The sequence below is a fragment of the Pholis gunnellus genome (genome assembly GCF_910591455.1).
Source record: "Pholis gunnellus genome assembly, chromosome: 14".
In the NCBI taxonomy this organism is placed as follows: Eukaryota; Metazoa; Chordata; class Actinopteri; order Perciformes; family Pholidae; genus Pholis; species Pholis gunnellus.
The window spans coordinates 23799808-23943986 of record NC_136541.1 but is presented as its reverse complement, the minus strand read 5'-3'; the positions used below and the strand labels follow the sequence as shown (position 1 = coordinate 23943986).

At 41.6% G+C, this 144179-nt stretch overlaps 2 protein-coding genes across 2 annotated transcripts; one reads left to right on the top strand and one right to left on the bottom strand.

Moving 5' to 3' along the window:
• Nucleotides 1-29088: 29088 nt before the first annotated feature.
• Nucleotides 29089-33502, top strand: LOC306705797 (E3 ubiquitin-protein ligase TRIM39-like). Its single transcript, XM_079172648.1, has 2 exons — nt 29089-29186; nt 29395-33502. Exon 2 carries the CDS (start codon nt 29404-29406, stop codon nt 31045-31047), a length of 1644 nt encoding a protein of 547 aa, XP_079028774.1. The 5' UTR covers nt 29089-29186; nt 29395-29403; the 3' UTR covers nt 31048-33502.
• A 12151-nt stretch (nt 33503-45653) lies between these two features.
• LOC306706535 (cadherin-18-like) lies at nt 45654-136598 on the bottom strand (the record flags this gene model as incomplete). The annotated part of the gene is made up of 11 exons (XM_079173656.1): nt 45654-46324; nt 47423-47689; nt 56221-56335; nt 63418-63542; nt 70122-70258; nt 72308-72561; nt 75731-75918; nt 78056-78223; nt 96271-96390; nt 108174-108468; nt 135705-136598. 11 exons carry the CDS (start codon nt 136596-136598, stop codon nt 45654-45656), a joined length of 3234 nt encoding a protein of 1077 aa, XP_079029782.1.
• Nucleotides 136599-144179: the final 7581 nt, after the last annotated feature.

Sequence of the window (144179 nt, the reverse complement as noted above, 5' to 3'; positions counted from 1 at the left end):
GGTGAAGCAGAAGCTTACTTTTATTCTGAAGTAGTCACAGGAAATGCAATGTGTTTGTCAGAGAGCTTGACACTGAACCCTATTGTTTTGGTCATTTGATGAATATGTCAGGGAGTAATGGAAGTCAGGAGAAGCGTCAGTGAGCAGTTAGTAGAGGGCTGCAGAGCCAGGAAACCAAATACTTTCACTTTCACTGTTCGCAGACTCATGTCGTGTACAGCGTAATATCAAAGCACATTTTTGGGGAAAATGAACCATGCAGTCTCTACCCTGGTATGGGAATTGAAATAGTATGTTTGCCAAAGAAAGGGGACGATTTGGAGAAGTTGCTTCTTCAGAGGGAAGCATTCTGGATTTCTAAACGGAGCACTTTATTCTAAAGAGTGTAAATGAGAAATTGGACTTGAAGCCATTTCGCCACTGGAGTATATGTCTTTTTCATGAACAGGATTTCTTTGAGAACAATTGGAAGGGTTGTTCATGGATGGATGTGTTCAAACATAGATGGACTTTGACATTAGTTAAGGTTATTCGTAAATGGTATGTGATTATGTTCTGTACACATGGTATCTGTGATATTATTTAATTTAAATGGTAAAATGGTAAATGGACTTGTACTACTCTTTCACACTACATGTCATCATTCACCCTTTCACACCCATTCATACACTGATGGCTGCCATGCAAGGTGCCACCTGCACATCAGGACTAACTAACATTCATAAAACATTCACACAATGTAGGCACAACTACGGGAGCAACTTTGGCTTAAATATCTTGCCCAAGGACACATCGACATGGATGTTGTATATAAGCAAACTGGAAACAGCATCATGCACCACCCTGATGAAAAACATTTGGTAAATAAAGCGTGGTATGCTGGAGAGTTGTGCAACATGTTGTAATTCTGATGAGTTTGCTGGTTACTGCCATCTACTGATCCTATCAACAACTACTCCCTATTAACAAATCCTCCTCTCTGAGACGGCTTTTGAGTGTGGTTATTCAGACCAGGAAGGATTACTTTCGAGGAAGTTCGATGACAAGGCACACAAACTTGTTTTGGATTTTGTCTTCAGAGAATTTAAATGTACAGTCAGTACGGAAAGTATTCAGACCCCTTTAAAATGTTCACTCTTTGTTTCATTGCAGCCATTTGCTAAAATCAAAAAAGTTCATTTTATTTCTCATTAATGTACACTCAGCACCCCATCTTGACAGAAAAAAAAACAGAAATGTAGAAATGTTTGCAAAGTTATTAAAAAAGAAAAACTGAAATATCACATGGTCATAAGTATTCAGACCCTTTGCTCAGTATTGAGTAGAAGCACCCTTTTGAGCTAGTACAGCCATGAGTCTTCTTGGGAATGATGCAACAAGTTTTTCACACCTGGATTTGGGGATCCTCTGCCATTCTTCCTTGCAGATCCTCTCCAGTTCCGTCAGGTTGGATGGTGAACGTTGGTGGACAGCCATTTTCAGGTCTCTCCAGAGATGCTCAATAGGTCAGGGCTAGGTTAGGTCAGGGCTCTGGCTGGGCCAGTCAAGAATGGTCACAGAGTTGTTCCGAAGCCACTCCTTTGTTATTTTAGCTGTGTGCTTAGGGTCATTGACTTGTTGGAAGGTGAACCTTCGGCCCAGTCTGAGGTCCAGAGCACTCTAGAAGAGGTTTTCTTCCAGGATATCTCTGTACTTGGCCGCATTCATCTTTCCTTCAATTGCAACCAGTCGTCCTGTCCCTGCAGCTGAAAAACACCCCCATAGCATGATGCTGCCACCACCATGTTTCACTGTTGGGATTGTATTGGACAGGTGATGAGCAGTGCCTGGTTTTCTCCACACATACCGTTTAGAATTAACACCAAAAGGTTCAATCTTGGTCTCATCAGACCAGAGAATCTTATTTCTCATAGTCTGGGAGTCCTTCATGTGTTTTTTGGCAAACTCTATGCGGGCTTTCATATGTCTTGCACTGAGGAGAGGCTTCCGTCGGGCCACTCTGCCATAAAGCCCCGACTGGTGGAAGGCTGCAGTGATAGTTGACTTTGTGGAACTTTCTCCCATCTCCCTACTGCATCTCTGGAGCTCAGCCACAGTGATCTTTGGGTTCTTCTTTACCTCTCTCACCAAGGCTCTTCTCCCACAATTGCTCAGTTTGGCTGGACGGCCAGGTCTAGGAAGAGTTCTGGTCGTCCCAAACTCCTTCCATTTAAGGATTATGGAGGCCACTGTGCTCTTCGGAACCTTGAGTGCTGCAGAAATTCTTTTGTAACCTTGGCCAGATCTGTGCCTTGCCTCAACTCTGTCTCTGAGCTCCTTGGGCAGTTCCTTCGACCTCATGATTCTCATTTGCTCTGACATGCACTGTGAGCTGTAAGGTCTTATATAGACAGGTGTGTGCCTTTCCTAATCAAGTCCAATCAGTTTAATTAAACACAGCTGGACTCCAATGAAGGAGTAGAACCATCTCAAGGAGGATCAGAAGAAATGGACAGCATGTGAGTTAAATATGAGTGTCACAGCAAAGGGTCTGAATACTTATGACCATGTGATATTTCAGTTTTTCTTGTTTAATACATTTGCAAAAATGTGTACATTTCTGTTTTTTTTCTGTCAAGATGGGGTGCTGAATGTACATTAATGAGAAATAAAATGAACTTTTTTGATTTTAGCAAATGGCTGCAATGAAACAAAGAGTGAAAAATTTAAAGGGGTCTGAATACTTTCCGTACTGACTGTATATATGTGTCTACAAAAGGAAGGAACACATTGATCTCTTGGGGGACAAAGGTTGCAAGGAAACAATTTGAGACATTAAGTAACCTTTACATTGACTTCTATCAGCATAACAAACCACTGATACAACACTGACAAATTGTCATTACTTTCATGCCGTCCCGCCCTCCCCATTGCTGCCCAACAGTGGCATGCACTGGATGAAAATAATGAGGTCTCTTTTTCCCAGAACACAGGAGTACAAGCTGACTTGAGCACAGATAGTTTTTGACTGGGCAAGAGACCTTTTTAGCCGTCATCACTGAAATGGGCTGTCATGCCAATGGCCTGCACGCTCACAGCGATGATCTCCATCCTCGGGCAGCTAAAATGGAGGCGGTTGGTGGTGAAGGGGGACTCTAGAACTGCAATATAGGAGGAGTGTTTGATCCTAGTTTTAATGTCATTGGAAATGTAGCTCTCAACAACCTGCAGATTTGTTGTTTTATGGTAATATGGGAAAGGATAGTAACCTTTTTTCAATGTGGGTTAATTTGACATCATTCTACCTTTACTAAGCAACATCATAACTATGGTATTTGTACAGGCAACACAAGCTAAAAAGTTTCCAATTAACACTGACTATATTTTCTGAAGAACTTATTTGGCCTAAAAACTAAAGTAAATGCACTTGAAATGGCATTAACAGTGGCCCATTAACAGTTGTCCATTGCACTGCAGGCGTTTGTCTGTTAGAATCTTTGGAGCTGCTTTGGGTTCAGTTTGGGTCAGGACCTGGCTCTGAAGCCATGACAAAAGAAAAAATGGAGATTCAGGCTGAAGTCATTTATTTAAATGAAGTTGATAATAATAATCCTGAAAACAACTAGAAAAACAATGGCATTGGATAATCAGTCAAATCAGTGGCGTAGGTGTGTGTCTGCATGAGTACAGAGTGTGGTGTGAGAAATAGATGTTGTATGGACGGGAACAAAACAATAATGCACGAGAGATAAGAGCGTCACGCCACCAGAAAGGCGGAGCTTTATACGCGGAGAGCACCGGGCCCAGGTGCCTCCACTTAGGTCGATCAACACCTCCAGGTACCTGTTGCATTAAAGAGACACATACATATACAAGTAAACAGGCCAGGGGACCGTCACACCAACTTTATTTTATATATATGTGCACAACAGGACGAGAAATGTGAATAGTCTTTGGCAATTAGACCCCATCGTAACATCATATATCATAAGTGGTCCGTACAAAGAATAGGAAACCCCTCAAAAAAAAAAAAAAAAAAAAGGAACAAATTATGATTTAAATGGATGAGTCATTATATATTATAATGAGGCCATGGATGAGCTCAGATTGACCATAATACAACGCCGGACTACAGTTTTGAAGTCTCGAGCTTTACATTTTGACCATCAGCATCTTGTTTTTTGCTGTATCAGCATGATTGGCTGATGGAGAACGTGGCAAGATGTCAATCAATCAATAAGACATTTATTTTCATACACTCTATTAAAAATCAATTAGCATAATGCTGACTTGCCGATTACCAAATATTACAAACTCCGCCCTCTCTAGACTGTCCTTTGGGTATTCTTGACTTAATTCTCTATTTTCAAATCCTCTCTGCTCTGTGTAAACTTTGCAAAGCTCTCTTTTCATTCCTGGGACTTACAATGCTGAACGTCATTCATTTGTCACTTGTGACAAATTGTCCCCAGCTTTAACTCTAAGCTTCCATTTTTTTTAAAAGTTCGAGAAAGAGTTGTGTCTCAGCAACGTTCTACTCATATATTTAACAGTAATCTTTTCAATCTTATGGCTTTACTCCACTGACACTAAAGCAGTAAATTATTGTTTGCTAACGATGGAATATGTTTTTATTACCGGAGCTTTTAACACCATTGATCATTGTGTATACTCCCAGACTGATTGGAAAATCAATTTGGACATCAGAAGTGAGGTTAAGGTCCTGCTACTGAACATAAGTATACTTTTTTTTGATATAATTTGGTTTAAAAGCCTTTTAATCACTTTTGGGACTATATGAAACCTTCCCCCAATATATTTAACGCAAACAGAGGGGGGCTAAATTGCTTATTTAAAAAAAATGTTTAATAGAGAGTAGTTAGTGATGCCCACAGAATGAATGAACCAGGAACAGACAACCAAACTGTGGGTGCTGATGGCCACTGTATATCGACCCCACTCAGGATTCCAAATAGTTCAAATAAATATGAATCTAAACAGATGATGTTTAAGCCTGACTGTAGAATGTTTCTGTTGAAAGTAGCTAGCAGCAAATGTTGCTTCATCTAGCAAGAAAGTTGTCAAGTCTGCACCACTGACAGCCCGTCACTCCCCCAAAATGATCATTACGAACTTAAAACAACAAACATGCTGTAATTAATTAAAACCTTTAGATCCCGAGCAGAGCCCAATTGGGCTCTAGAGGGGGGGGGGGGGGGCGACAGTGTACACATGTAGTACAAATCACTTTTGAGAACGAATTAAATTATATTTTAAAATATTTCAAAAACGTACATGATTCTGATGAAATGGACCATGTAACCTATTTTAATCACTCAAAAACATATATATACACAAAGTACTTCAAGGTACTACAAGTACTACCACAATTTCACCTATTTCTCGCCAGGAGAAGCCGAGCAATGTTCTCCGTTATCGTTCCCAGCCGCGACCTACGGCACTTTCACACACACACTTCATATCCAGCAGCACGAGCACAACAAACTGCATCGAACTATCGCCTCCAAATTATTCTACTTTAAACCGTTATAAAGTTACTATTGATCTGCCACAGATATCAACTCAGCCCATCATCATGAACATTGAAATGCTCCGTACCTTTTAGATGTTTCCTGGATGAAAATCCAAAAAAAAAAAGAATAATCCATGCCGGCATATCGAAGCCGTCTCTCTGCTCTGCTGGTAAAAAAAACTGAGTCTCTGACGAGCTTCTTTGACGAATGAATAATAATTTCAGTTTTGGCCAATGGGTTTGACCCATGGGGGCGGATCACAGTTTTCGATTATTTTATTGGCTTAAAATTCTGTCAAACAACTCAAATAACGAATCACTACACTGCCCAGATTCTTCTGGGCTCAGAACTGTAAGAATTGCGCAAATCGGCCAATCACAGGCTGTGTTAGGTTCAAATACATCCCGTAAAACTGAAATTCTGACGACAATTAGCCATATTTTACAGGTTTCTATATAGCACAGGCTCTCAAAATGATGCCAAACTGCTGTATTAGATAGATTGAACACTATTAGTGATAAAAGAAGTGAAATATAGAGTTATATAGTATTTAAAAGTACAATTTAAGAACTATATTGGCTGCTTCTAAAATCAGAATTGACGTTGGCTGACCAAAGCTGACCTGTACACCGGCATTGATTTCTCAGGCATACTTCACTTTATCAAAGCCAATTTTTTTTTAAAAAGGACTGCTGACATGATGTGGTATGATTTGAGAGAGTTTAAGCCTAGGACTGCATCATTTCAAGTCAATAAAAGTGCTTTTCTTTTCAGGCGAACCTGAACATTTTTTATTTGAGCTGTGTGTTATATTCATTCAGCATTAACCAATAACATATACACTGATATGTACATATATTAAAAAACTATCACAAGTGTTCTTGTTATTCTAATTATTCAAATAGACCTTGTAGTTAGCGAGATAAGCCCCTTAGAGTGTGGGTATGAAATGTTCGAGCGGAGGGCTCAAAATAGGCTTAGTGGTTAAAAGGATAATTATTAGTACTCACAGCTGTTAAGATAGCAGCTAGTGGAAAACTCCAGTAGGCTCTAGTTTTACACACAGACAATTTGGAAAAATACAATAAAGATATTCTTGCTTTGGTAAAAAATGAATCGCTGTCTGTCAAAAATCCAGAAAGTGGTAATCAGCTGTCCTACATCTTTGTGTTTGTGAAGAAATAATAAATAGAAGAAGAAGAAAAACCTTCATCGACCTCAAACGTATTGGGGCTTCTTTGGTCTTTATTATACTTCATTTCTAACCATACTGTGCTGATAAACTGTGGTCAGCTCAAAATGTAACATTTAGTAAATCAAATAAATAATCATGTTTATTTATATCACACCATGACCTTACTCAAGGCTGCACAGTTTATGTACTTACTCTGAACTCAGCATAATGTCACCATCATCGGAAATAGTCACTTCCTCCGCATTAGCATTGACCGTCATGACGTGTGCTGCGTTATTTAAAACATGAATTCATTCTAATTTTTAGATGTAGCAAAGCATTAACATATGACTTAGACATGCAGCCTCATTATAACGCGTTACAGAAATGTCCTCAGAAAGAAAATAATCGCCTATTTGTGCAAACACACACACACTGCTGTAGGCTCTTCTGACTCACGGGAGCACGTGTCTGTAAAAAGCTATATTAACTGACTGCATCCAGGAGAGCAGGATTATCTTCTAACAGCAGCGAGGTAAAGCCTGAGCTGTACTGTAAATATCACAGGAGCAGAAATGTTTGTGCAGACATACAGTCAACCAGCAGAGATTGTACAAACAAAGAACTGTACATCTAGTAGTTTATGCGATTATGTGTTTTTATACACCATAAATACATGTTTTCAAGATATTGTTTCCCACATTGTATGTACTGTATATGTATGTATACCGAACTATTCCTGCTTTTGAGAATTAAAAAAATACAATAAGAGTATATTGGACAATATTTTAAAACTATTTAACACAATAAACAAACATTTAAAGAGGTCCTGCACACTTCACATGTTTTTGAGATATACATTACATGATATGACTGTACTGTGATGAAACGTATCAATGCCGGGGTGAATATTGACATTTCTTTACGAATGTATAAAACTCGTTACTTCATGGGATGGAAACGGCTCCTACTGTTCTAAATCAGCCCTGAACCTTGCATGGCAATGCTGACACAGAGTTGACCGGTTAGGACTTATCTATGTCATGAAACGTGTCTAAAAATAGAATAGATAGAATAGCACTTCCCCTCCACTGCCCCCTCCCAGCTCCTTGCCCACTTTTAAGCATTTTTCAATGGAGTTACATTTTAAGGATCCTCTAAATTGGGTTAACAGAGAATTGTGATAGAAATGTATGATTAAGTTCAAATACGATGAGCCTTCAATGTCTCCCTTATGCAGTCAAGAGAACACAGGTAATGTAGCAGTCTCTACATATTCACACAATAGCACATGGTGTACATTAACATTCAATAACACATACAGATCCAATACACCAGAGCACACAGCCGAGAATATTACATGATGCCCTACAAGCCATAAGGTTATTAATGCACATATACACATATACACATATATATACATATATGCACAAACACCCTATATCTTTTACTGTTTAGTTTGATTAATAGTGGAACTAACACACATTTTTCCTGTTCAACTTACAGTTTGGTAATCTGTACTTCCTGCCTGAAGCTCTACTCTTTGTGAACGATGTCGTTTTGGGCTCAGGTGATTGTATGACCTTGCTTCCTCACTGTCCCCTCAAGAGAGAAGATGGGGCAGCGTGCCGATCATTCTTAGATTCTTTCGGATCAGGTTTTGGAGTTGTGAGCACTCTTTACTGAGTAGGAAGTATTTCAGGGTAAAAATAAACTTTCTAACCTCATAAACCTAGTACTCCGTTTAATACAGACTCTGTAATGGAGACACTGTGACTAAAATATATCCTGAGCTGACATTTCTTTCACAAATCTGTGATGGGTAGAGTCATGCTTGTGATATTATTCCCCAGTCAGTCAGACTCTACATGCGAATACATGTATGTAATATTGTATTATATACAGTACGGTAATGTAACAGGGCTTCATGTTAACACTCATATCAAAGGTTCTAAATTGACCAGAGAAAGTGAAAGCAGCAGTGAATGGCTGTGCAGACCCTACTGCTGGACTGACACACTGACACGGAGATGGATCACAGTTCATGCATGAACTCTGCCGGCATGACAGCAACTAATCCAGCCTGGCAGCAGCAGCACTGTGAGCATTGAGGACACACAAGAAATCGCTCTCTGCTTTTCTGACTGCAGTTTGGAATACGCATGTGAACGGTGAAACACATTAGAATTAGAAGTATTTGTATGTTAAATATATGCCTGCATACAAATAATGTGAGGCAGACAGCATGAATAGACAATGTGTAAATGTCATATGCATGTTACACTTCCTTTGGTCCTTACATCATGTCGTTAATGATGAGTGAATGAAAAATCAAAGAGACTTTCTAGTCTTCCAACCGCTCCAAAGGGCTTTACGCTACACATCAACATTCACCCGTTCACACACACACACAGTCACGGTTGCCACCTGCTCATCAGAATCTACGGGAACCGGCTGATCTTCTGATGAGTAGACGACCCGCTCTACATCTGAGCCACAGACGCCCCCGTGCAGCTATATGAGCAACCCCGTGGGTTAACCCATTCATGTCAGCCTCTCTGTGTGAATTACAAGTCAGAGACATCACAATTCCTCACAGCAACAATATAAACCGCTCTGCAAAAATAACTTTGGGTGTCAATAAATCTGTGGCAAATGGCTTTAAATCCACTATCACTGGCAGGTATAGCCTGCACCTAAATACAAGTAGTATCCCTACTCGGCTCATTTGAAAGGGAGCTTTGCACTATTTATCTGTATGTGGTTACTGACAGCGTTGTCTTACAGATATACTCACTGATTCAATAACTTTGTTTTCTTGATATGACCAAACACTTTAGGGGACAAAGCCCTCTTCTTGGGAACTAAAAAGTCACTCTGATGAAAACTTTAAGAAGCTCTGAAGCTTTGAGACGGAATAAAGATATGTCACTATGTCACTGACTACCATTCAGATAGATCAGATAAATACAAACTATAGAAGTAAAGTTGTATAAAAGCTGCAAAAGTCCTTCCTGACTGTGTAATCTTCTGCGCTACCTTGGGTAATCTAGCATACAGCATTATGTGAGGTTTAATATTCTTGTGTAAAGAGCTGGAGAGGGACCTTACCTTTGCTGGGGTTATTTCCTGTAACCTCAGCGGGTTTGTCCTCCAGGGCTGGAGGTCCTTGCCCTAATCCGGTTGAGGAAGCCTCGCTCCGGCTCTGGGCTGGTATGGGTCTCTGGACCAGGTTCCCCTCGCTGCCTGCCCTCATCAGCCTCTCTCCAATCCGCAGCATACATGAGCGATTACCCTGCGGCTCCTTTCTCAAGCTGGGGCTCTTAGACCCCGCTGATCCGGGTCGACCCAGACGGGGGGAGGACTTGGACATCTTCCCTGCTGGGCTGAGCAATGCGCTGGTGAGATACTCCAGGGTTAGTCTGGGTCCCTCGTTCGCTTGTCCCTCTTTTCTTCTTCCTTTACCGCTGTGTGCTTCTTCTCCTTGGTCTTTATCCTCCTGCTGCTCTCCTTTCTGTCCCTCTGGTGTTTTGCCTGCTTCTCTTCTGTCTCTCTTTTCTTCCTCTCATGTAAAGAGCAGTGTTGAAGAAGTATTTTCCGTCTGTCAGGTTTTGTCGTCCAAATGTCTTTATGTCTTTTGGTTTGTGGAACATTGAGAGGGATTGTCCTCGCTGTATCTTCTTCTGTCTCCTTGCCCACTTTAGGTTTGTGGATGTTCCTCTGCTGTGTTTTTCATGGTGTCTTAGTTTAGTCAAGTTGTCTCTTCAGCTTTGTGTGAGTCTCTTTTTCTACCTTCTTAATGTGATCCTCTGTTATTTCTGCCTGGTATTGCACAATGCTGTTCTCCAGTCTGTCAGTTTTTGTCTCTTCTGTCCTTCTCCTTCATCCCTTTGCAGACCGTGGTGTCTCAGTACCCCTGGACTGTCCCTATGTTTGCAGCAGTGATCTTCAGAGAATTGTCTGTCCGCAGAGCAGAGAGCCAATTCTGTCTGTATGATTCTGTCTTTCTCCTGCCGTCTATCTGTCAGCAGCGAGCTCCCTCGGTGCTCCTAAAGTCCTCTGGGAAAGCTCTCTGCCTCCCTATTCTCTCTCTTTTTTTCCTCTCTCTCTCTCTCTCTCACTGTCTTTCTCTCTCTGCCAATATCTGTGTCTCTGTGTCTTTTTCTCTGTCTCTCTCTTTCTCTGCCACCTGCTCCTCTTTTCCAACTTTGAAATCTATCTTTACCTCTTTTTTAATTGCCCCTCTGCTCTCTGTTCCTTCCACCTCTATTGACTGTGTGTCAACATGAAATTGCTGTTCACATGTTGGCTCTGCTGATGTCAGTTTACAGCACGCTAATCCGTGCTGATGTCTCAATCCTCACATTGGACTCAACTACAAACTGCCATCTTCTTTGCTCTCATCCCCACACGTTGTCCTACTTCCCTATGCCTCTTCTTCAACCAACATTACCATCCAATACTTCTTTCATCTTTATGCCTCTGGCTGTTGTAGAACATGAATAACAGTTCATAGTTAAAGCTTATACAAGTTGCAGTTTACTGCTGTGTATATTCACATAATTACAGTGTTCTATGTGGGAACTAAATTCCTAGATAGTGTGTGAATGTGTGTGTATCCTGTGTGAGAATGTTGTGAATGGATCTAAAGCTGTGAGCCGGCAGCTCTGAGAGGCTTGTCATCAGAACCGTTCAGAAATGTGGTTCAGGTAATGCATTCACACAGCTGAAATGAGTTAGTTAGGAAGTTCATGAAGTCGTCAGATCACAAGTGTGTTGCTCAGACAAAGACATTTTCTATTGATTTGTCTCTTTGAATAATTACATTTGAGTGTAGACTGCAGACTGTTTGGAGGATATGAGGCCAAAACTGTGAAACAAATGTTTGATCCATAAGAAGAGTTTAAAATAGGATTATATTGTTGAATACATTCAATTAAAGTGGTAGAAACAACAATTACGCTTAACTGGCATGCACATTGTATGAAAGCTACCAGGAGTTTGTCTAGCTGATTCTTGTATGTCATGTCATTTAGCAGTTACTATAAACACAAAATCCTTAAATTTGGAGCAAGAGGCTTTAAGACTTAACATGACACTGCCTTCCACTGTGTGGGTGTGTTGTTACTGTTTCCGATGAGAAGAGAAAATATGAGCCTGGAATCCAAGTTTGATGAACACTAGTTAACATAGTGACAATAAATGTATCATCAGTGTTGACAATCATGGGATAATCAGTGTCCACATCACAAAGTTATCTACTGGGAATGTGAACTTGCCCATTTATTGATGGCGTTGCGAAATGCTGCAGAAATGTTTTCGTTAACCACCATGTGCTTTTTTGTGGGGCATTTGTCCCTACTGTGCCACGCAATGGCACATCCAAGGTTTTCAGGTGAATACGTTGTTTTTTCATATGGTCTGACCATGGCAATGGTTCAGGACCAATTTGGGGTTGAGTGTCTTGCCAAAAGACACATTCAACATGGACGAGTGGAGCCGAAGGACGACCCCCTCTTCCATTGAGCCACAGTCGGAAAAATGGACAGTGTACAACATGAGGAGGAATCCAGAACAGAGTTTAGATTGAACCAGCAGTTGCACATTAAAAGGCTATTTAATTGCCATTTTTACAAAAAGGGTTACACAACAAGACAAACAAACTATAATATATCTGGAGGGTGGAGGATGAGTTAAGGAATCTCACAGTGGAGGAAAGAAGCTGTTCTGAAGTCTGGTGGTTCGGCGGCTGATACTTCTGTATCTCTTTCCAGACGGCAGCAGGCTGAACAGGTTGTGTCTGGGTGGGTTTTGTTTTTTAATATCTTTTGAGCTCTTCTCAGGCTCCACTTCTCACCAATATCACTGATGCTCAGTAGATGGTACCAATGATGTTCTGTTTTCTATCCCCCACTGTAGAGCCCTCCTGTCCTGGGCTGTGAACATCCCATGCTAGTTTGTAATGTTTTACATTCAGGATGCTTTCTATTGCTCCTCTGAAATGTTGCCTTCTTAAGTTTCCTTATGAAATACAGACCAAGGAGCTGATTGTGGACTTCAGTAGGACTAAGCATTTCCTCCTATGAATATGTTTAAGTGGTAGTGGAAGAAAGGCTAGAGTGGGCTGGGAACATGGATCTGACCATCGTTGCAGAGAAGAAGCGGACTCGAAACACTTCGATTCTCGCCCTTCCACTGAGACATCAGCTGCTACAGGAGGTAACAAACGTTTGCATCTTCAAATAGCCTCGGCACAGTCCACACACTCGTAGGACAAGTAACGGTGTTGTTCCTTTGCTAGTTCCTTTGCTCCAGCAGGCTTACTAACAGGCTTGTTATCAGGCCTGCAGCTGAAACTACCAGTGGTATTGTTAGCAGAGATGAGGTCTTCTAACTGACGGCCACAAACCGTTGTAACTCAGTTAGCAAAGTTAGTTTTCAGTTAATTTGCACACAGTGTAGTTAGTTAGTTTGGTTGCACAACACAAACATAAAAATAACAAATAATACACCGTGGAGGAAGAGGCAGAAAACACACTGCGCTTATTTCTATATTGTAATGATATTAATACACTGAACATAATGACTACATAATAGGATTGTATACGGGAGAGTGTGTGTGTGTTTGTGTGTGCATCTCTGTGTCAGTCCACGGCAAATCTGGCCCTACAGCTGCACCAAACGGCAAAATATTTTAAAGTAAGAAATAATCCTCGTCCCAGTGGGGAAGTTTGGGTGGTCATTTATGGCTGCATGCTCAAGGACCTCTCGTGACTGCAGTGACTCACATATTCTCAAAACAACTTTTATTGCTGTTTTTTTACTGCCATCGATTGACTCCTGACTTGTTCGTTGTGTTCATTCAATCAAACACTACAGCAGTGGTCGTTGCAGACACACGTGGCAGAGATCTGCTCCATACCGAGTGCACCTTTCTAGTTACAACCTATTTTTAGTGACGCAACCTCGCCATTGCAGCACCCATACAGCATAACACACACAGCAGAGACACACACACACACACATACTTATATGAGGTCATAGCAGTGTGGTACTGTGAAAAAAAGAGAAAGTAAGTACCCTCAGTGCCTAGAAAGAGAGGGAGCAAGAAGAGAGGGAAATGTCAGTTTATGGCGGATTGGACATGACACAGTGGTGCAGTAGAACAAGGAAGTACATGAACCACATCCAAGATCAACTCATTTAGAATATGCAGTTAATATCCAAAAGACTGAATGGCTACATTACTGGATAAATACATTCATGTTCAAATGTTACAATTCCATTAGAATCATACCGTTCCTATATTGTTGCAGATTGGCTGATGTCTTGTACATTATATTGTCTATTAATAAGGCTATCCTTAACACATCACGGTCACATGTGCGCCCATGCACACGATTCTCAGCCTTGACAGACTGACATGATTAGATTTGAGAGAACATAAGAGAGCAGCATGTGAAGCGTACTAATCAAAGTTAGGGACAAAAATAGTTGCTTCAGACAAGTAGGCTGCGTGTACATACACTGTCCCATGTTTCAAACCCTTTATATTGATGGAAATTATATTGGTTAATGCTACTGTTACAGGGACAAGAATGATGCAAAGCTCACTCTGGTGCAACACGTTTAATTTCTGTTGAAATATGAAAATACAGGTTATGTCCGAAGCTCTCCCTGTCCCGTGTTTACTTGAACTCACTCATCACGTACCGACGGCTTCCTTCTACTCTACTGGTTGGTATTCTTGCTACTTCTTACCTTATTAATTCATACCACAACAAAATATTACTCATAATAACAAACATTTCACTGCCATTGACAACTCATACCAAATGCCATAAACACACACTACTTTCTGTATCTGAATCCTCTTTTCACGTTTTCTCTCTGGGATACCCAAGATAACTTCACTCTCAATTAACTCTTTCTTTACAGGGGTTAGAGTTATGTTATGGACAAACTTAATTTACATGAAAACACCAGGTAAGTAAGAGGTAAGTATTTAACATTGCTCTACAGTGGGTACGGAAAGTATTCAGACCCCTTTACATTTTTCAATCTTTGTTTCATTGCAGCCATTTGCTAATATCAAAAAAGTTCATTTTATTTCTCATTAATGTACACTCAGCACCCCATCTTGACAGAAAAAAACAGAAATTTAGAAATTTTTGCAAATGTATTATTTATCACATGGTCATAAGTATTCAGACCCTTTGCTGTGACACTCATATTTAACTCACATGCTGTCCATTTCTTCTGATCCTCCTTGAGATGGTTCTACTCCTTCATTGGAGTCCAGCTGTGTTTAATTAATCTGATTGGACTTGATTAGGAAAGGCACACAGCTGTCTATATAAGACCTTACAGCTCACAGTGCATGTCAGAGCAAATGAGAATCATGAGGTCGAAGGAACTGCCCAAGGAGCTCAGAGACAGAGTTGTGGCAAGGCACAGATCTGACCAAGGTTACAAAAGAATTTCTGCAGCACTCAAGGTTCCTAAGAGCACAGTGGCCTCCATAATCCTTAAATGGAAGAAGTTTGGGACGACCAGAACTCTTCCTAGACCTGGCCGTCCAGCCAAACTGAGCAATCGTGGGAGAAGAGCCTTGGTGAGAGAGGTAAAGAAGAACCCAAAGATCACTGTGGCTGAGCTCCAGAGATGCAGTAGGGAGATGGGAGAAAGTTCCACAAAGTCAACTATCACTGCAGCCTTCCACCAGTCGGGGCTTTATGGCAGAGTGGCCCGACAGAAGCCTCTCCTCAGTGCAAGACATATGAAAGCCCGCATAGAGTTTGCCAAAAAACACATGAAGGACTCCCAGACTATGAGAAATAAGATTCTCTGGTCTGATGAGACCAAGATTGAACCTTTTGGCGTTAATTCTAAGCGGTATGTGTGGAGAAAACCAGGCACTGCTCATCACCTGTCCAATACAATCCCAACAGTGAAACATGGTGGTGGCAGCATCCTGCTATGGGGGTGTTTTTCAGCTGCAGGGACAGGACGACTGGTTGCAATTGAAGGAAAGATGAATGCGGCCAAGTACAGAGATATCCTGGAAGAAAACCTCTTCTAGAGTGCTCTGGACCTCAGACTGGGCCGAAGGTTCACCTTCCAACAAGTCAATGACCCTAAGCACACAGCTAAAATAACAAAGGAGTGGCTTCGGAACAACTCTGTGACCATTCTTGACTGGCCCAGCCAGAGCCCTGACCTAACCTAGCCCTGACCTATTGAGCATCTCTGGAGAGACCTGAAAATGGCTGTCCACCAACGTTCACCATCCAACCTGACGGAACTGGAGAGGATCTGCAAGGAAGAATGGCAGAGGATCCCCAAATCCAGGTGTGAAAAACTTGTTGCATCATTCCCAAGAAGACTCATGGCTGTACTAGCTCAAAAGGGTGCTTCTACTCAATACTGAGCAAAGGGTCTGAATACTTATGACCATGTGATATTTCAGTTTTTCTTTTTTAATAAATTTGCAAACATTTCTACATTTCTGTTTTTTTTTCTGTCAAGATGGGGTGCTGAGTGTACATTAATGAGAAATAAAATGAACTTTTTTGATTTTAGCAAATGGCTGCAATGAAACAAAGAGTGAAAAATTGAAAGGGGTCTGAATACTTTCCGTACCCACTGTATATAGTATGTATACTAGTATGAACTTGTCTTATTACTACATTCAAACCTGTATGCATTATGCTCATGAACTAACATCATCTAACTTAACAGTATTTATACCCACAGCATCACTCGATGTATTTCTCTTTTTTTTTGTGTTACGTGTCAGACAAAGCGCCTGTCTTTAGGGCACATACCAAGTCTCTTAATTGCATTCCTCTTTCCCTCACTTGCGTCTTTTCCTTGCAAGGAAACCATGCAAGGAGAGAAGAAACGAGGAAATGTGTTTGACATGAGACGTCCTTTCCTCAGTTGCGTTACGTAACCCGACGTTTGTTTCTAATGACGGCGGATCAGTCAGCTTTAAGAGCTGGAGAGACTTTTGACAGAGTTTGTGTCTGCACACATGATAACTGTACTTTTACTAATAAAGACTAATGTTCCGTGTCCTTCTACCGACGGAATGCATTTGTCTGTATGTTTTGAAATTCTGATTATGACATAATTATTTAATATCCCAGAATATGATTATGGTGTCTCTTGAATACTGACATTCATTTATTAGGCTCCATGTTTTGGGGGAAATTGAAATGATATAACTAATTGAATCCGACATTCAGGAATGATCAGCGTCATGTGACTGAATGGAAATGATGATAAATGATGTAAAAAGTGTTTCGTCTCTCCACCTCTCTCTGACTTTAACTGTATCCATAATAAAAATTATTGAGGGAAATATCAGATCATGAAAAGACAAATCTTTCTTATAAATGAGTTGTTTGTGGTCCTTTGTTGGTCCTTTTGTTGTTCAGACCTACAGTTCACATATATTTAAACCAGATGGTAGATTTGTCTTCACTCTGGTATTAAAACCTCTTGAACCCTAGGCTTATTTTTAGCCCTGTGCTCGAAAATGTCCTACCCTTACGCAAAGGGGCTTATCTACAAGGTCTATTTGAATAATTTAAATGGCAAAATAACACAAATAAATGTGAGCTTTGTTAATATGTGTACATACCATTGTATATGTTACTGGTAAATGCTGAAACAAATGTTACACACAGCTCAAACATCACAACATGTCAGCAGTCCTTTTAAAAAAAAAATTGGCTTTGATAGAGTGAAGTATGCCTGAGAAATCAATGCTGTACAGGTCAGCTGAGGTCAGCCAACGTCAATTCTGATTTTGGAAGCAGCCAATATAGCGGTTTTATTGTACTTAAATACTATCTAACTTTATATTTCACTTCTTTTATCACTAATAGTGTTCAATCTATCTAATACAGCAGTTTGGAATCATTTTGAGTCCTGGGCCATATGAAAACTTGTAAAATATGGCTCATTTTCGTCAGAATTTCAGTTTTATGTGATGTGAACACAGCCTGTGATTGGCCGATTTGCGCAATTCCCACAGATTTGAACCCGGAAGACTCTGGGCAGTGTTCTTTGAGTTGTTTACAGAATTTTAAGCCAATAAAATAAGCGAAAACTGTGATCCGCCCCAATGGGTCAAACCCATTGGCCAAAACTGAAATGATTACTCATTGGTCATAGAAGCTCGTCAGAGACTCAGTTTTTTCCACAGAACGAGCAGAGAAACGGCTTCGAAATGGCCACATGGATTATTTTTTTTTTCTTTTCGATTTTCATCCAGGAAACATCTAAAAGGTACGGAGCGTTTCAATGTTTATGATGATGGGCTGAGTTGATATCTGTGGCAGATCAATAGTAACTTTATAACGGTTTAAAGTAGAATAATTTGGAGGCGATAGTTCGATGCAGTTTGTTGTGCTCGTGCTGCTGGATATGAAGTGTGTGTGTGAAAGTGCCGTAGGTCGCGGCTGGGACCAATAACGGAGAACATTGCTCGGCTTCTCCTGGTGAGAAATAGGTGAAATTGTGGTAGTACTTGTAGTACCTTGAAGTACTTTGTGTATATATATGTTTTTGAGTGATTAAAATAGGTTACATGGTCCATTTGATCAGAATCTCTTCGTCATGTACGTTTTTGAAATATTTTAAAATATCATTTCATTCGTTCTCAAAAGTGATTTGTACTACATGTGTACACTCTTCGACCCCCCTCAAATCCCCCATTTGGGGCACTCTCAGGTTCAAGAGGACTCCAGTGACATTTAGAACAATCAGATCAGACCGATCAGCTGCAGCATCCAATAGATAACTTTTGAACAAAGAGGGGGCGTGTCGGACCTTCCTGCAAAACTGCTCTTGTGCATCCTCGCATATGGCTCCTCTGAGATCCCTCTGAGATCCCTCCTCGCTCCTCAGAGCAGAAATAAGAGCTTTGAGACGGCCGTCAACATGGTTTAACAAGCGCCTGTCTCCCCTTATGCTTTTCTTTCTCTCTCCCTCCCTTGTTTTCTCTCCAGGTGCTGACAAGGTGATTGGTTTCCACCTGTGCAAGCCAGTCATGCTGCTGCTTGGTTTCCACAGGCTTCCAGCTGGCCAATCAGCAGAGCAGGGCCCAGAACAAAGAAGTTGGGGTACGCTTTACATTTGTACACACTGATTACTATTTGTTTGGCACGACCACATTTGTCCATCGTCTCCCACATTGTTTAAAGTTTAAAATAAATCATGTTAAATTGTTACTTCTACTCTTGACTCTTTCACATTCTTTGGTTTACGTGTTATCGTCTCAACTTTTCACCGAGAATAAAAAAGGGGAAGTAACACTATCAATTGGAACCCTGAATAATAATTAAATTAAAGACAGTACCCAAATATCCCTACATCAATAGTTGTCAAAGTTGAGGGATTTTGTAGTTGTAGTCGATCTGCCGGTCTACCCTGCTCAATCCTGGTTCTGGTTCTCCTGTGCCTCCCTTCCCTCCAATGGAACCAGAAATACGGCCTGGGTGGTGTTGGCTTCAAGTGGGCACCGGCAGAACAGCAGGGCAAAGCTCTTCTCCCGGAGCCCTGACTTCAGGCTGGAGGCAGCGAAGCCGGATCTGGATCTGGGTCTCTTTCTCTGGTCTCTGCTGGAGGCCCCGCTTGAGTCTGAGCTGAAGGAGTTTCTGGTGAACCTGCATAAATTGTCTGATTTTGTGCAGAATCCGACTCAGCATTAAAAATAAATAAAAGATAAAACTGCGATCATGAGAACCTGTGAGGCGAGAAAGCACAAGGACTTCGGGGAAGAAGTAAAGTTAGTAGTGAGCGTTAATGGAAACACATCAAGTCATACAGACGGAGATGAAGCAAAGGAGAGAAGAGCTCAGTGTATCTTAGGGAGTCCCTCTGTAGTCTAAGCCTATACCAGCTTTTCTAAGGGCTGGTCCAAGGCAAACCTGAGCCAGCCCTAACTATAAACCTGAGCCAGCCCTAACTATAAGCACTGTCAAAAAGGAAAGTCTTAAGCCTACTCTTAAATGTGGCGAGTGTGTCTGCCCCCCGGACTGAAAAGGGAAGCTGGTTCCACAGAAGAGGAGCTTGATAACTGAAGGCTCTGGCTCCCGTCCTACTTTTTAAGACTCTAGGAACCACAAGTAACCCTGAATTACTGCAGCGCAGCTCTCTAGTAGGATAATATTGTACTATAAGCTCTTTAAGATATGAAGGTGCCTGACCATTTCTAGCTTTGTAGGTAAGTAAAAGGATTTTAAATTCTATTCTGGATTTTACAGGGAGCCAGTGCAGAGCTGCTAATACAGGAGTAATATGCCAATGGAAGCTCAGAGAAGTGTGTAAGACTACAACTCTGCTTCCTAGTCTGAGCTCTGGGTTGTCATGGATTAGGTCCACAGAGAAACTCGGTCAGATTTGCAGAAATAAGATCTGCTCCATCCAAAAGTAGGATGAATGTTTTATTGTTGACGTTATAAAGGCGGTTGTCATGGTTCATTAGCTTTGATTTGAATGCTTTCCAAGTGGTTTGTTGATGTCTGTTGTGCTTAGTCACTGGTAATAATTAAGCTGTGTGTGCTTTATGTAAACATACAAAATAATGTGTGTGTGTGTGTGTGTGTGTGTGTGTGTGTGTGTGTGTGTGTGTGTGTGTGTGTGTGTGTGTGTGTGTGTGTGTGTGTGTGTGTGTGTGTGTGTGTGTGTGTGCGCGCGCACAGCTCTGCTTGTGATAGTTCTGAGTAGTGTAAGGCACATCTGTCTTGGATGTACTTGCAGGTCAGGGAAGAACCACAGGAACCAGAGATTGGAGCACATGCAGGAGAGGTCATGAGCTGTTTTGATTGTCTGCAGAGGTGGCTCGAGAGCTGCAAGGAAAGACGGCCTATGACCAGCAGATGGAGCCACTGGCACATTAAATCTCAGTTTCAACTGAGCCATCCCTGCAGTATCAGGGGGCAGAAGAAAGATATGGGGATTTCCCACACTGCTGGTATATAGGGCCTGCTTTTGAGGCAGACTCCCTGGGCTCACAATGGTGTTTTTTGGAGATGCCTTGCTCCATCACACTGTTGTAATATTGAAGTATTATTTTTTTGTGTACCCTATTGCAATATATGAGTAGAATTTATCAACACAGAAAATAGCACAGATACTTGGTTATTACCATAGACGTATATAAGAAGGGAACGTAGTCATCATGACGTCACCCAATGGATTGTGGACTGCCGTTATGAAGCCTTGAATTCGGCAATTTGGGTTTCGCCATCTTGGATTACGTCCGTCGCCATCTTTAGTTTTTGCAACTGATGATCGGTAGTGACCATAATTGGAATGTACTGATGCCATATACGGCTCTGGTAGTGTCAGCGACCTGTCAATCACAGATATCCCGACCTAAAGAAAACCCTGTTTTAAGGTCTATTTGACTCTAAAAGCACCATATTTACTAAATTAACATCATGCTGTATTGATGAAGACTTGAAACTAGAGATTGAGACAACAACAACAAATTATGTAGGGTCATTTTCTCATAGACTTCCATACAATCAGACTTCTATTTGCAATCGGAGTCGCCTCCTGCTGACCAGTAGAGAGAATGCAGGTTTTAAGGCATTTCCGCATCGGCTTCAATCGATCGAAGGTTGCCGCCTGTTTATTACCTCACTAGGTTAAAGTTGCAAGACATGAGAATCGGAGCACTTTGATTGCCTCTCAATGGCTCTCACAGCAATGGCGAAAATATTTGATCTGCCCGGCCAAGGGGCCGCAGAAGGCTCCGGACATAGGTGCTACGGCAGATGGTCGGACGGGTAGAAGGGATCCGGACAGCCGGACTGCCGAACTTGCTCCGGACACAGAACACGGAATACACATAACAAATACGGAACATAGATCACATAAAAGAACACAGAAAAGGACACGGAAAAGAACACGGAACACGGAAAGGAACACGGAACAAAACAGAACAGAACACTGAACATACAATGAACACGAAACAGAACAAACACAGGATACAGAACACAGAACAAAACATGGAACAAAACATGGAAAAGAACACGGAACACAGAGAACACGGAACACACACACAACACACAGAACATATAACAAATACAGAACATAGATCACAAAACACAGAAAGGAACACAGAAAAGAACACAGAACAGAATGCGGAAAAGAACACGGAACAGAACATGGAACACGGAAAAGAACACGGACAGAACATGGAACACGGAAAAGAACATGGAACGGAACGGAACACACAGAAAATGAACAGAACACAGAACAGGGAATAGAACACACACAGAACATGAAAAGAACACGGGACACAGAACAGAACACAAGACAGATCACGGAATAGGGAACGGAGCGCACACAGAACAAACAGAACAAAACATGGAACAGAACATGGAACAGAACACGGAAAAGAACACAGAACACACACAGAACACGAAACACAGAACACAATTATAACTCAAATAACACACATAACACAAATAGAACACAGAACAGAACACAGAACATACACATGACACAGAAAAGAGCACAGAAAAGAACACAGAACAGAACGCGGAAAAGAACACGGAACAGAACATGGAACACGGAAAAGAACACATTACAGAACACGGAACAGAACGCGGAACAGAACACGGAAAAGAACACAGAACAGAATACGAAAAGAACATGGAACAGGAAACGGAACACACACAGAACATGAACCGAACACAGAAGAGAACACGGAAAAGTACACGGAACAGAATACAGCACAGGGAACACAAACAGGGAGCACGGAACAGAACACACAACAGAACACGGAACAGAGAACGGAACACACAGAACAAAATCAGAACACAGAACACGGAACTGAACACAAAACATGGAACAGAACATGGAACACACAACAGGCAACACAAAACACACAACACACAGAAAATAAAACAAATACAGAACATAGATCACAGAACAGAACACAGAAGAGAACACGGAAAAGAACATGGAACACGGAACGGAACACAGAACACGGAACAGAACACAGAACAAAACACGGAACAGAACATGGAACACAACACGGAACACACACAGAACACACAACACACACAGAACATATAATAAATACAGAACATAGATCAAAGAAAAGAACACGGAACAGAACATGAACACGGAACACAGAACACGCAACACAAAACACACAGAACACGGAAAACACAAAACAACACACAACACACACAGAACATATAACAAACACGGAACAGAACACAGAACAGAGAATAGAACACGGAACAGGGAATGGAACACACAAAACGTACACAGAACACTGAATGGAACACGGAACGGAACACAGAACAAAGAACACAGAACACACACAGAACACCGAACAAAACATGGAATAGAACATGGAACAGAACACGAAAAGAACACGGAACACGGAATAGAACACAGAACAAGGAACATACACAGAACACAACACATAGAACATATAATAAATACAGAACATAGATCAAAGAAAAGAACACAGAAAAGAACACAGAACAAGGAACAGAACACGGAAAAGAACACGGAACACAGAACAGAACACAGACATGAACACAGAACAAAACATGGAACAAAACACAGAAAAGAACATGGAACACGGAAAAGAACACGGAACAGGGAATAGAACACACACAGAACATGAACAAAACACAGAACAGAACATGGAACATGGAAAAGGACACAGAACACAAACACGGAACAGGGAATTGATCACACAGAACAAAAAAAACACAGAACACAGATTGGAACAAGGAAGAGTCTGTCTCTCTACAATCATTTTGATGGTTTAATAACACTAACACTTGTGAGATTTGTTGAGATATGTAAATATCAGTGTATATGTTACTGGTTAATGCTGAATGAAGATGGCACACAGCTCAAATTGAAAATGTTCAGGTTCTCCTGGAAAAAAAAGCACTTTTGTCTTTGAAATAATGCAGCAGTAAGCCTAAAACTCTTCACAATCATAGCACATGTCAGAAGTCTCCACAAAAAGGTTTTACTTTGATAAAGTGAAGCAGGCCAAGTTGATAGAGGTTGGAGTACAGAGAGTTCATGCCAGGTCAAGCCAAAATTCTGAATTTTCCGAATTTTGGAACCAGGTTTCCAGCTGTTGTATTCTAATTTTATATACTATATAACTATATATTCACTTGTTTTATCACTAATAGGGTTCAATCTATCTAATACAGCAGTTTGGCATCATTGTGAACCATTTTTGACCTCTCAGGGGCCTGATTTATGTGTTTTATGTGATTTTTTTCGTCGCTCCCTGTGTGTATTGGCAGTTTTCGAAGCCTATGATTGGTCGATTTGCACATGTGATACGTCTAAGAATGCGGAAATGAGTGTAGAATGCAGTGGGCCGGTCATTCAGGTGATTGACAGACTTTCTAGCCACTAAAACTCCAAAAGAGTTGCGCAACAGACCGAGCGTCAAAATGATTCGCTGAAACGTAAAAGGAGGACTATAAATGCATGGATTATCTCTATTTTACTCTCAAAAGAAAGAGAGGGACTGGGCACATATGTAGCGTTTAAGGGAATGTCTACTTTATGGCACCCATTTTACATGGGGCTTCTATACGAAATGTCTGAATGTTTTTTTCACTTTAGACTACACCGGCAGACCGGGGTGGTGGCTCCCATTTTCAAAAAGGGGGACCGGAGAGTGTGCTCGAATTATCGGGGTATCACACTACTCAGTCTCCCGGGGAAAGCTTATGCCAGGGTGCTGGAAAGGAGGCTCCGACCGTTTGTCGAACCTCGGATCCAAGAGGAGCAGTGCGGATTCTGTCCCGGCCGTGGAACAGTGGACCAGCTCTTCACCCTCGCAAGACTACTGGAGGGGTTCTGGGAGTTTGCCCAACCAGTCTACATGTGCTTTGTGGACTTGGAGAAGGCTTTCGACCGGGTCCCTCGGGGGTTCTTGTGGGGGGTGCTGCGGTAGTATGGGGTGCCGGACCCGTTACAACGGGCGATCCGGTCTCTGTACGACTGCAGTAGGAGCTGTGTCCGCATTCTCGGCAATAAGTCAGACACGTTCCCGGTGGGTGTTGGCCTCCGCCAGGGCTGCCCTTTGTCACCGGTCCTGTTCGTGACTTTCATGGACAGGATTTCTAGGCGCAGCCGGGCGGTGGAGAACGTCAGGTTCGGGGGTCTCGGGATCACCTCTCTGCTATTTGCAGACGATGTGGTCCTGTTGGCCTCCTCGGATCGTGACCTCCAGCATTCATTGGGGCGGTTTGCAGCCGAGTGTGAAGCGGCGGGGATGAGAGTTAGCACCTCCAAATCCGAGGCCATGGTGCTCTGCCGGAAACCGGTGGATTGCTCGCTCCAGGTGGGGACGGAGTGCCTACCTCAAGTGAAGGAGTTTAAGTATCTCGGGGTCTTGTTCACGAGTGAGGGTAAGATGGAGCGGGATATCGACAGGCGGATCGGTGCGGCTGCAGCAGTAAAGCAGGCGCTGCACCGGACCGTCTTGGTGAAGAGAGAGCTGAGCCGGAAGGCAAAGCTCTCAATTTACTGGTCGGTCTACGTTCCTACCCTCACCTATGGTCACGAACTCTGGGTTGTGACCGAAAGGACAAGGTCGCGGGTACAAGCGGCCGAAATGAGTTTCCTCCGTAGGGTGGCCGGGCTCAGCCTTAGAGATAGGGTAAGGAGCTCGGACATCAGGAGGGAACTTGGAGTCGAGCCGCTACTCCTTCGCATCGAAAGGAGTCAGCTGAGGTGGTTCGGGCATCTAATTAGGATGCCTCCCGGACGCCTCCCACTGGAGGTTTTCCGGGCACGTCCAACTGGGAGGAGACCCCGGGGAAGACCCAGAACACGCTGGAGGGATTATATCTCCCAGCTGGCCTGGGAACGCCTCGGGATCCCCCAGTATGAGCTGGAAAATGTTGCGGGCGAGAGGGAAGTCTGGGTCAGCCTGCTTGGCCTGCTGCCACCGCGACCCGACCCCGGATAAACAGAGGAAAATGGATGGATGGATGGACTACACCGCATTAAACTTATTGGGGGTAAAAGTGACTTTGGAGGCACAAAGTGTACAGATGCTGGAAATGCCATAGGGGGCGACACATACTTATTTAATGACTTTCGAGTGGAAAACATGGAAACAGATCGGCTATGGGTGGGATTAAGTCCCGAATAGGGCGATTATTAACTTTCGAGTGGAAAACATGGAAACGGATCGGCTATCACCGTAGAAGGCCACGTTGGACCGTGGACACCTCAGTTATGTTACCGGATGCGCAGGGACAACCCCATATGGTCCCAAAAGGGCCAAATCAAGCACAAGGGAGCCCCTTTGCAGTTTTGACAAGAAAAATAAAAACTGAAACAGGGTAAATTTTCCCAAATCTCCTATTGCACCTTTGGACCTGTTTTCCCATGAAATTTCTTTTAACGTAGTGGACAACAGAGGACAGTCTTTAAGAATCAGTTGGTTTTAGCTCAATAGGACATTTCTGAAGAAAGTTAGCTTTCATAAGGGTCTGCAGACTTCTTGCTTGGCATGCTGAATCGAGTCATCACTGGGAATGTTTGATGCTAAATTCAGGCCGGTTCAACCTTTTACCCAGATGTTATGTGCTTTTGTACATGTTGCACCAATTACGACCAATTACGACCTTTGCGCCTGTTTTTGGGCACCTTAACTTGGACCTACGACCTCTAAATTTGAGTCATTTTATCTCCACAACCCTCTCTTAATTTTGTTGACGGCTGCGCCGGTCAGGATATGAAAACACTGACTGCCCAAATTTGGTCAACCCCCACCTTTGTGCTGCTCCTCACAGCTCAGCAAGCTGCTGCTGCGCCACTCAGCTCAGCCCCCACCTTTTCTGATTTTGGCTCAGCAGCGCTCGTCCCCGCGTCCGCGGCCACGCAGATAGAGGAAGGTGCTTCCTGCCCACATCCGTTTCTAGCGGAGGACTGAATATAAGCAGTGACATTCGTTCTGTCTTCTGTTCAACTTTTGCTCTCTTGCTTAAGCTTTGGACCTCACGATTTAAATGGGTATTACTATTGTATTGTGATTTCACCCCTCTTTACACTTCTCTAGAGGTACTACCTCCGGTAGGAAGTAACTTACATTTCAACCTAACATGACTCACTAGAGGAACTTTTCCTCCAGTAGTTTGACTATCCACTTATTTCATACTTGTATGTTATGTGTAACACAGAACGATTCTCTGCGGGTACTTCCCATGGTAGGAACCTATGTGACATAACTGTTTAATTTGTAATAACCTGTATTTTACTTTCATAAAATAAAACCAACAACCTCTGAAATAAGAGGTTGTAAATCCACAAAACGAGGGGAGTCCAGTTTTTAAAAGCACTTTTAAGTGCTTGGTCCACGGCATAACAAGGCGCAGAACGCTTTGGGTGGCCTTACTCTGACGTCCCTGCAGAGAGTGACTCGGAGACTTCAGACTAAAAGACATAACAAGTAAGTGATCACAACCAGGTTGCAATTTGCGTATGGTAGATCCACCGGTCTTGTATACAATAACTATGATGATGAGATAGGCATGAATTAAATGTTTCGGCATATCTTATCCCATAGTGAAAGGACTTCATAAAGCTTAACCTGTCATCCCACTGCTTCACATAACGTAGCACATAACGGAGATGAATAGGATTCTAATGCGGGTTATTCAGGGTTACGTGTTAAAGCAGAAAATGATCTGTAGTAAAGTAATCTTGAAGCTGGAGCTTCCCCAGGCAGTATAGAATGTAAGTAAAAAATAAACTTTCAAACACTAAACTGTACGACCAGTAAGCCGACCCAGGGAGCTAGTGGCTGGTAAAACAGCATAGCAGGTTGCATCCCGCTACAATTTACAAAAAGGATGTATTCCTCTATCTTACTTTAAAGTAATTTTAATTACTTAAAAGACTGTTAATGACGTATACAGGTTTCTGTTTCTGTTGGGTGCCATAAAACCATTTCTACAAGACAAACTTTGATGAAAATGATGTATGGTAGACAACAGATGACACCCTTTCAGGTTCAGTTGGATTTACATCAATACAATGTTCCTGGAGAAAGATAGCTTTCCCAAAGATCTGCAGACGAGCTGCTCAATATGCTGGTTCAAGTCATCAAATGCAGAGGTTTCTTGCAACTTTCAGGCAATTTCAACCTTTTTCTGAGAAGTTTTGACCATTTGAAGGAGGGACATTTGGTCATCATTTCCCATTTATTTATCCTATACAAATTCCCCATTCAAATGTAGGCCAAGTCCCCCTCTTCCCGCGCAGGCATGCTAAGTGCTAAAGAGTGCCATCCAACATGAATGTGCCACATTTGGGCGTGGCTACAACATATTAAAAGAGCAGGAATCTGACATGTTTAGAAATAAAAGTTGATCCAATCTGACCAGCTTCTTCACAGGGTGTACAACTTGTCAACACAGACAGCCTCCTGTTCTCTGAGTTTCATACAGGCCAATTATTTTTCTAGACAATTTAGAGGGATTTTGGTCACGTGACCTTATTGTAGGCCGAGTCCACAATGTGTGTGTCCACAATCTGGGGTCTCTGGGCCCAATATTCGAGAGATTTTGGCCATTTTTACATAGGTCAAAAGAGGCCCAAATATAAGGGAATATGGCACCAATTTAGCCCTTTGGGGCTGTTTTTGGGGACCTTAACTTGCAGCTACGACTTAAAGATTTTAGGTATTTAACCTTATAATCCTGAGCGACGCCCAATTCGGCGTCGCAAGAGTGTTTTGCGAAGAAGAGCATCATATAAATCACTTTTCCGAAACGAATATAATGAATTTTACCCACATGCTATATGCCTACTTAACGACGAGATTCTGAGAAAAAACACTAAAAAAAATCATTTTACTCACTCAAAACACAATTATACACAAGTAATATATAAAGTACCAAGTTCTAGCACAATACCACGTATTTTTCGGCGCGCTACAGCGAGCTACGCACTACGAATGCAGATATCATTACAAAAAAAGAGACCGTCATGGCCGAACGATAGCTTAGCACGCATGAGAATTCCACCCTGAATCCGCAGATATCTTCCATATTTCTCTCCTTCAAACCGTTCAAATGATACACCGTGGAACACACACAAGATCAACCAAACCACAGAGCAAAAATTTTAAACGGTGATGTTATCCATTGAAATCCCGGTCCTGCAGTGATATGGGACTGCCCTGTCAAGAACAGAGTCATGTGCCAAACAGAACTAACACAAAGCAGGAAGACATACAGGCACTTTGAATGATACATACATACACACACACACACACACACATCCGGTTTAGTGGAAGGAGGCGGAGCTGTACTGGAGAGAGGGGAAGTCAGCAAATCATTTCCTTGTTTATAACTCAAAGCAGCTCAGAACAACTGGTGAGCACAAGTCTGTGTACGGGGATTAATACGACTTCAAAAGGATCATTGGGCTTTTCTCCAACATTTCTTGAACTCCTACAGGTAAAGTCAATTGTGTTTACTCGGTTTACATAAGCACCATTGGCACAGACAGGGAGTGTGACATATAGTGTATACTGAACATACATGTACTTACAAATGTATTTTAGTTCATCAAGAACAACAATAATGGATATGTTTAATTAAAGATGATATAAGTTTTGTGTAATGTGAAGATGTGTAGTAATTTCACTTTCACTTTTGTTTTCAGAGTATCACCATGTCAGCTGCCAGCTGTCTGCTGTCTGAAGAGCAGTTTTTGTGCTGCATCTGTCTCGATGTTTTTACTCGTCCGGTCACTATACCATGTGGACACAACTTCTGCAAAGACTGCATCACACAGCACTGGAACATTAACAGTGTTCAGTTCCGGTGTCCCATGTGTAAAAAGCATTTTAAAACTCGCCCTGAACTGCCTGTTAATACTTTCATTTCTGAGATGGCTGCAGAGTTCAGACAGTCAGCTGGAAAGAAAAGGAGCGAGGACTCGGTAGTCGCCAAACCAGGGGAAGTCCCCTGTGACATCTGCTCCGGCCCCAAACTGAAGGCTCTGAAGTCGTGCTTGACGTGTTTCGCCTCCTACTGCGGTATTCACCTGGAGCCTCATCTGACAGCCGGCCCCCTGAAAAGACATTCACTGACTGATCCTGTGGAGAACATGGAGGCCAGGGTGTGTACCAGGCACCAAAAAACACTGGAGCTGTTCTGCAAGACTGACCAGACATGTGTGTGCTCGCTCTGCACGGTCTCGGAACACATGGCACACAACATCGCTACTCTGAAAGATGAATATGAAGCAAAGAAAGCGGAGCTGGAGCAGGAAGAGGCTGCAATCCAGCAGATGATACAGCAGAGGAAGCTCAAGATCCAGAAAACTAGACGCTTAAAAGTGCACAGTAAGGGAGATGCAGAGAGAGAGATAGCAGACGGTGTTCGTATCTTCACCAGTCTGATGCAGACGGCCGAGAGAGACCTGAACGAGATCATTGAAATGATCGAAGAGAGGCAGAAGACGACGGAGGAACAGGCTGACAGCTTCATCAAAGAACTGGAACAAGAAATCTCTGTATTGGTGAAGAGAACTGACGAAGTGCAGCAGCTCTCACTTACACGAGACCATCTTCAACTCCTCCAGAGCTTCACATCCATGAGCAGCACTCTATGCACCAAGGACTGGACGGAGGTCAGCCTCCGTCTGCCATCATACGAGGGGACTGTGGTGAAAGCTGTGGCTGAGCTGGAGGAGATGCTCAGCAGGGAGAAGCAGCAGCTGCTTCATGAGGCCAGGCTGAAGAGGGTCCAGCAGTACGCTGTGGACGTGATCCTTGAACATCATACAGCTAATCCCTGGCTCGTCCTGTCCGAGGATGGGAAACAAGTGTGGTGTGGTGAGGTGAGGCGAGACCTGCCAGACAACGCAGAGAGATTCTCTCTTTATGCCACTGTCTTGGCACAGCAGAGTTTCTCCACTGGAAGGTTTTACTACGAGGTCCAGGTTACAGGGAAGACCGACTGGACACTGGGAGTGGTCAGAGGGTCAGTGAACAGGAAGGGAATAATACCACTGAGCCCTGTGAATGGCTACTGGGCTGTGGGTCTGAGGAACGGAAACGAGTACCTGACTCTTGCCAGCCCCGTTGTCAGCCTCAGTCTGATCTCGAGGCCTCAGACAGTGGGGGTGTTTGTGAGTTACGAGGAGGGTCTGGTCTCCTTTTATGACGTGGACACCGCGGTTCATCTCTACTCCTTCACTGGCTGCTGCTTCATTGAGGAGCTCAGTCCCTTCTTCAGTCCCGGTCTTCATCATGGTGGCATGAACTCCTCCCCTCTGACAATCTCACCTGTCACCCCCACTGACAACTAGATTTGACTATTCTTTTAGTCATTTGAGAAGAGGAAGTCAAAGCATCAAAGCCACATTAACTGAGTCGAAAACACTAAAAAGGCAGACAATCAACGAACAAACTATCATCTCATCATATGTGAATGCACTCGTTCATGTTTGTATTCATATCGTTTATTTTTGTATGTATAAGTGAAAGAGTTTTGTGTTGCTGAAACCATTCCCTCTGTCCATGCTGGCTGTTACGAGATCACTGTTGTGCTTCCAAAGTAAGTGACGGGTCACTAAATCCACAGTCCTTGTTCTATACTTAAAACTGAATCAGCAGCTTATCTGAATCTAATATGAGGCTTCAGTACATCATTCCTTCTTAGTGTTGATATTCCTCCACAGCAGCCCAGCACAGAAACACAAAAAGAGGAATTTTTACATTAAACCAATTTTATTTTTGGAAGGTATCCACTTGGTGTGTCTCATCTTAGACTGTGAAGCCTCATATAAGCTTCAGATTCACGCTGGAGTGTATTTTCACACGGAGGGAGGGCTGTGGATTTTGTCCCACGTCACTTACATTGGACAGGATCTGTAAGGATATTCAGATCATTCATAAAACAACTATCTGTATAAAGATATAGTGGAGTAATGTTTACCTCAGCAAAGAATGAAGTCACTCTCTGTGTGTGTGTTATCCGAGCTTGGTGTGTTAGCACCATTTGCTGCTAGCTGCTGGCTCAGCTGTCCTGTTGCAGAGAGTCATGCAGAGGTAATAGACGTGAACTCTGTATATAGGACCTTTAATATCCAGTATGAACAGAAGGGATGATTACAGCAAGCAAATACTCTCTTAAAAAACTGAAATGATTAGCCTAGCCTTTAATGCAGCATGGTATCAGCATCTGACTCTCATGCTGCCTCTGTATGCCTGAAACAATTTAAAGACTGATTAACTTGTATTATGATATTTAATGGTACACACTGTCTAGGAGAAACAGTGATTTTTAAGTCTCCAATATGTTCTTTTGTAAAACTCAGGCACTGTGTTATTGGTTTAGTTGGACATCTGCCTGCTCAGCCTCAGACATGTCTCCTGTATCTTTTACACTCATTCAGTGTCACACAATCGTAGATAGCGCGTTGCTTGAATGTTCAACACCATTTTGACACGTTTTACACCTCCATGATCAATTCTTGTGTTTGATTTGATGAAAACGTTGTCACTGCAGTGATGTACAGGTGTACTCTGGGACACTATGACATCACTGTTGGGTGTGGTTACAGGAGCAACAGCTGGAACTTTCAGCCAGAAAGGCGAGTGAAACTGATGTTCAGCCTGGTGTTAATAAGTTACTCTTCATGGTTTAAATTAGAATACACATCTTTAATTCTTTAAGCACTTTCTGATACATTGTTATTTTCCTGATATTATGGGGTTGGTGAAGCAGTTTTAGGGGAGGGTCTAAAGACAATACTTCTCACTCTGAATTTGAATACATTTACTATAAACCTTCAACAGTCTGATTCCGTCACACTGTCCATAGATGTGGTCATGTTGATAGAGCCAATGTGAATTTGACATTGTTGATGGAAATCTCAGAGTTACGCAACCCGTTTACCCTCCAAGCCTCATACTTCTTCTACTCAGACAACCTCTCCCGCTCTGAGAGGATTTACCCACCCCACCAAAATAATGCTTCCCCAAATATGCAACATGCTAAATGTTTTTTGGAACATGGAACTGTTTTCTCCTCCTCATGTTGACACGTTTATCTCTCTCAAAACAAACGGTATACTTGTTGTGACCCATGAGCGTGCAAGGCTGTGGAATGTGAAATGTGACGCTGCAACCATTTTCAATCACATCAAATTGAAATAGCTTTTGTGATGCTGGTCCCTTGTTCACATGTTTGTGAACTGAGCTAGTGTGACAGTATTGACAGGAAATATTGGATATAACTGTAAATGTAATACCCTAGGACTTTGTGATGGGCTCTGGTATCTTTTATTATTATTTTTAATAACTTGTTTTTACACTTAGAACAAACAATGGATTGGATTTAATCTATGTGTGTCATATTGATTTTTCAGTTTGTTGTTGGCCATCAGTTTGCTTTAAGTGGTGACCCCCCCAACCAAAGGAGTGATGGTATTCATGTGATTGTATTATTACCAGTCAAGTTAATAAGTGACTCTTTCATTAAACTGGCCAGATCTCGTCCATGTATTTTAAACAGATTAGAACTGTGTGAACTATGTGTTAAAAACACGAGACAATAAAACCAATCTGACGATGACAATTTGCCTATTTATACCACACCGCAGCTGGATAGAGATCTGAGAAAGAAAACAAATTAAAAAATGGAATTCCAGGCGACGTAGTTCGATGCACTGTCCTCCGCTGAGAGGTTCACTTCTAGGCCTCTGGGATGTGTAGTATCCAACTTTGAAATCCAGATCCTTTCACCCTATTTGTCCCTGAGCTTTATTCCGTGTCAGGTTGCTTTGTAATTCAGTGGCTGCATGTTGTGTCCTCCATGTTGTAGCAAGTGATGTACTCGTGGTATTTCTGGTCTCACCGTCTTACATGTTGTTAAGTAAATACCGTTTTTAGAGTGAGGACTTCCCCAGTTATTTGTCTTAAAGAAAGTATTCCCTATGAGGTTTCAGTTTTTGGGGTCAACCGGGGTTTAACCGTGACCAGGTTGTCCTGCAGGTTTCTTTTTTTCTTTTAAAAGATGTAAAAATATAAATGTATGAATTGAATTTTCTGAACACAGCAATGAACCTGTGATCTTATTGGCTTTACTCTGTTGTAACCAGTCTGGCAGCTGACGGAGAATACTGACACTAGGAGGCCTGTGGACTTCTTAAAGAAGGCCCTAGAGTTCCCTCTAGTGGTCAAGGCTGGAAGCAATAACTTAGGGGCCCGTTTGAAGTCTTCTATTTTTCTGTGAAATCTTTACATCTGAGATTTGACCGATCCAGCTTATGAATGTTCAGGAGAATATCTGGTTCTGTTGAACAGAGTGTTATTATTGTATATATTGATTCTGTATAGATTTTAGATGTGGTAGTATCAAAAAGTCCACTAAGTTAAGTTAAATTAAGGGTTGATTCAAATTTGACGGACACAGTATGGTTGTTCAGTACATTGAGATTAAAATAATCTTGAGTATGGCCATACATGCAGATATCATTATTGATTTAGAGGTTTCTTCATCTGAGGTCTCCCAGTCAGACATTAATATGCTGGCGTGCCTTAGACTTCTAAAAAATAATTTCCAATTAAATTCAAACTCCTAGTCTAATCGATTCCCAGTACCCGTAATAGTTCCTTATCTGGTCTTTAAAAAAAAAAGATGTTTCTCTGCATAATCAAGTGGCCTTCAAGTCGTCGGGCAGCATGGTTGAAGGAGGGTTCAGGCAGTCTCACTGTTACAATCAGTCACATTGGTTCTGTGGTTTACTCCAATTAGTAGGAGCTTTGTGGATCTAAAATATAAAACAATCTGGCTCCAGGATGAGACGCTGCTCAACAACAGGATTACAGCCGACAAAACTAGAATCATACCACTGAACTGGAGAAAAACAAATCAATAACACTTTCCATGAGGACATTAGCTGATTACACTTTACATCTCACGCTCAATTATAGTTTTGAAAAAAATGGGAGCAAATTAAGTGAAGGCCCACCATGCAAGTGGATTTGACTCCAGTGGGAGGCTCTGCACTGCCTTCTAACACTGCACTCCTCCCACACCACTTCACACCTCTGCTCCGCTAACTGTCCCACTGGAAGCGATTTTCCATGCAGTTCTGTGATTGTTGCTCTTCTGCTGCTGGATGCCATTTCGGGACTGAGATTTAAAATGTGGTTCAGGTGCAGCGCTCACATGATGAAGTGCTGAGTTAGTGTCGGGTATCTTTAGCTGAAGGCAGATGCAGCGGCAGATCATCCTGAACCAGCTTGTGTGAAGGAAGCTGGAGCATCTCTTGTTTTTCCTTCAGCACTGCTGCAGCAGCAACGCTACGATGGGAAAGAGTGACTCGGTCTAAAAGCTGTGACATCAGGTCTACACCTATCCCACTATATGTATGTGCAAGAAATCTGTTTCCAAATGTCCTTAGTAGGATTCAGGTGAAGCCGCAGATACTTTACACTTTCATCAGCAGAGGAATCATTGGGAGAAAAGTCTGTGTACGTTTGATCTGAGGACACCGTCACACCCTAATTACAGCGTCCAAGTGTAAAAAAACATCAGCTTGACATTAAAACCAGTCTAACCTGTGGCAGAGGCCTAATCAGCATCAGGATAACCTAACAGCAGATGATGCTAGTGGCTGTTGAGTACATGCCTGTTCAGAATGCTCGGAGTGTTCGGCCTGTGGTGTGGCTGCTTGCAGCTCTCTGGAGAACTGCTCATACAAAGAACTTCACACTCAACAGCGCACTGCCTTTGGTCCTCAGCAGCACCGGTGTTATTCATTTCTAAATAGGCATATGCAGCTTTGACATAACCACTGTGGTTATAAAGCAGAGCATGGAGCACATTTTTGCAGCTAAGTTAGTGTGGCAAAAACGTACTAAGTGTGAGGCGCAACAGCAGAGGGAGGATGTTCCTGAAGGCTACCTGCTCGTTCTCGTTGACTCCAGGGAAGAGAAGAAAAATTTGGTTGTTATCCAGCATGCATGTAGCGTTTAGCAGGCGAAATCCAACATCCAGCAGCAGTGAACTGCAGTCGATGGGCGACCGCAGAGCCCTGAAGCTCCGCCCCCAGCTGTTACACAGAGCGCTGTGTGCTTGTTTATTCAGAGTTTATTAATATTGAACACGCCGCGTATCAAAACGGCACCAAATTCAACAAAGCACTCCATGTGCTCCCCAGCAAAACACCCACCAAGTGTGAAATAGGTTATATGAGTGGTTTATTAAGATATTCCAAGAACACAGACAGACAGGTTGTAGTCCCATTTTGCTACAAAGCAAAACAAAAACACACACAAAAAAAAAGTCATATAGGGAAGGTGGAGGATGAGTTAAGGAATCTCACAGCGGAGGAAAGAAGCTGTTCTGAAGTCTGGTGGTTGGGCGGCTGATACTTCTGTATCTATTTCCAGACGGCAGCAGGGTGAACAGGTAGCTGGGTGGAGTTTGTCTTTTAATATCTTTTGAGCTCTTCGCAGGCTCCTCTTCTCACCAATATCACTGATGCTCATTAGATGGGTACCAATAATACAGATATGTTGCTATAGGCCTAGACTGCCGGTGGATTTCCTATGATACACTGAGCTCTTCTCTCCTCTCCTCTATGAATTCATGTCTCATTATTAATGCTCATTACTAACTTTGCTTCTTCCCCGGAGTCTGTGATTTCGCTCTTGGGTTTTGACAGTGATTTGCCTTCATATGCTTCCAAAACCGACTTAAAGGAACAGTGTGTAAGATTTAGTGACATCTACTGGTGAGTTGCAACCAACTAAACACCCCCCCCCCCCCCCTCCCTTTCCAAGCATGGAGATGACTTTAGTGGTGTTCAGGTAGAGAGAGGTATCTTGAGGATTGTATTACTACTCAGAGCTACACTTATCAATACTTAAAAACATACTTAAAACATATATCATTTTTAAAATGAATAATAGAAATATATAAATTCAGAGCTGAATTTGTATTTATTTTTTAAATACAAATAAATACTGTTACCAAAGCATTAACAATAATGTTTACAACAGCAGAACATCAATAGAATAAATAGTGAAGTTTCTCCATGATAATAATCAATAATGAAGAACATAGACATCAATTAGTATCAGTCACTTCTCCTGACCTCTGTTCTCCTGGCTGCTTCGTTTCAGCCAGCAGAGAAGAAACAAACCAAGAGAAACAGTCAGACTACAGACCCCCCCACCCCCCACCCCCCATCCACTAGCTGTCATTAGGAGTGTCATTAGTTGTATTATAAACACCTGAGCCAGTGTGTGTGCTCTGCTCATAATTACTCCTTCATTCTAAATACTCCTTCGTTCTATGGGGAAGATCCTTTCTGCCACCGGAATGAGACGGTTCGTCTGGTTTGCATTGAAATTCTGTTACTTTGTACACACATCCGTACATGCACTTCACTGCTGATAACTGATTCATACACGTCGCATTCTTTACTTTGTTGAAATAAATTGCTTTGTCCTCACAGCCGGCTCGTTTGTCTCCCGGTTTTGTTGCAGCTTCTGAGCCGGTGCTGTGACAATATATATATACCAAATCATTTCAGTCATCTGATCCTTGTTGGTGTATGAATATTTAATAGTGGAGCTGCAATGACACTCTGTGGCATTATTGATTTACATTCACAGGTTTATGTTACCTTCTACTCAGATAGAGACTGGCCACTGCTCTGTTACTATGATACCAGTCTGTCTGCCGTCTAAACACAAGCAACCACATGCACCAATATCAAGGATGATTGTTTCATTAGAGAATGCTGAAATCAGTCTCTCCCCCCCCCCCCCCCCCCACAGCCTGACTAGCCCTCTCCTCTTCTGTGTTCCCTCATGTTGTAATTATCTGACTGTCTGCTGTAAAGACCGGAGTACTTCCTCTGCTGCCCAGGCACACTCATCAGCCATTCTGCACTTCATTATTCACAGGACATCTTGTCCTGGTTGAACTTGAGAAAAGAGGTAGTCTTTCCTCAGACACTTTTTGATCACGGTTGATTGAAGTGGACTGGCCTGTAACAAAATGGGCACTTAACGTAGGGGAGTGCATGTCGTCCATTAGCTTTTCCACCCATTTCAGGTCACGGGTGGAAATACAGTAGTTTGTACAGAGGTGTAGCTCTGAATGTTGATGAATCACTCAACTACAAGTTTTAATTTGTCCCTATCTAGTAGTTTACTGCCACTACATTCTGATGGATCAATCATGAAATCAACAGTCTGTAATTAGTATTTAGTATCAGAGTTATGTTCTCATGGCTTCATCGTGTGTCGGTCAGCCGGGTTTGTTTGATGCTCCGCAAATGTTATTCTCTGTGTGCCAGCAGAGAAAGTATTCAAGATCTACGTGACATTCATCTAACAAAGGTAATTATTTTGTCATTAAATCAAGAAATACTTGCAACCGATGCCTTTTTTGAAAATAAACTACAACATAACCCGTCTGGAATGTTGGGACGCTGATTTCTGCCTTTTTCATTCTGTCAACATCCCATTATTAACATTTAGAAAATAGATTTTTGACATTTGTTTATCAATTCAGAATTGTAAAAGATAAGAATCGTGGCAGTGACCAAAGAATTAAAATTCTTATGTAAATACATTTCTTCCAACCACCCCTATTTTAAATCCTGGGGCTTGATGGTGTATTTCATGAATGGATGGGATTAATGTATGTTTACACCACCATCTTGCAGCTGCATTGCATTTCAGCAGCAAGTAGAATTACCTTAACACCTCAGAAAGACTTTCTGGAGTCTACAAGAGAGACATGGTTATTTTCTAACTGGAGTCAAACGGATAGTTCACACCAAAAATAAGTAAGAGTGGAGGATCAAGATGGCGGACCTGGTCTCGTGTGTGATTACACTGCGCAAAACTACCAAAATGGTGGCAAATCCACAATTATTTAACGGAGGAATGAGGCACACGATAGAGGCCATGCTTACACGACAAGTGCGTCTAAAAATTAGCATATCAGCACAGCCTATATATGTGTATGAGTGTGTTTATGTGTGCGGGTTAGTTTAAACAATAGGGAGAAGGAAAACACCTAAAACAAGGGAGATCCTCACCGCAGCAAATACAGCAACTGTTACTTTATCACATAGAAACCCGACTGGCCAACTCAGGGCAGCCGCGGCTTTGATCCTTTAACTAATAAAGTACAGTTTACCAACGTTCCTCGCGTGGCTGATCTAAACACAATACTATTATAGCCGCATGGAACAGCACATACAACAGCATTTAAACAACACAATTATAGCAGCAGTATTTTTACACAGCACTAGCGGAACTCGGCGGTCCGTAACAATACACTACAACACGTTAACGCTACAGTTAGACTTGAAACAAAACAAACAAGGTTACAAACACACGATGTCCTATCTCCGCCCAGACAAAGGCATCTTACTTGAGATTGCTTTGTAGCTCTCGTGTCTTTCTTTGAATTTCTTTGAATTTCTTTCTCTATTCGGGAACTGGAGCTTCACTGGTTCGGTGAACTGCATGGCGATAAAGTTTGTTCCTCCTAAAACGAGAGAGCGAGGCATAGAAGTTATCATTCTCTTCCTCTTATGAATACGGGGATTTCATGAATCTTCCTTCTGCAGGTTAGAGTGGCAGAGCACGCAAGTTATCTGTTTTCTCCTTTAGGATACAAAAATAGTCTGTTGTTCGACCAGCGATTGTAGAACTATTCTTAGGGTTATCTTAAAAGCGACAACGTTGTTCAGCGCCCCCTTCCATACGAATCAAATCGCGTGGGATGGCTCAGGGCTTTAGGTAGCGCTGATGTTTATAGTCTCAGTGACGTCATGGCCGTATCACAGGGATCCCCGTGGTGCTTATGGCCCTCATCCAATGAGACCCCAGTGTTGGGTTTGGACCAACTCTCACACATAGGTGAGATTTTAATGTCTGATTGGGTTTGGTGTGGTCTAACCCAAATCAGGCTGTTGAAATGCCAGGTAGGCCCCATTCCTGTTTCAACCACATGGTGAAGTCCCAACAAGAAAAGGAAGAGACCTTAGGGAGAGCAACAATCAGGATGGACAGAAGTGTGATACATGTTGTGTGAACAAAATGAACAACATATTAGAGTTAGTATACATTCAACGCATATGATATAAATGATTCATACAATGAGAGTAGTAAGCAGAATAATGATGGAAAAATTACAACTACTACTAATAACGGTAGCAATGGATATGAAATATTAATCGTTATAATAAAATCATTAATAGTTTCAGTAATAGTGACTCATAATGATAATAATAATAATAGTAGCAGTGGGTGTCAGCAAGGTCATGGCAGGAGGCATGACCATGGTACAGGTGTAATTACGATCCATGGAAACCTGTGAGGTGAAAAAGCACAAAGACTCTGGGATAGAAGCCAAGTTAGTAATGTGCATTGATGGGACATGAATTCATACAGAAGGAGATACAAAAGAGGAGAGAAGAGCTCAGTATATCATAGGAAGTCTCCCGGCATTTAGGACCACAGCAGCATATCTATGGGCTGGTCCAAGGCAAGCCTGAGCCAGCCCTAACTATCAACCTGAGCCAGACCAAACTATAAACCTGAGCCAGCCCTAACTATAAACCTGAGCCAGCCCTAACTACAAACCTGAGCCAGCCCTAACTACTAACCTGAACCAGCCCTAACTATAAACCTGAACCAGCCCTAACTACAAACCTGAGCCAGCCCTAACTACAAACCTGAACCAGCCCTAACTATAAACCTGAACCAGCCCTAACTATAAACCTGAGCCAGCCCAAACTATAAACCTGAGCCAGCCCTAACTATAAACCTGAGCCAGCCCTAACTACAAACCTGAGCCAGCCCAAACTATAAACCTGAGCCAGCCCTAACTACAAACCTGAACCAGCCCTAACTATAAACCTGAGCCAGCCCTAACTACAAACCTGAGCCAGCCCTAACTATAAACCTGAGCCAGCCCTAACTACAAACCTGAGCCAGCCCTAACTACAAACCTGAGCCAGCCCTAACTATAAACCTGAGCCAGCCCAAACTATAAACCTGAGCCAGCCCAAACTATAAACCTGAGCCAGCCCTAACTATAAACCTGAGTGAGCCCTAACAATAAACCTGAGCCAGCCCTAACTACAAACCTGAACCAGCTCTAACTATAAACCTGAGCCAGCCCAAACTATAAACCTGAGCCAGCCCTAACTATAAACCTGAGTGAGCCCTAACAATAAACCTGAGCCAGCCCTAACTACAAACCTGAACCAGCCCTAACTATAAACCTGAGCCAGCCCTAACTACAAACCTGAGCCAGCCCAAACTATAAATCTGAGCCAGCCCTAACTACAAACCTGAACCAGCCCTAACTATAAACCTGAGCCAGCCCAAACTATAAACCTGAGCCAGCCCTAACTATAAACCTGAGTGAGCCCTAACAATAAACCTGAGCCAGCCCTAACTACAAACCTGAGCCAGCCCTAACTACAAACCTGAGCCAGCCCTAACTATAAACCTGAGCCAGCCCTAACTATAAACCTGAGCCAGCCCAAACTATAAACCTGAGCCAGCCCAAACTATAAACCTGAGCCAGCCCTAACTATAAACCTGAGCCAGCCCTAACTATAAACCTGAGCCAGCCCTAACTATAAACCTGAACCAGCCCAAACTATAAACCTGAGCCAGCCCTAACTATAAACCTGAGCCAGCCCTAACTATAAACCTGAGCCAGCCCTAACTATAAACCTGAGCCAGCCCAAACTATAAACCTGAGCCAGCCCAAACTACTAACCTGAACCAGCCCTAACTATAAACCTGAGCCAGCCCTAACTACAAACCTGAGCCAGCCCAAACTACTAACCTGAGCCAGCCCAAACTATAAACCTGAGCCAGCCCAAACTACTAACCTGAACCAGCCCTAACTATAAACCTGAGCCAGCCCTAACTATAAACCTGAGCCAGCCCTAACTACAAACCTGAGCCAGCCCTAACTACTAACCTGAACCAGCCCTAACTATAAACCTGAGCCAGCCCAAACTACTAACCTGAACCAGCCCTAACTATAAACCTGAGCCAGCCCTAACTATAAACCTGAGCCAGCCCTAACTACAAACCTGAGCCAGCCCTAACTACTAACCTGAACCAGCCCTAACTATAAACCTGAGCCAGCCCTAACTATAAACCTGAGCCAGCCCAAACTATAAACCTGAGCCAGCCCTAACTATAAACCTGAGCCAGCCCTAACTACAAACCTGAGCCAGCCCTAACTATAAACCTGAGCCAGCCCAAACTATAAACCTGAGCCAGCCCAAACTATAAACCTGAGCCAGCCCTAACTATAAACCTGAGTGAGCCCTAACAATAAACCTGAGCCAGCCCTAACTACAAACCTGAACCAGCCCTAACTATAAACCTGAGCCAGCCCAAACTATAAACCTGAGCCAGCCCTAACTATAAACCTGAGTGAGCCCTAACAATAAACCTGAGCCAGCCCTAACTACAAACCTGAACCAGCCCTAACTATAAACCTGAGCCAGCCCTAACTACAAACCTGAGCCAGCCCAAACTATAAATCTGAGCCAGCCCTAACTACAAACCTGAACCAGCCCTAACTATAAACCTGAGCCAGCCCAAACTATAAACCTGAGCCAGCCCTAACTACAAACCTGAGCCAGCCCTAACTACAAACCTGAGCCAGCCCTAACTATAAACCTGAGCCAGCCCTAACTATAAACCTGAGCCAGCCCAAACTATAAACCTGAGCCAGCCCAAACTATAAACCTGAGCCAGCCCTAACTATAAACCTGAGCCAGCCCAAACTATAAACCTGAGCCAGCCCAAACTATAAACCTGAGCCAGCCCTAACTATAAACCTGAGTTTAGCAGATTTTTACAGTTTACCCTGTGAAGCCTTCAAATGCTATCTTCATCCAGAACCCTAATTACATTTGTTATGATTCAATGATATTTTTACCAGCTCCACTGAGCCAACGTTTTGAGGTCACTGTTGTTTTCAAAGACAGTAAGCTTTGTACATCAAAACACCTAATCATTTCTTGAATACATAAGCAGCACAAGTATAGGGATGGTGTTTATGTTTTGTTTTGTGATGCTTGAGCTTTTGAATATAGGATTTTGTGTTTTTTTCCATCATTTTCCTCGCTCTTAAGAATAGGCAGCCAAAGCATTGTCTCTTAAACATGAAAAAAAGAACATGCAGCCAAATTAATGATGCTTTACAAGCACCAACATATCATGTTGAAGGGCTGGATGTGTCCATGTTAAATAGCTAAGCTAATTCAAAATAACAACCCTGCCATAGAGGCTGTATAAAACATTGGACAAGCTTTACAAAACACTTTAGTGGTGATTTATCTATGTCCCTTATTGGACTTCAAGGAATGAGCTATGTTGGGACACCAACAGGCAAACGGTACCTGGCTCAGATTTACAAATCCCTCAGTGGCTGCAAAAGCTGCACAGCGAGACCAATATGACACTTTAAATACTGCTGTGGCCCCAACTAAAAACTTTTTAAGCTTTTTGTGTGAGGCATTTATTTTCCTGTAATTCAGTTATACCAGTGGAAAAGAAAGAAAAAGCACAAGAGCGAGTGTTTTTCTTCTTCTTCAGAGAAAAGACATTTAACACAACACATAATGAGAATGAGCCATCTGCTGCATCAGATCTACAGAAAACAGTTTTCGAGGTTTGCACATATTAATATTAATCAAAGCACATAATCAAACTGCTTTTATCAAATCACTGATCTTTTTATTTACCGATAAAAATATACACCAGGGAAAATACGCTGCATTTCGTCCATCTTCTTGATTATTCGTCAGTCAACTTATTCATTCATTTCCACTCTGAAAAGGTACAGTACTTCCACTGATCTTAATCCACTGAAAAATGCATACTGAAATACAAATATTCAGGTGTTCACAGAAGTCAGCAAGGTTGCCAAGACAGTGAGAGAATGAAAGGGGAGGGGCACTGTTCAGGCAATCATTGGCATCGCTGTCTATTGAGGGTTTTGCATGCTGTACCAGTTATAATGCCCCTCAAGGCAAATTTTTGATATTGGGCTATTTTAATAAAATGGACTTATATTGTCAAGAGTGACTACAACAAACAAAAAAAGTGTAACTACTAGTTGTATAGTTTTATATCTTTGAATCAACTATAAGGACCAGGGCAAACAAATACTTAATAATAATGATAATCATAATATTACTTTTATACTTTGCTTAAAGAAGTATCCGAACCAATTAGGAAACCAGAATCAGTAGTTACAAACCAAAAGTTGGACAACAATATTTCTCAGCATCTGCAGAAATGTTGACACAACACACAGCCAAACAGCAGACTTGCAATGTGAACAATGGAACAAACTTGAAAACTGTGTCACACTGACTTCAATGTTGTCTCAGCCCCAGCAGTGCTATTGATTTTCTGTAGGTATGTGAACTTATGTGTTCACATATGAGGGAAAGAAAATATATAACGATATCAAAGCCTCTGTTTATTTATAGCCTGTCCCACTACCACTTACTTATTTAATTTACCTACCAAACAATATCACACAAATGACACCGGTCAGGCCCATTTCTCCTTCTCAATTGTGTATCAGACTATCATTCTTTTTACATCATTACAAAATGATCCCTAAACTCTTTCATCAGATTTAATCACAGTTGACCAAACTCCTGAAATAGTATGTCATGCTTGTTGTTGTGGCCGAGGAATTTAACTTTCATTTTGTCTTTATTTAGTTTTAAAAATGGTTGTTCTTCCAATAATCAACAAGGGCCCGTCTCAGGGTCGTCACGTTTGACTGAAATGTATAACAGAGCATTCAGCTGTGATCATTCACAGTGGATGTATGTATAGTGAGAAGAGCGGTGCACAGAGACAACTACTCTGTACACCCCCACAAAATATATCATCGGCTTGTTTAACATGGTCTCTGCAGCTAATGAAGAGAGATAAGAGAAAAAGCTGCTGACAGACCAACGCAGTTTTCAAAACAGTGGGGGAGAATTATTTGGTTGATAGTGTCAAAAGCTTTGCTTTTATTGTGGTGTACAAGTATAGTTTCAATGTATTCTGGCTTCGGTTATGGATTGTTCAGTTCCAGCAGTGGAGTTAAGTGGAAAAGGGGCAGGTTTTAGGCTCAGAGCGTGACCATGAAACAGTAGCTGACCTTCACTAATCCACATCTGGGAAGCTGATGCTTCAGAGTGCTGATGTTGCTATGTGCATGCAAACACTTAAATTCAATCATATGAATCAACCAATTATCAGGGGAGGGGCCTGTAGCTTTCTATGGCCTTTAGAACATCTGCAACTTATGCACTTTCCGCCATCAGCTTTCTCTAAATCTTTCTTTAATGATACCACATTGTATCACTTTTTGTTTTATGAATAACAAATCAAGACATTGGATGATTGGTTACGTGACCCGTGAACGCTGTGTCATCGTGCTTCAAGCCAATTTGGTATTCATCTTCAGGGTACCTGTGAAACCGTTTTGAAACGTTTCAGCAACAGTGAAGTTCAAGGCCAGAATCCTTTGGGCCAAGAAGTAGCTGTACCTTTTTTAACTAACACATCAAGCAGAGCAGAGGGAGAAAACCATATGCAAATTGACCTGTCACGTTAAAACCCTGGTCTTCCCTCAGTATTGATTTTGTCCCTCATTTCAGCAAAACACTAGGATGTGTTTGCCAAAGTCTCTCGTCAGCCTGTGTGTTCTTCTCTCCTGGTACACATAAATGGCTTTTCTTATCCTCTGATTTGATATCACATTTTTTAATTGACAGCGTTTTGCGGTAGTCATTTGGCATCTCTGCACCCAGGTTTAAAATGGCACAAGTAAAATGCAATCTGTTTCAGCAAATCTAGCCAAAGTTCCTATTAGTTATCTTTAGGTGTCAGGGTTAGATTGATCTGTAGCCAGTTGCTCCCCAACAATTCGTTCCAGTGTTTGCCTCTCTGGCTCCCAGTCTTCCAAGAAGGCATAGTTTAGTTCAGGCAGTGCCGCAGTCAGGCCCAAAGAGCTGACTGACCCGGTCAAGGACCCCTGGCCTTCAAAGGCGTATGTTTGAAGTGAGTCATACGGTGGCCCCCGTGTGTCAGAGTCTGCTTCGGCCTTCTTCTGCTGGATGATCCTCTGAATAATGCCCTGACCATCGAGCAGAAGCGAAGGCGCCGATCGGGTGATCTCTCGAGGAACGCAATCAATCACAAACCATGTAGTTTCTAGCTCTGGACTGTAGTTCCCATAATCCACCTCCTGGGTTTTACTCCTTCTTACCACCGTGATCCCCTCCTCGTCATCCTCAACCTTGTCGTCCTCGTTCTCATCCTCTTCTCCGTATGGGCTCGGTCCGTAGCCAAGGTAGGTGTAGAACTTCCTTCGATCTTCAGATGCTTGAGAATTGCGAAGTGCTGCAATATCAAAGGCCTCTGTGTCTTCCTCCCCGCCTCCCTCGTCATCGTAGGTTACCACGTTTTCTCGGATGTCCTCTTCAGAAAGAATCAAGGGCTCCTTGCTCGCTTTCTTATTTCGTAGCTGGTTGAATATCATCACTAGGGCTGGAGGTGAAAGGGAAGAAAGAAAGGATTAAGGGGAAAGAGACGTAAAATCGAAGAGTAAGAGAGACATTCAAGGAAATCCAAATAACTTTTTCACTGACATAAACTAAATGATTGAACTATCAAGTGGATTAAAAATACACATATTTCGTTATACCTAATATAACATGTATTTCCTTCATGGCAACCTTTTTTGGAGATATTTCAAGATGTCTTAGTATTCATTCTGTGTCGGAGCCAATCGATCGGCTTTCAATGTTTAGTTACTAAAAACTAATGTAGTAGTCATTGACAAAGACTGATTGAGAAATCCTTTCAACAAAAATAGTTCCACTTATAATACAAATAGAACAAAGGATTGGGGGGGGGGGGGTAGGACAAAGATATACAGTGTTTGAAATAACAAAAGGACAAAATCAGATGTATCATACATTGTGATGTCATCAGGTATTACGGAGGTGTGATCATTCACATGAGAACAATAGTTTGCATCTTTTTTCTGAATTAACCTCAAAATCTTGAGGGAAACAAGCTCCTATTTACTCAGTAGTGGAATGTAAATGACTACATTTACTCAAGTACTGTATTAAATTACAATTTTGAGGTACTTGTACTTTACTGTTTCCATTCACCGTTACACTGTTTGTTTGTTTGTTTGGTTAAATCTTTGCACTATTCTTTAGTTAGTTCATTTCATAATATTCTATTTTTATTGTATATATTGTGCATTTTTATATTTCATATTTGTTACTGTTATTTGTATTGCTTTACTTGTATCTATAAATGCTGCTGTAGCGAAAAAATGTCCCCCTGCGGGATTAATAAATGAATATCTTTCTATCTATTATATGCTACTCAATATTTCTACTCCTGTACATTTTGCAAGCCAATAAAGTTACTTGATACTTACTTGATAGTATTTCTATTTTGTGATAAATGGTAACCGTGATATTTAAAAAAATGATACATTGATATATTAATAATACACTTATGATTACATCGTGACAAAGTCAAGCAGCGTTTAAGTCCTGCTTTTGTACAGTTTTGATCTGGGGAAATTCTAGGCAAAGATCGACAAAATATCACACACACACTCACCGAGTAATATGACAATACAAAGCAATATGGCCACAAAAGCCCCAGTGCCGAGACCAGCTGAGGACAGGAAGGCCTGGGCCAGACAGACGTTGCTGTTGCGCCCCCTGCTGTTCCTCTGACACACACACACCCTGAGAGAGAGTGTAGCGGTGCTGCTGAGAGGAGGCTCCCCACCATCAGCCACCACCAGCACCAGGCTGAAGAACTCCTGGTCTCTGTCCTGGCTGAAGCCCTCCTGCCGATGAGATATTATGCTGGCAGTGTTGTCTGCGAACAGTGAGGACAGGGTGGAGGACGAGAACAGAGAAATGTAAAACAGTGTTGAAGGTGAAGAAGACAACAAAAAAGCACTTTAAGACAGAGGACCTGCATCCGTTACCGTTACCTGGACCTCAATATCACAACTCATCTGCTATCGGTCTGATGTCAATTTAGCCTGTGGGGGGCAACAGGAGATTTGTAGCCAGCAGATATACGGATAACAAATATCTGGGCCAAGACTTCCTCTCACTGTCATTCCTCTTCCCTGTCACAGGTTACAGTCCAAATAGCAACTTGAGGCAAGAGACTGGAGTTGGAGTTGAGAGACGACGTCTACGACTGATTGGTTCTGAGATTGCATTTCAGCCTCTATGCTCTCCACACAGGCCCTCATGTAATCAATGCCCGCTCAGACGTGAATGGTCAATGCTTCTCAGAATACAAACGGAATCCACAACACTTCCAATTCTAAAATCCTTGGTTTATAACCTTTTAACCTGTTCATTCAGATTACCTGAACCCTGTATCTGCCTGACTGCACACTCAATACTACTTCTGTTTGGACATTCAATGGTCATGCTGAGTCATTACTACAATTACTACAACAAAAGGGTTGAAGAACATAAATGTCTAAATGGAATGCAGCTATTCTTGAAGTTTGTTCTCCACCAAGTCCTCGTCAACATATCTGCCCCTTTAGCTGCTAAATGCTCCACTGTGTTCACCAGGTAGTCTCTAACTGTCTGTCTGCTGGTTGCTGCTGAGCCGGTAAAGAGTGGCTTTATCAGAGTCTTTCACTTAAAACAGCCTGTTAAATATAAATATATAAATAAATATATATAAATGCAATGTTAGACATGCAGTAACCTAAAACAATAAATGAGGCTAAAAAAGAAAATGGGAATTGGGGGAAATTCTCTGTCAAATTACACATCGTCTTTTGATCTATTGCTAGACTTCAGGAACAATGTGTGCAGCATTAATATCTCTGAAACACAACATGCTGTGACCTTCTGAGCATAGGTTGTCTTCGCTTGTTCCGACAGCAGTCATCTCTGCTGCTTGGAGACTCAAGGCCATGCACTTGTGTCCTGGATTACCTGACCAAGCGGATAGTGGACTCTGCAGGAACCTGGCCCCTGTATCCACTCAGAAGGATGATGTCAATGCGGTTCAATGCTGTAAATATCTGAGTGAACCTGGACGGCGAGAGTGGGGCTGGGAACATGGGCCCTGTCCAAGGAGAGCCGGCACTACTTGCTGCTGAGGCTCTGAGACTTCACTGTCTGTAACAAGATGCTGATTCTCCCGATCTTTGATGGCCAGTGCTATCTTTTATGCTGCTATGCTTTGGGGATGGGGCGTGATTGGAGGAGTTGAGCTAGACTCTCTGGAAGCAGAGATGGAGAAGAGGATGCCGTCCATGTTAGTCAGCATCCTAAACATCGTCCCCCACCTTCTCCACAACATGCTGGTAAAGAAGAGGAGCGTCTTCAGCCAATGACTTATTACCCCAACGTGTTACAGCGAGCGGCAAAGGAGATCATTCCTACTGGTGGCCACCAAACCATTGAACTCATCCCCTCTTTTTGCACTATAGACATGAGTGGACATGGAGGCAGCAGAGGCCTGGACTTGCTAAATAGACTTTCGAATTACAATTTGTTATAAAATGAATCCTATATTATAACTATTTAACCTATAACTAATACATCCATTCATTTTGCACGCCTTACTGCGATGTGCACATAAGCACATGCTTCAAAATAATACCTTCTTCTTGCTTAGTTAGTGATGTTTGTGACGTGTTTTCTGTGCTTATGTGACACTATTTCCATTCTACTTAGTTTAGTTACTTATTTTACAAAAAAGCTAAACCTAAGTAGTTTTGTCTGCTAAACATAACCGCTGCTGTTTCACGGTAACCGTTAAAAGCTAAAACTGTGTATGGTGACACGCAGAATGTCCTGAGAATGACGTGCTGTTTATACGCCTTCCCATGAGATCAGGTTGTTACAAGCAGATGGGATCAAGTGAAAGGTAAAGAAAGACGTTTTATTTCTCTGTACGGTTCTTTCTTTAAAGCTGTCAGACACAAAATCACAGCCTTTCAGTGGCAAACACAAGCACTTTTAGTAGACGTAACATTGAAGGTGAGGAGCTGCCCTGAGTGATGACATTACAGACCCCAAAAGTCACATAGACACAAAAACATGGGACAGTGGGATCCAAGCTGAATGTTACCCTTTAAGGATACATTCAGATTATTAGCTATATATTCATTAGTGTATATTAAGTATCAAGTATTTCCACAAAATCTTTTAGTTTTTTTAAGTATATGTCACAATTTTGTTGTATTTTCTGTTCTGTAAAGTTACAACCCGACATGTTAAAATGACCTCGGTTGTGTCCTTCATGGTATCTATAGCCACCGTGATATTCAAGGCATTGATTCTGGTTATCATGAAAATGATAGTTAGAAAATAATTGGAGGCAGGGGCTGAGAGAAATAGAAGCTACGCTGACAGAGATACAGCTGTTGAATATGTATGAAGAATGTATCTTTACAAAGCACTGTACATTCAAACTGCCCTGGTGACGATAAAGCATGTCAGCCAGCAGCCAGTGACATGTATATATGTGTATATATATATATATATATATACATATATATATATATATATATATGTATATATATATATATATATATACATATATATATATATATATATATATATATATACACAGTGTGTGCATGTTTCTCGATACGTGTGGACTTTGTAATGTAGTCAGGGTATGCCCACAGGACTCAGCACAGCACAGAGGAATATCTTTAGTTACATATAGTGTGCTTACTGTTGTCGTGCATGGAGCTTCTGGGTGTGCAGACACACTAATGCAAGCACACTTACACCAGCAGAGTCACAATGATCCACTGCAGAGGGAGAAGCAACACTCAAAGACTATGTCTGTTTCTTTCTGTATCAATTTAGGCTTTTTAATCTGGTCACCGGGTCCTTTATTTGCCTTTAAATTCAGTTTGAATCAAACCGCAGGGACCATTAGGTATTCCGTGGTCCAGGCTGGCCAATCAGGTGCATTCACAGCTGTGGATCATTAACCTTCAATCAGCCTTCTTCAACGGCTCAAAGAGCAAAAAAGTTTGAAACACATTTTTCTGAACTTTTCCATAATGTATGTTTATATTTTGTTCGTGGGCATCTGTTTTACATAACATGTCGGTTTCATTTGTTTTATATATGTTGGAAAGCAATTTGCAACTATAGTTGTGGAAGTGCTAAAGAAGTGTAAAGCAAAAAAAACAGGATTCATTAGTTTAATTCTGAGGGCATGTCAACATTGATGCATTACGGGCAACTGGATAAAAAATATGAGATCCCATTAAGTCTAGTCAAAGTTGCTCACTGCTTTCAGGATTCTGCTTTCTTAACCCACAACTAGAGAGCATCAAAGTGTCTTTCAGGCTGAGCCTGGCTGACTGACACACATGAAGGTTGGTGGCTACTAATCTCAGAATTCTGAGATTAGTAAATCTGTTTTTACGTCATCATTTCATTTGAGTGAAATCCCGAAATCAGAGGATCATGGCGACAGCGGTCGTGTGCCAACCAGAGCCTAGTTCTGCCCAAGTTGTTCTTGCTTCAGTGCCTGCTGATGGGGGGATGTTGAGTATGGTCAGACCTGCTCTATATCAAAAGTGTCTCGTGATAATCTTCTGTTGACATGTTCTAAATAGATTTAGTTGAATTGTTTACCATTGAAGAAGTTCTGGTCTTGGTTAAACAGGCCACATATGGACGATAGTAGCACATATCAGTATATTTAATCATCTGAGATGTTGTCATCATTGCATCCAGAAACTTGGGTCTGTTGCTAAAATGACAATATGCATCAGTTCCTCTTAAAGCAAAGATTGTTGTTTCAAGTCTTTCTCTACTGCTGTGCGTTGAGTTAGAAGCCTGCAGTGTCATTTGAATGAATCGAATTCTAATCTTGTAGTCCACTCAAAGCACTTTAACACTAAAGGCACAACTACGGGAGCAACTCGGAGTTAGGTGTCTTGCCCAAGGACACGTCGACATGTACTAGCTAAGCTGGGGATCGAACCACCGACCCGCTGATTGAAGGACGACCCCGCTCTTCCACTGAGCTACAGTTGCTCCAAAGCCTCCAAGAAAAACACCCTTGAATTTCTCTGTGTTTTTGTGGATTCAACAGGGAGGAGACGTTCAGGAGCACATGGTTGCTTAAGACTTGTTCCAATCTCTATCTAATACATTTATCACCAATCAAACAACCCTCTAGCTTGTGTGTCTGTATCACGTGCTCTAACCCACGTTTTTGTCCCAGCACATCCACTCCTACTTTGTTGGGGAACAAGCTGTTTACTGGGAGCAAGTAGAACATGTCTGTCTTCTTAGTCCCAGTCCCGGCGAGACGTCATGTTTCTGTACTGTCTCTCTACTCCGCTCCTATCTTCAGAATATGCAGCCCACATATATTTTAGTACAGTCTCTTTCCTCTATGAACAGTTTGACACTGCTCACGAGAGGGTGTCTGCAGATATTAAAGTGTACATTTGAATACCCTCTTAAGTTTCATTCTGTAGAGATGTAAGATCATTTTGGTGGCACAACATGGAGCCTTTCTATTTTTTAGAAAGTTTTAGAAACTTGAACCAACATGAGGTTAACATACATGTTGTATTCAGCTTCATGAATGTTAGATTGGCTGCGTCTAATGTGGCATCATGGTATGAATGACTGAGCACCTTTAAACTGACGGAGCAGTAGAAAGAAAGATCAGACAGAAAGAAATGCTGAAGATTCTGTACAAAGAGAGAGAATACATAGATATGACAGAATACATTTATCAACATCAGAAAAGAAAGCATGGGGTATAAGTGCAGCTGGCTTTTCAGACTTTTCAGACGGACTACGTGTGGGTCTGTCTTGTCACTCGGAATAAGTATTCGGAGTTGCCCGTGGTGACCGGTCCAACCTCAAGCAACATTCAGGAGACTACCACGTCCAAGCAGCACCAGGACAAAGGACGCAGAGAGGAATTAAATATAACCCAGCTGGGATGAAGACACCAGCCTCAACAGGGCAGAATCATCTTGAGGATGAAATAGAAGTGGACTGAGGACTGGAACCAGTGCTCTGTGGAGAGATCATGAAAAGTGAGCTGCTTGTCCTGTGGTGACTATACCAGGACAAGGTGTAAAGGAGGAACAAAATGTACAGGTGGAAGAAAAAGTAGAGGGTGGGGGTGGTTGGGTAGAGAGAGAATTCACATTCACAATTATTTAGTTTTGCATGTGTTTGTGAGTCATGTAGTGACTGCTACAGCGAAGAAATGTAGGGTCTATGACAAAACCCTGTATGAAGAGAGAGTAAGAACCGTCAAAGGTTCAATCACTCACCAAAGAGACTTACTATAGAACTGATGATCATACTGACATTGTTTATCAAGATGCTTCTTTAACTAATACATCGTCTTTCTTTACACACCATTGTTCAATGCTTGATGCTGCCAAGTGGCTCCCTCTTGATACAAGATGACAATTCATTGGTATCATTTTAGTTTCAAATGAATGAATTGTAATTATCCACGTTACTTTAAATGACTCATTGGAATGCTCTGATCAGTTTTACTCTTATCAGCAGAAAATGGTAGAAGAGCTTCTTTTACCTCCACATATTCATCTCTGTCTTCATTTAGAATGTTTTATTCCCTTATCTCACTAACGTGTTTTCAACAATGCTATCGCTGAATCTTTCCTGATTGAGGATGTAACTTTTCTTGTTTTTTTTACCCATGATCAGGCTAATGAGATGAGCTGATGAGCTCAGTGTGAGAGCTGTTGATGTTTTGTCCACTCTGTATGGCTGCATTGTTGTGTGCACTACAACAAAGGATGTGGGGATGTTGAAGAGGATAAAGTGTTTTGGTGCTGGGAGAAGGCCAAAGGACGGAAACTGAATTAGTGGACAACATATAATTGCTAAGGATTTGGAGGAGAGGTTTGCTGTCAACAGCACTATCGATTCTCCTCTGACTGAGAACTGAGGAGGAGGAATTAAGGAGCGAGAGGAAGAGAAAGAGGTGATGCACAATGGCAGGAAACAACTGAAGAAGAGAAGAGACGGAGGAGGGAAGTTAAAGAAGGAGGGGACAGAGATGAGATAGGGGGTGTCTTGCATCCTTACAGAAAGGGAGAGGTACTTTGCAATGAATAATGGAGTGAGGAGAAAGACGGTGAGAAATGACAGAGGAGGAAAGAGTGGGAAGAGAATTAAAGAGAAGTGAAAGGAGGGGTGGAGGAAGGACATTTGCGGTAAACACTGAGCTTCAACCTACTGGTTTAATTTTTAAAGCAGATATTATACTTCAAAGTCAGTTACCCATGAATGTATAATTACATAACACCATAGTAGAACCAGAGTTCAGTACTGACTGAATCAATATGATATATGAAGTCCAGCTGGCCCCAGGCCAACATCACAGCTGACCACAATCAAGGCTTAAACACCAGCAGCTCCTCCCTAAAACATCTTACGATAGAAATATCATTAGAACTCTCTCTCTCTCTCTCTCTCTCTCCACTGATAGAACGCAGCTTTTTGCATTCAGATTGATTCAAGAGATCATTAGAAAAACACTAAACAAAACAAGCAGCTGTTGAACTATTTCAAACCGGACTTGTTTAGGGCAGTAGGCTGTAATACAGTCATAGACAAAAAGAAAATCTTAACGGATTCATATTTTCCTCTAAGTTACTATTGCCTCTTTAAATACACACAACGTTATAATGTGCTTCTGATGGGAGTTGATTGTTCACTCTACAGGGTTATTGGTATTATTATGCATTGTTCAAAGGCAGGGTGGCCTGCGAGAGCCACAAGTGAGCCGCTCCGCTCACACATCGGTGGCAGGAATGGAGACGGATCGTCGGGAAGCTACCGAACAGAAACGTGACTCAGCTGAATCCAGCTGTCAGTGTTACCACACGAAGTGTGTCACCTTTCACAAACACAAGATGAACACAAAAGAAATACGTTTGGCTGTCATCTGACAATATGTATGGACCACAGTGTTGGCCATGCTGCAGTTGAACTGTTGTTAATTTAGACAAAGACATAGATATGTAAAGTAGGTTTTACACACTTGGTTTAATATCAACAGACGTTTCCTTTGACCAGCAGAGATACCTCTTTATTTCTAAGCAGTCAGCTGTTAGGTATCAGTTCATCTATATTTTATGCTGGAACTAAATATCAGTCAAAAATAAGATAATAATAATAATAAACCAAATACAACAATCAACAACAACTATGAGAAACTAGTGGTTGTGTGACATGTTTGCAGCAGTGCTAATAAAATAAATGTAGGCCAAACACTGGACAGTGTTTACCATAGGCTGACATTTACAGAATAAAGATATCTGCCGGCTATGATTGGTTGTTCCTCGTCACATGACATGCAGTGTGCGTCGATGCATTCCAAAAGTGTAATGTTTATCTCAGGGCGCAGCCGTTACACCCTGATTGGCTTTTGATATTTAGTTGAAAGTGAAGTGAAAATCGGCTGTAATATCTTACATCTTATATGTCACAAGTATTAGGATATTTGCTCAGGAACTATCAGCCAGGCTTTGTTTGCTGTGGAAGCACAAGTACACAAGGACACAAACTGCTTGTAGCATTTGGCTCACAGACTGCTGTCCAACATCCCTGTTCTCACTGTGTCTCATTACTGACATTGCTGTCAACTCTGCTCAGTCCTGTATCCGCCTCAGGCAACACCAGGAGAAACGAGGGAAACGTTGGAAGATGGAAATAACATAGGGGGGGATACCTGATCCCCCAAAAGCGAAGGAGACAAGACTTGGTGTTAATGATGCCAGCAGAATGTGTTGTACAGGTAGAAACCACAGACCCCATGCTTCATTATGATCCAGTCTTTGAGTTAACTGGAGCTCTTATATCAGACATGACATGTAGCCAGGTGGAGAAATGCAGCAATTCCCCTCAACAGCGCTGTTACCTTTGGGGTCCCACTTTGAGCACAATGCATACTGTAGAACAGTGCAGAGGCTATGCGTGTATTAAGAGGTATGGATACTGTGCTCTGCAAGATGGGCACTTTCGCTGAAAACATCTTTAGTATTCTGTGTTGCTGGGATCTTGGAGCATTGAGCTTCAGAGACTTCTGATCACAGATGAATTTCATGAAAGTATTTACTGATAAGGCTCCTCAATCTGTGTTGAGCTTACAGAGGAGCCAGTGGGGCCTAGGCTTCCCCACAGAGACCGCAGCTCCCCTGAAAGCTACATATTTGTAGATGATGGTTTTGGTTTCATACAGAAAAAGTCTGCAGTGACCCAAAGCACGAGATACAAAGTGTAGCGCTTACTTGTTTATCATTTAGCTGAAACCACAACCCTAAACCTCACCACATGCAGGACTGAGGATATACTGTATATACGTGTGTGTGCTCACTCAAGTCTTACCTCCGTTGTCCTTCACAGTAAAATTTGGAGTGGCTGGAAGCCCAGCAGGCACGTAGTAGGAAAACCGTCCATTTGCAAAGTTGTCAAGATCTGCTGCTCGGATGGTCTGAATCACCTGATGGAGAAAAACAGAGGAGATGTGAAGGAATGACAAAAAAGAAGGAAAAAAACAAAGGCTACCAAGAAATGCAGGTAAGAGATGAAGAAAGTGAACAGAAAAATGAGATACTGAAGGAAACAAAGCCGGCAAGATGATAAAGAAAGAAAGGCTGAGTACTAAGTACTTGTTTGAATTTGTCAATGTCCTCAGCCTGTGTTAGTCAGTGACAAATTGTGACCTATTGCAATTCTTACAATCCATAACACAGACTCATACGCCACAACCTTCATTAGCATTCAATCTGTTTAAGTCCCTGCTTTAATTAATGTGGTTAGCTAAATAGCTGTTAATGTTGCTGCCAACTGCAAGAAACATCATCAGTTAAAGTCAATCACTTCCCTTGTGTTTCTTTTCTGCTTAATTATGAATCTCACTCCATTTCTTGGGCAGATCTGCCCTGTGAGCTGAGGCAGAGACCATTGGTTAAGGTTAGGCATTGACCTCCAGTAGTTAACGTCAGGATAGCCCATTGGTCAGGATATACAGCAGGTCCTGAATAAATCTGGTTACCAGTACCTTAGCGAGCATGGACGCCTGGCCAATCCTAGCACTTGAATTCCACTAAATTCAGATGGAATGGAGTTTTTTCCCCTGGGCGTTGCCCTTTAAGGTGTGACCATGCCATTAGTCAGCTCATTAAAGTCGATAGACTGGCAACTTCTGTGTAGTGTTGAATGGCAAACACTATAGTAGGAGAAACATCAACATTTGGTGAGATGAGACTTCTTACCAAAACAAATTCAATGTAATGTTTTCCAACCAAGGACAAATGAAAAGGACATGCAGTGCAAACTAATGGCAGCTGCGATCCCAGCGCCTCCTGTCTGCATGTCGTAGAGGCGAGACATCATCCTCCACAATTGCTCCCTATGGTCAGGCCTGCACCCTGCACCGGTTTAGATTTAGGAGTTGTGCAAGTTGGCTCCTCTATGACCTACGTTTAACCATAACACCCCACTGCGCATAGATGATCCGCTCCAGGAGGTGACATAAATCAGAGTAAATATTCCGTTTAGTGTTTCACTTTGGTGAACTTTGACCTGAAAATGTGACTATTTGCCATTGACCAACACCGAGCCGTCTTGACAGTGTTCACCTTTGAGAGGTCAAAATGGAGAAAGCTATTGTTGTTTATTAGCTTTGTTGCACCATTGACTTATATTTGACCTCCTCTGGCAGAGAAAGAAGTCCTCCACAAAAAGACAAGGGTTGTCAGACCATTATAAAATAAGAGTTGATGGTAAAATTCTGGCTTTCGAATAAAGTGTGTGAACTTATTGTCCAGTTAGTGACCGCGCTAAGCCAACAAGCTACAGAGTTTACTCAGTGACTTTTAGCAAATAAACTAGCTCATTTATTTTACCCTCTTCAATAACTTTGTATTGAATGAAAAGGCCAGTAGAGAGACGCTCTGGGAGCTATATTGTGACTGAGCTAACAGTTAGCCATGCGAGTAGTCACTGTGTCACCAAGTTTCCAGCCCCCACCCGTTTTTGGACGAGCAAATGTCTTTGTGGTGTGACCCCAGCGTTACACCACTAGACCTGATGGGAGGCAGCAGCACTGCATATACAGATCAAGTCGTCGACAGAAAACAAAAAGTTCTCGTCTACATGCTTTCAGCAAAGCACAGAAGTCGTGCATTCATTACTTGATCACTTGATTGATCAGTTGACTAGTCACATCCAATCATATTCATGCAGGTTTAACGTGCAGCCATTATAACCTGACTGAGTGACTCTTTATCGTTTTGCTGATAAACTCATGGCAACGCTGTTTGCCGCACAACTCCTCCTATGATTGAGGGATTGATAGATTTCTTTAAGTTTGTGTCATGCACAAAACTTCACCAACCCTTATGGGTTTATAAGACGCTAAAGCTACAGCTGCATATACATAAGGCAGCTCCTGTGCGCTATGTTCTTAATGTTGATGATTATCTAAGATATCGTGTAGTTCCCCACAGAATCCTTGTTGCAGCATATATTCTTTAGGAGCTCCCTAAACAGCTGAGACTTTTCAACCAAATCTCACTGTAAGAGAGCGTCTTCAAGGAAACAGCAGCTTGGATTTGTTAACATTAACACTCCACTGGTGTCTACCACATTTACTGTATATATACAGTACGCCATGTGTCAGGAAACCCTGCCCACATATTAGATTGTTTTCCTCTCTTTATAACAGCCCTAATGCACAGATCGTATGATTGCAGAGAGAGCTGTGGGAGTCAGGACTGCTTGCTCAGTTTACCTGGCATGGCTTTGATGCATACAGTGTCTTCATATAAAAGGAAAATGGAATAGTAGCACACAAATCAACCAAAATAGTAAAATACCCCTACGTGCAAAGTTCCACCATTATATTTTCATGTTTTATGCAACGTGTCAAGTCAAGCTGCTATTAACAATCATGGCAAAACAGGAAATGAATTCACGGAGCACAGCAGGGCCCTTCGTTTTAGTTGGACTCCCAAGTACTTGAATAATGTGAAAATCTCCACGTTACGCCCTCTGATGCAGACTGCAGATGGTGGGGCCTTCCTCTTCCCAGAATCCACCACAATCTCCTTCATTTTGGCCACAGTCAACTCCAAGTGGTTACGTTGCTTTGTTAGTTCTGTGCCTGTGTTTTTTTTTTGTATTTGTTGGTTTACACTATGATTGAGTTTGATCTGGGATTTTGTCAGCGTTCCATTGACAAGTTGGAGGGGAGTACTATGGAAATCTTGAACTCATTGCAGAAAAGCAGACATTTCCATCAGTGAGCTAGGCAAGGAACGGGGCTCAAAGATCAGCTGTCTGCTTTGGTAGAGCATGGACTGTTGTCAGCTGGTGTGGGCGTGGCTACATCTTAATCTGAAGAGGCAGGTTTTGCCGAACAGTAGAAATTGAAAAAGCTTTAGTTGTAGATCTAAAAGAGGGTTAAATCTTTGGGAGATTTTAAATCCTTGGTGCTTATGGAGGAGTTTAAAAACTGTACCTGAGAGAGCTGCAAGCTGTTAAGTTGTCTGACGCTGCAGTTCTTGCAGATGAATATGTACTCACTCATAAACCTGTTTGGTGAAGAAGAATCTCTCTAAAAAAACAATACAACAGTACATCACTCAAATTGATTTCTGTACTTAGATGTGAAATATGTCTCAGTACAGACGATAAAGATGCTGGAACTTTCAAATCACTGGGACTTTAAGTGTACATGATGACTCCACGTCACACTCTATTCAGACATACAATTCATTGGAGTAACCTTCAGCAATATCCACGATTAAGTCCATTCTACTCTCTGAAAATTTGATATAAACTCAATTACCCTCTATGAAATTCAAGTCTGCTGGCAAAGTGGAACACTGACATGCAAGACCACTGCAGTAAGAAGTGTCTTGCACGACAATGAGAGCTGTCCATATGGTGGACAGAGAGATACGGTATGTCCATATCTTCTTGTCTGAATAACACAGATGAACAAAGAACCATTAACATCTGCTTTCACAGTCACAGCTCAATGACAAGTAATAAAGACTTCACCATGAACATTAATGTGTTTCCATAAATCTATAACTGACCTACCTGATAAATATCTATATGTAATCTTTGGCAGTCAGAATACAGTGTACATGTTTCTAGCATGCAAAAAGCAAGTGCTGCCGTGTATTCTGAGCCCTCTGGGTCGTATCTGCCACACATCTTCACGCATTCAACACAGCCAACAAGGAATGAGCATCACACCTATTGTGTTCCCCAAAAATCGTACCGAGCCAGTCTCATGGTTTTGAAATCAATATTGCAAATGTGGTTCACAACTGAGTTCCCAAATGTAGCAGAATAAATTGTCGTGCCGGATGGACGTGACATGCATGAACATTTCTTGGCAACAATTTATTGCAATGCCAGGAAGATGAAAAAAAAAAAAAAAAAAAAAGAGTCCTCCGTCGACATTAACTGTGCTAGCATGTGTTGTCTGTTGCCTGAAGCCAATCTAAATGATTACACAGTAATTTGTGGACACTCACACACTTAAATTTCCATAAAACCCAGAGAAAGTGGTCGGCAGATAATAAGGGAGAGCAATACCTAGAATACGACAGAGGGAGTGTGTGTGATGTGTGAGCTCTGTGAGTGAATGGGTATGTGGGGACAGTCATTGCTGTGATGCAGATCTGTGTGCTGGCCCTGCTGTCTAGCACAGAGGCTTGCAGTGAATTTAATATGATTGTCTCTGCTGCTATCTGGCCCGGCAGCGGAAACATCAGCACGCTCCGCACTCTGAATAATTTATGGGTTCAAGAAGCTGCAAAGTCTACAGCTCAGCTGATAAATCCTCCACTGATGGTGTCAGACACACAACAAAAAGGCTACAGATCAACATGAATGTATGTGCATGCCAGCCTTTGCATGTGTGAGAGAGAGAGAGAGAGAGAGAGAGAGAGAGAGAGACTGTGCATTCATCCACGTGTTCAGTGGTGTATATAGTTGTTCTTGGTGTTTGTGTTGGAGAGCTGAACAGGAGTTTATTTTCACATTTTAAGAATAATTGGCATCTGCTTTGGCCATTAAGTTTGGATTTTTCCACGATATGCAACAACTCTGTCAGACCTTGAGAACATGTCTCTGAAGCTGACTTTAAATCTAATCTTAAAAGATGCATTCAGCCATGCAGCTTGTCATTTTGTATAATTAGAGGGTTAGTTTGCCGTTATGCTATAAATTCTATAAATGACCCAAACCAACAATGTGTCAGCCAATCTCTGACCTCCCTTCTCTGACCCTCCCTCTTGCCCCATTCCCACTTCCTTAAACCCTTCACTCTTCCACCTGTCCCAGTGTGGTAGAAATTCATTAGATATGAATGACTGTGTGGTTAGTACCTAGGTAACCTCAGATTCTTACACACGTGAAGACCTTGGAGATGAAAGGCAGATCATATTCTGGCAACCCCAACGCTGGTGCTGATGAGAGAGCAGCCCTCAAGAATGCAGATGCCACGTTTTCAGTGAATTTGAACATGTTCAGGTGCAGTGTAGCCATAAATCAGGTGGCTGCAGTGCCCAAGAAGCTTCACGTCCATGTTCCAACATGTCACATAGTAGAGGATCGTGGGCTGACAGAATTGCAGCTTGACAGGAGATGCTCTGTGACCTCTTTCAGCACAACATTCCAAGAGGAGAATGGAGTCTGTGCCTCCTCAGAAGCCACGTGTCAAGACACTGTTTCTTTACCTCTGCCATATATAGTACAACTCATACTGACTATCTGGATGCAATGGAATGAAAAAGATTTAAAAAAACAGGCTGAGCACAAATTAAAACAGTGTCAAATTTGGAATCATGAGGTAATGAGGCCAAATAAGAATTAGTCAAGATTGTCAAGATTGGGTTGAGAAAAATGAGCAATCCCATTTCAAGCTTGAGATCCTGAATGAAGCAGCATTCTCTAAATCTGTTGGCGGTAGGGATAGGGAGGATAGGTGTATCAAAAGTAGACACTAATACACATTGTTCGAGAAAACAATTAAAACTGCAAGTCCCTGTAATTTTTAAGAAACATTCTGGCTATTGATTTCATAGATCAGAGATTCTATCCTTTCAGCAATGGAAGACCTTTTCACATCCGTAACTGCTGTAAAAGTTGTGAAAATACTCCCCTACAATTAAAAGTCCTGTATTCACAACATTACTTCAGTATGTAATCCACTAAATGTACGTAGTTAAAGTAAAAGTATTGATTGTTCAGTAAAATGTTTTACTATTACATCTGATGTTTGTGGATTATTTTACTGCTGCATTAATGTGTATGTGTCATTTCAACTCTTTTATATACCGTTAGCTAATTTAATCCAGAGCAATACATCGTATTCCTGCTGTCCTGTGAGAACCACGTATCTGTGACAACCTCTGGTTTTAGTTTCTGTCAGTTCCCTGCCTCATGTGTCCTATGTACACCATAGCGTTGGTACATCTATGCTACGCTAGCTACTGAAGGTATACTGAATGTATTTTAATGACTGTAACAGTAAATAAACACCTTTACAAGAACAGTGATGTGATGGTTCATCTTTACACTGTGATCTGTGTAGCTTAAGCTTCTATCTTTATCTTTTTAACCTGCTTTCATCCTGGATATTTCCTTCAAGCTAATATTTAAGGCCCTGAAATTCAATTAAATTCAAAAATGGTGATAGTTATTCAGATACAGTTAGTGACAGTGTGGCTCCATGGTAGCTCTGACTGCTTGACACAGTAGCAGTGGGAGGCGGGGCTTAGCCAAGGGTCAATTGGTACAAAAGATTGCGTAATTGCACTCAGCTTCGGCCATTTCGAAAAATATATTTAACATATAATAAATATATTAACTAATAACTACACACATAACTAATTAACCAATGAAAATGAAGAAACGCAATGTTGAGTAAATGAATCTGTTTGTCCAGCAGGATCGCTCACCCTCCACTCCGCTGGAGTAATGGTGGCAGCATTTGCCAAATTTGTTTGTTGGTTGCTGGCCTCCCACCCGATTCACCATTGTTCCAGGTGGGCCCAAAATTCTGCTGGGCTTGCCTGCATAGACAACCGGTCGGAAGAGTGGGAGAGCAGCAGAGAAGAGAGTCTTGAAGAGCGATAAGAGCAACAAGATCGTGATCTTTGGGCTTCTTTTTGCTTCACAGTCTTCTGTTAAAGGGTCGGGCACTGAGTCCCGTGTGCTGTGACTTTGCAGGACAAATATTGGATTGTGGGGATGGGGTTAAGTTCTCAGGTCATTCATTCTGCAGTTGTTTAAAAGCTGCGCTACATCTGGATGGGAACCTCAATGATGCGCTTTGCGTCTACTGTGTCTTTCAGGTCAGATCTTCAAACTCACCTGCACAACAGATGATGGGAATCATGTTTTCTTTTTCTTTTAACTTTTCTCCAAAAATTTGAAAACATTTTTTATAATAAATGTGAATCTAATTTTAAGGCCATGCCATCATAATCCAGTTGCAAACCCCAAACCCACAGCCTTTTACTTTAGTTCTCCTAGGCTAGAGCACAAGCAACCCACCTGTCCACTTTTGGTGCTCTCACACACTATGACAGCACTGTTGCTCCCAGAGATGGCTGGAATGTTGTCATTGACGTCCAGGACCTGGATGGTGACTGGAACGTGACTCACCATACGAGGGTTATCTGAAAATGTACACAAGAAACAGATTTAAGTTGCTATATAACACCATTGATTTTATATTTGGCCTGTCCATAAGAAATATACTGTACTGAACAAGTACAGTTCAATCCGGTTCGTTATTATTTTGTTTAGTGGTTTGTTCTTCAGCAAGTTGCAGAACAGTTGCAGTCTGTTAACTTCACACGGTGTTTAGCTAGGGACCAAAGGGGGTGCAGTGTCAGATTTAGTGCAATTTCGACACGCGGCGCATTCAATATTAATAAACTTTGAATAAACCAGCACACAGCGCTCTGTGTAACAGCGGGGGCGGAGCTTCAGGGCTCTGAATTCCAGCATGTCTCTCATCGACTGCAGTTCACTGTTACTGGATGTTGGATTTAGCCTGCTAACGCTACATGCATGCTGGGTAGCAACCAAACTTTTCTTCTCTTCCCTGGAGTCAACGAGAACGAGCAGGTAGCCTTCAGGAACATCCTCCCTCTGCTGTTGCACCTCACACTTAGTACGTTTGCCATACTAATTTATAACACTAACAACGTTGCTGCCGGAAAAATAACTCCTCCCGTGAGTCGCTCAGCTGTCTTTAGAATATTAAGTAGGATTTCACCTGCAGACAGTTCACACCATGGTTTCACTAAAGGATGCAAAGCGACGGCCAGGCCGGTTTAAAACCCCCCAACAGCTCTCACATCTCCCATAACGATGCAGCAGGTTTCTGGCAGGCGCTCTTTAAAACTCACATGGGGAATCTAAACAAGTACTTTCTCACATGAAAATGTATTAAAACTAAATAATGCTTTTATTAACGTTACTCCAAACTTTTCTCTGAAGTAATACTGTTAACTATGTGTAACATGAATGATAATGTTGCTCTGTGTCTTTTACTAAATTTACCAAAAATAAATAAATAATAACAAACACCATTTAAATGAACACAAATGCATGTCTTGGTTTTTACGGTTGTTTGTCATGTCCACCTTTACTTTCGGAGCAAAAAACCCAAGCCAAATATAATTGTATTGCTGTGTGATTTATACTAAAAGGTCAATAAATGAAAAAGTATAAATCAATAACTGTCCTTTCTCGCCATCCAGATTTCATCTGTCAATTTTCCCTCCCTTTTTCCTTGTGCTGTTGCATCTAATATTTCTCAATGCAGGCAGTGTGGGGGTCTGTAGCTTTCATTTGTCTGTTCATTCATCTGTCACATTCAATATCTCTCACACCACTGATCACAGCTTGATGGCACCGTGGAGTAAAATAGTTGACCACAACACTGCCACGACAAGGACTTTATTATCAAATGATGTGGATATTTTATAATCGTTACCTTAGCATAATAGTATTTTGCAAGTACACATTTCATTTCATCATAACCTCTGGAGGGTGGAGGTATTAAGATGCACTGTTTGGCAAGTCTGATGCCCGAAGCCAAATAAAAGAATTGCTGTAGACGAATGTATTCTCAGTGGATTAGGATTAGATTTTGTTCCTTGATCACTATGGCCATTTTAGCTGTATAGGGACTCTGGGGCAAAAACAAAATGCTGATGGCTCCTAAAATAAATACAAAAATAAATGCACTTGAGGATAAAGATATGAAAATATTTGCGGTATAGATTTTCCGGTGGCGCTGCTCTACTTGCGACCCGGGTTTGCGATCTGCTGTATTTGTTAGTTTGTGTCTGATAGCCTATTGTCTGACTACGACCTCGTACTTTTACTTGCGTGCTAAATTCACATGGCAACGATTACGCAATCCGTCTGTCTGGCACTGATCATATGGGGACTTTGTACTCTGTGCCAAACATCACCTGGTGGCATGGAGGCTCAGCTGCCCATCACCTATACCAGACCTAGCGCTTCGCTCTGTCGGATCCATTTCCATGGACCTGGTGGAGTACGACAGCGTGGAGTACGACGGAGTACGACAGCGTCTACGACGACGGTGAAATAGGCAATGGTACTGTGTAATGTGAGATCACTGCGAGGCAAAATAGAGAAACTTCAAAACAATAAACCATTTCAAACTAAAGAACTAAAGTAATGCATTAATAGGAAAAAGGCAGCATTTCGAAAGGAGTGGAGCTAAAAACGGTACAAAAGGAACTTAATCAGACAACAAAACATTAAACCACTATGAACTCTAAACAGCTTTGGGATTCAATGAAAGCCATTACTAATATGGAACCAAGTAGAAGTCATATTTATTCTACTGATGACTTTCAGAAAGCTAATGAACTGAATGACTTCTACCTCAGGTTCCAAACCCATGATTTTTCCGATCAGTGCAACAGCGTCTTAGACTCTCTCACAGACGACTTGAATAGAAGGCCTGAGGTGGATAACTACAAGATGCAGTTACTGTTCTGTCAGTTATGCACTAATAAATCCAATGGACCGGACAGGCAACCTGTGCTGTAGAGCTTACTCCAGCTTGGTGTCCCCTCTTTTAGCGCACACATAAATCCGGTCTCTTCATATAAATATGTTGGTGCCCACATTGACAGCTCACTCACATGACATGTGCATGTTTGAAACCTTTGCTCTTGGCTACAACAGAGCATGTCATTTTGAGAAGGCTCTATGGCGTTAATAGTAAACTCATGATTCTGTTTTATCAAATGATTCTGGAGAGTGTAATTCGATGTGACATACAGGTATGATATGGTAACCTGTCAGTACAGTTCAAATCTAAGCTTGCACGTCTTACTCAAACGTCCATGAAGATCAAAGGCAAAAAAGAACAACACTACCTCCAACTTCAGAGAAGCGTTAGCTAGCTAAGTGGAGCTGAATTTGGCATTTTAAATAAATAAAACCTGAACAAAAAAAGAAAACACTTCAGAAAAGTTGAATAAAAGTACTGAAAGAAGTTCCATTGAAAAATAAAATTGAGGCATTAAAAAAACAGCGCCTCTGATACAGAATGAATGTAACACACGTTGATATGTTTTGCTTTCTGATGTGTTTTTTCTTCACGTCAGTCTTTTTTAATGCATGTTAGTGAAAGCGTGTTCGCTAACGTTAGCGCTTGTTCCAGCGGATGTCAATCAAACCAGCACGAGTTCACTTTAACCCAAGAAAAAACTACTTCACTTCAGTTCATCTGCAAAGGATTTGAATACATTCCTGGTCAAGAAAGGGTAGATTCACTTTTCCTTGTAGTCAATTCTGGAAAAGTAATCACATTTCATCCTGTCAAAAGTTATTTATGTAGCGCCCTGAAACATGTTATTTCATATTTCTTGCTGATCTATATCAGTGTTTCCATTCAAATAATTTGCTTAATTGTTGTTTTTAAGTTAATTCATATTTTGTATTATTTAAATAACTGAAATGTATTGTACTGACCCTTTAGAAGAGAGCGCTGTTGCTTTAAGAATGAGTTACAAAGTCGCGCTGTATGCAGGCTGAAGGCAAACATGTGCTTGTGCTTAACCGTGGGATTTGTTATTACAATTTGCAAAACGAAGATGGACCTGTTTTTGGACAGTTCATTTTCAGGTTGCAACATTGAAGGGGCTTTTCTCTGCTGTTAAGAACAGGCTACGTTCAACCCATCAGACAATAAGAACTAAAGCGTACAGTTCTTGGATGAAATTGGTTAGACGTCCAATCTGCAGACCTGGCGTCTTTTTTCATACTCTATCCTGTCCTTACCTCCCTCATCTTTTCATCTCTCCTCGTCTAAATCTCTCTCATTGTGCTGTGCTCCTCTCAGCTCATCCCATCAGAGAAGGCTTATAGAGTGTATCTGGAGAGGCATTTCTGATCAGACCTAAGGGTAATGGGCAGGGCTGAAGGTCAGATACCGCATCAGAAAAAGTCACTCTTCTCTCTGCTTCTTTCACCAGAGAGCTGCACTTTTTATCCAGGCTCACTTGCAGACAGAATGAAGTTGACCTTTGCTCTTGACCACTGTACTATAAACCTCTGTAAAGCACATCCAGAACTCTGTGCTGACATTAATAGTGAGAGAGAGAGAAGGAGAGCTGCAGGTGCACACACACACACACACACACACACACATACATCTCTTTTCAATGTTACAGTGAGACCTCTAGTTCCACAGTGGTACATTTCAGTGTGTGTTCTACTGTTTTTGCCGGCATACACCACCAGACTGCTTCCATCTAATCTCCTGGTGTGTTATGCACGCATGTGATTAAGTAAGTAACAGTGGAAAGCACCATGAAATGCAAAAATACACAGATTTTTACAACGAAAAGTGTTGGTGCCAGATCGAAAACTAATTTTGCTGTATCGTCAGCCTCGAGCTTGAGAATATACTTTGTTTCAAACACAACCCCACAACTCCAGTTCCACAGTGGGACAATTTATGACACATTGCTTTCTATTTCACTGAGCCACATCAGATTTAGCAAACACGTTTCCTTCCCCATAAGTCCATACGTGTTCATTTATTAAAATGACACCAAAGAATAAAAAGAACTGCTCTCAGAGATTCATTAAGCGTCAGCAGCACAATTAAGCTTAATTATGATCATTTTGGAAGATGTAGTTATTGGTGCTGTTGACGTATATTGTGTTTTTTATCCTACCCTCATTCATAGAAACGAAAAAATCATTTTATTTTCTATATTTTCTATTTACCGTTTGATACTCTTAAGTCTAATTTTAAAAGTACGTTAATTTTATAATTAGTATTATTACTGCCACTACTACTAATAAACACCTTTATTTATATATAGCAACCACAAAACAGGGTAACAAAGCACTGTACAAAAACCAAATGAACAACTCAATTACAACATCAAATAATAAAACATATGAGTATCATGAGGTAAAGTAAAAGAATAAAAGGCTCATTTTAAAGACACTAATGAAAAGCAAAAGGCTTACTTAATATCTTAAAATATATTGTTTTTAATTTTTGTTCAACTTACTTGTTTATTTACTTTGGTTGATTATGAAAATGCCCTGAAAACAATCAATAAGATGCAGTCGTGTTACAGTTATAAGCTCTACAGAACGCACATTGTTGCCTTAACATCAGCAGCTTTTGTTCTATCAAGTCTGATCTGGATGTGTCCATCAAGGCTTTAGTTCATCAGGAAGTATCCAGACGTTTAGCCACCTGTCTTAAACTGCACAACAGGCACTGTGCTATGTGTAAACTACTCACTTAGGTCATAACTGAGGATTAGAGGAATTGTATTAGACATAAAATAAAAACTTTAGGAAAAATTGTATGTTGAGAAAATCAATGAAAAACGAAAATAAATGAGCCACAGAAAAAACATTTGAATCTGTAAAAACCAGAATGCACAGACCAGATCAAGTTTTTTTTGGACTTTTTTTAACTGTTTAAATTGACCTTGACTATGACCATAAAGTTACTTTGCTGGACAGTTTTTTTTCTCCTTTTTGACAAATTAAGGGAAAATCATATCAATATGCATTGTAACACATAGAAAATGTCCCAATGTTTAAACAATCTGGTGTCTAAGATGGAAGCTTTGCTAGCTTTGACTTAACAAGGCCAGGGTGTGCTCTGAATCAACCCTACTGTCCTCCACACTACACACAGTCAGATGATTAGCGTTTATCTATCCTGAAGCTGACAAGATGTACTGACACATTGTTCGTCTGATATTTAAATAAAAATTGCACCTAAGCTATGAGTAAGTATCTTAGTCTCTTTGCCTACCGGTGAGCCAGCCCTTCACTACAACACATGTTTTGCTCGTCTGTCTCTGACAACATGTCGAGAATATTGGCAGAAAATAAGGGATGACGGCTTTTCATTTCCCTCTAACTAACTCCTACTCTCATTAAGACACACTTTAGTACTGACATTATTCCACACTGGCTCACATGAGGTGGGACATGCTGGGTGTAACTATATGGAGGTACGTTCCTCCTGCAACTTCGATTAATCCCCAGAGACTCAGCATCAGGGTGATTGTTGCCTGGCCTTTATGAATGCCATCGCTCAGTCCATTACTTACACCGTGGTGCAGTAAAGGGTAGGAGAAAGGCTAATTGGGAAGATAAGCATCGGCTGGAGAGAAATGAGAGGAGACGATGAAGAACAACTGATGGACAGACGCATTCAGCACAAGCTCATCTACGCAGAGGTCCTGTCAGATCACTAAATGTCAAAGGATATTCCACAGAAATTCACAGAATTAAGTAGCTTATAAAAATGTCCTTACAATTGTACGTCATTTGTTCCTGAGGTCAAGCAATGGCTGAGTAAATGTCTATCTTTTTGTTAATCTAAGATGTTGCATACTGTACAATTTCAGCCATATCTGCTGCCTTCGACACCTCTTTGCCCCTCAGTGGTACAGTAGCCTGCGCTTGTCCTAAAAAGCATTTACTTATGAAGTGTAACCGATCAGACATTGAGACATTGAGCGAGGCTACAGACTGGTGACTACAGACGGAGACAGGCTGCTGCATCAGAGCTAAAGTAGCAATTTTATAATTCATTTATTTTATCAGCAATCGGATACAATGGATCAGCAATCGGATACATGGGTAGCTAGAGGATGGGATGTTGAAGTTAAACAGAGAGGGACAGGGTTCAAGCTGGTCTGTTGTGAACTTACCAACCTCTGCAGCCATCACAGTGATGTTATGCCACGCAGTCTCCTCCCGGTCCAGAACCTGAGTCGTCCTGATAATGCCACTGTTCACCCCGATGCTGAAATTCAAAGGTCTTTCATCTTTGTTTTCTATGAAGTACCTGTGACACAGAATGAGATGAATTAAAAAAAAGAAACAAAGCCATTGAAACATATTTCAATATTCTACTATGTAGAGGGTAATATAATACAATAGAGGATGCTTGTGCATTTGTTTAGATAACAGAAGTCCTACAAAAAGTAATCATGACTGATATATTCATTGAGTGTTATGAAGCCATATCTTTTTTTAATTGAATGTGAATGTAAAAACTATAAACCAACTAAATAACAGTATTTGGCATGTATTATGTATACTTTTTTCAGAAGAAAAGTAAATAATATTTAAGGGGTTGTAACATGAAAAAATAAATGAAAGATGAATGAAAGATCATGCCTGTATATCTCCTTAGATTTTTTAAGCTCTGAATGACCTGGTAGTACAATGAAAAGTTGCATTATTATTAACATGTATTGCTGTATGCAGCTACATATTATAGTACTTTTGACGACACAGCCTAACTGTAAAAATGTTGAAAGAGGTGGATCTTCAGTGGAGCTGAGGCGGTGGGATGATGCAGCAGAGCAGACTTTTAGCAGCTAGCGTGTTGGTATGCCACACACCTGTTACTCAAATCGGCCATGCCCTTATGCCTAACTTTAAGCCTTAATTAATATACTTGTGTTGCCTTTAAAGGCATTTTTCTACTTTGTTTAGATAATTTGTTTATGCTCATTACAGGACGAAAAGGTGGTTATTGTAATGTTGTTTTTCCGTTCACGTCATGATGTCGCTAACGGGTTTGTCACTTCCGGTTTGTCACTTCCGGTTTTGGTAGCTTCATTAGTTGTAGCCAAACAAAAGAGAGCCACATGCTCAGAGGAGTAATCTGCTCACATCCACCTGGAAGCATCCTAGGAGCAATGCTGTAAGTTACTTTACATTGGACATAGTGGGCATTTTATATCAGTAAAGATTTCTTGACAAATGGGTTTGATGGTCACTTAAATAGGTTTGTATTATATGTACGTTAGGAACAATGCCAGTGGTTTCTATGAATGTTTGTTGATGTACAAATGATCTATGTATGTTTGTATTTACAATCAGACTGAATATTTTGTATTGTTTGTATTTTCAGTTTTCACCACACAACATGGTAAAGGAACAGAGCGACAGTAAAAAGGGTGAAAATTACTACGACTGTCTTCATTGACTGGTTTAGCTCTGTGTTTAAATCAGAGTTTTGACACACTGAACGAGAACACTACAATACTTTAAACTGGTGAGTTATCGAAAATGTCAACCTTCGTACAGTTGTCTTTTATAGCTATAGAGAAGTAAACCGTTTTACCAGGCAGTAAGCGTGTAATCCTGCTGTACAGTTGGCATTGTAACAGAGGGGTCTATGGGGATTGCTTTTGGAGCCAGCCTCACGTGGCCCTTTCAAGTACTGCAGCTTTTAGAAATTCCGCGTTGGCTTCATTTTTCAGCAGCAGAGGCTGCTGCTCGACTAAGACATGAGCCAAGTAATCTTTTGCAATGTTGTTACTGCCTTATGGATTCAGAAGATAGCCATAATGTGTTGATATAATCATACCATAATCTGTTGATGGTGGGTAGGTTGTGACTCCAATAAAATATCACCACCAAACGGGTATAAGTACCTCCTATAATAACATCGTGATTGATTGTGTATCATGAGGTGTTCTAAATCAGTGTAATTCTAAGTGATACTGGGCTGGTCAGCCCACAACCTGCTATCCTACAATAGTGCTAACCGCAGCCCTGAGGAGAGTCTCTGCTGCCAACAACTGAGAGCAGTGCTCTTCTTCCTAAAACTATGCTCACCCCTGAGAGAAAGCAGCATTCTGACCCTGCTGCAGCCCATGTGCCACACATAAGCAGGCAAGTGATAGAAATGTAGTATTTTTAGAAAAGTGGTAGATCTTCAGTGGGCCTGCTGCACATGCTGGAGCCACTCACTGAGACACAGCTCTGACAACTGCAAAGCCTCTTTTCTCAAAGGGACACCTCAACCACAAATACCAGACATCTGCATGCACAACAAAAACACCCAAACACACATCAAATCGGGGACTACTTCCTTTACCGGACGGCGCTGTTGGTGCTATCAGGGTCCACAGCAGTTATAGTGCCAACCTGGGTACCGGCAGGTGAGTTTTCATACATGTCCAAAATGTAGTAGTCCATGGAGAAGACAGGAGGCTCATCTACATCACCCACAATGACTCGCAGCGATGTGGAATCCTTAAATGGCCCCAGGTGGGAGAAGTGGGAGTCTGGATGAGTGTTGGAGCCTTCAATGTTGAGAGTGTGAACTTTTCTCTTCTCATAGTTCAGAGGCTGGGGAGGAGACAAAGTACAATCATCCTGCTGAGGACACATTTCAAAGATCACTTTAATCATGACAATGAATAAATAGACTGATCTACTCAGGTTTTAATGATTATAAAGACACGTCAGGCGTCAGTATGCAATGTGTTTAATGATTTCTACTTTTACTTTGGAGCAAATGAGAAGGATAATATAATTCTTACAACACCTATTACATTGACATGGGCCTGCCATGAGTCATGGACTAGAAGAGACATTGAAATCTGTGTGAAAGATTCATATTACTTTATCCTATTTTCAGTAACTCTTTAACCAGCAGCTATATATTGAGTCAAACACGTAACACACGATACATAGAGCTAATAGGACCATGAGCCAAAGACAATGTGCAAATATACCGAATAATAACCGGGTCAGTTGTGCATCCGGATCCTGCATTTGAAACAGTGTTTTGAAATGTAAATTAGAGCAGAGCTGTGTAAATAATGGGCAAGGTTGAGCTTATTCCCCAAATCATATCTATTTGAATACATGTAATGACAATAGGGGAGGCTGCTCCATAGAGGAAGAGGAGGCTGCTGCTCTCAGGCAAGAGAAATATCAAAATGTAAAACAACGAGTAACTGCTTCAAATAAACCAATACCAAATCTCACTATCATTCATCAAAAACCTTTTTCTCTCTTCTTCGAAATTTAAATTCTGATTAAATGACTGCAGGACAGGCAAGAAAGTGGTGGTGGGGGTCCCTTAAGGGCGAGACTTCTTACATCATTTAATGTATTCCAGTGTTTCATGCTAATCTGTGATTGGCCAAAACACGTAAATTGATGCTCTCTACAGTACCACTTATGCTCGAGAGTGTGGCGAAATACACAGCTATAGATAAATTAAAAAATGCGACTTTTTAAAAACAAAAATTTACATTCTATTCAGGTATTTTCAACAGAGCCCAAATTTCCTGTTTTTATTGAGTAGTAGCTAGCTACTCGTGTTAGCCAGCGCAACAGTGGTCTTGTTTTAGCAGCCCCGAGGCCCTATGAGCTAATGGTGAGAATGGATTTGAAGTGGAAGGCATGGCAGCAGCTGGATGCGAAAGGGGGACAGATTGAGACCTCCGCTCTGCTGCGCATCCTCGGGCCACACTGCCTCAGCTGTACAGCGGACCCATGGTGGGACTAAGATGGCCCCACGTGCTGCTGCACTCCAACTGCGGCTGGATCCTGGTATGGACGACTGACTGCTGCACGGCATAAAGGAAGGTACAGTAACGTAATGGTGCTGTGTCACCGCTCATTGGACTGACGGCTTTAGTGACACATAGGTTCATTCCCATCTAGCCTGCAGTGATTGTTTTTAACAAATGTAGAGCTAACCCCAACCCAGCTGACTCCCCAGTAGGAAGAATGTGTTTCTCAATACATCCCAATAATAAAAATAATACCGCGGGCACAGCCTACGGGAGCTGGGGTTTGGTCTCTTGCCCAAGGACACGTCGACATGGACTAGAGGAGCCGGGGATCGAACCGGCGATTTTGTGACTGAGGGACGACCCTGCTTTATCACTGAGCCAGTCGTGTGATGAATATTCTGAAACAGTTTTGTTCTCACACCAAGACATTCTGGCAAGAGCTTTGCAGGTTTGTCATTGATCAGATCAAGACTTTACATTATTATGGGAAAATGTTTGGTTTCCTGAAATACCCAAGAAAAGAAGACACTTATTTTGTAATACATTTGATAATGATGTCTAATAAATAAGGTTTCAAGACACTTAATATCTGTATGTTTAGACTATTCTTGTCTGGTTTGATGTACCCTGGCTCTTTTGTCATTGTTCTACTTGTAATCTGTCCCCTTTATACTGAAGCTGTGTACAGACAGGCCGTGCTTTTCCTCTTGTCCTCCCAACATTTTGGAGCCACCAGCTGACACTGGTTCAACAGTTTATTAATCTGTGTGCATGGTTTATCAATCTGTACACATAGATTGATGTGCACACATTTCTATGCTAATATTCTTTTCTTCCACATGACCCCTAGCTGGCTTTGTACATTTATAGATGCAAGTGGTCCAGAAAATTGTTTGTATTGGGGACTTAGGGTACTGATCAACTAGTATCCATATTGTATTCACTGTTTCCCTATTCAGCAGCTGTGAGGTGGAGGTCATCCACTAATGGTTGGCCTCCTGCCCACATGTCAAAGAATGCAAGAAGGCAAGACATTGAACCCAAATTGCTCCTGATGGTCTGGCAAGCACCTCGATAATTCTTCACAAAAATGTTAGACACCCCCAGAACGGTGTTGCAATGTGCTGATGAAAGCAAACTTCAAACTGTTGGAAAAAGAAGAACAACCATGGACTCCCCTTGAGCGAGGAGCCTTCATCTGTTCTCCAGTTTCTTAGCGGCTGAAGAAGAGCTACAAAGAAAATCAAACCACTTTTAGCTTGTGGCTCTGAGAAACCAGTATTGCTCAATCTTGCTAAGCACATGGCTTCCCTATTGTCCCAGTTCAAAGGCTGCGGGGCATCAGACACACTCGACCGCCTCAAAGAATTCCAGCCACCGGCCATGCATGCTGGGTTTGATCCAATTCCATTTCCTGTGTAGTTTATTCCAGTGTCTTTGAAAAAAGTAAACTGTTCAAACTGAAGGCACAGTGTCATTTTGTGGCACCTTGCACCTGATAAAACTGGTGCTTCTAATTTATTTTTCATTGATCCAGCTGATTCTGCACTAGCTGCAGTGTCCACCAACAACCCTTAGGTGACACATGTGAGCAGTCCGGACTGCAACAGTACAGTGAACACAGCCACCAATGCTGAGCCCTGCATTTCTGCTCCTCATATGGTATATCAACAATTTGAATGTAACACAGTGGAACTGAACATGGAGACAGCCCTGTCCCCTTAAAGTTACGTTCTTAAACAACTATTTTAACTAATGGGGGGGGGGTTAGTTAGTTTCGATCCCAGATGTCAAGATGTGATGTTGCGATCTGACATCCCTGTGGAAGAAAAGGCTGATACATCAGTGACACGCCAACGAACCGGACAAACTAGGCTGCCATGACAGTTCTTTTCGTTCTTTTCGTTCCTCACATCCACACTCTTAAAACCCATCATGTGCTTCAATAAGCATCAGTGTGGGCCTGTGTTGTGATCTTTGATTCATACCTGCTTGAGTGAGATGATTCCCTCCCTGCGGTCAGCATCAGTGGTGATGGTGAAGATGGCAGCTGCGTCGGCATTAGTGATGCTGTAGCTCATCTCAGCGTTCTGTCCTTCATCTTCATCGTTGGCTCTGATCTGACCCACTGCCTTCCCTACAGGAGCCAGCTCTGGTACATACAGCTGGTAGCTCTCTGCAACAGCAACACATCTCATTAATTTCATTAAACCTTTTAAACATATTTAGTGCTCTTCCAAGCATTATGAAAACTCTTCCCGCATTGTTTCCACCAGATTTGTGCTCTGAACCAATGAACAAATAAAAAAGTATCTGGGGCTCACTGGAGAGCAGTCTGTTGTTACACTGCCACCTCACTTCTAGGTCACATCTAGTGAGGTTTGTGCTGCTCTCTTTCCAAACTGAGAGTGAGCAGCTCTGAGGAATTCAACGCTCAACATCCTCTGCTTCAACCTTTCCCCTGGAGGCCGAAAGCAGAAATCACACTGCTGATTCTGTCCTCAGAGCTGTCACAGGCTGGCTGCTTGGCACTGTGTGAGAAAACGTGTGCAGCAAGTGTGTTCACTGACGATAGCTTAACAGGGATTCTTATAAAAGGCAGAGTAGAAGCATATAGAATGAATTAGAGGATAGAAAACAGCAGCGGGGTGAATAAGACATGAACTGATGGAATTAGTGAAGTGTAAATCATACTGAATATAACAAGTCAACAGTTCAACAGCATTGAAACAGGGGGAAATAATAGCGTCTCTAACATAGGCCGGGTAAATGTCTCCCTGCAGTTGTAAACAAAGGCCTCTAATAGAAATGTATGGCAGCTATATTTCAAGCTCGAGGGCACTGACTCACACAAATGTAGTTTAAAGTGCTCTATACATGTGTAACAAAGCAAATAAAAGGTAACGAATAGAGGAAAATCTCACCATGCAGGGAATACATTGTGCGAAAATCACTGTCCTTAAAATAAGATCTGTAGCGAACAAATAAGAAACATCATATATAGATATTGGTTCATATTTCAGAGCAATCTAGCTCTCCAACCACCGATCACAGAAGCATTCAGACGTAGCCTAACCCTGAGAGACAACAGGCCACCTTCCCCCTCCCACACCCACAGCCGGTGATGAAAATCAATACCCTGACACACTGAAAGTCACAGTGTCATACTGTGGTGAAAAGGACATCAGAGGAAGTTATAGATCGAGGAATTCATAAGGAAAGGACTAGGTTAACCACCTTAACTTAGTCAATCTTTGTTTAAATCATTTAGGTTTCTTGCTGTGTCTTATGAGGTAGATGGGTCTTAATTTAATTGGAAGATCGGCGGTTCAATTCTCCACCAGCATATCGAAGTGTCCTTCGCAAGATTCTGATCCCCAAACTGCTGCTGAAGGCGGTGTCATCAGTGTGTGGGAATGATTAGATTACATTCTGATGAGCAGGTGACACCTTACGTGTCAGCCTCTGCCGTCAGTGTGTGAATGAGTGAACCAGCTGTTCAGATCATTGAAACTCATAGCCATGGGCAAATGCTGTTTCAATGATCTTGCTCGTGTCACATACGTATATTAGTCACTTCGACTTATATTCACAACACATGACTTTAAGTCAGATTGCTTGACAGGAGCTTCAGTCATGTGATAAAGGTTTAGTCTCTATACTTCTATAACTCATTAAGTAGACTTTCTCTCAGTCTTAGATTATGGCAAATGTATCTGTGTCATGTTGAAATCTATAAGCATGCATCTAAATCTCTTAATGGACAAAAAAAATGAGAAGTGCTGAAGCATAAAGAAGAGATTCCACTCTGAGCCGAAATTCACCCATTGCATAATTTGAAAAAAACAAAACAAGGCAAGGGGCTGGGAGATGAAACCACGCCCACTTCTGTATGACACAACCTTGTCGCAGCAACGACAAATATGACCCCCCGACTCCCCGTGACGGAGGGACTAGTTTGCCGGGAGAAGAGCGGGCCTGCTCCTTTTCTGTAACCAGTGTAACGTAACGTAATAAAAACATGGCAACCTAATGCTACCGTGGTTTCAGAAAACGTAAAAACCATCAACGCTGTAGGGAGAGGAGAGGAGAGGAGCCTGATTAGAGGGCGTTTACATTCTTTAATTTCACAACGTAGGTTTAGTCCCAAACGCTAAACTCTATTTTAGAATTGATCTTGACGATTAGGACTGATTTAAAACAGTAGACAGGAAATGCTATTTTTAAAGTCCATATCAACTCCAGCGGTGGTGTTTCATCTGTTTACTTGTGAACCTGCTGCTGTTAGAAACAGACTGAGAGTGGTCACTTACTCTGAGGAAACTTTGGAGGGTTGTCATTGACGTCAGTGAGGGTGATGTTGACAGTAGTAGATCCAGACAGTCCTCCGACTGAGCCCGCCATGTCTTTGGCCTGGATCACCACAGCATAGTGGTCCCTGGTCTCACGGTCCATGTTGGACACCGCAGTACGGATGACACCTGAGGTAGAGAGAGACAAAAGGAGCTATATGTGAAAAACACTGTTTGCTTACAGTGTTTGGTTAAAGGATGTTGAATGATGGCTGCACAAAGCATTAGTTTACTCAGTCAGCATCTACAATATGTCATCTCGTAGGGGTTGTGTGCAGTGAAATCACACATACTCATACACCAACCTGCCCTCATGCACGCTGATATAAGATAATCCTGTATCCTGCTGAAACCAGATTTCTACACTCTCACAAACAGAAAATCAAAGGGATTTGATTTAAATTCAATTCAATTTATTTTGAACAGCCCAAAATCACCAATCACACATTTTCATCAGAGGGCATTACAATCTGTACACGTACGACATCGCCCTACATACAAGCGTTATCAGAAAGGAAAGTCTTAAGCCTACTCTTAAATGTGGCGAGTGTGTCTGACCCCCGGACTGAGACTGGAAGCTGGTTCCTCAGAAGAGGAGCTTGATCGCTGAAGGCTCTGGCTCCCATCCTACTTTTTGAGATGTGTCTGATAGTCGTGTATTTTCATACATTATTCATAGCTGTGCGAGCTGTCTGGCTCTTGAACCATGTTTTCCCTATCTGGAAGACATCATCATCTCTCAATTATACCTAAAACTTAGGTATAAGTATATAATTGTATATAGATATTTGACACAACATGCAGTCCTGTTTGCATGTTCCTTCCTCCCTCTCGCTTCACTTAATTATTTACTCTGTGCAACCAAAACAATAACAACAACAAACAAGAGGCATTTGTTCCATAGATCATCACTCTATTACAGTACATGCACATGTCTCATAATAAACTAATAAATAAATACATGAAATAATAAAAAAGTAATTATCACTGACACCAAAAGTCCCAAATCTGCATGATGAAGACTATAACATTAAAAAAGTGAATACATTAACAAAACTGTACAGTGCCTTGGAAACATATTCCACCCCTGATGTTTTAGGGAAGAGTGGCCAGAAAAATCGACTGTACAGAAGAAAAAAATAAGAAAACACGTTTAGTTCGCCAAAAGGCATGTGGGAGACGTGTTCTGCTTTGTTTCTTGAAGCAATGTCTTTGTTTCTGGCCACTCCTCCATGAAGTCCAGCTCTGTGGAGTGTTCGGCCTACAGCGGTCCTATGGACTGTGGCTTCAGGGTTGCCTTTGCTCCCTTTGTTGATCATACTCACATCGTTCTAAGTATGATGTCAAATTAAATATGTTGTGCATTTACTCTGCATATTATGGGGATTTTGCATACTCAAGAAGGTCCTGGATGTAATAGATAACATCTTTAGGAATGCGTCATGAGCTTTCTGGACAGACTGAACACACATGTCATCTCTTCTGACTGTCCAATGGACTATGAGGCAGGTGGTTCTGCCTCAGCCAGTAACAGAGCATGTACAGATGTGAGTAACTACACTGTAACACTGCTTATGTGGTCAAATAGTATTCAATACATATGATTTATGACTTGGCTTATGAACGTGTCTTTTATCTTGTGATTGTATTTACGGTTCAACAGGCCTGTTAGCAGCTTAGCCTCCAGATGGTATTTTAGTATCGAGGTTATGAGCTAACTATAACTTAAATAGAGCCCAGCTTTAAGGTCATAATTTTTGGACTCTATATAGTTCCAGTTCTACTTTATGGTTATTGATCCTGTTGGGTGTCCTTCATTTTGGATGCTTGTTATTTCTGCTCTGTGTGGGTTATTCAGACAGTTTATACCTCTTGTGTTGCTGTCGCCCTGTTCAGCCTTATTTTCCTCGAGACCTGCCTCGTGTTAGTCTCATTTGCTCTGGCCTTGTGTAGTTGCCTACCACACCTTGTTGTCTCCATTGTTGGCCTATCCTTTTGTTTCCCTCCTATTCCAGTCTTGTGCTCTGTGTATGTATAACTGTCTGTTTCCCATTTCTCCCTGTCAGTTTGTGGTCTGTGCTTCCAGGTGTTTGCAGCTGTTGTTTTGCTCTTCGTGTTGGGAGCCAGCTAGTTCTGTTTTGCCTTTGTTTGCCCTGAAACATTTATTTGTCGGTTCCTGTAGTTTTCCTGTTGCTTCTGCATTTGTGTCCACCTGCCTGCATCACCGTCACATTTAAGTGTTGACGTGCGATCAGTAACCGTGAGTAATAACGCCGTAAGCAGGCCTTGTTCGTTCAAGGGACAAGTCAAGGGAAGACAGAGCACCTCAATGGATGGAGGGCTGAACAAGAAGACACATTTAGCAGCAAGAGCAATGATGCCATGAAAGGCTTTGAGTGAGAAAATGATGGTCAAGCATTATGGTCATTGTGATGATCCCTTAACAACAAAACTATGGTCATCAGCAATATGTCCCTACAGTTATACATCTCTGTAGAGCAGTAGTGCTTCCCTGTGAGCGCTGCACACGGAAATGACACAATAAAAAATTCCTCTCCCCTGTCAATAGTTTATGCCAATTTGACCAATGTTATGCTTGTATAGAATATATTTGATTAGAAAACTTTATTAATCCCGAGTGGGGAAACAGACAACAATAGACACAGTCCAGTGCACAACAGACTAAAAACACATTACAAAGAATAAATAACACCAGAAAATGCCAAATGAAACATGATTGACATCAGAAAGATGCTAAATCTAAAAACCATATCTATTAAAAAATCTAACTGCTGCTGGAACGAAAGACCTTCTGAGTCGTTTAGTGAAACAAATCGGATAAACCGATATCCTGCCCAGCACTAGTCTATATGATTTTTGTCATTTCATTCTGATTTTGAGCAACACACATTATGTGATGTACTGTTATGTTTTACTGTTAGTTGAGGGTAACTGTAGTGCTTTGAGTGTTACTCAGCTATACATTTCTATTACACTATTGTTTATGCCCGGTATGTTGTAACTTTGGTGTGTGTGATATCATGATTCTGTGGCTATGTGGAGCCTGAAGAAGGGAAGACTAGTCAAAATAACCTCACTTTGCAAAACGTCCACAGTTAAAAGGCCTGGACCTAAACTGGTACTAACAAGGACAGAATTCCACAGCACACACACACACACACACACACACACACACCCCACATGAGATGCAGACAGTGTTTAGCCTGGAGGGTCTGCTCCACTGCATTACTCGCTTCAGAGGCTGACAAAGCAGAGAGCCATCTGGCCTTATCGGCCCCTTCAGACTGAGTGGAGAGACAGGGTGCAGGCTGGACAGGATAGGCAGCACACTTTATGCACCTGTATTGCAGAGTGACTGGGGGAGAGACACATATAGACTGACAGAGAGAAAGAGGATAAAAGGAAGGTTGATGAGTGCAGAGACTGGCGTGAGAGATGGGAATGGACTTAGACTAGGGCCTGGAGGAATTCTGCCTGTGTGTTACAGGGATGGAGGCAGACATCGGGGAACACAATAGACACAATTTCAAACTCCTGGGATACATTTTCACTTGGTTTTAAAGATCAACACTAATAATTCTGTGTCACTATTGGATATGGATCAGTGTAATCACAGCTTCAGTCTTTCTGACAGAACGACACAAAACTGGCCTCCACCAGGCAGAAGACCTGAAGAGCTGGAGACAGCTTCATGTTGAAACGAGAGCAGCCCAAACAATACAAGGATTGTCTTCAGGGAAATATATTTGAATGTGAATTGTCCCCAATGCAGCTCACTTGTCATTATAAATGCAGCTCACTTTTCACTTTAATCCCTCACACACAGACACGCAGAGTGTGAGAGGGCAGATAACAGGGTACAGACAAGCTAACACACTTAATCGAGGTTCAACTGATGTTTCTGCATTCAAGCTCCCAGCAGTCTGTGCTAGTTCTTAGCACCATTCCATTTAAACCAAAATTAAATGGCATCCTTTCATTCAGCATGTTTCACCTAGTTACAGTGTTTGGACATACTAAGATAAGTTATAATCAGAGTTTAGCAAAACTAGGCATAAAATGATTAAATCCAGATCTAAAATGAAAATGAATAAGTAAATACATCTGCATGCTGCCAGGACCCAGTAAGAAGCTGTAAAAGAGGAGGGGCTTCTCTGTATTCCGTAACAGAACCTTAAACAGATCTTACATGTTACTGCATCAATAACAACAATCGAATATCTTATTATATAACAATGGAACAACTTAAGAGCCTATTTGGCTGCACAATGAGTACTTTTACTTTCATACTTAAAGGATATTTTCTAGATGATCTAACCTACTTGCATACTTTTTCTTAAGTAAGATTGAATGCAATACTTTTACTTACACGTAGTGTTTAAATTGTGGTATTAGCATTAAGCTAAAGATCTTAGTATTTCTTCAGCACTGGTATTCATGACAGTGGCTGACTCACTTTCATCATTAGTGGGGAGTGAGTCACAGCCTCTCATTGTCTTTCCTTCCCCTCCAGCCTCCCTTCTCTCTCCTCCTCCTGCTTTTTAAAATAATCAGCTATAGATCACTTTGTTTTAGACAGCTAAGTGGATTGTATCGTTACGTTGTCTACCACAGCTTACACGGGCTGTGTACCGCTCTACGTACACACAAAACAGACACTTTTTCATCCACATCTCCTTGAAAAATGACCCAGTCTCTGAGCCCTGCAGCTGTATAATGGGCCTCCGTCCTCCGACTACGGATGGAGCAGTGGGATTCAGTTCCTCTTTGTAGTGGGAGCAGGAAAACAATGTTTTCATAACTCTGGTGAGCAGACTTTGCTGTGGGTTTTGATGTTATTACACCACCTATTGTTGACTTAGATGTAGACACCACCACCTCTCTCCTTGGTCTTGTCAGCCTGTATAATGGAGAAATTATTGAGACTGACCTCATCAAGCCACGTTTCAGTCAGGGTGAGGATATAGGCCTCCAGAGTCGGATGATACCGTCTATTCTTTCCATAAAAGAGATGCGTCATTCAACAGAATTCCATAAACATAAAAGCAATACCGGTGGGGAATGAATAATACACAGTAAGTAATAATTCAAAACGCAGATCTGAGCAGCTATCTTTACCTGTGTTGACACCTAACCTGGACTCTTGAACAGCTAGCAGGCCTGACCTTGCAGATCGAAAAGGCCTTTTTGGTCAGTAAGGAGTTAAAAGTTATACTCTGGCACCTGGCCGTGGAAAGCTTTGTAAGACTGGGTTAGGGTTAGCCTCTGAGCTGTGGTCTTTGAACAGTTCACACATACGTCAACATGGTCTCCACTTCCACTGCTACGCCAATGATGTCCAGCTCTACATCTCCACAAAGGTCGTTGCCACTGCTACTCACTCCACTCTCACCAACTGCCTCACTGACATTAAATCATGGATGCAAACCAACTTCCTCAAACTGAACTGTGACAAATCTGACATGATCATCATCGGTCCCAAATCCCTCACTAAAACCGGTCACAACTTCTGCCTCACCATCAACAACTCCACTCTGTCTCCCTCCCCACACATCGGCAACCTCGGAGTCATGTTTGACAGCAACCTCTCCTTTGAACACCACGTCAACCAAATCAACAGAACTGCCTTTTTCCACTTAAAAAACATAGCCCGTCTCCGCCCATCACTCTCCTCATCTGCTGCTGAAACTCTGATCCACACCTTCATCACCTCCAGAATCGACTACTGCAACAGCATTCTTTATGGCACATCATCCAAAATCCTAAATAAACTCCAGTACATCCAGAACTCTGCTGCTCACCAGCACCCGCTCCCGGGATCACATCACCCCTGTTCTCCTAAATCTGGAACCACTGGCTCCCATCCAACAACGAATCCAATACAAAGTCCTTCTCCTCACTCATAAAGCCTTCCACAATCAGGGCCCCTCCTACCTCACCGACCTGCTCCACCACCACACTCGCTCTTCTGATGCCAACCTCCTGTCTCTTCCACTCAGGACCAAGCACTGGACATGGGGCGACAGCCTTCTCCATAGCTGCCCCGTCCCTCTGGAACTCTCTCCCCAAACACATCCGAGACTGCACCGACCTTTCCATGTTCAAATCCCAAATCAAAACCCATCTTTTCACAACTGCTTTTAATGCGTGACCGATATTATGTGTTTTACAATTTTAGTGTATAGCTTTCTTTTATATGAGGATTTTAATGTAAAGTGTCTTTGAGAATTATGAAAAGCGCTCAATAAATAAAACGTATTATTATTATTATTATAGAACTCAGGTGACGATTTCCAAGCACTGATTTGCGAGCGCTGAGCCAACGCCAATTTGCCTCTCATCTGGGGCTTTTGTCAGGCTCCAAAACTTGTTGGCAAGTTTAAAAAGTAAGCGGACGTTGTGTAGTGTGAACAAGGCACGAGTTATAAGTACGATTTTAAGGTGGACTCTAAAATAAACTGGTAACCAGTGCAGGAAGACTAAAAAGAGGGGATAAGAGAGAGAACGTCTTTGTCAGAAGTCTGGCACACTTGGACTATTAGGGAGGCTGACAAGGCATTACCTGTTTACAGAGGTTCTTGGGGCTGATGATGAGTCTCTGTTTTGTCAGAGTTCAACTGCAAGATGGTTCGTGACATCCAGGCTCTCACATGGCTATGCAGCTCTCTAGTGTTGCATTCAGAGATGGAGAGATATAACTGTGTATCGTCTGCATAACAGTGAAATGAGATGTTATTGTGACAGATCATGTGACCTAATGGAACAGATTTGGTGCAATAATAGATCCTTGAGGTAAATGCTAAATGGACTTGTACTTGTATAGCTCTTTTCTGGACTTCCGAGCACTCAAAGTGCTTTAACACTACATGCCATCATTCACCCATTCACACCCATTCATACACTGATGGCAGGGGCTACCATGCAAGGTGCCCGCTGCCCATCAGGACTATGTAGTCATTCACACCCATTCACACAGAGTGTGTCTTGCCCAAGGACACGTCGACATGGACTGGAGGAGCCGATCTTATGATTGAGGGACGACCGGCTCTACCTTCCGAGCCACGGTCGCCCCCGGCTACAAGTTGTCTGTGCAGTTGTGGAGATTAATGAATCAATTGAGAAACAATATTTCCTTTTTGACAGATAAAGAATGTCGTTCAACAGTATTTCTGTCATCATCACGATCATTTATATGATTATTGCAGTCACAATCCAGAGTCTGAATTGTAGGAGTGATGAGAGGCTGGAAAGAAACAGGGATGCTCAATTCCACTAAATTAAATAAGCAGTTTGATCCTCCATACTGTGCTTTACATGATGCACCTGAGCTCATAGAACCATATGCACTCAGGGGACAGGACTTCAGTGCTGGGATTCATTTATGTGGTTTCTGCACATGATCAAAGTAAAATAAACTGATGAATGTTGTCGCATATAGTCCTGTTTATGCTGCAGTCACATATACTTGGATTTGTAATTATGCAAGACTTTCTTGCGTAAATAAATACATTGTTGATTGATATAACAGTTATTTAATCAATGGTCACCAGTGGAAGTTACTATTGCTGTTCCAAACATTCCGTGTGTATTTACGGAAATTTCTATTGATAAACATAAATGTCTCAATTAATTGGTGTCATCTGTCGTCTTTCACAACTGTGGTATGTAAAAATGAGTGTTTAATGCTGCATGAATTGATTTTTGACCATTAGGGGAAGAATAACTCCAAAAGAATTGAGCAACATTGTAATAAATTTGAAGTGAAGCTTTAAAAAACACTTTTATTGCCTTTTACTGCTGTACTTGGGTAACACTGGGAGAATGAGAGAATCAAACTGCTTGTTCCATTGTGTAACAGCGGGACTGTGTAGAATTACCAACATCCTACGGATGAACTTGGGATCCACAAAACAAAATAAAGTATGTGCAAACTAAATATAGCATACAATACTACAATAGGAGTTTTTAAAAGCGACAATGTGCAATACTGTTACTTTCATTTCATTAAAAGCATAAATTGTGCTTGTCACTTTTTCATTGTAATTGCTTTAATCAGTTCAATACAAGTTTTCATTGACTGACTGTTACTAATTGGTTTAATGAAATTAACTTAAAATGGTATCTTGAAGGACATTCTAAGCTGGGCACAAGAAAGAAGAACTGCTGAAATCAAACACAACATCTTTACTTCTTATTTTACTAAATTACTTTTACTGACTATCTTTTGATTATTCTATCTGTTATATATATACTGTATATATGTTTTAATTGCTCTTTGTGACTACCATGGAACGGACGACTTTGTACTCCTTCACAAAAAGAATTATTTAAAGCTAGGGTTGATAAAAAAACATTTTTTGTTAGAGTTGTTGAAATTCTCCTTCCACCACAACAACAATCAAAAAGAAAAAGTTCTGATAACTGTGGTTGTCACATGACTCTAATAAGCCCGTCTAATTATTTCATTTGGCCTAAATTGAATGATTGGACGGGCTTCCTGCCTGACTACTTAAACCTGCCTGTCTACTCGCAGGCTGCAATTTTGCTCACGCGAGCAGAGATATTGTGCGCGGAGTGATGTGAAAGCGCTCACAAAGGTAATATACATGTGCGGCTGATTGATTTGCACACGCGGGACCTCTACACGCGCGCGCACGTGGATCTCATTTGCGCTCTCGGATTTTGACAGGGATTTACCTTCATAGGCAGACATAGACACAGATATATTGCACAATATGTCTATCTAATATGTCTTGCAGCAAAGAAGAAAAGGTAAGAGTGAGGGAGAGCATGGAAAAGAACGGTTTCGACTGAAATATTCCTCCACACACACACACACACACACACAAACACGTTTTGTCACTCTGAATGTTTGTGATTCTCTCCACTTCAGAAAGTCCAAGGTTAGCCATCCTTTTCTCTCCTGATAATTCATGTGCTCAAACAAGCATGACGGCAGAGAGCCAGTGCCCCCGTTCCAAGGCCACCAGAGAGCTGCAGGAAAAAGGAAATTGCTGTATAATATCAGCATGGCACAGATAAGAGCACAACAGGATGGGTGTGTGTGGTGCAGCTTATGACAAAAAAATGCATGGGTTGTCTTTTTGTTTTCCAGGGAGAGAATGCTTGTCTTTTAATACCCCTTATCGAATAAACTAATGTTCTATTCTTCTTCTATTTATTTTTCTTAATCATCTCTAATCTGCAGTCAAACAAAAAGATGGCTTTGCGTCATGGGTCGTAAAGGTGCGTTTTGTCACATTGAGGACAACAAACATCTTTGTGTCTGAGCTTTGTTTACCTCGTCACAACCCACTAGTAGCTAAGAGGATGATTATGTAGACTAGATAGAGTCTATTCTAGTTATTAGTGATTGAACGACTGATCTTAGGCACCTACAGCAGAACGACAACTTGATGTTCTTGGTGATGTTTAATAAAACATGTTGACTCACGTTACACTACAGCATTCCTGGTCTGGACCTGCACAGCTTAGTGACATTCATGTTTTCCACGATGAGTGTCAATTTATAAAGATGAAGTCAACTGGTGTGCCTGTTGCTAATCATGCACTGATTAGTTACACTATTACTTTGTTTATAATAATAGAAGTGTAGAGAAGGGATCCAGCTCTTTAGACATACACATGAACAGTAGGCTAATGAGTCACATGTAAATTAGTGCTATCCCAATCATGTTCAGTAACGCTCCTCTTCACCGTTTTATTTATTTATTATACTATATTCAGGGGGAAATTGGTCTCTGCATTTGACCCATCCCTGTAAATAGGGAGCAGCGGGCTGCCCATGACAGGTGACCGGAGTTCAGTGCGCAGGACACGTCCCAGCCAGAGCTCCAACCTTCCACCTTGCGGCTACCAGACAACCCTCTTCACCCAGTGAGCCATGGTCGCCCCAGTTTTTGCATACAACTGGTCAAATATTTTGCTATGGTTCTTCATTTGTTGTCTTTATTACTGGAGCACTTATGACATATGACAGAATAAACTCATCAACATAAGAGAAGAAAGCTGGGGGATTGGATTAAGTTGTGAGGAGCGGCTGACCACCAAGCTGGACCTGCCCGACCAAACTCGATTGAAAGTTGAGTCGAGAGGGAGGAGAATCGAGATGGAAGCTAAGCTAACCCATCTAGGACCAAAGGCTACTCCACCACAGTTGTCCTATCGCAGTAAAACTCAGACTAACATCTTCACAGAGACCTGGCTTTATAGTGGCAGTCCCTATCAAGCTGCACTTGACCGGAGGACCACAGGACAGAGAGCAGGACTCCGGTGGGACGAGAGGAGGTGGACTCTGTCTACATCAATAATGCTTTGGTGCTCAGACACAGTCAAAGTTGAAGGACAGTGTTTCACTGATGTCAATTCTAAGATGTTGGCCATATCGCCCAGATAATTGTTTTGTTGCTGCTGTATGTGCCATTTAAATAATGCACTACTGTTTTGTTTATTTCTTTGTTTATTTTGTTTAAAAAAAATCTATAAATTGTTCAGTGTACCGGCAGACTGACTGGAAGAACTGCCAAACTTTCCAACCAACTTATTTCTCTGAATGTTTGCTGATGTGCAAATGAACAATGTATATTTATATTTACATCTATGTACAATGCAATGTTTAAGTATGCAGTCTGAATATTTTGTATTGTCATTATTTTCAGTTTTCACCAGCATGTTAATGGGAAAGAGTGACAGTAAATGGTGAAACTTGCGGTTTAACTTGGTGTTTAATCAGTTTCGACACACTGCATGAGAACACAACACCTTCTGTGTTACTTTTGCATTTTGGCAGTTTTTCCTCGTGTCTCCGGGTTCTCCTGCTTCCTCCCACAGTCCAAAGAAATGTAGCTAAGGTTAATCGTCAACTCCAAATGATTGCCCATAGATGTTAATGTGAGAGTGAATTGTTGTCTGTCTGTATGTGTCAGCCCTGAGATTCTGGCGACCTATCTTGGGTTCAGGCTGCCTTCACTCAATGTCAGCCAGGTGAAAGAACTGCTAACTGCTCAGTGTTGGCACACTGAACATTTATGAGGTTACTGTGATTTTGTGTTTACTTTAAATGTAGTGTGTTACAATTACAGGATTTACAGTTTGGACCCATCACTCATGAACAGATGAGGAAGCAGCCGGTGGTGCTCAATGATTTAATGGCACAAAACAAACCTAAGGATTCAATCCAAAACAGGCAGGCAGCAGAGGCAACTCCAAAACAACAAACCAGGAACACAAAACACTGACACAGGTGGAACAAATCGGAGCAGAAGAGAATCCCAAAGGTAAGAAAACACACAAGGCAGGAAGTGAAACAATACATGACACATGGGGGGAGTAACTTTCAAAATAAAACAGGAAACCCAAGACTATGACATAGTTTATAAGGTCTGGTAGATCCGTATTTTGAGTTCTGGTATTGGGCTGTTTTTTGGGCTGGTTTTGTCACAGACTTGGCAACTCTGTGCTCTAACTCTAACTGTGTTGGCAAGCATATAGCGCCTCGGTGCTCCTGTGCTATTTGTACATACTTAAATTAGGTAATATGCAAACATTTGGCACCATATTGGCCACTTTCTATGCAAATGGCCCTCATTGCAAAAAGGTTCCAATACCCAAAGATCACCGCTAATAGCTACACACAGTTACAGTGATATTATTAGTCTTCAGAGATTTGGTAGTAACTGAAGCTCATTTGTATGGGCTGTCATGCCCAGACTTTCCAGCGATCATGGCATATTAAATCCCAAATACGGTTCGACTCTGTCCCGTTTCAATTTCTGGAACGCCTCTGCAGCTCATCCGTCAGGACCTGTCGCTCTGCCTCTGCATTCCATGTGTCCCTTTGTCTCTGCCATTGTTCTACCTACTTTGTTCTTGGTATAAAGGAAACATGTATACTTTCACACATGGTTATTGCAATCAGACAAAAAAAAGGGCAAATTGCACTTCACTGTAATATGTAATATTATGAGCGCAAATGTCTTGTGAATCGGACTTTGAGACGGGGCAAGTGATGTGTGGACAGTGATGTGCAATTCATGGTGCTTTCAGTGCCCGCAACCATTCTTTGTGAATTAATCCCTTTGTGTATCCGGAATGCAGGGTGGGTGACAAATATTGCCTCAGGGTGTCTATTTTACTGATTGTCCGTGGTAATAACTGTCAATATAATAGCTCATGGTTATAAAACAGGGAGTGGCTTAATATTTGGTAATTGGACGCATCATTTTGTTGTGGAAATGCTTATTCCACTTCGCAACAAGGCTTTAGCATTCAGCAGCTAGCATCTGTGGCACGAAGCTTAGAATTCATTTCCTGTCTCTCTGTGTGTAAAGTATAAAGAGGAAACAATATCATTCCTATCATATTGATCGAGATGAAGAGTAGGTGGGAACACAATGTATTACACGGTTTTCCAGTTAACAAAAATACAAAGAAAAAGAAAAAACACAAAGAGAGCAACATCTTTGCCCAGCCTGTCAGCCGTGTGGTTGTACTGTTTGCTCAGTCTCCTTTAAAAATGCAGGCGGCTGTGGCTCAGAGGTAGAGCCGGTCAGAAGATCAGCTGTTCGATCCTCAGGTCCTCCAGTCCGCATGTCACTTAACTGTGAGTGTGCGTGAATGATTTGATTAGAACTGATGAGCAGCTGGCAGCCTCTGCCTGCTATGTCAGCCTCTGCCATCGTGTGTGTGAATGGGTGAATGTGGACATGCAGTGTACAATGCTTAGGTTAAGGTTAGGAAAAGACTAAGGTTGATTTTAACTAGACTGACGAGCCATTCACGTGACGAGCGAGTGATGGACGAGTCACATAACTATTTAGAGCTCAGCACACTCTCACTGCACACTCAAAGACTGTACTCTGAAAATCCCTGACAAGGGCTTGACCTTAACTGTACATGTCATGTACAGGAGACGGCCATAAAGATGTCTATTCATTTGTTGGCTGCCATGGAAGGTGAATAAGAAAAGACAAAAATACAATGGAGGAAAAGCTTCATCACAGATACAAATTATGAAGCAGCAATGAATATCTGCTCTCTGGAGTTGTATAGGAACTGTATTCAAAGTGAAAGTTTACCCTCACATGAAAATACATTGCAACCAGTGCTTCTCTAGCGTAGCTGAGTGTGTGAGGGAGGTTATCTGGCTTTCTGAATGCTTGTGTGCATGTGCTCTCACGGCTGACCTTGCTAGTGGGAGTCTCTGTAGACCACCTAGATGAGATAATGACATTAACTGTGTCTGACTTTGCTCTCAACTCCTAATGGAACCTCTCTCTAAATCACACTTATTTCCCTCGAAATAGCACTACTTCTTCAAAAGAGAGAAAATCACGAAATCCCTCCAGGTGGGAGGAAATTCTCTGCTGACAAGGAGACAGAAGAGAATAATGGGAGGCGGGTGAGGGAAGAGCAGAAGGATATTGGAGAAATGGTATATACCGATCGAACATAAAAGATGAATCTGGTATCGAGATATCCCTTATATGTTTGGCCAATAAAGATAACCGTATATCTGGGTACATTGTATTGTCAAACACTGTATTTTTCTCGTTAAATATATAGGAGACATTTCCAGCACAGCTGCAGTGATGAATACAGAACAACAACAATCAGAGGCAATCTTTGATTTCTTGCTTACACAGGTTATGCCTTCTAACAAGCACTGCAGGCTCAGAGACGGGTGTTGTTAGGATTATTCTGGCAGAAATCATGAAAATACGTAAGTATATAATAAGTTTTGTTTGTTTATGTTTTACTAGAAATAAACTGCAACTATTAAATGAGACTGGATGAGGAATGGCTACTAACAGATATTGATAATAATTTACAAAGCTACACATTGGGGCCATTTATTTGCCTTTTGTGCCAATTTTAGAGATGGACAGGGAGATTAAGGTTATGAGTAGTGCACTGCTGCTCCCCGGAGCAGAAAAACACATGTATTACAACAGTAATTACGTTAACAATGACCCTGTTGTATTCAAGTGTCCCATTAGGCCACGACCAGTGTGGCAGTGAGCCAGCTCTCACAATACCAGAAACTCAGGCAGCGAAATGAAAATCAGTCATCATTCAATATCATTATGAACACCTGTGCTGTTCCTACTGTCACATGTCAAAATGTCTTCTTTGAAATTCGAAGTTGACCCGTCACATTATCCTGGGTGTGAGACACTTCCAGACTTCCTCAAGTCAGGGGAATGGACGGACTGCTATGAGAAATGTGCTCCGAAAAATTGCCAAACTTCAGATTAACAGCATGTGGTCTTAATAGTATCCCCATGTTACACCTATCAGGGGGAGTCCTAAACAATATAGTCGTAGAACAACAATCAGTCTCTTCCTGTCTGTCGCGCTGCTTGACTTCCACCATTACGGGTAAGAGCACGGCTGTCATCTCATCAATCGGGACATTCTTTTGCCAGAAATGAGTATCTTTCTCTCAGGTGAGTGCTATCCAGAGGAAAAATATCTGTTTTGGGATTGCATAGGTAAGCCCCAGTGTCCACCTTCAGCTGCCTTCACCAATTCATTCTGCACACCATTAATACATCAGAATTGTTACTTTTTTTGCACTCAATTAAACAATATACAAGCAACATTATCCTTCCATTCCCGTCATTTTTAGCGTAGTTTTCGCCTCAATATCACTACTCCATCGCCTCCGAGGATGACTCCAGTCTCCCGCCATCAACTCAACTACTCCGGTAACATGACATGGTGGCAGCATAACCACGCTCCAGCAAGGTCCGCCTTGGCTGGCCTTACACAAGAAATTCCAATCGGGCCGTAGCTGTCCTCAAAGATGCTAAAAGATAAAGGGATTCCTTTTCTCAGAACAAGAAACAAAGCAGTAGTTTCAACGCTTTTATATCAGCTCCTCGTATTCATCGCTACGTCTACACCGGGTCTTTTCCGGATGGACACCAAACCGCACCAAACGCTGCGACATCTGCTCACTCGTTAAATGGACAATTCACACAAATCCTCGAGCCCAAAGATACTAGTGGTGGGACGTCCGATTCTTTCACAGAATACGTTCCTTTGAGTGGAATGCGTGTTAACCAGGCGGCAACCTCCGGTTCCAAAAATGAAGCAAATACGGAAGTGCCTTAAACTTGCATTATCTGGCCATCAGGGCCATCAAGTATGCACGATCGACAGCTATTGCTACCATCTGTCCTCACTCGTTCAATCAGTGACGTCGCCACACTACTCAACACTAGCAACGCATCATCCTAATGCTCCGAGCATAATATACGACACTCCTTCGTAGCAAGTTGCTAGCAGATTACGACTTTAAACTCATAAATTGACTAAAGTCAACGACATCCCAACTCCGGAAACGGTTTCATCAGAGGAGCGTGTAAATGCACCATTAACCTGCCATCTGTCTCGACTCAAGTTCGATTTAATCTGTTCACTGCTTGTTCATTTAGTGCTATTGAAGCCTCAAGTAATACTATCAAAATGTAGTTGAAATGCTCCGCACAATAATATACAACACGCCTTTGTAGCTTCCACCTTGTTACCACATTTCGACTCAAAGCTCATTAACTCACTTCAGTGAAAACGTCATCCAAACATCTCTCGAATAGAGTCCGAATCGATAGGTGCTCACTTGTTAAATGTGTGCCGTGACTGCACTACATAGTGTATATATGTATACATATAACCTACAAAGTTAGGCTACGTAAAACGGCACAAAGATACAGATTACGATACGATTTGACTGGCGTGATGACGGCAACGCTGGCCAGAAAAGGGTTGAATTTTGAGTTTCTTTTTTCAGCACGCTCATTGCGGCTTGGGTGTCAAGTGGAGTTTCAGGTGGTCCCAGAATTCAGCTGTTCCCACCTGCCTGGGCAACGAGTCAGAGGACCGATAAGAGACGCAAGAGATCAACAGGAATAAGAGTCGATGGGATTTTAATGGAAGCCAATTGGGGACTGAATGAAAATGCAAGAACTCAATTTTCATGTACTCATATATGTGTACCATATTCAAATTGCAATTGAAAAAGCTGTTTGTAAAACATGTAATTTTCAAAGTCCTATCCCGCTGTACATTGACAATATTAACATTTTATTTCCAATTTATAAAAATTGTAACGCAATAGACAATATAACTTGATTTTCCATTTATTCAAGTGAATTTACTATGGGAAGAATGTCAGAAATAAACAGACATCGGAGTCTTAAAAGGGTTCTATTCTGCCACTGGTGGCTGGATGATTTGAGTTTTCATGAACTGGGGAATAGGGGAAATCAGAAATAAAGGCCTGGTTCTCTGTGCCTCTGAAATACAATGAAATAAAATACAGGCCCTGGCCACTATTCCAGAAGTATATCATCCAGCCACCAGTGACAGCACTAAACACACTGACGAGCTGCACTCCAGTCAGTGAGCAGAGAAGCAGTCCTGCTTCATCTTTCATTCTAGATGATTTGCAATGACTTTAATTGAACTACTGAGTTGGAATAAATCATGAGTCCGTTGTTACTTTAAGCCGCCTGACATTGTTTTGTCCCAACTTGTAGATCTCCAAGATTTCATTGTAAATTGTATGAATACATCTGTGACTGAAATGTCCAAGCAAAACTGACTAGACGTGTTACTAATAAAACATGTTGCCATGGGCAGATTTTGTAGGAGGAAGTCATTTTTAAAACAATGACTGGAATCTGAGTTTTTACAGATTCAAATTTGAATCACATTCCTTCCTGGCAATATGATTGTTATCGACAAAGCCTATGGGAACAATATGACCAAGGATTAGTGAAGATGGTGTGATGTCAAAGGTACAAAAGGTAAATGAATTCATCCATAGTGCATCATCCCAATCAACCAAGGCTGGTTACCAAAGTGAAGGAACTTGGATAGTGAACATAGAATTGCATTTGTGACAGTAGAGAGAAGACAGAAAATGAGAGTAAGAATGGAAGACATCCAAAAAATGTCCCCTGCAGGTCACAAACCAGTGCCGTTCCTATTCAGGGGTCTTGACTTCATGGAGACATTGCACTCTCAAATGTAAGTGAGCCATCCCCATCCCTCTGCTGGTATGAGACATTATATCAGGCAGGTCAGCTATTCAGAACTCGAGTGGCATCTGCGATGCATATTATTCATGTGTGACTTTTTGCAGGCCATGCTCAACAATCTAGTGTTAGGTCATGTGCAGCTGTTTTTGTATTATTATGCAATATTGCAATTTGGCATTGCATGCAAGAATGTACCACTTTGAAACGTGATGAAAATGCAAAACAAACTGTAGGAAGTCTGTTGGGGTTCTGACCACCGACAAAGATTTTGGCGAAATACAAAACATTGACTTTATGTGTTTGTAGTTACAAGTTAGAAAGATCAGATCAGATCTCTGCATGAACGTTTCATGAATGAGGACAAATCTATTGGATACTAGTGAATGTTTCTTACATATGATACCCTGGTTTTCTGTACTCTACTAATGAACCGGACACTATTACCACTTTCAATGCAGAAACAACCACGTCATCCCAGATTCTGAGCAAGCTATCCAAACCTTACTGAATGCTGACCTTTACATCTGCCCACTTTCCCCAAACATAATCTGAGGAGTTTGAATTCTCTAACCTTATCCATAGTGTGTTTCCTTGGTAGTTACTGTTGCAATAACTAGTTGGAAAACATTGGCGGGGAATATTTGGCACATATATTTTTAAAACTAAACTCAGTCTGTACATATTATTTATGTTCCCGGTAAAACTATGACTAGGAAAGCGATAACAGCAGGGGTTCCTGATAATTACTGAGCCCAACCAAGTCAGCAACCTTCATTACAGCTGCTCTTTCACCAAAAACAATGGAGCAGGTGGAGGCTGTCATTTGAAGGGCCGCCCCCACCTGTGACACTTGTACCCTAAAATATCTGGCTCTACTGCTGGAAGCACTTCACAGGAACTCACCACCTGCATCATCAAACACAGGTTTCCCAAACATTTAACTTGGACAACAAAGTAAATCCACTTTGCTTTTGGCAGCATCATTAGCTAGTTTATGGCACTGAAAGGTGATTCCTATCCTCCTTTGTTTGAACTTTCTCTGGACAGCAGTCAAAGTGTCTTTAAAGTGAGCTCAGAAGCGTTTTCTACCTGTCTTGGGGTCAACAGAGAAGTAGGGCTGTCCCTCCAGGATGCTGTAAACTATCTTGGCGCTGTTCCCGTAGGTCGGATCATCTGCGTCTGAGGCTGTCACTTGCAAAACCGACGCTCCTGCACAGAGAAGGGAACACATATTAGGGGATCAGATGGTGAATAGCCACAACAACAGACCACCACAAAGACATAAAGAGAGGAAGAGTTATAAATGCCTACATCTTTAGTACTTTTATGAACATAATATATTTAAGAGAAAGATTCTTCTCGACCTTGGAACTATAAAAAAGAATTTCATGGGGAATATATCTCATTATTGTGGCCATTTTGAACCACGGATTATTGCCACCTCAGCAACATATAGAGTTATTCTCTACATTTCAAATAAGTTATTTAGAACATAGAGAACAGTCCAGCATGAGCATTCTAACTAAACCTAAGTAAAGTATGTTCAATGCCCGGTAATCCAGCGGAACATGAGGAGTACACAGAAGAGGAGCTAAATCAAATGGAAAAGCAGGCATGATGAATGGAGGCAGTGACAGAAAGGCAGCAAGAAGACTGTCCTGCAAAAGAACGTAACTGGTGCTGTTCCTATGGTCAGTGCTCTCCTGAGCCCTCTCATCAGTGCACGGTGTCCACTGATGAGAGTGATATCTAGAGTGATTCCAACTGGGTAACTATAACAAAAGTGTGGCTCTGATCAACGTTGCTGTTTCACTCTCCACGTGGTAAGCAGCAATAACCGAAGATACGTTCGTGATTCTAGGGGCCAGTTTATGGGATTACTTTTGTAGAACAAAGAGACAAGACAATAATCGATGAACAATTGATGTCTACTTTGAAAACGTTGGGAGGTTCACGCTGCTTGCCCCGATATTCTATTTAGTTTTAGTTCATATGTCCTATGCATGTAAATGTGTGCGTGTGCATTCTGTTTCCTAGACCACAATGTAGCAACCTGTGATAGAGCCCTTCATGCCAAATAGAGTCGAAGGGCTTTAGTTAATATCATTCATTTTTTTTGTGTGTACGTGTTTGTTAATTGAAGTGTGAAGGGTTTATACATGGTTGGTGGTGTGGTGTTTTGTTTTCCCTCCAGATCATCAAGGAATTCTAGTTATCTTGTATCTAGAATACTACAGAATGATTTATCTGGACAACTGTTGACACAGATGCCACAGTAGTTACCGGGTCTGATTTGTCCCTTGTCTTATGAAATGGGGGAAATGAGCCCTTTGCACCAGATGTCAGGAAAATATCCTGACTGCAACACTGCACCCATCATCTCTGGGGTGCTGAGCATTTCTGTTTTTCATCATTGAGGTTGACCTGTAGTCAAAATGGTCACAATTATTTCTTTATCCTTACATGCAGGAAATATTTTCACATCTGATGATCTTCTTCAGTGAATATCATATATTACCATATATGATTTCAACTTTATTATAATCGTCATTTGGTACATATATATGAAATGTAACCTCTGCAACCCTAGCATTAGGGATTAGTGGGCTGCTGAGAAGTTATGGGTTCAGTGTCCTGCTCAGGAACACTTCGGAACAGGCAATTAGCAGCCAAGGATCGAAACCGCCAACCCCCGCCCATTTGACATAGTATGACATGACCACAGTTCCAAACTTCAGGAATATGACCAGCAATCTCCATGATAAATCAGCAAACTCCATCTGCTGATGAAGATCATATTAAAATCCTCAGAAAAAGCTAAAAATTCGACTTGAGTTCTTCTTCTTCTCTGAGTATTTAACCTAAATCTGTATGATCGCTCCTTGATTTTTCAAATTTCAAAAGGTGCATTTGGTCCTACCATGTTATGTGTAGCTCAAAAAACAGTCTTCCAAACACATTCGATCACAAGCAAACCTAAACACTAAACATTTAAATACTGCCACTGCTGATACACGAGCCTCTGTTCTCTTGAACAGTATGAAAGTATCTTGTTTCTATGGAAATGCGACACTCCCCTAACTTCCCCTGAATGCGGACTATGAGCTGCAGTGGAGCACAGTGTGTGTTGTCAGCAGTGCTCTTGTACAGAGCCACAGCCCATTAGCCTGACCATGTAGCAGCAGACAGGAGAAGCCAAAGCTTTTAACCATCTCATTCATCATCGTAGACCTGCGCTGTGTTTCTGCTCATGGAGTGTAAAGTGTTCAGTTCATGTCAAATGAAAGGTCCTGGATTGTTTTCACTAGCTAATACATTTTCTTTGTAAATTACCAACAGTTTTCTTATAGTTGTGTATTTGTTTTTAGTGGAACATAATCATGAGACAACTGTGAGAAAACTGTGAGATACTCATCTATACTAACATACTGTACTTCTGTAACCATACAATAATGCCATACTGTGAGCTGATAGACAGTAGACTAATGGAGTTCATATCATCCATGTAAGTATCCACCATTAAATATTCAGTTAGGAAGATTCTTCATTCCCTGTCAAATGTACTTTATATGATTACAAAAATGTCCTGTCAGTATTATATTGCTCTCTCTCTCTCTCTCTCTCTCTCTCTCTCTCTCTCTCTCTCTCTCTCTCTCTCTCTCCCCCCCCCCCCCCCCCCCTCCGGTTCTGAAAAGTGAAGCCAATGCTTGCATTTTCTCTAATGTTCATCAGGGAGTGTCACAGCGCTGTTACCCAGTTCATCCTCAAAGGGCTGCACCCCCTCTCAACACAAAGGAATGTACCCACCACTCTAATCTACACACATTTATAATAATTGTTTCTTCTCTAAAGTCCAATTATTACACCTGTCCCTGTAGGAACACCCTCAGTAACACACTGAGTCCACTGGTATAATGTCCAAAAGCCAGAGTTAGCCATTGCATGTGATAAATGGACCAGCTTGAGTCAGGAACACTACCTCACGGTTACATAAACCAAGGCAGTGTAAAACAGAATGTGCTTCAAACCAAAGCTGTTTACCGGGCACTAAAAGGAGATTTGTAACAAATGGGCATTGAGGTTGGCAAGATACAATATGGACTTTGCACTAAAACAACTCGTCCTGAAAATGTAATGCTTTGCCCACAGGCAGAAAGCGGTGCAAGAGATCTCTAAAATCAGTACCATCGACAGATGGGACGAAAGAATCAGGGCAGTGGCTGTCTGGATAAAGAGGTCATCAATGACTTAAGCCATGTCCACACTACTACGTTTACATTTTAAAACGCATATCTTTTGCTATGTTTACACTGAGCGCCTACACTAGGCCGGAGTTTTAGAGCACAGAAAACTGATTTTGGAAACAATGTTTGGAAACAACATAGACACCAGCATTCGCTAATTGATTGGGTCTTTGCAGTTAATGATTCGTCACGCCCCTATCACGTCACCCTTTTCCGGAACAACAGCCTTGATTATCGATCGACTACCAGTGGTTAAATTAACATGGATAACCGATTACAGGCATTGCTGACCTTGTTGTCTATACTAGCAGCTGTTGTGCAGTTAAATTCAGCATTTTATAATTCTACTACTGCCGAAATGCGGCGGAAGCAGCCATTATTGGAGCAATTAGCGAGCGCCGTGACCAGCAGCTTTATCAGCCCTACGGAGTGAATGTTTGAAGTCGCGGTTTGTAGCTTTGATGGACATGAAATGGAGGACTTTCCTTTTCCTATTTTGTTCTGCACAACTACTGTGAAGTCCACACAGAAACTGTAAACTAACGAAGGCATGAACGTTTTCTAGTACGATAGAGAATTTAGCCACCAGCAGAGCTACGAGTGAGAACAGACAACAACAAAACCGAGGAAATGAGTGAGAGACGTGTGTTAGCCAAATGTATTGACCCATAATCTAGTAAACTTGGATTTGTATGTGTTCATTCATGAGAGATAGAGCAAAAACCGCAGCATTGTAACTATATTTGAAAAATACAACTTCTAAAACTTTCCAAGAAATTTGTCTGTTTAAGTTTATAGAGGAAGATTTTAAAGGAAGATCGTAAGTATCAAGCAAGACCTTTCATTATTAAAGACTACTGTATTAAAGACTTCGTAATTGTTTTAACTAAGCAACCAATCTACTTCCTGTTTACTCCGGCACCCACCCGCATGCCCAGTGTGCGTAAAGAGTCAGGCTTGCTTGGACGAAGTTTGTTTTTGGTTTAAAACCCAGGTTTTAACCGAAAACGTATTAGTGTGGATGTAGCCTAAAGCAGTCGTAAGAGAAAAGTAGCAGCGTCTGGGTAAGAAGCCAGTTCAACCTATGGAATCCATCTTGTCAGTCTTTGTAACGACGCACCGCCGTTACTGATGAAGGAGGGGGTGAACGGGGTGGTCAAGCTCAGGTTAGGCCTCCATACAGTGGCAGCCAATTCTCTCCCAGTAAATCCAATGCCAGTACAAAGCCTTTCTCCAGTGTTAGGCAAGATACACGGTGCTATCAGTGTAATGCCCTAGGTCACACTCAGTACACATGCCCTGCAACCAGACAAAGTAAGCCTTCTCTTTTGTGTTCAGTCCCCAGACCCACTCACTCATTTCCTGTTCAGAAAGGAGCGCTCATTGCGCCAGTGTTAGTGAATGGTCAGCGTGAGGAGGCACTCTTGGACTCGGGCAGCTTTCAGTCTGTGGTTCTGTCTAGTATAGTACCCAGAGAACTGTGGAGTGAGACCACTTCCAACATTAGTTGTGTCCACGGTGATGAAAAAAGGTACCCCACAGCTGAGGTTTATCTTACTGTAGGTGGGCAGACTTACCTCTTGTCAGTAGCATTAGCACCCAAACTACCCTATGCTGTTATTCTGGGCCATGATGTCCCCACACTGTTAGATTTGATACAGCAGGTTAAGTGGGAGGGCCAGGCTACCGCTGAGGGACGGGGAGAGGGCACTGTAGAGGCACCAGTCCAGAAGGTTGAGCGGCAGCAGGACCCCCCACCTAAAGTAACAGCATGCAACATGGTCACAACTAGGGCACAGAGAGGCAGGAATAATCTTGAGGAGTTGCCTTTTTACAAGGCTGAGTTGGAGGCAGAGACTATTAAGCAGTCCAAGTCCAGAGCCCAGAGAAGGCGAGATAAGGTTTTGGCTACGGCCAAGAAGCAGTGTGAAGGGGTGGCAAAGCCCAGCCAGCCTTTAGATTTTCACATCCCTTCTGACATATCAGCATTGCAGCTACCGGATCCAGCACTGAAATCCTGGTTTGATAAGGTCACAGAGGTTGAGGGTGAGAGATGTGGCAGGATAGACTGTTTAGCAGAAGCTACCTATGTGGTTAAGAATGGCATCCTTTATCAGCGGCAGGGGAAGGATGAAGCCTTAGTTTTGCCAGTCTTAGTCCGAAAGTCATGGAGCTGGGTCATTCTATCCCCTGGGCAGGCCACCTAGGATTTCAGAAGTCCCTCAACAGGATTGCCAGGAGATTTGTTTGGCCAGGCATGTATGTCCAGATTAAGACTTTTTGTGCTTCATGTCTTGAATGTCAATTAACATCACAAAGGGGAGTAGCCCGAGTTCAGCTTCAGCCGTTGCCTATCATTGCTACCCCATTTGATAGAATAGGCATGGATGTAGTGGGGCCCCTTGAGAAAAGTTCATCGGGCAATAGGTACATCTTGGTCATTTGTGATTATGCCACCCGTTATCCAGAAGCCTTTCCCCTCAGATCTGTTAAGGCCAGACAAGTTGCCAATTGTCTGTTACAACTGTTTGCAAGAGTAGGCATACCGAAAGAAGTCCTTACGGACTGTGGCACCAACTTTATGTCCAAACTGCTGCAACAAGTGTATCAACTCTTAGGAGTAAAAGGCATTAAGACCACCCCATATCATCCCCAGACGGACGGCTGGTGGAAAGGTTTAATCAAACACTTAAAAGTATGCTGCGGAAGTTTGTTTCCCAAACAGGCTCGGATTGGGATCAATGGTTGCCGTACTTGCTGTTTGCATACCGGGAGGTGCCTCAGGCCTCAACAGGATTCTCCTGATCCGTGCCCTGGATGAGAAGGAAGAGAGAGAGCAGTCGTTTCCCAGCAACATCTCGGAAGCCAGTTCATTTGAGCTGTCCCACCTCCATCCGGGACGGCAGGTGGAGATCAAAGCATTAATCGACCCAGAGCTTTTCCAACTAAAGCCTGGATTCACAACTCTGGTCCAGCATAAGGTCCACCTGAAGGAAATCTCCTTCAGGAGACGGATGGAGAGAGACGTCCACTGTTGTTCCTGAGTTGTAAGCTCCTGGACCGAGAGACAAGATACTCTACTGTGGAGAAGGAGTGTTTGGCCATGAAGTGGGCCATTGAGTCATTGAGGTACTACTTGCTGGGACGTCACTTCATCCTTGAGACGGATCATCGTGCTCTGCAATGGCTAAATCGGCCCTGTCAGCCCTATGACTTTACAGTCATGTATCGTCCGGGGAAAGCCAACCTTGTGGCAGATTGTCTCTCCAGAGTACATGAAGACTGAGGTACTGTACTCTCGGGAGAGGGGGAAAGAAATGTAACGATGCACCACCGTTACTGATGAAGGAGTCACGGAGAATACAAGTTTATTGTATGTATATCTATATATATAGCAACAACTTACCTCGGCCTGTTTCCTCTTCCCAGGGTGTTCGGGCAAATTACTTCCCCGGTAGCCCGAGTACCCATTTATAGTTCCGGGAAATACCAACTACATGAAGCAGGTAGGGGGAAGTGAACATATGTGTTGCTGTATTTATTTAGATAAATTGTGGGTTGATCATTTACTTTAGGAATAGGACCTATATATATATATATATATATATATATATATATATATATATATATATATATATATATATATACACACAGGTGTTAATTAACATTTGTACGGTTGGTGTGGGTAAAATTAGGTAAATATTTATTATACATAGATAGCTAGCAATATACTTACCTGTAGGTGGTATGGCTGGTACAATTAGATGGACCAGGTGTACAAAAGGGCCCTCATTTTGTTTGTGCGGGGGAATTTGTTGGAGGCCACTAGACACTGGTGGGAACGTTGGTGAAATGGATGACTTGTAAAATAAAATAAGCGTCTTCTGAAACCTCTCTGGACTCCTGACCTGTTCATTTGCCTCCATGGCCGCTCGGGCATGTTTACAAGTGGTGGCAGTGGTAAAGCCCTGTCGATATATGGATGGGACCAATGACAAGAAGGAAAAAGCAGAGCGAGCAGCAGGAGAGCCCAGAGAAGGGGGGACCAGAGACTTCAACGGTTCCGCAAGCGACTGCAGCAGCCAGGACGCCTGATAACATGGAGGAGTTGACAAACATGGTACAGTCGCTGGTTCGCTCCCAAGCAGCAACAGATGAGCAGATTGAAAGAGAGACCACACGCCAAGACCAGAGATGGAGAAGTATGGAGTATTTACAGTCTTCAAGTAATAGACAACAGTAGTTCAGACCAATCCGAGTCCTGTGAGGAGCTACAGGCAGCTAGGGGCATGTCATATAATATATCACCATCAAGATCTCCATTTTTAGTACTTTTAGACGTGGTACTTTAATTTGGCTGATAATACTTAAGTAGGATTTTTGAATGCAGGACTGTTTCTTGTAATGTATTTTCACATTGTAGTATGCTATGCTACTCTTCCTATCAGCAGTTAATCCTCTTGGTGCGACATACAGCTTGATGCAAAGCTTATCATGTTGAAGGTCTAGTGTAAGAAACAGCTGCCATCGCTGTCTAATAAACAGTGACACTGACAGTCTGCTGCTGACTTTAACCTCCAAATCCATTTACAGCTGGAATACTAAAAGGTCAGAGGAACAGAGTTACTGAAAAGGAAAATCAAAGAGAGTGTTAAAGTATTGGGAAGGGGTAAAAGAACCAAGAGTGAGACAGGAGAGCACAAAATGAATAACAGACGAGAGCGAGAGGAGGAAAAAAAGAAGCCCCACTGAGAAAGCAGAAAGGTTCAGAAATGAATGGGAGATGGGAGGTATAGGCAAAGAAAAGCGGAGTGGGATGAATAGAGAGCGCATAGAGAGAGAAAGAGCCATTGAGAGAGATGAAAGACTCCTATGTGGAGAGAGCCAGACAGTGAGAGAGATACTGATCAATATAAATAGAGAGACAGAAACTAAAAAGCAAGAAGTAAAGACAGCAGTGAAAAGAGCCCAGCTGGTCTTCATGCTCTGTTAGCTGTCTGCTTTGACAATGTCATGTTGCCTGATTGATGGTGGGAATAAGTGGGAGGCTGGAGACTCTGGGAATCAATTTTAAATAAGAACACAAACATGAGCACATGCTCAAATCATGAAGAGAAATGTTCTATAATATGCAAAATAATTCTACAAACACAAAACATCTCTCCCAATGCAACGCGTTCTCACTCCCAACAACACTTGGTCAGTGCCCTCGACGTCTGACACTAACGTATCAAGGCCTCCTTCAGCATCTCTATGAGACGCAGGCTTTCAACTAATTCTAATGTAAACCCACCATGTCATTACTACACGCTCACAGCAGCTGACGTAGTATAAAGAGCTATGAAGTCCACTCAGAGCCAGGCGGAAGGGATGGAGGTTAGGTCAAACAAACACAGACCTTCACCCAGGACACTGCTGTTAGTGTCTGTGTGAATTTTTTTGTCAAATTAAAAACTGTTTCTTTAAATAATAAAAGTAGTTTCTTTTTGTTTCTTTTTACCTCAAGTACTTTTGTTTCCTAAACCCAACCAAGTAGTTTTGTTGCGTAAGTAAACCGACGTTGTAAGTTTATTTTGAAAAGACACTATCCATGTAACAAGCAGAAACAGAGCAACAGTTGCCGTCCCTGACACGTCTAAAAGTGACACTAGAGATACCTAAAGCATTACAGTTTGAAGCATAGGGCAACTGACCAAGCGGCAGTATTTGACGGGTTGAAAGGGAGTTGCCCAGGTGCTACCTGGAACACTTCTAGTTGGTCACCTGCTTTAGTTGCCATTCTCCTTTCTTATGGATTTTTATGTGTATAGGCTCATTTAAATTCTTCTTCGGCCAACACTGAAAACAAACATAACCATACTCTAATCCATCTATCTATGCTGTTTGTCACTTTTTTAGGCGTTTGTCATTTACAGTACTTTGATTTGGAGCACATTTCTCTGAAAACATAATATTGTATATTATGTGTTATTAGTAATTTGAAGTAAACCACCATTTTTATATTTTAATGGAAGAGTAGGTTATGAATGTGTTTTGTGTTTGGTGGGATAATGTGTAGACATTTATAGAGAATATTATATTACATAATTGATCAAATAATAACAATATTTCTCTTAGTATGCACTCATCAAGATTATGATATACCCAAGCCCAGATTTAACACATTCAAAACTACTAGTATATACTCATCAGCCAATAACGTGGCAACAACTCAATACTTTTAGGCATGTAGATATGTCCAAGACAGTCAGCTGAGGTTCAAACCCCAAGCATCACAACGGGGAAGAAAGGTGATGTCAGTGACTTTGAATTTAGCATGGTCTTTTGTGTCAGACGGCCAGAAACTGCTGATCTACGGGGATTTTCACACACAACAATCTCTATGATTTACACAGAGTGGTCCGAAACACACGCTTGAATCATTGAAACAATCAGGATGGATCCATGCTTTCATGTTGATAAATTCTGACCCTACCATCTGAACGCCACAGCAGAAATAGACACTCATCAGACCAGGCAACGCTTTTTCCATCTATCCATCCGTTATCTTCCGGACTCAGAAGGGTATTCTTGACGTCACTCTCCCAAGCAACATTTTCTGAGCTCCTACCCTATCTCTAAGGCTGAGCACAGCCACCCAACGAAGGAAGCTCATTTAGGCCGCTTTAGTCTGCAATCTCATTCTTTTGGTGACTAACCGAAGCTGATGATCATATGTGAGGGTGCAATTTAGAAGTCTAGTAAATTGAAAGCTTTGCCTTCCGGCTCAACTCTTCACCTCACTTGAACTCCATTGCTTGGGGAAGTGACTCACTGACAAAGCCGTTTTGGCCTCAGACCTCGGTAGAGGTACTGACTCTCATCTCACCTGCCTCACACTGTGCTGCAAACTGCCCCAGTGGCAACAGAACCACATCATTTGCAGAGAGAAGGAAACATTTTTACAATCATCTATTGTCCAATTTTGGAGAACTTTTGCCAGTTGTAGCCCAAGTTTCCTGTTGTTAGCTAACAGGCGTGTGGTCTGCTGCAAGCCCATCTGCTTTAAGGCTTAAGATGTTGCGATATCAGAGTTGCTCTTCTGCATACATACATTGGTTGTAATAAATGGTTATTTGAGTTACTGTTGCCTTTCTGTCAGTTAAACCATTCTGGCCATTCTCCACTGACCTCTGCCATTCACTGGATATTTTCTCTGGTTTGGACCATTCTCTGTAAACCCTAGAGATGGTTGTGTGTGAAATTCCCAATAGACTAGCTGTTATAATAATACTCAAACCAGCCCAGCTGGCACCACAACCATGCTACCTTCAAAGTCACTTACCTCACCTTTTTCCTCCGTTCTGACGCTTGGTTACGCTTAACTTAAGCAGATTGTCTTGACCATATCAAGGTGCCGTCAACATGTTTGCTCATTCTAGTACCACGCTGGGCGAAGTTGGATAATTGCAAATGCATATATCAATACTAGACACCTTTAAGGCAGGGTTGGTAATCTTGAGAAAATAGCAAGAGTACAGCTAGCAGCAGTAGCTCCAAAGGTTGCTTAATCTAACACTGATCAGGCCTCCCTCTAAAGCCACTCCCCCAACATGTTCATTATGAATGTAAACCTATCATAATGAACATAAACAATGAACTTGGCATTTGTTAGTACTCACAGTTGTCAAGTGAGCAGCTTGTGAATGACTCCGCTGACAAGCAATGAGTGCACGGGCTGTATAGGCTCAGGCAGGTAGCCCGTCCAATCATGACATTCGGGTCAAATGAAATGCCTGGACGGGCTTTTTAAGTCCTGCGACAACCACAGATACCAGATTTCTCTTTTTGATTTGATTCATTGATTGCTGTCAGGATGTAATGACAATTTCAACAAAAATATCAAAAATGGTTTTGAAGAAGATCACCAACCCTTGCCTTTCAAGATGATGTGTCCCAAAAATCTATGTTCTTTATGTTAACATACTTTAATAATCGTTTGTTTGGGAGCTTTGATGCAGCCATGCTCTTCTCATGGTGCAGCAAGGAAGTACACAGCTCTGGTCATGTGATCATTTAAACCAGACATGTGACACTGTACATATTTTATCTAAACCCTTTATTATATATTTATTTTTGCTGGAAATGCATTGATACATCATTCAGTAACATTTTTAGAGCCTGACAACTGGAAACCTTTGTTACGGTCACTACTGTGACCAATGGGATCAAATGGGTTTGGTTTGTGCTTTTCTTCTTATGTGTTTTGTCCTACTGTAGATAAGTAAAGACAAATTTACAAGCAAATGAGAGATATTTTGCATTAGCAAAACGTATCCTTGCGCATGCATAATCTATTCTCAGTCTTTACATGGGCAGTGTGCAAATACTGCTGCTTGGTCAGTGTCCCTTGGCATCAGAGATCAACAGACTAGGTCCGCTCTAACGCTACTGTTGAATGTGCCGGGACGGCTTGTCCATATACACTTGTAGTGACCTATCAATGTGACAATACTAACGACTAAGATGACAAAAATAACGTTTACTTTTAGTTTCAAACAGCAGTCTCCTGGTTTAAAGTCTTGTATTTGTTTGACCCATCCACCACCATTCCTGCCCGCCCAAAACCAGACTACGTCACCAGCTCTTACCGTCCACCAATGCCGGGGAAGGGTTTACATTGGAGGTAGTTGAAAGCCTGGTGCGTCCCATACAGTCAGTGTCAGTGTATGACTAAGTCAGTGTCTGTGTGTAAGGCTCCTGGCTCACCAACATCAGACATCTCTGGAACAGTTGCTGAGAATGGTCCATCAGGGAAAGTTGGAGCATTGTCATTGACATCCTGGACCTTGATGATAAACTCTGACTCTGCCTCCAGGGACCGGTTTGTCCGCCAGTCGATGGCCTTTGCGTGTAGGACATACTGGGACTTCCTCTCACGGTCCAGGCTCTTTGCTGCATGGATGTCACCCGTTGTCTCGTCAATGAGGAAGATAGACCCGGCCCCCTCACCAGACAGGATGTAGCTCACAGAACCATCACCCTTGTCAGAGTTGGAGTGGAGCTGGAGATGTTAGAAGGAGAAAATGAGGGAGGGAGGGAGCAGTAAAGTGTCTGACAAGTATATGATACAAAGTAATAGCCAAGTGTCAGGACGAGTGGTCAGTTAACGGTGAGGAGCACGCAATGAGAGGCACAGCTATCAAATGAGGGAAGAAGAAGTTAAAGTTGCTGTCACGAAGGAGAGTGTAACAGAACGTGTTCCACACATGCAGTCTCTCCTGAGCTAGATATGTCACAGAGTAAATTAAAGATAAAGAGAGAGAGAGAGTGTGATGGGTAAGAATCAGGAGAAAGAGAAAATAGTATTCTAGTATCATTGTCAGGCACAAGTCAGACTATGTGTGGCTAGCTGTGTGTATGAAATTCAATTCTAGCATAACGTGTAATATAATAAAATAATAGCATAAGTGTTCAGATGTATCTTAAATGTTCCTTGACAGTAATGCTGGGTTCAGACTGCACGCTGTTATGGCCTGACCCCTCAGAGGTAAGGCGTCTGGAACAAAAATGGATTATTGATTGTTTCATCTTGTGTAGTATATCATAGTGGATGACAAATGACACAGCATCTGAGTGACCTCCAACGTCTTTCACAATTTCACATTGAGTATGACAAATACAGACAATGTATAGATTCAAAGTAATCCCTCTCAATAATCACTTAAGACCCACTCAACGTGTGTGGCAGTTTCGAAACCCACAGAGACTTTGCCATCTGCCTGGATTTTTTTTATTTGGATAAAAACGTAGAGACCAGGTGCCAGATCACGATGAAGCTACAAAAATATCAGACAGTGCCTTAAAACTGCAAATATATGTTGAAACACCAAGCGGACAAAGCTCATTCCAAAACCAGAGTGAATCTGGGGTGAGCTTTCATCCGCTGGTAACAATCAGCGCGGCCAGGGGGCGTGGCTTCTAGTGTCGTTAAGCCGGGGAGGAGGGACCAACTTTGAGGAGTTCATAGTCACTGAGAGGACTCGTCTTTGTCTCAGTGATACAGTTTGTGCTTTTCATTAAAACCATCACAAAAACAACAACAAAACCTGGCAGGTTAAAAATGCTCCGTTTCCAAACTACAAGCAGAATATCCTACTCATTCTGCCTTTTAAAATGTTATGAAATTGACTTTCTTTTCAAATCAGTATCACAGTGATATCTAGCTAAAGTTAGCATATTTGCTTTCATAGTCTGCTTTTTGAATTTCAGTGTGGCGGCTATATTAAGGTTTCACTATAAGCAAAAAGCTGTTGATGGATTGGTTGTTTTATTCTTTCTCTTTTTGTCACCAAACACAAGACAGCCAGTATCATGCACCCCGCTTCAGACAACTTTGTTTCTTCCCAGAAGTCGGTCCCTGGCCCTTCCTCCCCAATGACATCACGGGAATCAAAGTCGCAGCAAGAATCTAAGACCCTAGAATCGTCTGTTCAGATACAGTGAACATGTTAACAGACAACAATATTGTGTAGTCTGAACTCGCCATAATGTAGTTCATGTCCAGGGACAGATATGTGACATTGTGCTATATAAATAAAATAGAATTGAATTAGACCAGGTCCGGACCCTCAGATGTTGGTGATGAGAACACATGCAATCAGACAATGTGTGAATGCAAGTTTAAAAAGATGTTTGGGAACACATGAAGAAGTCTAAAATATTGGGATGCTTTTTTATTAAGGTTCAGGTGTTTTCAAGTTGTATTAGGTTATTATAATTAAATGAATCATCATCGAGGACTTTTGTTTCTAAATGCTTTTAAATGGTCAGTTTAGCTGTAAAGTTAAAACCAAAAATCTGAGTCAAACCTGTGAAATAATGCTGCTTACCGACGTTATGCATTGTAGCAAAGAAGAGATTTCCATTTATTACTACATGAAATATATATATGTATATTGTTTTTCAGGTAATGTATGTATTTATAGGGTTATTATTGCATATAATGTAATATATAACCTAACTTGTTTGTTCTTTTCCACTCCGATCCCTAAATTTGGGGATTTGACCAGGTCTCTTAGCTCCGTCTCCCAACCACCACACATTTAGCTCAATCTAAAATCACTCAGCATTCAATACAGAAAAGACTTGAAAGACAAAAACACTGTGTTAACACATGGACCTTATTACATTGTTGTATTTGATCTTATTCTGGCCATGTGAAACATGCTGAATCTGCTAACAATAGACATGCCTCCTCACACCGTGAATTCCAAAACATTGTCGGAGACAAAAAGTGTCAAAGGAGGCAAATCTTGACACAGTCGGCTCCATAAAATGAAACAAAAACAGACAACACGACACAATGAGCTGCACGGAGAGACGGAACACAAATACACTGTCAGTAGGCGCTTGAACAAAGCTGCAGTGTAAAGACAAAAGCAATCCATCTCCCTGGCACAAAATAAAACACTTACAACAAAAAGAGGAGACAGGAGGAGACAAAGACAAGAGGGGAGGAGGATAAAAATACAACAGCATGGCCGTCTGTTACTAAGCAGCAGCTGTTGGTGAAGGAGCAGCAACTGACATTTTGAGGCTAAAGTATTTCCCCATGTGCATGTTTCTCCAGATAGAAGAACAAAGGATGAGACGATGAAATATGAATCAAAAAGCACGTGGGCGATGAGGAAGCGACGGTTATCAATTTAAACAGGTTAATTCCCTGGTGGGATTTGAAAGACATGCTACACTAAGCTCCATCACTAACCATGAGAGCAGAGACACAATAAGGTTTCACTCTGATTTGATATACTTTATCCTCTTTATATAACATCGGTGCATCATTCTGTCTACAAAACTGAGGAAGTGTGAAGAGGCTTTCTGTGTGGTGTTCCAGGTTGTGTGGGTCTTCTCCTGTCTTTGTCCTTGAGTAGTGCGGTTCTCAGAACTGGACTTGGTCCCCAGGCACTGACTCGTGGCTGCACACTGATCCTCAATCAGCTGTGCAGGGTCTACGTTAGAGGAGGAACTTGGAAAATGGATAGAGAGTGTTAGACTAAACATTATAGCTACCTGCTAAACATTAGCAGATTAGCGATGTCATGGTGAGCATGTTAGCATTTCACCCGAAGCATTGCTGTGCCAAAGTAGAGGCTCACAGAGCGGCTAGCATGGCGGTAGACTCTTGTTTCCACATTGTAACAGTGCAAGTTTGAGCCATTTAGCTGTGATTTCCACTGCATTTACATTCAGCACAGTAAACTGTGTGTGTGTGTGTGTGTGTGTGTGTGTGTGTGTGTGTGTGTGTGTGCCTAAAGCTCTGCTTGGGATTGAGAAAGAGGAGTAAAGTACATGTTTCTGTGACGATTACTGACTGTCGGTTCCACTCAAGTTGACAAAATAACACGGGTAACTTCATATTGAATGTCACACGGCCTCTGAAACAGAATGGAAACGGTGCTGTTGCCTGTAGGATGAGATGTTTGAATTGAAATGAACTGTTGTTGAACCTGCACTGGATTTCCCCTTTTTTGCTTCTGTGTTACAAGTGAATGATAGAAGGGCTGCATATGCTAATGAAAGAAAAGCTCAGTAGCATTATCAGTTTATTGTGGCCCGTCAGGTTGTTGCTTCCTAACTCTATGAATTTATAAGCCAGCCAATTCATTTTCTGTTTTCTTTTGCAGCAGCTGGAAATCTTTACAAAGTGTCAGATTTGCTGTTTGATATTGTATACTAACATTCTGTATACGATATACTTAATATATATAAATAAATATATTAATATATCCATCAGACCGCACACAGTGTGTTTGATGAACAACGTGATGCCATATCAAAATCCCACTTACTGTTTAGGCATCCAAGGTATATCTGAATGCAATGAATACTTCCTCATTTGAACTATTGCATTTCATGCTGGGTACATTTCCATATTCTTATCCTAGAACGTCACCACATTACATTTTAAGTAACAAATTCTGTCTACAATAACTTGACTCAGTGTACTTTGTGAGAGACCTTGATGTCTGTATCTTGTCCTGTGTCTATCACCGTTAACTTAGGGAGGAGACGAGGTGGTCTAGTATATCTACAATTATAACATTGTGTACAGTACATCTCTTCTCTTTGTATGAAATTCATTTTAATTGAATTTGTTGTGTCCGAGCTAGAATATGTGAATATTGGTGCGTACATTTCAAGTGCAGCTCCAAAGACCTTGAAGGGATGCTGCGTTATAATTATCACTTATGCAACAAGAGCACAGAGGAAGAAAGTGCTTTGCTAAAGAAGTGTCTGTTATGATTGTTTATTCACAGTCCAAAAGGCAAAATGTATTGAAATATATTCATTGTAATCATTTACAAAATTCGCAACATGTTTTTATCCAATAAAATATTCTGCTTCAATCTATATTTGTTGGCAATTAACGTTTCAAAATCAAGTGTTTCACTACAGTCAAAGAACGATCCGTCGGCTGCACATGAAGGGAGGCAACGCACATATATGAATGCATTCATGTAACTACAAGAACACAAAATTACATTTTCTCCATTTCCATAGGGGATGTCATAATGAAATATGATACGATGATATATATATATAATGACAGACATTCAAAGCTTCATTGGGAAACCTCAATCAAAGCTCTGAATGTAAAAGACATTTGGTATCAAATCAAGATTTCCTCATTCCACTGCCGTCATAGAAAAGTCATCATTTCATTGATGCTTAACATGTCAAATGTAACAAATAACGCAGTAAACAGGAACAACAATTTGATATTTTTTCCTCGTGGAGGAATTCGTTAAGTTATTTTTTTGTTTGTGTAAAAGAGTCACGTCCTGTGCCAGTAAATAAAGCAGATAAAGCATGCTGCTCAGATGATATTTCCTTCTGTCATCTATTATTCATTTCCCTCCTGTATTGCTTTCATATTTATGCAGTCTAATTCCGTTGAATAACATATCTCTGAGAGCTTTCATTGACAGAATAGATGCTATAATCGCTAAGTAGAGGCGTGTCTCCTTCAGCTGTCTCACTATTTTATGTATCAACAAAATCTGTTTTGATGTTTTACAAAAACCTTCAGCATGATATTTTCATGACCTAATCTGCATGATATGATCATGAAATGCTAAAAACCATGAAGTAGCCAATGCTCTGTGTGGACAGCACATCCCTCCCACATATATGAAATATGATAAAAACAGCTGATTTCAGGTGCTGCAAAGTGTTCCAGCTTTGATGATCACTGCTCTACCAGGTGGATGGATAAACCATTGCAACTGATATTCACATATGGCGCCATAGGGGGCGGTACGAGTCAGCCCCATTTTCACTACGTCATCGTGGGGGATCTCCTTTCAGCCAAGGACCAGGCAAGGTCCCAGCTGGACACGTCCCGGATGGGCCTGGGCCCGATCACAGAGGGAGGACACGGCTGAACATGTACTGTAAGATAAGGACCTGGATAGGTACTTCGAAATACATCCACCTACACAACAAGAAGTCAAACCCACAACCTGTGTATTTCTCATTTCTAATGATTATTTACACACAAGCATCAGAGTAACCCTAGAATTCACTTGAAGTTGTGCTGCTGATGAATATACAGGAAAGATTAACTCTCATTTTAGCTCTGTATTGTTTTCCCCTAAAACAATGCATAGTTATTACAAGTACCACCAAAAGCAAACTAAATAAGTGTGCTAAAGACCATACATCATGTGACGTGAGAAACGGGTGGTCTACAATAGCAATGCATGGGGTGCAATGGGACCGGATCAATCGGTGAATGTGGGAAACAGAAGCTGATTAAAAGAAAATAGACTGCCCTACATATGAGGTTTACAAATGTTCATACAAATCAGGTTTCATTGGCTCACGGAGATTATGAATGCAAGACTCCAGAAATCCTTCCCTTCCTGCATGACCTGCAAATTGATGTTCATGCCGCCAATGATACGATTCAAGATAAGATAGTAGAAACGGCAACTTACTGTCAGAAACTATTTATAAGGTCTTATCATGGACATGTATCAGTGTAGCGCCTGTCTTTGTATCATACGGTATCCACATTCCAAAACATGCTGCTGCTGCATTTCTGAGAAAGAAGCGGTGACAGAGAGAAATAGGTCCCGTGTGTGAATATGTATTTTTGTGAAAATAATACATCAAAGAGATACGAGCCTTCACCAGCTTGTCAGACGGAGAGCGTCAGACTGATGGTGCCATGTTTGGCTACGGCGCCACACTTACCAAGAAACCTGAGCACACACAGGGCCTGTACCCACACACACACACACACACACACATGCTCGCTTGGCAAGACATCAAGCCCACACACACACTGACGGGCGCAGACACACATGCTCACTGCAGCTCTCTTTAATTCTTGGCAGCAAGTGTATTCCCTGAACAGTGTGCGATTAGTTAGCTGATCTCTCCAACACACATGCAGCCTGACAGTCTCACACATATGTGCAGAGTATGTGTGCAGAGTATGTGTGCAGAGTATGTGTGCAGAGTATGTGTGCAGAGTATGTGTGCAGGATGCAGGATGCAGAGCCAGAGACCTCTGCATTCCACCTCTAATGGAGAGTTATGGCATCACGGCCGGTAGACTGCTCAACCTTGGTTGGTAAAACATTATTATAACCATTACTAATACATGGTAAATTGATTGTTACTATAACTAAATAGTAATTTTACTGTTAACAATCAGTTGTAATTACTCATTATTACTATGTTATATTAAAATGTTTTCGTTCTGCACATTATACTATTACTATAGTTATTATGATTATAAAATAATTTGTTCCACCGACCGGACCAGATATGTGTAACACTGTTAATGGTTAATAATTGGTTTGTAAACCGTCTGTAAAATGACTTTCATAAATTGATTATAATACAATAATACTGGTTAATAAGCACTTTGTCAGTGGTTAATTATTGATTTCTGGTCCATCTATTTATGCAGTGTTTACAGATATTTGACAAATGATTTCATAAATGTTTACAAACGATTTGGTAATCATTAACAAATACTCAATATAATATAAACAATGTTGTAATATGTGCAGTAGTAAACTGTTAATGCAATTGTTAGTCTCTTATCAGCTATCATAGAACATACGCTACAATACTACACATAGCACAACTAATGATGAAAGTAATTAGTAAACATTATAAACTATAATTGTCTGTTAACAGTAAAATAACTATTAACTTAAGTTGAATTAAGTATTACATTACCGTGTATTATTGATGGTCATCATAATGTGTTTTGATTTGAGAGATAAGAACACTGTGCAGCTCACCTCGGGCCACACTAATCAGTAACAGGATCCCCTCACTGAGCTTCAGCATTCATCAGGGAACCGTCCCAAGATGACTACTCTCAGCATCCCTGTTTGCCATTTTCATCAAACCACTAGCACCAGCATTAATGCAAAACAATGACATTGAAGGAACGCAAGACACCAATTCACAACATCAAATTAGTCTTCACACGGATGATTTATAATTGTTATTCTTACAGAACCCTTCCATGTCACTACGGGAAACTTTCAACATTAGAGACAACTTCTCCACGATCTCACACAAACAATAAACTGGAACAAATCCACTACACTTATCAAACTCTTATCAAACTAATATGTTGGCATTAATATCATCTTCTGGGCTGTCAGAGCTCTTAAACCTCAAATACACCCTTTACTAAGGGTGTACAAGAGGTGGACTACAGACGACCAAGCTCCCACTTCGTCTCTGGCTGAAGTGCAGTTAAGATGAAAACCGTACCTCAGATTCATTCATATGAGACTGTGTTGCTGTAACCTGTAATTGAGGAGTTGTATATCTCTTTCAGTCCACACGGACACTATAGTAGCAGCTTCCAGGAGCACTTAACCAGCTAGTAATTGACAAGCTATGTAGAAAGACAACATACCGACACTCAATCCCATCTACTAAACTCTAAATGGGTTATTGCTTTTCCAACCGTGAGGATTCTCCATTAAAGTTCGCACCACCACAGCTATTTGAATCACAGAAGGGTTGTGAAACCTAGGGGGGGATTTAGAGGTGTGGAACCCGGCTGTGTGGTGAGTAATATTACTAATCCATGAATCAGACTTCCTATTACTTGTCTGTTATTATTTCTGCATGGCTCAAACAAAAGTCTTAAAACGTGTTAATTAGTGAGCCGTGGAGGGACTGGTAGCCATATTGTTTTCACTGATTCCAGCTGTTTGATTCATATGAGAGTGATATCAATCCTCTCATCAAACTCTGAATTAGTGTATTTACCAGAATGTCAAACCACAGTGTTTGTTTTACCAGTTTGAGTAATCTAACACTCATTGTATTGTCAGAGGTTCCACCCGAGCAGGTCCTCAGTGGTCTACTATTGTCTAATGAACAGAGATAGAGCAGTGCACGTCAGATTGGTCACCTGGGATGTAGCGAGCAGTTATTGCTTGATTAAAATGTAGACCTCATGCATTTATTCATCTAACATAGCTGAACAGCACCCCAGTAAATGGGCTTCTGAGTACACAGTCTACTAGAGTACTTGAATTCAAATCGATCATTTTGACCCATAGCTGTGGCCCCACAGTGATACGACCATTTGCTTTCACTTGAACGGCAAACTGTACACAGTGGCTGTCATGTTGACTTATATCGACCAAGTATCACAATCCAACTAAAAGAAGACCGTAGTTCACTGAAAATCCAAATTGCTTAAACATAGCTAATATTGATAGGGAGCTATTCCCCTCTTCAGAATTATAGAATGTCATTTTTACATGTATGAGGTCTGTGAGGTTAGTTTGGCTCTTATTTCCCATAAGATCACACCAGCAGTGACAGAGAGATGGGAAACACAGGCAGAGATATCCATAGCCATGAATAATTCATGGTAAAGATCCCAGTGACTCCTCCCTGTCATCATCATTTTATAGCTGCATTATATGTGCTTACTTAGTGAATTTAGTGGGTAGAGAGAAAACAAAACAAACTGCCAACAAGAAGCTTGACATACACACAGCTTCTGGCTGACACTTCCATAATGTCAATCCCATCTAGCAAAAAAACCACAGCATGAGCTTCGTAGCCTAACTCTGCCTGGAGATTTCCAGTCATCAACCTCTCCTTCCATTTCAGATACCTGCCATTTCCTACCTGCATGTAGTTACCCTCAGTGTGTTCTCACCAGACACCGTATCAGCTCCCCCAGCATATATACCAGCCATTCTCCCCAGCCTTGGGCCAGATAGAGCTACCCAGCCTTGGTGTTCTAGCTGTCGTTCCTGTCCCTTGGCTGCGTTGTTCCCCCTCGCTGACTAAATAGTTTGAACTCTGTCTTGAACTGCTTACCAAGTAAAGTTTTGATTACTTTACTTGTTTTAGCTCTCAGGAGCATTTCTGATAGCATAGGTTCAGGTCAAATGTGTATGTAAAATGTGTAATTTATAAATCAATGCTAATAGACACCCTTTACATCTGTTTATGGGTTTTACAAATTTTCAACCATTGAAAAGTATTAAAAAGTTCTTGTGACTGCATTTCCTCCGTGGTGGAGCAGTGTGACTGCCGGCTCCAAGTCTGCTTGGAAAAGGCCCAGGGTGATGGTGACCGTAAGCTTTACAGCAGCACTCTCCTGGGCCTCGTCGCTCAGGTAAAACCATGCATTGTACCCGTTTGTCACACGATGCGCTAATGTCAACATCTTGATTATAGATGTGTTTGCTGAGAAGACAAACATAAATAGCTATTGATGTGACCTCAGCGGCTGAGCGGCTGCTGTAACTAATGACAAATCAGCAACGATATTTAGCAAGTACATTGCCAATTTGTAGGAAATAAACAGAAGTATGGACAACTGAAACCACCATAGCTGAGCACAGAAGAGAGCCATCTATATATATATATATATATATATATATATATTTATATAGGACACAATACTCCTCTCCACTTGAACCAGAAGCATCAGTCACTTTGCTCTGTGCCATAGAGCTCCATTGTTGTCAGTGACAGAGCCATATCGTGGCATTTGGAGACATATACCTTTATTACATTGACAGCATAGTTTATTCCTTTCAGCAGTGTAAACATCGTCAAACACGTCATTACGCTACAGATCAATGATTCACTTCATACAGAGGCTGTGTAAAAATCAAAGATGGTTTTACAGGGTGCTTGGTGCCAAACTGTTTCTTGGGCAGCCAACCAGCAAGCAGTAGAGGCTCCAGGAAGTTGGCCTTGACATAGTCCGACACATAACACCTTGTAAAACTGTAAATCGTTGGTTTAATGTGCTGTTTTTTTGTGCTGATTTCTGCGTCAGTGAGCTTATATTGTTATCTTTGGACAGAGCCTGTTTCCTGTCTTTATGCTAAGCTAACTGGCTCTGGTTTCATATTTACCGTGTCAATCTTTTCTTGTAACTCTCAGTAAGAAAGCAAATAAGTGTAAATCCCAAAATGGGGAATTATTTTTTTCAAAGTCAGGTGAAGATTTGCAGCGTGTTCAGTCTAACCGGGGGAACCGACTGTCAACACAGTTTACTGGTTATTGATGCGTGAAAACACATAAAGTGTTCCTGAATCGTCTCGCTAGAGATAAGCTGATTGACTCAGAGATTACAACCAAAACATTCTCTTTGACATTACTCTTATAATGCCACAGCTGAATATTACACAAGTATTTTGTTCACCTGAACGTCTCAAGCTTGTAATGTTCTGTGATAAAATAACCAAAACCCAAAGGTCCACTTTGCCTATCGGACAATACTGCAAGATCGACTTTGGTGAAAGAAGGAATTCAGAGCTTAGGATAGTTTGTTACACATTCTGTCCCCAACGGTCAAGAATGAACTTCCAAAGTGTATCATACTTCGATAATGCTTCCTGGTGCATGAACATGATTTTAGTTTTCTTTCTGGCCACATTGTTAATGTGTCATGTAGCCGCTCTGTACAGAACATACACATGCATAATCATGAGATGTCCGTCTTTGCTTCAATTGACAATCTTTAAATCTTATTTTTAGGCTTCTTCATGCTGGCGTTTGGTAAATAACACACATTTAGTATAATATAGTACATATAGTCTCAAACGAAGGCATAGCATCACATTTTTCCTCAGTGCTACATTTTTTAATTTGCCTCCATATTCCACAATCTGACAAACATTTTATTGACCCATCCATCCAGCCGACCTCCTTCCTACACGGTCTTAGTCGTACTATTATTATGTCACACTACTTCCTACCACTAGAGAGCTTTGTCACTCGAACACTTGTTCTTAGGAGGAAGTCTTGACATTTGCCACCTTAGTGTCCTTGGAAATAACAGTATGTCATATTGGATGAATCTCAAAAGCTTCAGTGGCATCGTTTAAAGTCATAGCAGGAAAAAGTGGGCCCTTTATGTAGCCAGGTGGAAAATAAGGGTGTGCAGGACAAGCAGGAGGAAGGGTCATGGGATTATAGTGCAGGAGAACAGAGCTCACATTCTGCAACAGCCCTGCAATTTATTTGAAGTTTGACTTGCCTAAACATAAGCATACTTTAGTCATAGTTTATTTAACTAACCTTAAGCTGCCATGCACAGACATTTCAAAATGCTGGCAGAGGACGAGATCTAGGGATTTAAAGAATCATCCAATATCAATTATTTCTAGGTTAGGTTGGTAGTACAGAGGCAATTATACAGCTTCTATTATTCAATGATTAACTATGCTTGTAAACTGTAGGCTACTCTCTTAAATGCAGCAATCCGTCTATTCCTCCTCCCCAACTAGTCACCGCAAACATGTGCCACTGAACTGCAGATCGTAATTAGAACACACCTTGGCCGTACTGACCCCACATTACAGCACACTGCTCGATGGAAAGGCCAATCCTACAGCAGTGCTGCAGTTATCTGACAAGATCACTCCCAGTTAGCCAGGGAGAGGACGGACTAGGGAGGGTGTGTGTGGTGGTAATGGCTATGTCTGCATTTATTAGTGCAGTAAGGATGATTGGATTGGCGGCTGTGTTTCCTGACATGGACTAACCCTGACTGGACATTCGTTCTCTTGTTTACGGTTTTACATCAATCTTCCAAACTGTCACGAATAAACCAGTTGACAGAACATTCTTGCCTTTTGACTGAAAAATTACAGCTAGCATTTTTTTTACGGGGGGGCTTAATGATGAACTCAACACTGAGTGCTGCTACAGTATTAAGAGTTTGACGAGACACTGATACCAAAAGGGAAAGCAGAAACACATTTCCATGAAAAAGTAATGAAATCTTAACCAGGAGTCTCATGTGGGTGAGCCAACACAAGTTTTTCTTTGCCATTGATGTCTACATGTGTCAACGCCAAACCAGATTACTGAGTAACCATGTTGCTGTAGCAGAGGGGTTGGAAGGTTGACTGGGAGTTCTCATGGTAGATAACAAATGGAAGCCTGAGGACAGAGAGCTGGGAGAGCAAGCAGGGCCACTGCATTAATGTGCATTCATTCCAATGCATTTTTTCACAATTTTATCATTAGACTTGCTTCTACCACCATCCTCTGAAGCTTCTTTTTGACTAACATTTCCCTGCTAAAGATGAGGCATTTGTCATTGTTTGCTCTAGAACGCCCCTCTGAGTCACTGTCTGTGCTTCTGTGGCTCAGTGGTAGAGCAGGGTCGTCCTTCAATCAGAGGATCGGCGGCTAGTCCATGTCGAAGTGTCCTTGTGCAAGACACTTGCTGTGCCTGCGGTGTGTGAATGGGTATGAATAATAAGTTGGAGTCCTGATGGGCAGGTGGCACCTGGCACGGTAGCCCCTGCCATCAGTGTGTGAATGGTTGAATGATGACATGTAGTGTTAAAGCGCTGTGAATGGTCGGAAGACTAGAAAGTTGCTTATCAAGTACATGTCCAGTTACAATTTACTATTTAGAAAAGATGGTGAAGTTAACATTTGCGTGTACAATAAGCAACATGATGGTGAGATGTGGAGTCTGTTCTGTTTTTAGGTTTCCACCTTAAACTTTGTCCCCTCCAAAGAGTCCCAGACAGGGTTCTATGTCTTTCAGACGGTCTGAAGGAGATAATGCCATATCAGCAGAGCAATAACAAATGCACAGCAGAATACAGGGCAGGTCGATGTTTTTTCTGTTTTTTTTATCAAATATTATACCTCTCAGAGAACACAGATATGTGGGAAATGTTTTAAATGGGTAGAACATTTTGAACACATGAGATTTTAAGTCCAGGTGTTTATACATTAATTAAAATGAATTAATGTATTACTCAGGTGGATAGCTGAATATTTGTGTGAATAGGTGAATAAAAGGTTACTTCCCCAAACAAAAGAAACAAAAAGGAGGGAGTGTGTATCTAAATATTATTTTTATTGCCATGTTTTTCAAATGTATAATGTCCATGCCCATGTTTTCTATTCAGACTTTAATAATATTAATAATAATAACGATGATGATAGTAAAAAAACTAATTTACATAGCACACAAGTTAAAGTGCCTCACAGATATATAAACAGAAAACAACTGTAAAATGACAAATTCATAGATAAAAGAATGAAACCTGAAAAGAGCCAGGGGCTCAAGATAAAGCAATCAAGTTATGTTAATCATGAACAGGATAAAAGAAAAATGGGACATTTAACACAGCTTTTGCTCAGTAGGAAATACTATGCAGAGAAGCAGAGATGGACCTTCAAAAAGTGAAGGAAATGTTTAACATCAAGCTGAAAAAAATGAGCGCTACGGTCTTAATCGCAGGCCAGAAAACTACGAATCAATAAGTAAGGCCAACCACAAAACAACATGGTCATTTCATTTTTAAATGTCAAACCACACCTTTGTGGAGTTTCATACCAGTGCTATCGGGGCTCACACGGGAGTAAACAAGACTAAGGATGCAGCCCTTCAAGGGTGTTACTGGCCTGGTATAGAAGCACACGTCACAAAGTAGGTGACTCAAGACTCAACGTCTCGTGAGGTATATTTGTCTGGAAGGTATGAGTGCAACTGGCCCTTTGTTGAATGCTGAATGTTACTGATAGTACTGTGTCTTGTGTAGCTTGCAGAGCGTCTCCTAACTAGTTGGGTGCTAGATGTCTGTACTGATGAGACTGCTATCACTCAGTTGAGGAGGGAAACATCTTGTAGACTGATCACTCCCCTTCATTGGAGCAGGACCAGCATGTACACTGTAACAGATGCATCTGTCTGAAGCTCTCCGCCCTCAGCTGCTACTCACTGCTGCTGATCTGCCAATGTCTGAGTGCTAAGGTAGCTGCTCTTGTCCACTCAGCACCTATTGCATGCTAGCCATCCAGGAAGGCTGGATCCTGTCTGTGGTGCCATCTGAAGAGTTCTTAGGTTTCTTGAGTTTCCCCTTGCCCTTGTAGAGGTTAAGGCTAGGCGTTGCTATTGTATTGTGTTTTCATTTTATATTGATCGTGTACACATTGTGGGCTCTGTTAATCGATTATCTATAAGGCGATTAAGGCTCCTACAATAACTTTATTTCTCTCAAAGAATTCCTTTCTTTAATGTTTGACAAGTGATTTATCCTGATTGCATTTTGGGAAATATAAAGTGCATGTGTTGTTCCTGTGATTGCATGCTCCTACTCCCACCTATGTTCAAGTACACTGAACCACAGGTTGCTCCCTGGGCTGCTCTACACCAGCTCCTCGGGCTTAGGGTGGGTTAAATGCAGGGGTCAAATTTCATGGAAGGAATAAGATGCATGTGATTTCTATGTTTGCTCTATGCTCTGATGTGATACAGTTTTATTTTGTCAAAGAGGGGTGCGCTCGGTTCATTGTTGTATCATGCTGCAGTTGCCAAGACATAAACATGTGTCACTGAAGTAAAGAGGTTTGAGTGGGTGCCTCTGCATCTCACTGTAACGTTACAATATACACTAAAAGATGGAGAAGGACCCATTAAGCCCATGCCTTCAGTACTGTGTTGTGGGCAGAACATCATTTGTATTCTACTCTTCCTGTGGCTTAATATTATCAATTATTTTGAGTATTTTAACAGTATGAGCGTGAGAGTAATGAGGGTCACAAAAGGCTTGAAAATCTCCAAAATTGAAAATTACCGATCTAGTAGACATACTCTCTGCTATACGTTTGTATGTAAAGGTACATTTGTGAGAAACAACAGAGACCAGTGAAGAAGAAACCATTTGATGTTCGGACATACGTTATCTTTTATTACACAGACCAGTTGACTTGGAGTGTGACTGGTGATGTTTAAGCCAAAAGCTTGTAAACTCAGTATAAAGTGCAAATAGCGACCGAGTGAGACTCAGTGAGACCGTGAGCGGGCTGCTGACGGTATTTCAATATGTATGTTACACTGGAACTGCTATGGTGCTGCTACAGTGCGTCACTAATATTACAGTGTATCTGTGAATCATAACGATCCTAATAACTTTACACACTGTTCAGCTAGTTGCCACTGACAGTGTTATTACACTTGTATGTATTATTTAGCCTGAGACACTATGAAACTGAAACAAGTATTCAAGTTGTCTTTAAATTATTTCTCCGTGGTCGAGAATTACCGATAAGAAGTTCACAGACGTTGTTAATAGTTTCTCCTCCGCTGTGATTAACACACAAGTGTCTCTTCTGAGCTCAGCCACGGCTGTCTCTCCCTGCTCAATCACTTACTCGCTACGTTAATCCTTTTTTAGCCAAGAACCGTTCGCACATAAAAGGAATATGTTTCAGTAAATTGCTGCATACCAATAAACACAGTTCAAAAGTCTAAAGACATAATATAAATTTGATTATTTTGGTGGTGGTGTCTCTTTCAAGGGAGCAGAGCTTCCCCGTACCACCGGCCTGAGCAAGTTAGTGACTGGTGCTAACGAATCAAAGCTAACGTTACACAACCAAGCAAAGGAATAACTTTTTTTTTATTTTATACAGTTTGACCAGTTGTTTCTCACATCTGTTTCTTCAGGGCAGTCTGTCAAGTAAATATACACACTCAACTGAGCAACAACACACACACACCTATACACACACACACCTACACACACACACACACACACACTCCGGTGGGAATCCCACAGCAGTCGGGCCTTCATGCTAACAAAGCCAGTTTATCTGCATTGCGGTAACGATACATAGTTCCACAAAAGGCAACATGAAAAAAACATAGACTAACGGGGTTGCGTACACTTTGGCCCGTCAGTGCACGCCAGCGAGCACTTCTCTGTAGTCTGAGCCAGACAAGCGTGTTTGTGGGCTCATTCTTCAGGGAAATATCCACAGGACAGAAAAGCTCTCCCTTTGTATGGAACAGTATAAAGCTACAGAGCGCATAACATGATTACAACAGCACTAAATACAAATGTAGAATGTTCATATAATATTCAATTGATGAAATAAAAGTCAACTTTATTGACCCTTTATTAAATGACACTGCTGTAACATCATCATTGTGTGCAAGATTACCTGTGAACAGCGTCCGTGCTGAGTGGTCAATGTGCATCATCAATCTAAAAAATGCCCATTTCAAAGCATTTATTCTAGAAAAGGTAATGTATTTAACAACCTGTAATTGCATAATAATCATTTCATACAGACTACAGCACTGTGAGAAGCATAAATCAAGTTTAAATGTAGCTGCGCAAGCTGCACTCATGACTGGAACTTGTCCTCCTGGTGATGTGGGCGAAACGTAGCAAACCTACTGAAACCTCACAGGAAACAAATCTAGGGGGTGGGGGGCTCATGCTTGGTCAGGAAAGAAAGAGGGGGGAACTGAAGATGACACAAATGAATTTGATTCACGACCTGGGAGTATTTAATCTGCGATTGGTTAAAAAAGGTAATCTGTTAGAGCATCTTTACCTACATCCAACCTACTACTGTCGTTATTTAACTGGCTTCAAATGGCGCTTAATGTCTGTATTACGTACTCAAATATTTCTATAGCCTGTGGACCTAAACTCAAAGCTAGCTGCATTAACAGCACAGCAAGAACAAGTAGCGTTCCTTGTTGGAAATGTGTAGGCAGGTCCCTGATAACCAGAAGATCCCAATGGAGAACACAGGGGATTCTGCAGAGCTCCGTTGGTGGGGTCACCTAGCTAAAGGTGGTTATACTGTTCCACCAGGAAACCACTATACGGCATACAGACCCAAAACGACGTTGATTCTGGAGCCTATCTCTGATCTGCTGTTTTTTACAGATAGATGGAGCAGGAGAAGACTGATATCATGGTCTTCTCTGACACTCTGGGGGTCTGTAGAGACACCAGAGACACATATTTATGTTTAAAAGCCCTGAAGAAGTGCATTTTCCATAATATGTGACCTTTAATATTACTATACATGAATGCAAATTACATCCTAGGGCATTTAAATCTAAAGGTCAGCAGTTATCAGCCTGTTTAAATGTGCTCCTGTGGTTGTCTTCCTCTGGCATCCTCTGTCTAGTTGGGCAATCACACGCAAACTGAAGCCTCTGTCTTGTTGCCTTATATTGCCCCTTAAAGATTCAAAAACATGTTGGCCTTACCTCGAGCACTGCAGAGCCGATAATGAGATCAAGGGAACTCAAGAGATTCATGGTGTGGATAGTGTTACCAAGGAGGCCTGCCTGGAGGCTGTGATTCATTGTCTGGGCTACCTGGGTGCCAAATAAACCCAAGCAGCTAGTGTCGCCAGACTTGAAGTCTCTTCAGCCGGCCTCAATCATGCATGAGAAAAAGCATTTGATTGACACAACATGGAGTATTATAAAGGGTATCACAAGATGACACAGGGAGAGATTTCTCTTTATATGTTTTGCTTCATCAGTTGGCCACTGGAGTCAGAGGAAGAGGGGTTGAAAGGTAAAATAGAGGGGAATACCAGGAGATAGTCACATTGAAGAGTGTGGAAGAGATAACGAGACAGTACTTCAGAAGAAAACGGTCTCACATTTACAAACCTAAATGCATCTTTAAACACTTTTTCATTTTCATCTTTACTTTCCTGCTCTCCTTCAACCTCTTGCCTCACTGCATCTCCTCTCCTTTCATCATCCCTTATCCCCTCTTCTCTTTTCTCCTTTTCTTGCTTTGCCTTTCATCTCCCCTCCTTTTATTTCATTCCTTTAGCTTCCTCACCCTCTCATCATCTGCCCAGCTCCCCTCTCCTCGGAGGGAGATGTCCAGGCCACAAATAGCACTGTAGGGGCTGGTCAGCATAATGGATCCATTAGCAATAAGGCTTATCAGCCAAAGGGTATGGCGATAATTATTAGTGATAGTTATGTAGGATCAAAAACATCAGGGAATTTGAATCAGTTTACACATACAAGGAAGTTGACTCCAGTGTTTTCATTGCTCTCAATGTACTTACACAGAAATTGACAAAAGCTGAAAGGAGGAGCTGAACAAAAAGAGAGAAAGTACCAGAGAGCGGAATACCAAGACTGCCATCCTGCAGCCACAAACACTGTCACTTTATCATCCTCAGGCCGTAATCAGGTTAAATATAATGTGATTAAGGTTTGAGCCCCAAAACATGATTAATAAAGTACAAGTGATGAAAAGTAGGCCATCCCACGACTCATGTGGGCCCATCCGTCACAACAACTGAGAGGCAGAATTACACCATTCACATTACTAAGTAATCTATTAGTTATTTGTGTGGTAACATTGCATCCCACTGAGGTCCAAGTTGAGTCAGGGTGAACCTTTTTACTGATGATCCAGTGTTTTTCAATGGGAGCCCTCTTTGTTGAAACCTCTCCTATGTAAACACACTGGCCTCAATGAAAGGAACTAGTGCAGTGCCCTTTGGGCCGATTGCTTGGCTCTGGTTTTGCTGCTTGTAGCGTTTTCTGTTCCAACTGAATGTATCCTACTGACTGAAGTACTGTGTGTGTATCCACAGTCTGATACGTCTTATTCCTCTCTGCTATAGAACTCCATTGTTGTCCGAAACAACAAGGATCAAACACAGTACCTTTCTATCCACAGGGTGTGATCCACAGTTCACAAATTCAACGTGAACTCTTAGTTATGTTTAGAAAAAACATCATGGTTGGGCTTATCATAAGTACGTAAACCGAGTCAAACGTAAACAAGGTAACAAATACGAAAAACACTTTGGGATACGAACAGTTGTCTCCTAGTTGAAAGTCCTGTGTTTGTCTCTGAGTGTCTGATAATGGTGTTGATGGGTTTACATCAAGGTTAATGCGGTGCATCTCATGCAGAGGGTGCCTTGTACATCCGTATCAGACATCGAGGGGTGTGACAAAGTGTTGGTATTTGAGATTGTTGGCAATGAGAACAGGCTGGTCAATCCCACATACACTGCCCCTGTAAATGCACATGAGAGCTCACAGTGTGTGTATTAATCTGCTGCTTAAAATAGTCCCCATGAAATGCACAAGGTCCTTCAGTTTCAGTAAGTACAGAGCTGTTTTAAAGACTTAAAGATAAAGAGTGCCACGTTAGGGAGGAAGTCAAAGCGTATTTAGAAATGGACTAGCACATTGTTGGTTTTGGTCTTTTCACAGGATTTGTTAACAACAGGAAAAATACAGAATAAAGCCTGCCTTATCCTTTATGTAAAAGTCAAGTCTTTAGTCCATGTATTTGTGACCTAAATATGACTCAGGTCCAAGTCTCAAGATAACGCGCTACAGCTACCATCAATAACCTGCACTTTGTTTTGCTTTGTCATGAAATGTGTCCCGCAGTACAGAAATGATTGTTCCCCTCGTAAAACAGCTAGTCTTATTTGAGAGCAGTAGGCACATAACTATTTTATGCTTTTTCACTTGCTTGACGACAGAACAATGCAAAAATGACTTGAAACCTCTATGGACCCTCCTTGCTCTCTTTCATATTGAATCCTCTTTCCTCCCCGTAGCTCCCTTTCTCTTCCGAATGTTACTTCAACTCTCACTTCTACTTCCTATTTTTGCCTCAGCTTTTCTCTGTGCTCCTCTCTCCTCTATTCTAGTCTTAACTCACCTGTGCTTTTCTCCCTTCTTCCTCTCAGCAGAATAGCTCTCTCCATCAGTCAATGTCGATACACACTATACGAGTGTGTGCGCGCCTGTGTTTGCATGCATGTGTTTTCAGAGTGGGTGCCCTGCCTGCACTTCAACCTCCCTGCTGTTCTGCTAAGAGCAATCAATAGAAAGCGAGGCTTCATCACAGTGAGAAAAAGCGGAGCTCAGCTGCCACAGCACCCTACAAAACAATGACTCAGTGAGCCCCAGGGAGTGTGTGTGTGTGTGTGTGTGTACACACGCTCTGTCTATGTGTGCTTTGTTGCACCTTAAGCACATCTGTTTCCAACTTCAGTGTGCGAGCCACATAACATAACCCTCACCCGTTGACACACTGAAACCCCCCCCCGGGTCAAGTCTTCACCTTCATAAAGAGTGCAATGCCAATGTCATGTATCGTCACTGCCAGAGCGCATTAGATCAGGCTCATCACATTTTTGCATCCCAACTGGCCACTGGAAAGGCCAACCGCTGGCTACTCTATCCACCGCACTGCTAATGCTCACACACAAGGTCAGGGGTGTTAGAACTAACATGATAATAGCCCTCCTGCTGCTGGTCTGATCTTCTGTCCACACACAGTCTATGTAACTTCTGCCTGGCCAAGCATTCATTGGTGTGAGATTCTTACCAGCAACACGACACCCAATTCTAGCTTAAACATGTTAAACTCTGCATTCAAACTGTTGAGGCTGAAGTTTCTCAAACAGAGGAGAAGAAGAGCACAGAGGAGAAGAAGCAGCCCCCCCCCCCCTGCTCTCTTTGTTCCATCAGCAAGCAGGGCCAGAATCAAATGGTTCAGGTTAAAATCAAAAGTATTTAATATCTAACAGAAGCCAAAACAAATGCAAACTGAATTACACCATCGACAGTAAAACAAACTATTAACAAAATATATAACATAATATTCCATGAAATATGAGGCCCCGTTCACACCACAGGACAGAATGGTGTGTCTGTCCCATGATGCGGAGGAGGTCTGAGGATCTTCTGCAATTCCAAGATCCTTTGTTCCTGCTGAGTCTCTCAAAAGTATCATGTTTCATATTTATCAGCCAATCGATCAGCTCAGTGATTGGCCGAACCCTTCAGACTTCCGTCGGCCATCTTCTTGACCCATTCCTCCCTCCTTGAAGGCTGTTCTCAGAAACCTTTCAGCAACATCCCCCTCTCTCTGATCTTTATTACTTTATGGCGGTGTCATAAATTCTCTGGTTTCTCTCAGTGCACAATACATTCAGTAACTCCTTTTAGTTTAAACCTTCTACAAGTAAACATATTGTAACACATAATATCCATGCTAGGAGTGCTTTAAAACTTAAATTCCACACAAAACCAAGACCTACACCCCTCTCTAAGATCACGTTGGCAAATAAACACACAAATACAATAACAGATAAATTACCATTTATGATGTCTCCGTTTCCCACCGTCCATCTACCCTTTCAGGCCATGTGCTGAGATGAAGAGTGTGTGAAAAATATAGACTGTATGTAGGAAGTGGACTGTGTCTCTGTGACACCACCCATTGGTTTGTGGACTGCCATTTTGAACTTTGAACCTGAATTTTGAACCTTTTCAGTTCAACCAGAAGTGACACAAGAGGGTGGTACAACAGAAGGCTTTTAGGCGACCATAATGTTACAATTAACTCTGATAAAGTGAAGACACACTGTGAAATGGTTAAACTTGTAAGACAAAAACTTGGACAACTCCCAGACCGGACATCGCCGTGATAGAGACATGTCAATCACTGTGTAGTCCCGCCCTAAAGCATGCTCTGCTTTATGGTCTATTTGACTCTAAATGGACCATAACTTACTAAATGAACATCATGCTGTATTGGAGAAGACTTGAAACTAGAGATTGAGATCATAAACTCATGTTTACAATGTGGGGGTGAATGTGGTTTAGAGATAGAGCGGGTCGTTCTTCAATCGGTGGTTCAATCCCTGGCTCCGCTAGTCCAAGCCGATGTGTCCTTGACACTTTGCCCCTTGTGCTATGACTGGGTATGGATGATTAGATAGTCCTGATGGGCAGGCATTACCTTGCATGGTAGCCCCTGCCATCAGTGTATGAATGGGTGTGAATGGATGAATGACGACGTGTAGTGTTAAAGCGCTTTGAGTGGTCTAGGAAAGCATTATACAAGTACAAGTCTATTTACCATTTACTGAGGTAATAAATCTAGTAAGAAGTCATTTTCTCATAGACTTTTATACGACCAGAGGAGTCGCCCCCTCATTATTTAGAGAGAATGCCGCTTTAAGGCACTTCAGCATTGGCTTTTTCAGAACCGGAGGTTGCCGCCTGGTGAAAACTAGTAAGCGAGCACAGATACATGGCTGAACAGTCAAGCTTCGGCAACTCCGAGCGGTAGTAGTACAAATGCAAAGTTGACCAAAGCTACTGTAAGAATCAAAACAAGACCAAGCCTGATGCAAGGATCACTATGTCTTGTGTGTTTCGTTGACAAAAATGTAAGAATATTATCTAGTTTGATATCAAATGATCTGGAACATGACGGGTGGGGTTGATGAGTTCATCTGACAGGGCTGTGGGGCTACCGCAGATAACCTGAAATACTGCCTCATGATTGTAACCCTTCACCAAAGAGTCAAGTTGCACTTTACATCCCTCCAAATGTCATCACCTCATGATAAAAAAACAGGTTCACATGCAGTAGTGACCCGAGTATGCATGCGTATGCACGGCCAATTCGTCCAAATCACCAGTCTGCCGGAGAATTCTTGGTTTCTCAAGTCTGTACCTTGATTATGGTCACCTCGTTTCTTGTTTACCTGACATTTAAGAAATCAGCTTACTTAAGGTTACTGAAGTGCTTATAAACGAGTGTAAATGAGTGAGTGACGAGAGCAGAGCTGCCTCGTGTTAAAGAATGAATCCACACCTCGAACTACTGCTGCTGCTCGAAAACAGCTCCACTGGGTGTGAAGAGGGAACAGAGAAGAGGAGGCAGAAGAGACAGTTGGGAGGCACAAACGAGGATTCAATGCTTCACCACACGTGACCTCAATGATATGACATGTGACATCAAAGTGAGGACAGCTCGCAGAGGTTAAAATGTCTTTGACTAACTGATGAAGCCTCTGGGCAATGTATAATATTAAATATGAAAATATAGTTTTATATTCATAATATATGCAGATATTGCACAGAGCCTTGACAGCTTTTAGGTGTGTATGTCTTTCTAATTATATATTTTCACAGTCTAACATCATATGTGTAGTTAATTGCAACACTATGGTAAGAAATGATGTAATAATATTGTACAGACATTTATATTCCCCAGGTGATTCATCCTACTGACTTTTTCTGAAGCACCTCTATGAGGAAACTATTGGGTGGATCATCTGAAGGAATCGGTTCTTACGCCTGCAATCGATCCTTTTTTAACCCAGATCAAGATGAAACTCAGTATTTCTATGGTTTTGCACACATCTAATCACTGCAAGCGTTTTTGGATTTATACCCCTGATGAAGCGCTAACAGTGGCAACAGTGTTGAAAGAGAAAAAAGTTTCAACCTGGGGGTTACTCTTCTGGGACAACGAGGTCCACCCACATGGGTTAGGGGACGCTGTTATCAGCTCTGTTCAGTGTAGCAGTGATTAGCTGGCCAATGGGACACACACAGCTTCCATTCACATGATGGGTATTAAACAAGTGACTTGTATTTCTTTTGACTCTGGGAGATAGACCGTCAGATAACGATACTTGGTACAATATGTAAATGTCTGTATGCAATGGCTTTGAAAGACTGACATTTGCCAGGATAAGCCATTCTGTCTGGGCACCACACATGCTTTATATGTTCTTACATTCATGTTCATAGTGTTCTGTTGAATGCAGGACTAAATCTCTCCCTCGGATCCACACAGAAAGAGACTTTCCCAGGTCGGTTATTCTGGATAATAGGTTTAGACATAGTTTATTGATTGTTCCTCTATGGCTGGTCTCCTTCGGTTTTCCTCCTGAAGAATAGTCATCATTTCCCACCTCAACCAGCAGCTCTGCAGTAATTGGCCTTAACAAAAGAAAATGTTGTATGAAATAGTTAAACTGCTGAAGGTTAGCTACTAAGCGATGTAGTGATCTGTTTGAGGGAACACCAACAGTATAACACTTAGCTCTGGCACAACCTAATAAACAATACATGTAGAATTTACAGACATTATTACCAAATTGATAACACAACAAATTAGTACAATTTGTCCAATTATTGCACGCTAGCCAGTTAGCTTGAACAAGCATATATCAGATTTATTTATATCAAAAACCTAATTTTGATAATTGGGTTCAACAATATTCATTTAGTTGGCAAATCATTGACCCTGTAGTACAATTACTGATTTCCCAGAAGTGGTCAACTGTGACTACTCCAGAATCAACTTTCCTTATATCTTATAGTTCATAATAGCATAGTGATGAGTGAACAGAAAAGCAACAGATGGAACCAGGTTCTTACACAAAGCTCCTATACCTACTTAAAGCAGCTGTAATCAATATATGTTATAATAACAGCGTATGAAATGACAGTGTGAAAACATTGTGAAAAAGGTCACTCATAGTGATGAACCTACAGAGACTTGTCATCTGACTGCAGCTTCCCTTGGCTTTATGGAGCTTTACAGTGAGTTTCAGTTCATTCTTTAGCTGCCTGGCTTAACTGTTTTGTTTCACTCTCACCGACAAAGCTCTACAAACCCACTGCACACTAATCAGCAGCCAACAGACACATACAGTCTTACTGGTAAACATACTCGAGCATTAAGTAGTCTAGTCAAGTCAAACTTCACTTGTATAGCACATTTAACAACAACCACAGTTGACCAATCTGCTGAACCGGCACAAAACACAAATGACCAGAAAGCAAGAGTTCTGCTGGTGGAGATAAAATATTCAAATCAATCCTGAAACGAACAGGAAGCCAGTGGAGGGAGGCCGATACTGGTGATACGTGATCCCATTTTCATTCCCAATAAGTCCAACCGAGAGGTAACAAAAGCATGAGTAAGTTGAGATCTTTGGGAGACAGATAGGCCTTTACCACGGCTAAAATCTTAAATAGAAAAAGCTACTTTTGACCACTGAAGTAATGTATTTGTCAAATTCAAAGGAGCTGTCAAAAATCATGCCAAGATTCCTAACAGCAGGTTGATAGTGATAGTAGGGCCCAAGAAGACCAACAGGGCCATGCAGTAGGTCAGGTCATAAACATATAACGAGCTCAGTCTTATTTTCATTAACAAAGATTAAATCCCTCCACATTACAGTTATTTAGCAGACACTTCCATCCAAAGCGACTTACAAATAACATTCTATCATACCGTAGGCACAGCTACGGGAGCAATTTTTTGGGTTAAGTGTCTTGCTCAAGGACACATCGACATGTGACTAGCGGAGCAGAGCCTGGGATCGAACCACCGATCCTCTGATTGAAGACGATTGAAAGACGGCCCTGCTCTCCACTTACCCACTGTCGTCACCACGTTTTGATATCATTTAAAAAGTTCAGCAAAGGCTGAAATTAGTAGTTACTATTTGATTTTACAGTCAAAAAATGTTTTAATTTATTTTGACCTCAATGGCAGCATATACAATGCAAAGATGATAGGACCCAAAATGGAGCCTTTGCGGAAGCAGCTAACAATCTTCGCCCAAGTGAACCCAGAAACTCTTTTCCATCAGACTGGAACCATTTGAGGGCAGTACCTTTAATGCACACACCATGTTTAAGGCACCATAAAAGGATCCTATGATCCAGTGTCAAAGGCAGTGGTCTAAAAGCACCAGCATTATAGAGTTCCCTGAGTCTAGAATGTCATTAAGAACTCTAAAAAGAGCTGTTTCAGTACTAGAGTGTGGTTCAAAGCCACACTGAAAGTTTTCATAAATACCATGGTTCACCACAAAATGCTTGCAACTGAATAAAAACTACTTTGTCCGGAGCTTTAGACAGAAAAAGGTAGCTCAGAAGTAGGCCTGAAATTAGGGTGAACAGACGAGAGGCTGCACTACAGCATGTTTGAGCGCAGCTGGAACACACCCTGAGATAAGAGAGGTGTTTATTAATGAAAGAATACTTGACCCAGCACTATTAAAAACTTTTTTACTAGCTGAGAAAGAATACCTTAGGGGGCAATTTGAAGACTGCAGATGATGCACTACCTCCGATAATAAGGAGAATGATACTGGCAAATAGTTTTAGCCCGCTGGGCACAGAGGAGACACAAAAGGGTCTGGAGCGAAGGAGGTGGGTGAAATGGAAGTTCACAGAGAGTAGGTGTTGGAACAATACAATCTGTATCACAAGGATTTAGAAGAGAACTGGAAACACCAAAAAGAACGTCCACCTTTCTTTTGACTCTCTCCTCCTCCATTGGTAAGTCTTGCATGGCGTAATCACTTATGAGACAATGTCCGCCATCTTTCTCTTTTTCTCTCTCCTCCCCCTCCTTCACACATAAACTCTCATACACACACACACACACACACACACTCCTCTCACCACGTGATTGCTTGTTGCTTTTAGGTAGTATGCTTGGAATTGTATCAAATTGTAAATCCTCTGTTTTAATTTAAAGAGCAGGTTCTGTGAATATGTTGTGCATATGTGTTCTGATGATAGCTGGATGTTATAGTCAGTGCCCAAATCCAAGATGGCAACATCCAATATGTCGAATTCGAGGCTTCAAAACCGTTGTCAACAGCCTCCACTTCTTATATACAGTCTATGGGCCGGCTGCTAATAATCTCAGACTGTTTTGGGATTTGTTTGCTTCACTGACTGCCTACCTGTCTGACTTTGGTGACTCATTTGGTACCCACTCCCAAAACTGCTTCTGCATTCAGAAAAATTCTAATAATTCTATAATCAGATACAAATTCTATACATAGATTAATTAATCTTAATACTTAATACTGCATCGCAACATCTTCGGTGTACACTGCTGTAAATTACAGACAAATAAAATGGAAGAGTCTGTATTTTGTTCCCAAGTTAGTAGTTATTTCAGCAAGACATGAAAGACTAAGCTGAAGAAATGTCAACATCAAGTGTGTGCTCTCTTAACATGCCCAGAAATAGAAAAAAAAAGAAGAGGTTGAGGAAAACCAAGTGAATTTTCTCTGATCTATGAAATGCATTTATCTATGAACAGCATTGAAAGAAAAAACATGTAAAATGACAAAGAAATATCTTACCTTTCCAACGTATTGAGGTTCAGGCCCGATGTGTTCCTCCAGAACAAAGAACTGGTTCCAGATCCAGCCTCTCTTGGGTCGATAAGGGGAATCCTTGTCAGTCCCGAGGAACTTGGTCTCGTTATTCTGTACTCGTATGGATGCTCTGAAGTTTGGGTTGGAGATCTTGTAGTTAGATTTAGAATTTGTATTTATTGGTGAAATTCGGAATTTGGAATGAGATTTAGGATTAGATAGTGTAGGAGGGCTGGCATTGTAGTAGGTGCTGGAGTTGCTTGTATCAGATGAGTCAGATGTTTGATTAGGACTAGGTAGTAAAGATAATTTAGTGTTGGGGACTGACTCAGAATTTGTCTTTGGCCCGGACACTGCTTTAGAGTTGGAGAATGTCTTGGGCTTTGGTGGTGGATTGTTTTTTGGGTTGATGTTAGAAAATTGCTTGTGATTATCTTGGGTATATCTTGCCATCGGATTAGAATTTGACTTTTGCCTTGAATTAGAGCTCGGTTTAGGTGCATGCTCTAGCTTGAGTCTTCCGTTTGAGTTTGATGTGGTCGGGGAGATTGATGATGGTAAGTTTGAGTTGGCCTTATGCTTGTCACTAAGATAGGACATTGTTTCAAGCCAAGGCTTCAGCTGAGTCTTGCTCCAGTGGTTGCTGCTCAAGCTTGAGTGCTGGCTGGGATTTACTGGAGACACATGTTTTTCAGGAATGGAGCTTGGCAGTGGGGTTGGTTCTGGCAGTGACTTGAGCCGCGGGTTAGGATACAGGCTGGGGTTAGTGTGGGCACTCAGATCGACCCGGGTCCCATAACAACTCTGGGAGACAACACATAGGAAAACCACAAGAGGACAAAGACAGGAACTTGCAGCCACGCCTGCTGGAAGTGTCATTGTCAAGAAAGAATGGTCCGGAAATGTCTTCCCCTCTCACTTCCACGGTGTCATGCCGTTGTGGGCATACACAAACACTCGCACAAAGCCACAAATACCCTCAAACACACAGGTATACGGTCCTTTTCACAGTGCAGGGTAGTCATGAGTGTGCATATGGTGCGGTCCAACAAATCATTTTGTACAGTTTCCTCAGAAAAACAAAGAAGAACGCCATAATCTTGTTCAATCTGTTCAACTTTGTGTGGACAAGAGATGCTTCTTAATATGTTGCAGTCCGCTTCCTTTCAATATTTTTCCAGCAGATGATGATCATTTGATTTTTTTTTGTAAAATGAACATGAAAGAAGGTACAAGCAGTCCATATAATTGTAGCAAAGTCCATGAAAATGTTTTGCTTCAACAGCGTATATGATATCCACTAGGGCCGAAAGCTGAAGTCCTTTTTCTTCATGTTGAAAGCAAAAAAAACAAAAGCTGGTTGGTTTGAGGCTCATCAAAAGGTCTGCACTTCCTGAAACAGAGAAGATGAAATCCATGAACAACGGGTTTTTTTAGGTACCAACAAACTCTGATTAGTGCTGAACAAATAAGAAAAAGCTAGTCTTTTGAAACCTCCCTGATAGCCTTCTATAATAATCAGTTTTTCAGATTGGAGACCAAGTGTCAGTGCCAAGCTTTGGTTGAAGACAATTGTATTGATTTATCTTCAGCCCATTCATTTTTAGCGTGTTACTAATTGCCAGTTTGAACATGATGACAGATCTTTGTAATCGCATTCCAAAATCACACAGATAGGAACGTGTACTCAATTTATGTGTTGCTGTCATACCTAGTGTGTATATTCTTGCCACTGACATTGATTTGCTCAATCAATAACAGAAAAAGTGACATATGCTTCCAAGTGCCATTTTAGTAGATGTTCCACAGTTGGGTTGTTCAATGTTAAGTGAATAACAATTGGACTTCGGGGCTCTACAGACTGAATCAAGCATGTTGTCTGCAGCGGATTGTTTATTTTTGCTGCTAGATCCATGATATACTAATGTTAAAAACTCTTCCTCACTTCCCAGCAGTCAACAAGCGATGAGCAGTTCTTGACAAGACTGCAAGCTGTATTCTGACACAACTGACAAGGCTACAAGCAGCATTACCGGGAGCCAAGCAGTCAGCCCACTCTGAATGGCTACGTGCTTGAATCTGCTTCAACAGATTTTTGGTCACAAGCTCCAAGACCAGCATGTCAGAAGACAGCTCCAAGACTAACCTGTCGGGAAACAGACCCAAGACAAGCTTGTCAGGAACCAGCTCCAAAACCAGCTGGTCAGCCTGAAGGAGAAATATGTGCCAGAAATTGTGAAATTGGCTCATACATAATAGGGATGAAACCAGAGCCGACGTGGTGATAAAGGTATTGGAAATAAAGTATTCTTTTGAGCTTTTCATGCCAGACACCATCCTGAAAATTGTTCTGGACGGCACTAATTTGGAAAAAAAGTGGATTGTAATTGGTTGAATTAGTAAGACCAAATGGAGAATCTATGGAATCCCTGTAGGATGCAGAAACTGAATGAACTGGAACTGGAACTCTTTTGGGCAACATTGTCTGTGGGATACTTCCAAAACATTTTCAGGTTTATCTATTTCCATAACCACGACATAAAACCACCTCAGTGACAGAGAGACAAGCTCGCTGCAATCAAGTTCATTGTTGGAAAAGTGGACGGAAACACCTTCCTCTGTTTGACAACTCTAGGCCTAATGTGACGGTTGATGAGCAGCTTGTGTTTTTCTGGGGCTGCTGCCCCCTCATACCATCTAAACTTGTAAAATATGGAATCAAGATCTGCTTCATCCATATGCATGGAACTTGCAAGACTAAACAGGGAATCCAGAACAATGAGCCCCTGAAAAGAACCAAGGGATACAAGTTGTCTTGGATATGAAACAGGAACTCCATGCTCACAACATGTGATGCCTTTTTTATTAATAAACTGGGACAGGAGCTCCTCAAGAGTAAGCTGACGGTAGTAGGAACACTACGAAAAAACATGCCAGAGCTCTCACCTCAGCTGTCGACTATATGGAACAAGCCTGTAAGTCTCAGTTTGTATGTTTACATGTACGCGTGAGTAAGTAAGATCTCTGAATTTGTTTTCAATATTCTATGAATTATTCCTCCATGTCTTTATTATAATCACATTTTAGCAAACAAACAATTTTCATTTGTACTGATAAATGTTTAAATCAGTGATAAATGGCAAAGATTTACCATAAAAGCTGTCTATATAGCTTGTAATTGAGATTGAGTGACTATGTTCAGCATTTTTTGAAACCCTAATGGAGCATGAGAATGGTATCGTCAGATGCAACTGTACTTTCCCCTGAATAGGTGTTAAATTAGTGTATCTCTGAGTTCTACACGAACACACACTATTGACTGACTCTTCCACCTTTCTACATACTAACTTATCCACTTGCAAGCAAAACCTTTTCATCAAACCATACTTGTCTTCAGTTTGTCAACTCCGTTTGTTTTTGTTCTGTACTGTTAACATGAATAAATTAGCATACTCCAAGCTAGAAAGGCAACTTGATAACAACAGCATCTACCGAAAGCTTCAAATCCTCCCGTCAGAGAACGTGCTGCTCTGACAACTGAAATATGCTGCAAAGCCGGCAAGCCTGTTGTTGGGCCTGTTTAGTCTTTTCTGTCCTTATTGGCATGATGTACTGCACATGAAGCCTGCTGGATTTATTTGCATTACCTTCAAGGTATATCACTCCACCTGGCAGCTAAATCAGCTTCACCTACAAGCAAGCATAAACACTATGCAAGTGATAAATGTTTCATCAGTGAGGGAGCCTGGCCGAGGAAACTTCTGCTCCTTTTCTCCCTTCTCTTTTTCGGTTTTGTGGGAATAAAGTGATTGATAGACAAAATTAGAAGAAAAGGGAGAGAATACATCATTTATGACCAGGTGCCAATTAAACGAACATGTGATATATGAGATGAATCTCCTTGAAAGGAAATTGTTCTTGAAATGATTACGTGTAGGTTGTGTAGTTGTTCCCCTCCATGTTAAATTAATACACACCATTAGATTTGCAGTTTCACACTAAAATGAATGTTGACATTTGAATTGAATTATTCTCGTGACTATTATGAGATGCATTCTATTCATGATACGTTAAGGTCCAGAAAACAAATGCCCATGGTGGAATTGCTGGATTTTCTCTTTTAATTAGCTAATATTCTAATATTAAACCTTTATTTCCTGTCAGTGTGGTTGAACACATTATCTCTAAAAGATAATACTACTTCGAACCAGTTATGCGCTTTTATCCTGTGATGGCTGACATTCTGTCAGAGCCCATTCCTCTGTTCCCATTGTGAATGCATTGTGAAGTGCCAAATTACTGCAATTACATAAGTGAATTTGCCAGTCCAGGGGCTAACCTGCCTTATCTGTACATCAAGTTCAATTTGACATTTCAAGGATCTAATGGGTTCTAATAAGAGGATAACCCGTGTGTACTTAGTGTCCATGGATTATTCATTTAAGGAGGAGAAAGGGTGAAGTAAAAGGTCACATTTTGTTACTCTTTTGTACTCTGCATATGAGTACAGAGTGAGCCGTCAGAGTCAGCCAAATTAATTGTCAATATTGGACAATTCAGCACCTCATGATTTACTTCCACTTCCAGCTTTCAGTGCCAATGCAGTAACCCATGCAGCACACGCACACACACACACACACACACTTATTATTTATCTTATATATCTTCGTATATATAAGAAGACTAAGCAGGGGCTTTCAGGCTGTGGATACTGCCACATGATCCAAGTTTGTCCCCGTTGCCAAAGGAAATAAGCAAAAATGTGGCATACACTGAAGATGAGAGTGCCATGTGTCACTGTAAATTCCTAAATCAGTACCCCTCTGTCCTCGAAGGGCCCTGTTGACTTTACTTCCACTGCTGCAATAATAAAAGTCCACTCTCTCAATTTACAGTGAAGATGCACTTCTGGTTTTAGCTGCAGGTATTTAAAACACCCAAAGGAAAGAATCAGCCAGCAAAGCCAACAAAACATCACTACGGACGTCTCTGTGAAATCATAGCTATTCAGTGACGCCTGAACGACAGTGTTGTAATAGTTACAGTAAAAAAATAATAACCAATCATATTCAATTATATTTAATATCACATTTTAAAACCAATTAATAGACGTTAGTCTCAAACATTCAAATGAGTCACCAATACAGTAAGTGGAATAGGCCTACACACTAGGGCTGTACCGATGGTTGTTTTTTTTCCATTGCTTTATTAATATAGTACAATTCAATGTATAGTGTACAGTGCACTACAGAGAGAGACTGGTATTGTTCTTTTTAAAATAATTGTGACCTTTTGGATTCATACTGCACTTTAAACAGTGGACTTAATTTGACGGGATCAAACACTTTGAACGCTCAGAGATATAAAACAGTACAACTAAATGCCCTTCGTCTCCAGTCCAAGGGCAGAGGCTGCGCTACGTCTATTGGTTCCTGGAGATCTATCAAAACCAATTAGCCATGGATTAGCATCCAATGTTGCTAATTATGATGCTAATTGGAGAGGAATACACAGCAGACCACTGAAGGAAGGCTGAGACTGTGACTTGAATACTGACGTTTCTTCCAATTTAACTTGAAGTCAAGGTTTTCCAATTCATTTTTGGATTTAGTTTAACTAGTGTGAGTTTACCCTGAGTCACTTCAGCTTATTCGTAACAAAACATTGCTAATTGCTGCGCGTCAGGGCTTATTTAAAAATATTCAGGTGAAACACCTTCTTTTTGTCCTTTTTTTCTTCAATGACATTTTATGTATTGATTTAGTCGATAAATAGACTAACACTGTGAACTTTATTTTTCAATTCATTTTCTATACACAATAATGATGGAGTGGTTTCTTGGTTGTCACTTGTTTTATGTTGTTTCATGTTGTGTTATAAAAAAGTTGGATTAGAAGGCACACATACATAAATACATACAAACATACATACAATCTCCTACGACAGACTGTTCCTCTACCAGTACTGCTACCTCCTCCCAGGAGTTCTTTCCTGTTATTATTTCAAGAGCCTACTCGTCCTTTCTCCATGAGTGCAGGAGTACAGAACACAGTGCACCGCTACGCCGGTCCAAGTGGTCATCCTTTACACAAACACTGCAGTATGCTTCTGGATGGCCAAAGATGTTACTACTCTCCTGGGTCGGGGGGAGTGATAAAAAACAAGAGAACACAAATACCTCATTGCCCGAGGAAACAAGTCTCCAGGTTATGGTAGCTTGGGATGAGTCTGTGAGTTTTAAGTGGCACTTCTCAACAGCAAAATAGTCAATAGCTTGGGTGCTAAAAGAACTATGTCTGATTCCAACAAAAGGCTTATAGTCAAAAGAGGCTTTTGTCTCCACGCTATTATTTGACAATGAGCTATTGTCTTTGAAATAACTTATGTTGCATTATGCAAAATAGTGAAATGATTGGTACCTCTACAATCTTTCAGAGGAAATAGTGGCTGTATTCTACAAGATCCCCGTTTCCCTTCAAAATCCCATCAAGTATTTGGGACATAGAATGCCATTGTTACTTTTCTCTCACATTTTCCTATATCCTCCATTCATTAAAGGGATAGTTCGATACTCATCCATAGTCGGAGTGTAGTATTTACAGTGGATGGCGGCCGGCACGCCCCCAGTTTGGAGAAGCAGACAAACAAATTTACATCAGTTTAACTGTACACTAAATTTTGATTATTTTTACCGCTTTAATTTGCTCTCAGACAGCCCTTTCTGACGGGAATTAGAGTTAAAGTGAAACCTATCTACGCTCTCTTCAAAGACTCCATTGCCAAAATCAGTATAGATAAGTTTCATTTTCAGTTCAGTTCCCTATCAGAATATATTCTAAATATAGCGTACACTTAGATTCTTTCGAATGGGACTTTCTTTTAGGTGTCTAAAATATGTTTTGCTGCTTCCCCAGTGTCTGTTTCTCCAAACGGAGGGAGTGCCAACCTTTATCTACTGTAGGCTATACACTGAATGGATAAGTACCTCATACAACCCCACTTCTAAAGACTTGAACTAGCCTTTAACCTTTAAGACAATAACAAAGTCCAATAAAAGAAACATCTGACATGGAAGCCCATCTTTGCACCAGAACCAGCGGTTTCAGGATAATTGCAAATAAAATCCCCTTCATTTCCCTTGAGTCAGCTGCTACAGTAGACTTTATTATTAGTAGAACTGGGACCACAGGCAGGAAACAACAGACCGTCTTTCTATATTTACTCTGAGTTAAGTTTAACATTGAAATTATAGGGGTCAGCTCTTAAGTACTCTTACCCAAGCTCAAATACAGAAAGACGGCAAACGTGCTCAGAAAGGTTAGCCGCACAGCCGTTTCCAATGTTAGCTATGGATGAAGGGTAAGATGGTAGTGAACCAAAAGCACATTTCAGTAGTACTACCACATAAATAAACTGATTTTGATGTGGTGCCGAATAGTGCGCCCAAATCCCAACAGTATCTGAAAGGCAGTTATAACATAAATAAAATAGCAGTGTGGCTAAACAACAACTAGAATGCTGTAAACACCCAGCAGCACTAAATGAATCAACATGATCAAATGTGTCATAGACAGTAATAGACAAGCATATGAAAGCATCCGTTACAGCAAACATTCAGGGTGAGTGTTGGCCAGACAGTTACACTGTTAAACGCCTTGCTCCAGGGCACAGCGCTGCAAGTTGTTGAAGTTCGAGGGCACAACTTGAAAGTAGTTCTGCTCGCTCACTTTAGTGATTCATAACGTCACTCATTAAAGCAAAAGCTGCTGCTGTCTACACGTCAAGGACTCAATCCTACAGGGGCCGCTAATGCACTACCTCTGCTCCTCGAGGAAACACTTCCACAGTAAGTGAACATTTTCGTAAGATGTCCCTTGATACTGGACATAAATGTGAGCAGACGTCATTTGTAAGGCATTTTTTATTCATATATACTTCCCCTGCAAAGTGCACCCCCGTAAGAATCAACTACTGGAATCATAATACTTGTAACGTGTTAAGAACTGTCACCTTATTGAAAAAAAAGCTAGAGCCTCGGACAATCCCATACAAATATAATATAAATTGAAGATACTGTTTAATGTTAAATTTATTGATGAATTTAGCATAATATACATTTACACAGAACTAAGTGGAGAGCAGGGTCGTCCTTCAATTAGAGGATCGGCGGTTCGATCCCCGACTCTGGCTGGTCGCATGTCGATGCGTCCTTGAGCAAGACACTTAACCCCAAAATTGCTCCCGGAGCTGTGCCTACGGTGTGTGTGAATGAGTTAGTTTGATAGGCAGGTGGCACTTAGCCCATGTCATCAGTGTGTGAATGGGTGAATGACGACAAGTAGTGTGAGTGGTCGGAAAGACTAGAAAAAAAAACGCTATACAAGTACAGTCCATTTACCATTTATTCATATCAGTACAATAAGTGTGATGTCTTAACCACCACTCTCATGCTCTCAATCT

Coding starts and splice junctions, on each gene's coding strand:
- LOC306705797 (XM_079172648.1), top strand. CDS start 29,404: ATGTCAGCTGCCAGCTGTCTGCTGTCTGAAGAGCAGTTTTTGTGCTGC.